This window comes from Podarcis liolepis (assembly GCF_965112155.1).
Source record: "Podarcis liolepis genome assembly, chromosome: 10".
In the NCBI taxonomy this organism is placed as follows: Eukaryota; Metazoa; Chordata; class Lepidosauria; order Squamata; family Lacertidae; genus Podarcis; species Podarcis liolepis.
Window position 1 is genome coordinate 28,936,578 of NC_139562.1, and position 144,179 is coordinate 29,080,756.

At 46.0% G+C, this 144,179-nt stretch overlaps 2 protein-coding genes and 3 long non-coding RNA genes across 7 annotated transcripts; 3 read left to right on the top strand and 2 right to left on the bottom strand.

The window, feature by feature from the left end:
* Nucleotides 1-6,136: 6,136 nt before the first annotated feature.
* LOC310688187 lies at nt 6,137-10,819 on the top strand. Its single transcript, XR_014516796.1, has 4 exons — nt 6,137-6,208; nt 6,385-6,623; nt 8,051-8,367; nt 10,739-10,819. It is a non-coding gene; the product is annotated as an uncharacterized lncRNA (long non-coding RNA).
* A 210-nt stretch (nt 10,820-11,029) lies between these two features.
* On the bottom strand, nt 11,030-39,073 carry MFNG (MFNG O-fucosylpeptide 3-beta-N-acetylglucosaminyltransferase). The gene is made up of 8 exons (XM_083462392.1): nt 38,049-39,073; nt 33,443-33,491; nt 26,681-26,783; nt 25,797-25,950; nt 25,414-25,499; nt 16,483-16,648; nt 14,615-14,700; nt 11,030-14,114 (listed from the first exon to the last, which is right to left on the bottom strand). Exons 1-8 carry the CDS (start codon nt 38,409-38,411, stop codon nt 14,048-14,050), a joined length of 1,074 nt encoding a protein of 357 aa, XP_083318518.1. The 5' UTR covers nt 38,412-39,073; the 3' UTR covers nt 11,030-14,047.
* Nucleotides 39,074-50,926: 11,853 nt separating this feature from the next.
* CARD10 (caspase recruitment domain family member 10) lies at nt 50,927-93,274 on the bottom strand. 3 transcript variants are annotated; one of them, XM_083462515.1, is made up of 22 exons: nt 92,813-93,274; nt 91,577-91,722; nt 86,013-86,225; nt 85,386-85,523; nt 83,307-83,632; nt 78,276-78,458; nt 76,073-76,228; nt 74,840-74,965; nt 73,713-73,910; nt 72,738-72,884; nt 70,519-70,634; nt 69,374-69,414; nt 67,977-68,097; nt 67,260-67,440; nt 65,271-65,394; nt 63,182-63,422; nt 59,608-59,677; nt 58,120-58,213; nt 56,160-56,312; nt 54,508-54,629; nt 53,668-53,783; nt 50,927-51,620 (listed from the first exon to the last, which is right to left on the bottom strand). In XM_083462515.1, exons 2-22 carry the CDS (start codon nt 91,581-91,583, stop codon nt 51,413-51,415), a joined length of 3,081 nt encoding a protein of 1,026 aa, XP_083318641.1. In that variant the 5' UTR covers nt 91,584-91,722; nt 92,813-93,274; the 3' UTR covers nt 50,927-51,412. The 3 variants fall into 3 exon arrangements, with proteins under 3 accessions (XP_083318641.1, XP_083318642.1, XP_083318643.1); XM_083462516.1 differs by having other exon boundaries at nt 92,911-93,188; XM_083462517.1 differs by lacking the exons at nt 91,577-91,722; nt 92,813-93,274 and having other exon boundaries at nt 85,984-86,097.
* A 316-nt stretch (nt 93,275-93,590) lies between these two features.
* Nucleotides 93,591-95,863, top strand: LOC310687409. The gene is made up of 3 exons (XR_014516412.1): nt 93,591-93,838; nt 95,136-95,288; nt 95,814-95,863. It is a non-coding gene; the product is annotated as an uncharacterized lncRNA (long non-coding RNA).
* A 42,267-nt stretch (nt 95,864-138,130) lies between these two features.
* LOC310687410 lies at nt 138,131-139,332 on the top strand. The gene is made up of 3 exons (XR_014516413.1): nt 138,131-138,237; nt 138,947-139,044; nt 139,238-139,332. It is a non-coding gene; the product is annotated as an uncharacterized lncRNA (long non-coding RNA).
* Nucleotides 139,333-144,179: the final 4,847 nt, after the last annotated feature.

Below are 144,179 nucleotides of genomic sequence, written 5' to 3' on the forward strand. Positions count from 1 at the left end.
CAACGGAACTGCATGTAAGATTGCATTGTGTGCTGGTGTACATTTTAAAATACATTTTCCTTATTTATTTATTTCAAGTCCTCTGGAATCATTTAAGGAAATCAGGGCACAAAAGCTGCCCAATCAATACATAAAACACTTGAGTCTTGACTTGTGCAGAATGGTGATGTACATAATCATTGGCCCTCCAGATAATTACCATATCTGGAGACTGCTTATTTGCAAATAGTGTGGTGGCCAGAGGGGGAATTCAGGGCCAGCCCCAGACATGTTTGGTGCCTGGGGTAGAAAACCCAGAGAGTATGCTCCCTTCACGGGAAGAATTATGGGACACATCCCACCAGGACATTCTCCTGTCCTAGCCCCATTGAAGTGAATGGGAGACAGGGAAGAACATGACTGTGTTCTTACACAACTCCTTTCTGTGTCAATGGGCCTGAATCAGAAAAAGTTATTTACATACTGTGCCCCATGGATCACATCTGATTCTCCCACCCTCCTGTCCTTCATCTTCTTCCTCACTGGTGATCACTCGTAGCCGAGTAAGATTGTCTCCTATGAATAGATGGTTTTTTGGAAGACACCTGCGCATGAATTTGTTTTATATGTGGAGATCAGTGCATGCTGACCAACTCACAGTCTTCACCATAAAGCTATATTCCGATGGCATGAGTATCATGACAATCGGTAGTGTCTTATCTGCTGCAGCCTTCATCCTCCTTGTAACATACCGCTTGTTATCTTCCACCTGTTCTGCCGTTGAGGACTTCTTGGATCATTCTTTGTCTAGCAGCTCCTCTTACCGCCTTGGATGACCCTACTGGGAGTACAAGACACCTGACAGCTTTGCTCACAAGGATAATAGGAACATACAAGCCCACTCACCCCAACAAGGTGATGATCCCGCGAGGGAGTGTCCTTCATACCTCATAGTAGCACTGCTTGTATGAGGAGTTGTTTTTTGAAAGGGTGGAAGGAACTTCTCTCCTCTCCTTGCAACTCCCCATCTCTTACCTCAGGGGTCAGCAACCTTTTTCAGCTGTGGGTCGGTCCACTGTCCCTCAGACCATGTGGTGGACCAGACTATATTTTGAAAAAAATAAAGAACGAATTCCCATGCCCCACAAATATCTCAGAGATGCATTTTAAATAAAAGGCCACATTCTACTTATGTAAAAACACGCTGATTCCCGGACCATCCGTGGGCCGGATTGAGAAGGCGATTGGGCCGCATCCAGCCCCCAGGCCTTAGGTTGCCTACCCCTGTCTTAGGTCCTGGATTTTCAGAGAACACACTAAGGATGACCCAAAAAGCTCAGAGCAATCAGTTCAGTGTTACATCATTGCTTAATGAGGAAGAAGGAAAACAGGAGCTATAATGTGTTTGGAATGGTGGTCATTAAGCAATGATAGATAGGTAGATAGATAGGTACTGGTTTCTCTGTTTTGTGATTCTTGATGTCAGATTTATGTCCATTTATTCTTTGGCGTAAGGTTTGGCCTTTGGACAACCTTGGACAAACAGTGTATCTGAAGAAGTGTGCATGCACATGAAAGCTCATACCAAGAACTAACTTAGTTGGTCTTTAAGGTGCTACTGGAAGGAATTTTTTTTATTTTGACTATGGCAGACCAACACGGCTACCTATCTATCATTGCTTAATGACCACCATTCCAAACACATTATAGCTCCTGTTTTCCTTCTTCCTCTTTCCCTCCCCTCCTCTCTTAAAATCACTTTGGATTTCCTCCCCTATCTTTTATCCTTCTCTTCTCTTATTTCACCTTTCCCTCTCCCCCCTCCCTTTCTCCTTATGTGCTCTCACTTCTGCATTATCCTCCCCCCTCCCTCAGCTGCTACTCCAGGACAATAGAGCAGATGGCGAGTGGTTTGCTTCAGAAAGTCAGTTCAATGCTGGAATCTGCTGCTGTTTCTAAAAACAGACGTGCTCTCTAACGCTAAACTGAGCATTAAGACAACTGGGAGGAGGCTTTGGCTCGGGAATATCACCTACGCTGGCCTGACAGCAGCCATGGTGGTCTCAACCCCTCCCTCCACTTTGCCCTGTCCTGATGAATTGTGCTTTTTGGGCATCTAAAAGGATGCATCTTAGGACTTGGGCTGTTGCCAAATGGCCAGGCAACTCCTGTCCCTTTGAGAACAGCTTGATCTGGAGAAGTTGGTAGGCAAAGCATTTCAAGGCATGGGGTTAACTATTATCACCTGCTAATTGCTGCAGATGAAGCTGCTGGTACACTGATTACAGAGATAGGAGGAGAACAGAGTAGCAGCCTCTCTGCCTCCATTATCATAGGGCTTAAGCGTGGCCCAGGGAATTGGATCTAAGCAAAATGGAAGCAAAAGTTAAGAATTAAGAACATACGAAGAGCCTGCTGGATCAGGCCAGTGGTCCACTTAGTCCAGCATCCTGTTCTCACAGTGACTAACCAGATGCTTATGAGAAGCCTGCAAGCAGGACATGAATGGAACAGAATCTACCCTCCTGCATCTTTCAGCAACTGGAGGTAGTACATATCTGTCAGATTAGTAGCCATTGATAGCCTTAGCCTTCATGAATCTGCCTAACCCTCTCTTAAAATCACCCCAGTTTAAAGCCACCAAACCCAAATGAGGAATTTGATATGCTTCTATCAAGGATCAATTGAACATCCACACTTTAATTTTTTAAAATTCGCATTTAGTTTTACTTTGTCGTAGGAGATGTCGGGGGGGGGGGTTGGCTTCATATCAAGGATGGAAACCTGTGACAATGAGGTGCAGGGGAACAGACATTGCTGGAATACAACATCCATCATCCCTGGCTGTTGGCCATGCTGGCAGGGGCAGGTGGGAGTTGGGTGTCCAACAATGGAAGATTGCAGGCCCTTGCTTTAAATGGCATGTGTGTGGTCATTGCCCTGCAAGTGTGACTCAACTAATTTTGCCAGCAAAATCTTAAATGAGAGCACAAAAGCAGAAATCCACAATAAACTTTTAAAACAATTCTGTTTTGAACTTTCCTGCTTGGCAGGGGGTTGGACTCGATGGCCCTTGTGGTCTCTTCCAACTCTATGATTCTATGATTCTATGAACTTGCTCCTTTCAAAGGAGTGGGGAACTTTCAGTTCGGACTTTGAAGTCTGGAATATACATATATATTAAAAAAATCGTTTGTGCTATGTTTTGCATACAGCTCAGTGTCAGAGCTTGTGCATTACATAGGAAAGGTCCCGGGTTCAGTTCTTAGAATCTCCAGGTAGGACTGAGAAAGATGCCCTGAAAGTCCACTGCTTGACAGTGTAGTTAGTTACTGGGCTAGCTGGATGGACCAATGACCTGCCTTAGGTAGAGGAATCTGCCTTATTCCATGTCCATGCCATGCTCCCTCCCAGAAGGTCTATATTAATCTCTGATTTGAGTCCCTACCAGAGAAGAATGGCAGATTAAGTTGATGGGCTATGCCAAACTGGCAAAAATGACCAGAAGAATCAGAAACCAAGAAAACCAAATTTTAATAAGGAATGGGGGAAATATATAATTTACCTTAAAAACCATTTTAAACAATTAAAATTATTAGGTTAGGAATAACACTTGTAGTTTAATGTTGAATCTGGGGTATAATGGAGATTTTAAAGATTCAGATTAATAGATAAGATGCAGGAGGAAAAGGTTAATATAAGGACCCACAAAGGGGAGAAGGGAAGTTCAGGAGATTCTTCGGAATTCTCTTTTTATGCTGATTGCTGGTGTCTCCTGGTCAGGCTGGAAGAAACTCCTTCCTCCAACCCCGGAGAGCCACTACCAGGCAATGTGGACAATACTGAGCTACATGTTCCTATATTCCTTTTACATCAGCCTGCTAAAAGGCTAGTAGCTTGTGTTTTCATGTTGGCTGTAGAGGGGCTTCGTCTCCACCTAGCTACTAGCCTCTTAGCAGGCTAGTAAAATAATAATACTTTGCAGGCTAGTAACATCTGTGAGCTTATTTGCAAGGCTTGTACAGAGGCAGAGGCACCTGTTTATGTGAAAGTCAATAGAGGCAATCTATGCCTCAGAAACTGGAGCTAAATTTGCAAAGGTGTAAAGAAGCATTGGCCCTACTCAGATGGTTGTTATCTGGATAACAAGGGGCACTCCCCTTGTACACCAACCTAAAGTCCTTGAGGGCAGGGAAGGGAGGTTTCAATGTGAGAAAAGAGAAATTTCACCAATGCAAAATAGAGCCTCTAAGCTTAGGGTGTAAGTTTCCCACTGTGGTGATGGAATTGCTGGGGCATGGAGAGAAACCCGTGGTAATGGCTCCTATCAAACCTCTCCTGGGTGAACAGAACCCCATCTTTCCATTTGGAGAAAGAACTGAATCACACGGATTGGAGCTTTTCCCGCCTCTGCTTGGCTTGCTCTTGGACTGGGCGATCCATCTTTGCGCGCCGGTTATGGTGCTCCTCGCGGGAGCTGTGGCAATAACGGAGCTAAGCTGATGGGTGTCGATACAGCGCAAGGCGTACGTGCTTTATCGAGCACAGCCATCCCTTCCCTGCTGCGAGACACACAGCCATTGCTGGGAAGGGGAATGTAAATAATGACAGCTCCAGCATGCGCAATTGCTCCCCAGAGCAAGAGAAACACATCATAAATCAGGCAGAGTGCAGGCCCAAGCGAGTAACCCAGCCCACGAGGAAGGAAGGAATCCAACTCGATGTGCCAAAGGAGAGCGGAGCATGGAAGCATTTTCTGGCCCCTGTGTCTGGCCAGGCCTCTCTTTTTCATGCCGTTCCCTGCTGCTTTCATACAGGAGAGGTTTGTGAAAGTGGGACCTACCTTCATCTAAGCTGAAGAAGGGAGCTGTTACATCCTTGCTGGCAAACAACATAGAAACAAAGGAACCGATCCACCAAATCAGCATTGCCTGCACTGTCCATGCCATACCCTTCAAGTGTCTCGATTTCCCCAGGACAGTCCCAGAATTACAGAAGCCATCCCAGCTTCTGATTTGATCCCAGAATGGCCCGTTTTACCTCTCCAGCACCGCCACCACAGAGCACATGTCAGGGACTGGACTGAAGGGGACGAGCTTGAGGAGGAATGGTAGAGATTGCCCCCTCTCCCCAGAAGCTTCCAGAGAAGAGGAAGGCAGTATTGAATTACAGCAGTGGTTTGAGGAAGGTCACAGCTCAGAGACAGGCAAACAGAAGAGTTGGGAGGTGTTGGGAGAAGAGAAGGCAGAGACAGAGCAGCCAGCTGACATGTTATCACTGGAGAGTAGTTCCAATCCCCCTTCTCCCAGAACACAGCATTCATTGAGGGTGCAAGAGCAAAGGACTCAGAGACAATTAGCCCCTGGCGGCCACTGTAAGGGGAAGTGCTGTACTAGGAAGGGAAAGGGGAGGAGCTCACTTGGAGCAATGCCATTAAAGGGAGCCAGTGTGGTGTAGTGGTTAAGAGCGGTGGACTCGTAATCTGGGGAACCGGGTTCGCGTCTCCGCTCCTCCACATGCAGCTGCTGGGTGACCTTGGGCTAGTCACACTTCTTTGAAGTCTCTCAGCCCCACTCACCTCACAGAGTGTTTGTTGTGGGGGAGGAAGGGAAAGGAGAATGTTAGCCGCTTTGAGACTCCTTAGGGTAGTGATAAAGCGGGATATCAAATCCAAATTCTTTTTCTTCTTCTTCTTCTTCATCTCTTACTGTGATGATTGAATAAACTCATTAGTAAGAACTCTTCCTTGTTTTTCTCTGCTCCTTGCTGCCACCGGGGGAAGGGATGGACTTCCCTGAAGCCTGACAGCACAGGAGGAGGAGGAGCCGCCATTTGCAGCCAGCACTTGTGCTTGCAGTGGAACCCTTGTGCGCGGGAGAGGCAGTTCCTGTGGCGGACGTGCGCAGCACTCTTGCTGGCCCCTCTCTGCCACAGCCATAGCTGCCACCCTTGTCATGAGGTGTGGGGTGGGCAGAAAAAGCGAGCGGGGAGGGAAGGGAGCATGCAGCTGCCAGGTAGGGGCTGTGGCACCAAAAGACCCAAGATTTCCCAAATTCCATTTCAAGAATGTTGGAAGGTAAGATGTTCTGCTTCTGCCTTATGCTGAGGCCCTCCTAGCTCAGCAGTGCCAGATTCAAACATTACGTTTCATGGGGACAAAGGTTCCAATGTGTGTGGAGCTCATCGGCAGTTACGGGAGGAACTAAGCTAGTCAACATTATTGAAAGAGGTGAGTGGTGAAGACACCTCTGGGGCTTGGTGGATTAAACAATGGCTGCTCAGCTCAAAAGCTGCAGCATCTGGTGGGATGAGGAGGACCGTGTCTTACTGCTGCAAGAAAAGGTGAATGCTGCCTTGGATGTAGCCAGAAGAGTTAATGCAGACACATGCTTCTCCTTTCCCAAGGTCTATTGCCGTAGAGACGTCAGTGTTCCAGCAGAAATAGAGGCAAGTTGTAAGAAGTCATGAACAAGACATTCAATTTAATTTGCCCAGAGAGTTTGTTAAATAACAAGCATCTGGTTGAAGAGGCACAAAATGATGTTTTACTGTGTTCAGTCCAAATATTTGACTAACTTCCATGACCTTGTTAAGTCCTGGGAAGCAATTTAAACATCAGAGATCAGCAGCTCAACAGACCTCAGGTCAGTAATTAATAACGCATCGTCTCAAACATGGAAATAAATTAGTTTTTTTGCAGGAGATTTCCCCTCCCTCCTGTCACTTGCAGGGGAGCGGGGCTGCGACAGGAACAGCCTTAAAGAGGCTCTGCTTATTTAGAACCACCATCCAGTTTTGAAAATATAAAGCTGGCCTGCAGGGACTTGCATGTGAAAGTGCAGAAAGGAACATACAAGAAGATTGACAAAGGCCAACAACACCTAGGTAGGCAAGAAATGGGTGTCCCAAAAGACCAAGTGGCTGTAGGAACTCCCCTATGAGGACAAGGGGCTTTCTAGTTTAGAAAACAGTCAAATAAGGTGGGGGTGGAGGAGTATAAAAATGTGGCTGAGATTATTCAGTGGCTGGCTGGGTGGTTGGATGCCTGACCAGCAGCACTCCATGCTGCAACATTTAGTTGCAGGTCCTAAATGGAACTTCGCATATAGCTCCCAGAGAATTCTTAATGGAAGTTCATAAGAAGTTATCACCACCTGTTGGATACTGATGGAATCGGCAGGCTATGTGCTTAATGAGCAACAGAGGGGCCAGTCAGATCTCGACCCTCAAAGTGAAGATTAAAAACCTCTCCCATGGAGCATTGAAGGACTTTTGCCATAGATGACTTGCAACCATAAAGATCCCTTGCCTTCCCCCCCCCCCTGCATTATAAGAATACACTTCCCATAACAATATTCATCTTTAAAACTAAAATGACTTGGTACTTTTACTGCAAGGATAAGGCCTGGGGTTGGAACTCCTAAATAGTCTTGAAATTCCCTTTTTTGAAGGCTGGCCAACTGGCCTAAAGGTAAACTAATTAATTCCTGCTACCTGTACTTAAATCTGTACCTACCCAAAGACTTTAAAATCCTCCGGGGAGTCTGTTCATAATAAACCTGTGTTGTTGTTTTCACAAAGAGAATTTATAACGGATGTGATTAAGTAAAGTTCGAGAACCTTTGCATTCCTGTAATTGCAGACTGTGTTGTTCTTGTATTTTAGGAACCACATTATTTCATGTACGTGTTTTTGTAGCCTGATAATATTCACATTACCTTTATAATCCTTTTATTAAGCAAACATGTATATTTTTGATATTGAGCATCTGTCCATAGGTTTCCTGGCAATATGAAACAAATCTGTAAAGAACCCCTTCTGTGCAAAATAGCAGGACACTAATCTGGCTTTCCCAAATCTAGTGTGTTGACTTAAGGCTATATAACAACTGACGCCCAAGACATCGTTCTTTCTTTATTACATCACTTCAACTTCAAAACCTTCCATGTCCTTGCCTGCTCACTTTATCTCTCCACCCTTATATCCTGGCACATGACCTTCATTTGTTTTAACTTCACCATCTTTCTGCTTCCACAAGCAACTCCATCCTTTCTCCCTTGCTCCCCATTAGGCCTCAAGCGACCTTCCACAACCCCGTGAGGCAAACACCCTTACGTTCTTCTGACCTCTCCTCAAAACCCACCATGATAAGGTAAAGGTAAAGGACCCCTGGACGGTTACGGCCAGTCAAAGGCGACTAAGGAGTTGCAGCGCTCATCTCACTTTCAGGCCGAGGGAGCTGGCATTTGGCCAGACAGCTTTCCGAGTCATGTGGCCAGCATGACTAAACCGCTTCTGGTGCGACGGAACACCGTGATGGAAACCAGAGTGCATGGAAACACTGTTTACCTTCCTGCCACAATGGTATCTATTTATCTACTTGCACTGGTATGCTTTTGAAGTGCTAGGTTGGCAGAAGCTGGGACAGAGCAATGGGAGCTCACTCTGTCGTGGGGATTTGAACCGCCAACCTTCTGATCAGCAAGCCCAAGAGGCTCAGTAGTTTAGACCACAGTGTCACCTGCATGCGACCCCCACGCCATGTGTTGGACCGCCCAGCTCTAGTACTTCCAAGCTGAGGTCTTCTGAGTCAGAGGAGGGCTATACAATGTCTTCAGGCTGGCGGGGGGAATGATGCCACAAGCTCTCATTGTGGTTAGGTGATTCTGAGGCTGGCCCTGAGAGCACTTCCCTCTCATGGCCTGAATCCCCAGCTTTATTCCCTAAGGAAGGGACGACTGTGTCCAGGGTCATTGCCTTTAGCTTGAATACAGCTGCTATACCACATGCTTGGAAATCATGCCCTGAGGGCGTAATTGGCACCCTGCCATAATCTTGGTGGCCAGGGGGTGCTCCAGCAGCTGTGGAGGGAAAGAAGAGGCATGTGAGCCCTAGCCCACAAACATGACCCCTGTTTTACTCAGAGAAACAAAGGTAGAATCTAGTGTCTCGTTCAATACCCAGAGCAGGAGATGTAAAAATGCCCTCTGATAAGTCATTGTCTTGGGGGCTATGGCAAAGTCTTTTGGCTTCTTCTGTAACCAACACCTCTCTTTATTCATCTCCTCATGTATTGGCATGAATCTACTGCTGCAACTGCTGCTAACTCACTCCTCAAGCCCCAATCTTCATAGTCCCCACTACCTCTTGGTCATGCTGGAAGATAGCCATGAGATGATTTGACATATTTCTTAGATAGAGAGAGAGAGAGAGAGAGAGAGAGAGAGAGAGAGACTTAGGATTCTGAACAGGCTACCATATTCTGCAGCAAATTCTATATGCACGGAATAACCCAAGACAACCAATCTGGTCTACAGTGCTGGTACTTCCAATTAATTTGATCTTATCTTTCCCTCAGTGGACAACCGGGTGTTCTACATCATCTTTATGGTAGCATTTTAAAACCTGGTGAATGTTATATTCCCCATTTAATTTTCTTTTTCAAAGCCAAGTAATTTTCTAAGCCCAGATATTTTTTTTCTATCTCTCTCCCTCCTACCTCATGCATTACAGACATTTTATACCCTCTTCTCAAGCCCTTCAGAATAGTTTTTTGGTCCTTATTCACAGCAAACGTTGTATTTCTAAGTCTTGTTCTGTTTATGATCTAAGTACAACACCCCCAAATCCTTCTTAATGGAAATATGTTTAGACAGTTATCCCCAACTGAGCTCTCTAGCTGGTTTGGAAATATCTTAACTATTTGGGGATACATGTTGAAAACATCATTAATGGGGAGCGGGGGTTCAGATTGGGGCAAATCAATGTTTTGCAATGGTGCAGTCGGCTTTTAGTTGAAATGGGACTATTACTGGTGTTCAATTGGCATGGTTATGTATTGTTTCTATGTCGAATTGCAACGATGAGAACTGAATCATTAGTGTTGTCCTAATGATGGGGCGGGACGCGGGTGGCGCTGTGGGTAAAACCTCAGTGCCTAGGACTTGCTGATTGTATGGTCGGCGGTTCGAATCCCCACGGCGGGGTAAGCTCCCGTCGTTCGGTCCCAGCTCCTGCCCACCTAGCAGTTCGAAAGCACCCCTAAGTGCAAGTAGATAAATAGGTACCACTTTATAGCGGGAAGGTAAACGGCGTTTCCGTGCGCTGCGCTGGTGCTGGCTTGCCAGAGCAGCTTCGTCACGCTGGCCACATGACCCGGAAGTGTCTTCGGACGGTGCTGGCTCCCGGCCTCTTAAGCAAGATGAGCGCGCAACCCCAGAGTTGGTCACGACTGGCCCGTACGGGCAGGGGTACCTTTACCTTTACCTAATGATGGGGCATCCACATAATGCCCTCCCCATCCCAGCATCACCCCAGACCTTTCCTTTTAATTGCAGGGCTTCTCAATGCTTGGAAAATTCAGAATTACCAGGATTGGGAGAACCTACATTTAATGGATGGGAGCGGGGCAGGGGGAGGTCCAGGACAACACTAAGATAAGGAAGACTTGCAGATGCACCCCCGCCTACATTAATGGGGAGACAGGCAGGTGCAAATCCACATTTGCAAATGTAATCTATTATTGAGTTTGCCTAACCCAGTCCTAGTCCCTCGGGTAAGAGTCTTTTCATGTCGAACTTCAAGGAGAGATGCTGCCTTAAAGCTCAGCACAAAAATAATTCTTCCCAAATTATACAAATTTGAGAAAGACTACATTTAGCTGAAATGGAGTATTACTGGTATTTCATAGTAATTGGCATGTTTGTTTGTGTGGTATATTGCAGATACAATTTCTTGTTCTTTTCATCCTTGTGCGTAGGGACTTTCACTGTGGGCAGGTTGGTGGTCATTGATCTCCTTATCCTCAGTGCATGTCTTTTAGGGGGGAAATAGGTGCTGGTACTGCATACCCCTGAGTACCCCCATAAGAAAGGACTGCTTATCCTTCTTTTTGTTCTTCAGATAGAATGGTTCTTCTTAAAGTTTTGGAGCTCAAAGCATTGGACAGACTAAAGACAGGGACCTCCTTTTACAGACTGTGGATTATTCTGCAAAAGGTCTTAAGTTTCTGTCCTGATCAAAAAATAAAAAATGAATTCTCCACCATCCATTCACTCACATTTATTTATTTATTTAAAAGGTTCATTTCACACCAAGAGCTTCAGAACGCACACTGATTCACATTTCATTGAAGTGCAGGCTTCGTTTTCCCAGGGCTTTTGATCAGTGCCCTGTTATTTGATTCACACGCCTCTGTGTACTCAGAGGGAGGAATAGCTGGAAGTTACAAGGCCAGGATTGTCGCCAGGAACTTCTCAGATGAAAGAACAGGCTCCTTAGAGACAAAATGTTAAGGTGTAGAGTCACGTAGAATGTTAGAGTAAGGGCAGCCCTTTAAAAATCTGCTGCTTGAGAAGTTGGTAGGAAATGCCAAAGTTCCAGATCCCTAGAAAGTGGTTTAACAAAATCATCAGATTTGATTCACAAAGAGGCAGAGCTAGCCCTAAACAATCTGGTGCCTGAGGTGCAAAATCCAAATGGCACTAGTGTGGTTATGTCATTAGGGTGTCAAGTTCAAATTCTGGCAGAGTAATAATGCTCATTTTGGCCAGTTACCATCTCTCAGCCTAACCCTACCCCACACAAAATTATAATTAATTATTGTTGCTACCAGTATTATTATTACCACCCCTAACTTTGCTTCTGCCAAAACCCAGTTCAGGATTTCTGAAGGATACTCAGCCTTTAGCCTGATCCATCAGGCTTTCCATACGTCCTTGTGGCTTCATAAGTCAAGGCCAGAACCTTGAATTGTGCTATGTTGGGCACACATGGACGTAACCGAGAAGGCTGCCTTAATTGGTAGAGAAACAAAAGTGCCTCCCATTACTTTTGCTACTGCAGATACAGCTAAGGGTGCCTTTTCAGATTTCAGTGAGTAGAGAATCATTCTTGGACATTTTATGTATTGATTTATTTTGCTCATCCGACACCTTCAACAAGTGTGCATTCCCAGAGTGACTCACAATAAAAACAGAACAATACAATCAAACATTAAATGCAATAATATTTGAACAGCCAGTGAAAGATAAAAAGAGTAAAAACGCAGCAGATGAAAACATAACTTTCTCAGTGCCTTACAATGTCTGGCGAAGCCTAGGAAAACAAAGCTGGGTACCAGAATGGCAGGTGCGTCCCCATGGGGAGAGCATTCCAAAGGTGGGCACTGCAATATAGTGAGTCGACAGTGATGCTCCAAGGATTCAGACAGAAGTCTTTCTCAGGGCCTCCTGGAGATGTTGGGGATTGAACCTGGGACCTTCTGCATGTAAAGCAGAAGCTCTTCCACTGGCCTATGGCCCCAGAGACTCTCTCTAGTCACAATCTACCTTAAGTCACCAGGAGGAAAGCAAAAATAGAGGACAACTGCACAAGAGACATGGTTCACATTTTTTTTTTGCTCTTGGATTTTTCTTTGACTGTTATCAATCTTTGCAATTTGTACACCCAGAGAAGTCTCTGATGGTTATCTCAATGACCAGCAGGAGACAGGGTGGTGGGGTGGTAACCACCCATCAGTCACATCATTGCTGCTTCCTGAGAGGCAGAGGAGGAGGGGCAAGTTGGCAGCAAAGTCCATGCAGTGCAAATGTTCTGGCACACCTGTTGGTGCATCTGCACTGCCCCAATCTCCCCACTGCCTCACATGTCCATCCCTGTAGGCAACAGTGACACAACTGATGCTGTCAATGTCAGGGTAGAATGCCAATCTGACAAGACCCTGGTCCCTAAAGCATACAGAACAGTGTTCTTGAACCTTGGGTACCCACATACCACAGCCAGCTCAGCCAATGTCCATGGATGAAGGGATTTGTAGTCTGGCAACATCTGTGAACCCAAAGTTCAAAAGCAGTGGTGTGACACTTTCAGGAAAAACACCAGGCTTGCGTATTTCAACATATCTTCAGGCACACGTAGAGCATCACATGTGATGAACCAGGTCATCAGTGTGATACATCCATCAAAATGAAAAGCGATAGCATAGGCAAGGCATATGAACAGAGTCCCACATGAAAGTACATGTGGCATGTAAGGAGATATGATTCACAGCAGATGTTATGTGAGTTGGCCCAAGGGCAGTCACATTTGCAGTCTACTACCTCATTTGACCCCCTTCATGGATCACTGTCTTGCCATGGCGAAAGGGCTTGAATAACTCAGAGAAGCTATGAACAACGCCGAGCAGGGCACCCAAGATGGACAGGTCATAGTGGAGAGTTTTGACCAAACGTGATCCACCTGGAGCAGGAACCGGTAAGCCACTCCAGTATCCCTGCCAAGAAAACTCCATGGACAAAGACAACAGGCATATGAAAGTTATGACACTGGAAGATGAGCCCCTCAGGTCAGAAGGCGTCCAACATGCTACTGAGGAAGAGTGGAGGACAAGTACAAGTAGATTCAGAGCTGATGAAGTGGCTGGGCCAAAGCCGAAAGGTTGCTCAGTTGCGGATATGCATGGAAGCGAAAGGAAAGTCCAATGCTGTAAAGAAAAATATTGCATAGGAACCTGGAATGTAAGAACTACCAAACTGCGGGAGGCAGTGGAAGACAGGAGTGCCTGACGTGCTCTGGTCCATGGGGTCACGAAGAGTCGGACACGACTAAACGACTAAACAACAACACCTCATTTGACATAACTTGAAGAGCAGCTCTCAATCCATCCTCTTGCCACACACTTTAACGTATCTCCCCTCTTGCCTTAGCTCTTCCTTCAGTAATCAATAAAGCCCTCAGCTAAGTCAACACACAGCTACTGTGGTCTCTGTTGAACAGGGATTTGGAATACTTGACAGCTTTACAGGGGGAATAAACAAATTTGTGACGGATGAGGCTATCAAGAGGTCCTAGCCATGATGGCTGTGAACTGCCTCATGCATCTCTATCAGTTGATGGAGATCAGGAGCAGTAGAGTTCTGTTTCATTGATGTCCTGCTTGTGGCCAGCCCCTGGGCCCCTTGGCCACTGTGAGAACAGAAGGCTGGGCTAGGTAAATCTTTGGTCTGGTCCAGCAGGGCTCTTCTCATGTTCTTCTCCACCATTCACGGTCAGACCTTCTGAGCAGTTTTCACAGGATGACTGGCTGTGGGCACCAGGAAGTGTCTGGATAAAGAAGGCAGTGAAGCGATCGAAACCTAGAAAGGAGGGGGAGAGAGAGAGAAGGAATGTAAAGAGACGGCTCTTGCTGCAGATGGGGAAAGGGCTGCATGTGAGGAGTACATGCTCCCCAGTGCCCCATCCAACACCAGATGCTCTCACACTGCACTGCAGCGAAATGTCTAGATGGATGCTTCTCACCCTCTAATCCTGTGTAGATTTAATAGGCGCCTCAGCCAAAGTACGCCCTGCCCATCCCCTTGGGGCTGAATAACCTTGAATGTTTGGCTTCGGTTCCAGACTTTGCAATAAAGGCTGAGCTTAAAGGGTGATAAAAGAGAGCAAACCATGAGCAGCAGAAATGCTCGGCTCAGCTCTGGCCGTAGGACTGCAGGCTTCTGCACCTCATCAGCATCGTCCCCACCCAAAGCTCTGCTGGTACCCCCGGTTTGGCTCTATTCAGGCTTTTTATCCTTGTCCTTCAAGCCCTCTTAACATTGCCAGCACGTTGTGAAAGATCTGCTCTCATGGGAGATACCTGGAAGGGTCATCTTGTGGAGAAAAAGGACCAGAAAGCTCGATGACATTGAGCTTCTTTTCAAAAATGCCATAGCTGAGAGTAACCTACAAGGAAATACCAGAAAGGAAGAAAGATGACTGAGGAATATACATGCCCCGTGGGCAACAAACTCCTTTTACGCATCACAGCCAAAGATACTTCTCAGCCGTACAAGTTTCCTGCCCTCTCCAATTTATTACACACACATGCATTCTGCTACCTAAAAACTATTCAAAGCCAAATTACAATGCCTGGGTAGTTTCTAGTAACCTCTGTTTTCTCCAGGTGCTCCAGACTTGTTGGGAACACAGGTTTAGCCATATTTTCCCAAGCTCTTCGCATCTCTTCTGCCTTCGAGCAACTGCCATGCAAGGGATCAGATTAAAGAGCTGAAGGACATAACCAGCAGAATCACATGGGGGCAGTTCTAGTTGGGATGGAGTATTCAAGATGAAACCTCTCTGCCGCCATCCCCCCCCCCCAATGCTGTTGGTGTTTGGTTTTTTAAAAAACCAACATAGAAACCACTATACCAGGTATAATGGGGCACTTCTGAGAGAATGTGTACCTAGCTTGTGCTAGAAACTGGGCTTTTAGTATCACAGCTCCAGCCCTGCCAAAATCACCTGCCAAAATTAGACAGGTGCCTAATGTTTTGGTACTTACTGAACACGTTTTTGTTTAAGGTTTCCCGAAGGTCTGACCCAGTCATTTATGGAATTTTAACAGCAGTGGCAGAAATTGCTATGTTGTTGTATTGTTTTGTTTTATTGCTTTCAGAATTTGTTGCAATTATTTCATTGTTTTTAAGGCTTGCATTTTTGTGTTATTTTCTATCTTTATCTTATACAGTGCTTCAATGGCTTCATGCTATGAAGCAACTTATACATTTTTTAACAACAGCAACAACAGTAGAAGTGTTCTAACTTACCAAGCCTTTTCATTGGCTGCTAGGTGCTCCTCCCTTCACCTTCGATCATTGGCTGTGCTGAAGGGGACCAATAGGAACTGGAGTCCAACAACATCTGGAGGGCCACAAGTTCCCCACCCCTGAACCATGTGGCCTACCCTCTGCATTCTAAACTGGTACAGTCCAGCAAGAGTTTCGCTCTGTGATTCTGCTGATTGGGTCACACTGCCCTCATGGGAGAAGAGGGCAAGTTATTGGCACTAGGACTTCTATTCTTGAGTGGAAGGAGTTGCCTTTTCTTGGACTTTGACTGGCAGAAGTTTTATTGGCTAGTTAATTGCTTTTCCATCCCCTTGCCTATTATTGCAGAGAAGTGTCTGGGGAAGCATTTGTCAGGAAAGCCTCCTCTAAATAATGCATGATTGATTCAATCAGTGTCACAATTACTGAGGAGATGATGTGAATGACTGCTTTCCTGCCTGCTCCTCTCTCCTCTCTCCTTCTCCTGACTCCCTCTCCCCCCCCCCTCTTTTATCCAGACAACCCCAGCCGCATTTTGATAGTCTTGCGAATCCCCATTCAAAGACAATAGCAGGCTATCTGGTCACACATAATGGATGGGGAGATATCATGCCACAGGCGGTAGTGAAAAGTGTAAGGCTGGCCCCAGCAATCTCAGCAGCAATGGATGAGTTCATCTGGGGAAAGAATTATGTTACCCCCAGGTACAAAATACAACACATCCCAATTCGACTGAGAAAATGCTATATCACGGCGACCGATGTGCAACTTCAAGAGGAGATGATTGGATTCTGGGCAACAAATGCATAGCGGAGGGGCAATTTCATGCATCTGAACTGTCATTCAAAAACAGTTCATTTGGAAAGTGCCCACTCTCTCCAACAAGGGCAAGATGGTGTTTCCTGCATCATCTCACCTGCTTAGTAAGTTGGGGACCCTGGATGACATGCAAGTTCTCCAGGTGAGAGTGGAACAGGTCACTAGGGACCAAGTGACCGGCTAGCTTACGTTCAATGATATAGCCCACGGTGCAGTCATCTGGGAGGTGGATGAGCTCAGATGTGATCAGGAAGTTGTTGCCACTGGAAAACAAAGCAGGCCAGATCCATTCGTTTCATAAAATTAAGGAAAGGAATCTGACAGTGTGGATAGTGGAAGACCAGTGTTTCCCCAGGGAATGTGAATTATATCATAGTGGGCAGGTAGGGCTGAGAGGTGGCACACATACATAAACATCTGTGTAATTCTGGCCTCAAGTTGTATGGCACTACAATCATAGCCATTTTATTGGGTTTAAATACTATTTTTAATTAGCATCGCACAATGATAATTGTGTGCAATTGTGCACAACTCTGTTATTGGATTTCTTGAATGCAGTGGATGAGAACAGGCCACTGCTTTGGTCCTCTACCTCCACCACACATTCTTCACAGCCCTGCCAGCCCCTGGCACAGTCAGATGTCCTCCTGCTGGTTGAAGAGAAAGAGAGAGGGAAGGAATAGGAAATACTTCTTTGATTCTTCCCACTCAAGAGAGGAGGGGGAAATGACATCACACAGAGCCCTCTCTACCAATTACATTTCTATGGTCTGAGTCTCTGCCTATCAGCAATACAGCGCTGGGGTCATTAGCTCCTAAGCTTACCCAGTAACAAGAATATGTACTGTCAGATTTGACTGCAATTTTCCCCAGGTAGAGCACTGCTTTTCATGCAGAGGGTTCCAGGTTCAATCCCCAGCATCTCCAGGTAGGATTGGGAGAAACCCCCATCGAAAATCCTGGATGGCTGCTGCCAGGCAGTGTAGACAATACCTAGCTAGATAGACCAATGTCTGCCTCAGTAATAGTAATAATAAAGTGCCTACATTCCTAGCAGTAATATATAGCCATCATGACTTGGAGGTCAAGCTCCGTTCAATTCTTGTACATCTGCTAGTTTTGGCCCATCAATGTTTGCTCAGAGAATCAGACAGGAGGAAGCTTCTAGCTCAGGTTCTTAAGAGTTGTTCTCTGGGATTAAAAAGGCTTCCCTTGTATTATGCATACATCAATCCATTAAGGAGGAACTCTTGCAAAGCTACATAGCCCACTGTAATGGTTCTAGGGGTTGCTTGTGCGTAAATCATCGCCACACCTGGCTGGGTTGCCTGAGTGAACCTTTTCTGTCTGGACAGCCACTCGCCCATGGCTGTCTCAATCGCTGGCAGAATCCGTCAGTGGGCGTTTCTTGAACTTCTTCCAGCAAAGAAGTTCTTTGACGCCTAGTCTCCGCCTAGTCTTCCTGCGCGGAAGCCTTCTGCGCAGGGAGGGTGTGGGCAGTGGAGGACCTGTGCTCTCCCCACTGGTCCCTGGTGAAGAGTCATGGAGCCTCCTCGCCGATTCCCCCATCTGCCCCCCTTCTCCACTGGTGCTACGCTGATTTCCTTCCCCAGAAGATGTGCTGCTTCTCTCCCTCCCAGGAAGCTCTCCGAAACCCCTCTGGAGCCCTCTCTCCTCCTCTGGCAGTTCCCTGACACCCACCAACATGTGGAGGGCACCAGGCTGGGGAAAGCCAATGAATGATGCTAGCTTTGTAGTCCTCTAAACTGCAACCAATCAATGGCCGAGCCTCTAGATTCAGCTGTCTTTTCACTCTTAGAATGCGTGCTCAACAAATCCGCCCTATTCCTTTTGAACCCCGTTTGCCTGCAAATCAGATGTCTGAATCAATACTCTGTGTAAAGGAGACAAATGTGCTAATAAGTTCCTCAACAGGGCAGCTTCCTTTTCCTGGCCCACTTCCTGTGTAATATGAAAATTAATGAGTTCATTATTTGGTTTAGAACTTCAAAAAGAGAAGGGAAGCGGCTGGGGTTTTTCCCCCTGCAAGAAATCCATATTTAGAAGTGGGAGGGATGGTAACTGAATGCAGAGAGAGGGAGAGAGAAGGAGCTGTGCTGAAAACTACTGTGGGGTAATACATTTATTGGGGGTAACTAAAATATCACAAATAGTAAGCAAAGTTTTGACTTCTCCGGAATGTCTCAGGCTGGATGTTCAGCAAAATGGGATGAGGGAGAGAAAGGAGGGAAAGTCCTGGCATAGCCATTGCTATTGGAGCTCAAAAATACATAGTTTGTAATAGTCTTGGGTTGCAATCCTATGCACCTTTACCTGGGAGTAAGCACCACTGAATACAATGGGGCTCCTGAGAAAACACAAACAGGCTTGCACTGTCAAGGAAGGTCAACAGAAGTTAGGTAGGCTGACAACACCATCATCTACATCAAGGTTAGCCAACGTGGTGCTCTTCAGATGTTGCTGGACTAGAACGCTCATCATCTCTCACCATTGGCCCGAAGTGAGCTGGGATCTGACAACATCTGGAGGCCCACAATTCAGTTCATTGGCCGCATGAAGTGTTATAATTCCAGAGTTGGGGAAAAGGTGACCCTCCAATTGTTGTTGGACTCCAACTCCCATCAGCCCCAGCCAACATGGCCAATAGACAGGGATGATGGGAGCTGAAGTCCAGAAACATCTGAAGGGCTGCAGGTTCCCCAACCCTGTTATATACTCTTTATTCAGAAACTGAATTCAATAAGACTTATAGCAAGTTGGTAGGTTAAGACTGCAGCCTTAATTTGTTTGCTTGTTTTTTGTTTGTTTTTTTGTTTATAACCTGCCCTTTGTCTTGGTGGACCCCAGGGATTAGTTTCTGCTAGACACAAAAGAGATTTTCAGTGGCCCTGTATATTTTGGAAATACAAAATCTACAAAGTGCCTAAATCTGTCCCCAGTGCTGTTCATAACCAATTAACATGAAAGTTAGGAGCCATTTTTGCAGCCTGTTTTATTTAAAAAGGAGAGTAGCAATTGTTAAAAATACATATCAAATTGGTCTTTTTTAAAAAAGAAAAGAAATTATATTATTTTGCATATGAGAATAGACAATTTGTGAAAGGCACATATGTAGTCAGTGGCGTAGCGTGGGTTGTCAGCACCCGGGGCAAGGCAAGTAATTTGCACCCCCTAACCCATGGATTTGCGCCCCCTAACCCTAACCCCCAGATGTTGCGCCCGGTGCGGCCGCCCCCCTGCACCCCCCACGCTACGCCACTGTATGTAGTAGATCAAAACAGCACCTTAGGATGTATTTATATATATAATTGTTGATACAAAGGAGAGGGAGGGAATCCAGGACTGTTTCAATGCCTGCAAAATGTTGTTGAGGGCAAGATGATTGTAGGAAGGGATTGCAATGGACCCTAGTTGGAGAAATCCACTGCGTTTGGACAAATAAAGATGTGGTCTCTTTGGTTGGAATGTTTCCAGAAGTATTATGAAGAATCTAGACTCGAGAGCTTTTTTTAGCCTATTGATTCATGGAGGTGTTATCCATTGACCTGAGACTGCATTACTCACATTTATATATTCATTTTGTCTCTTCACAGCGGGTGTTTTAACACAAACAGTAGATGTTAAGGTAAGAGTCTCAGCTTTATGCAGATCTTGCACCAATAACCATGTAATTGAAAGATGGACATACCATTTTGTTTCAGTCTTGGAAATTAAATACTCCATTGCTTAAGAATGTTACCAAGGAAAAAATTCAGCGGTATTTTAAACTAACACACATACAGACTGTGGGTCATATTGTTATTTGGGATGGAGAGAAGTCAGTGGTGACAGGGCAGTTAATTAAACTTTCAGCTTATTTAAATAAACAAAAAAAGAAAAGAAATCAGCAAACAGAAGGTTTGGCGTTTGTTGTTTTTTAAAGAGAGCAAAAAGCTTGGGAAAATGTGTAGGAACTGATCCATTTAAAATAGGCATGATCCTCATAAGAGAACAGAATCACAGAGCCTTCAACAATCTGCAGAGATAGCGCAGGATAGTGTGCACCCCAGAAATGATCTCTTTCAGCTTCTGCCTTCTGGAAGAAGGTACAGGGTTATAAAGACTAGGACTAGCCTCCTGAGAAACAGTTTCTACCCAAATGCGATTTTGGTTTTAAATGCAATATAAGGAGTCTCTATGGGAGTATATTGTATTTAAAAATGGAGTATCAGAGTTTTTAGTTGGCTAACCAGGTTGGGATAGCTGGGATAGCAGGCTTGTTGGTTTTTGAATGTCTTAAGTAGATTTTTCAATTTTGTTGTTCTGTATGGGACAATGACAATAAAGATTATCATATCGTAATCTGATATGCTTCAGATGTTTTGAACTACAACTCCCATCAGCCCCAGCCAGCTGACTGGGGCTGATGCAAGTTGTAGTCTAAAACATCTGGAGAATACCCAGTTGGCAAAAACTGGTGTAGTATAGCCACACCATGGGAAAAGCTTTGGATGTATTGCAACAGAAGTGATTTTGGGTCAGTGTCCTTCACACCATTGTGATCACATGGAGGGAGAGAGTGGGGCTGTGCCACTGCCATCCTGTCGTACCCCCTCCCCAACTGCTCACGAGTGAGGGAAGAAGCTGTAGAGGAGAGCCTATAGTATGTGCATAGGGTCTTTCTATGTTATGGGGTCCTCAATCATTGGAAGATTGGCTGTACAGAATTTGAGAAAGGCTGGCAAAAATCCTGGCAATCAAAGTAGCAAAGGAAATGACTCCTCGTCATGCAAACATGGAGAGGCTGTATGTGCAACATATCTGAAGCGTTTGTTGAGACTGCAATCTCAACCCAATTTAGCCGGGAGAAAGCCCCATTTGTTTCAATAAGACTTACTTCTTAATAGGCTTGGTTAGACTTGTGCTCATAGTCTTCTAGACAATATATATGATATTTTAAGTAAAGTATTTCATTCCTGAAAATGCAATAGAACCAGAAGTCATTATTTACTAGGGGGAAAGTGATGAAAAATGCTGAAATTAATAAATCCTATGGACTGGACTGGACGGACTTTAATAGAGGAATGAAAATTCATTACAATAACTTTGTCTGCTACTTCTTTCAATGAAGTATCTTGTTATAAGATCAGGGGGTTTTAATCCAAAATTCTGGTATTAAACACAGAGAAACAAATGAAAGTTGAAGCACACCTCCTTTCTGAAATTTCCTGGAAAACCTATGTCATTAAATACCTGGAATATAGTCTTCCGATTGCTTGAATAGGTTGTTTGAGGATAATTATGTTAACGTGATTAAGGAAATGCAGAAGTTTCTGTTACGGGCTAATTTAAAGATTTAATGGTTTGGAACAATCTGTACAGTAAAGATAATAATTTTGTCAAACCATTATTTATGGTTCTTCCTATCTATACTGATAACTGTAAAGACCTGGCAACAATATATTACTAAGTTCATTCGGGCTAGAGGCAAAAAATGAAAATGAAACTGGCATGCGTCTTTGCCACATACAGTAGAGTTGGGAGCAGGCAATTAGCTGTATCAAATCTTTTTCTTTGCTACCTTTCATCACCCTTAGCAGCAGCAAGGGAATGTTTGGTACTGATAAAAGCACAGAATTGGGACACTAGGATGTAAAAATTCCCTTCCCCTGAACTATTTATTATATTATGCCATAAGACAGAATAGATTTTAAAGAAAATACACTGTCCTTTAGTACATATTAGTTGTATGGGAGACATGGAAGATTTATAAACCTAAACTGAGTCAAATGTCTCACCATTAGCATCTGTTCAATATTTATAAGGTCCTGCCTGATTTAGGACTGTTAGGAAATTGTAAATTGTTGAAGTGGTATAATTTAATTAGGAAGAATTGTGTATAATGGAAATGCACTGCCATAAAAATAACATCTAGTGTAAGATCTTCTGGCTTTCCTCACCCCAGGATTTTCAGATATGGTATTTGTTAAGCACGCAGCATTTTAGAAGGGCAAGCCATCAAACCAGTTTGAAGGAGGGATAAACCATCAAATCAATTTGTGGGAGGAAGTACATGGCGAGAGAAGCCCTGACTGCCTGACCTGGACATCGTTATCTTCTATTTTTCCTTTAGTGTGGAGGACTTCCTGAAGGACTTCCTCTTTAGCATGCATGCCAGTGAGCCATAGCAAAGGGCAACACGAAAGGGCCTTGACCCTCTTACATTGTCTTCTAGTGTCGATATCAGGCATAGGGTGTGCAAGACTCTTAGTTTGCTCTGCAGTGGGAAAGGTAAATATCTCCTACTGAGATTAAAAACAAGTATTTGGCCATATATGATGATGATGATGATGATGATGATGATGATGATGATGATGATGTATATTTCTATACTGCCCAACATCCAAGGATCAAAAGGTGGTTTACCATATAGAAAGCAAAAATACATACCATAGTAAGTAACAAAAACAGTACCCTCACAGATACAGTTTAAAAGGCTAGAGATTGTATAATTAGCCAAAGGCCTGGAAAAAGAGGAATGTTTTCGCTTGACACCTAAAGAAATGTAATGAAGGTGCCAGGCAAGCCTCCCTGGGGAGAGCATTACACAAATGGGGAGCCACTGCAGAAAAGGCCCATTCTCGTGTTGCTCCTCACATGGAGGGGGCAAACGGAGAAGGGTTCAAATGTTGATCATGGGGTCTGGGTTGGTTCATATGGGAAGAGGAAGGGAGAGTTGGTCCTTGAAGTATTGTGATCCAGAGCTGTTTAAGGCTTTATAGATCAAAACCAGCACTTTGAATTGGGCCCAGGAACGAATTGGTAGCCAGTGCAGTCGGGGCCATGATCGGTTTTGGATGTTAATCGAAATAAAATTCAGTGGTACAAAAGACAATAGGGGAAAGATTCAAACATTCATAGAAAATGCATGGAATTAGATTTGGGACAATGTTCCTTCAAAATTATTCTGTGTGAACTTGAGAGAAAATGTATATAAAATTAAGGATCAGTGCAATCAAATCCTTTTTGAGCTACTTTAGGGTGTGTTTGTGTATCTGTGTGTTTTAGATTTCTAGTGGGATGATTCCGCTCCAGCTGATTTTATTCATAATTGGTCATGTTGCCCCAAAATACAAATATATTGGCAGACAAGCAATAATTTAGGATAGTAAAAGATGTTATAGATTACCAATTACCATTTGATTCACAAACGATTCTATCTTTTGTGATATACCTAGAAAGGTTGGGACACGTGATCTTGAATCAAGATTAATTTGGCAGCTAAGAAGAAAAGTGCAACCGCTTCCAAGTTTAACGACTGTGAGGAAAAGATTGGGCAAATAGCCAAAATGACTGAACTGACATATTATATAAGGGTTTGGGAAAGATGCCAGTTAGATAACAAGTTTGTAGAACACTGGGCATTGTTTATTCATTACTGGAATGAAAAATTTAATGATAATGTTCAACCATATGTTTTGTTTTTGTAACTTTTTTGTTGTTGAAACAGTTGTTTTTACTTCTCCTTGGTATATTCCCTGCTTTCGTCTCATATATATTTTGTCGATTTTTCTTCATCTTATGTAAACATTGTGCTTTGAGATAAAAAAGTAGTAATGCTAATACTACTAATAGCACAACTTTCAAATTACAGTGGAGATTGACCCATGTGCATTAATATCACTCTACATCAGGGACTGAGACCCTTGGCTCTCCAAATCATTATTGGGATTTAACTCCCATCATACTTGACCACTGGCCATGCTGGCTGGGGTTAATGGAAGCTGGAGTCCAGCAACAACAACTTATAGGTCCACACATGCCCCATCCCTGCCCTACAACAAATGACTTCTTCCCTAAACATATGGTTTTCAAACAAAGGTTGTCATCACCTTTGCCTGACCAACGTCATGCATATTCATTTGCCATTTAGAAAGTCTGCACCTGTTTTCAAATCAGTTTCCTTCTTTTTTTTTAACCACTGGAGAGTTCTAAGGTAGTGCCAAAGGCCCAAAACATGTCATTCCTATTGTAACAGTCATAGAATCATAGAATTGCAGAGCTGGAAAGGACCCCAAGGTTCAACTGTCTGCAATGCAGGAATCTCAGGTGAAGCATCCATAACAGATGGCCATCCAACCTCTGCTTAAAAACATACAAGGAAGGAGAGTCCACAGTCTCATGAGGGAGACCATTCCACTGCCTAACAGCTCTTCCTGCCAGAAATTTCATCCTAATGTTTAGTCTGGGTGAGTACTCATTGATCCACCACTATCCCTAGAGGCCCAAGTGACCTCTGAGTCCAGGAGTGCTTTTGTAAGTTCTGGCTGGTACGCCATTTGTGACTAGTCCTGGACCACGACAGCCTGATCGCAGTCACCCATCCATTGGTGGCCTCAAGATGTGATTACTGTGAGATGCTTTATGTGGGGCTGCCCTTGTATCTGGTCTGGCAGTAGCAAGGAGTACAGAAGGCAGCAGCCAACCTGCTCACAGGAACAGACTACCAACAGCTTGTTACTCTACTACTGAGAGACCTGCACTGGTTGCTGATTTGCCACAGGGCCAGGTTCAAGATTCTTGTGTTAATTCAGAAGACCCTAAGCAATTTGGGTCCAAAGTACCTTCAGGACTGTCTGATCCCTACAGCGTGCACATGCAAATGCCTTTGAAAGATACAGTGAGTGCAGGCGCACACTTCAGCAAATGTTCATCTTCATTTACCTCTATTAACCTCCCATCCAGGAGCATTGTTAAGGGATGGCTCAGGGGGTTAATTGTTAAAACTTCACTTGCAGAGCAGCTTTCCCTCAGACAGTTGGCTCAATGTGCCTCCATACATATAAATCAGCAGATGCAAACTTTACGCAAATCTGTATTTTCCCTGACCGCTGGCCATTCTGGCTGGAGCTGATGGGAGATGGAGTCCAACCACATCTGAAAGGCCACAGGTTCCCCACCCCAGCCATTGCAGGAAGATGTGAAATGAGAGACATTCATACAAGATCTTTTAGTGGTCACTGCTCACCTTGCCCAGGGAGCCATCTTTCGGGCCAGCTTCCTGCTGATACAGAATCCAGCACCTCCAGTGGCAAACCAAAAATACACTGACTTCTGAAAGAAGGAAAAATGGAGATGTTGGGTATTCAGCATACATGCTCTACCACTGAGCTATGCAGTCCCTTCCCTTATAGGCTAAGGGTGGAATGCAGAGGAGATTCAATGTTTTGTTGAAATTTATGATACGAACCCAACATTTGCTCCTGAGATCAGCCTGGTATACATTCTTCTCTCTCCTCAAAGCAATTGTCCAGATGTTGTTATTGTTTGGGGTGCAGAATCTCACCTAGCTGCCCTTAGAATTCCCAGCCAACCTGCTGTTTACTCCTGAAGTAAAGGGGTTGGACTTACTGTCTGATTGTTAGGTGAAGCTTCTGAGGCACGAATTGGCCTGTTCAAGCTGGGCTTCCCAATATACACATCTTGGTCCGGAGAATAAGAAGACAAGAGCTTGAGCAGAGCTTGTGGGTTCAGGTAGTTGTCGTCATCAAGGTGGCAAAACCAGCTGGAGAAGGAGGAGAAATGCACAGCCGGTAGATTCAAGAGGAGAATATAATTTCAACTTGATTCCATAACAATGGCGGTTGCTGCCCATTGGGACTGGTAGGGTGGAAGGCAGGGAGAACAACAGTGAGTGGAGCCACAGCCAAGAAGAGGCACAGGCGTGCAAGCACACACTCACACAAATTGTAAGAAAGAAGACAAGCAGTTGGTGGATGGCTGAGCGCAGACGGAGTTGCTTGGGTGGTGTCCCATTTGCCCTAATGGACCAGACTGCCCTGTCATAGTTAGCTGTTGAACAGTTTTTTGGCATCTATCCTACCAGTTAAATCTAGGCGCCACTTGATTCATGGTTGGTATAACTGCACTTCTGTCACTGAGTCATTGTCGTACACAGTTTAATTTACTAACCTTGGCATTCACCACTTGGAGCAAGCAGGCAATTGCTCTGTAGTGCATGTTGATCAGAGGGAGCTGACTCCTTATGCTACCTATGCTAAATGCCGTTTGCATTTCCTGAGTGATCTCAGATGGCTCCAATTAGTGGCTTCCTCACAGGACAATTTTGCAGAGGCAAACTACAGTTTGAATGGAGCTTTGGATAACTAGACCACAAAAAGCCAACTATGGAGAACAAGTGTTTACTTTTATTGACACTAAATAATCTCACTAAACTTGGACAGAAATGGACTCCATCCCATGTCACATCTCCCAACTCAAGTCCATTTGCTCACCTTAGGCCGCTAACCAAAAAGGCATCAAACTCCGCCGCCATTTTGCAAGAAAGTGCTGGATGGCTGTACTCTGCAGAGCAGTTTGTGATGATCACGCGGTCACCTAATGGGAAAAGGAGAAACGCTTTCTGGATGGGTTCCTGGACCTGTTTTGATTTATTTAAAGCAACTTCAAACACAGACAAGCTTACACCCTCAACAAGACAAAGATGGGAGACCTTTCCCCAGTGCAAAGGGCATCTTTGTGCAGTACATCTCCAAGTCTTCCGTACCACAGCAATGCTCTGCAACAGTTCAACATAGTGACCAGAGTGCCGGAAGAGAACTGAAGGAGACCTAGGTTCAAATCCCCACTCAGCCATGAAAGCTCCCCGGGTTACATTCAGCCTGTCACTTTCTCCCAGCGATCTACCTCACAGGGTCATTGTGCAGGGGTGGGGATGATATAATTAGAATAAGCCGGTTTGTATATTAATTTCATTAACCCACATTTCACCCTAAGGTCCCAGGGCACATCACAACAATTTAAAATGAAACGTTAAAAACAGTTTAAAAGAAACTACAGACACAAGAATAGGGTGGGTCCTAAAAGTATACCTCTCAAGCATCAAAGGCCAGCAAAAAGAGGTGCCTCTTCAACATTCATTGAAAACTGTACAGTGGTACCTCAGGTTACATACGCTTCAGGTTACGGGCTCCGCTAACCCAGAAATAGTGCTTCAGGTCAAGAACTTTGCTTCAGGATGAGAACAGAAATCGTGCTCAGGTGGCATGGTGCCAGCAGGACGCCCCATTAGCTAAAGTGGTGCTTCAGGTTAAGAACAGTTTCAGGTTAAGAACGAACCTCTGGAACGAATTAAGTACTTAACCCGAGGTACCACTGTATAGTGAAGGTGCCAGAGACACCTCTATGGGGAGGAAGTTCTACAACTTAGGGGCTGCCACAGAGAATGTCCTTTCTTCCCCTGCCCCGCCCCCCACAGAGCACTTCCAAGTTGGCTGCCTCTGCCACTCTCTTAACATCTAAGAGTGTTTGTAGGGAAGGAGGTGTTATATTTGGGGTCTTGGGGCTTTAAAGACTAACATGAACACCCCCAGAATGAACTGGCAACCAATGAAGCTGTTTTAAAACAAGGGACATAGGAATTCTAAAGGGAACCCCAGTCAGTAATCTGGCTGCTTCATTTTGGACTAGCTGAAGTTTCTGAGTCATCTTCGAGGGCAGCCCCATTTAGGGCACATTGTGATAATCCAGCTGGGCTCCCCTACATTTTCAGGCCTTTGGGCACATTTGCAAATGAGAGAAACTGTGGCACCAAACATGCCCTGAAGCTGCACATGCGCTACAACAATGCACACAAGTGTGTGCGCAACAAAAGACTTCTTTCAAACCTCATTTCAGCAGAGAGGGGCTCAGGGGCAAGATCCTGCGGGGGCCAGGGAAGGCTTCTGTGGGCAAATGTGCTCCCATGGTGCTAGCCGTGTTAGCAACCCATGATTTAGAGAGTGGGGTGGGAATAGCCTAGATGAGAGGAAAGCTCACCATGGTTTTAAATAAGCATGAGTACACAGTGAACAGAGGAAGGCTTGCTGCAATGACTGTCTTAAGTCTGCTGGCTCCAAAGAGTCACCATTTTAGTGAGAGGCAGTCAGAAACTCAGTCAGTGTTTATTGCTTGAAGCCACAGGCCATTGCAAATGGTAGCTTTTTTAAAAAAGTAAAATGTCTGGAAGGCAAAAAACCATGACCAATTGAGCTTCCCAATTCTCATTTAATGTAAAAGCCATTGCTAAAATAAATCCTTAATAAAGACTCTTAGTGATTACGCTTGACTTAGCTTACTCAAGTGAATCACCTTTTCAAATTCACTGGTATTTCCTTCAAGATATTTGCTCAAATTTTCTTAGCTGCTGCACCAAATAATAAAACTAGATACAGCCAGGCTCAATGAGAAGCAAGAATGCTGGTATATCTTGAATTAGACACCCCAAGTTGAGATACAGGGTAAGACAGACATTGCCCAGTTACCTGCTATATGTGGGGTTGGACTTTGAAATAAAAGATTCATAGTTTGGGAGTCTACTGGATGCATCTGTGTCACTGGAAGCTCAGAGCCTGACTAGCAGTGTCTTTCACCAACTATGATTAGTACAGAAACTACAGCCATTCTTGGACAGGGATCCTAATTCATGCATTGGGAATGTGAAGACTTTATTACTGCAGTACGCTCTTTGTGGGGCTACACTTGGGGCTGGTCTGGAAGCTCCAACCAGTGCAAAATGCTGGAGCTAGACTACTTGTGAGAGGACAGACTACCACCAGCAAATAACTCTGGCGATTAAAAGCATGCACTGGCTGCCCATATGGTACAAGTCCAATTTCAAGGTTCTTAATTCGCAAGGCCCTTAAGAACTTGGGTCCAGTGAGATTGGACTGCAAGATTCCTAATGTCCCTGCCTGATCATGGAGGTAATGAGCAGAGTTGCTGTTAGTGGTCATCCACCAGTCAGTCGCACAGCTCGCAATGACCAGCAACCATGCCATGAGCATCATGGGCCCAACTCTGTGGACTTCCCTCCTGATTGAGATCAAGCAGGCCTGCCTCACTACTAAACGTGGTGAAGTCTTTTCTTTTTTCCCCAGCAGGCATTTTAAATAAACTTTTCTGATTGTGTGGTTAATTTTACTGATTTCATCCTTTGTATCTCCTTTGTGTCTTCAGCGTACAACACGTCAAAACTACTGCATAAAGCAGTATATAAATTATTGAAATAAATAATAATAAATAAATGCAGCAGGGGTGCAGAAACTGTGGCCTTCCAGATACTGTTGAACTCCAGTTCCCATCGGCTTCAGCCAACAAAGGTCAGAGCTGATGAGATTTGTAATCTACCAACTTCTGGAAGGCCACAGATCCCCCACCCTGCTCTACAGGTGTTGAATATTGCCATGTTCTGCCTGACAGATCTGTCCGTAATCCCCTAGTTGTGCACCAAGACTGAATCACTCCCTTTATCACCTCTTGATTTCGTAGAAGATACAGGTCTCTTCTGGTCTCTGCAGGAGTACTGTGGATAGTTCTAGATTTAAAAACAAAACTATTTGTAGTACTTCCAGTGAAGCTTGTTTACCCTTGCCCAAGATCTCAGAACCACAATGCATTTGGGCAACGGCTTTCCCCAATACTGTAGTTTATCGGATGTCCTGCCAATTGCACCCCTAAGTAGGAGCTAAAAAGGCAGCTCTGCACAGCAGCTTGCAGGCACTGGCTAAGCATGCCTGAGCTGGAATTGTAAAGTGAAGGGACTTCCTTCCTTCCTTCCTTCCTTCCTTCCTTCCTTCCTTCCTTCCTTCCTTCCTTCCTGTTTCACTAGCTAGAAAGCACAGAGCGAAGTAGAATCAGTAGTTCAAAGTTGTATTAACTTCGTAAAAAAAAAACACAACCAACCCCACATTTCATTGTTGAACACCTAGTCAAATTATTGATAAGCAAAACCAGGCGAGGGAGTGCTCATCAAGCAAAGTCAGATAATGGCATTGGTTCGTTGATGGTCATTATTCTCCTCCCAGGCACTACCCAAGGGGGTGCTGACAAGAGTTGCCAATTACCTTCTGCATAGTAATCACATTAGCAATGATAGCGCTAGTCAGGGAAAGGATCTCATTTTCTCAGCAACATGATATTGAGATTCTGAGAGCTGGGGAAATGAGTTAGGACCTCCTTAACAGAAGCCTCATCTGGAGAGAAAATGGCGGCAACAAAAGAGCAACTACAATGGATTTATGGTACAAAAATAATAATAAACGCTGTGCTTCCAATATTGTGATCTGACAGTTTAAAATCTATGAGTGGTATTCAGCTAAGCCCTATTCAGAGGAGACCAAGTACAATTAATGAACCTACATTACTCATGTCCATTAACTTCAGTGAGTATACTCTGAGTAGGACTAGCGTTGAATATCAACCTTTAAAAAAAAAACTCTTCAGGGGGAATTCAAGGTCGCCGTCTTCTGATTTTATTTCAGCTTGCCAGACGGAATGATCTTCCTTCCCCTCGTCCTGTGTGCTCTTCTTGGGGTTCTCTTGACCCCAATTTGGGGGGGCTGGGGCATGGGAGGAGGGTGGGACCTTGTTGCTCAAGTGGAAATCCTTGCACGTGGCTTCTGATGACAGGACTCATTCAGTGAATCCCACCCAAAAGCAGTGGTACACCTAGTTAACATCACACAGAGTAATCCAAAGCCCTGGCCAATAGAGACAGAGCTTCATGGGGGCAGCACAGCCACCACAACATCCACTGCCCCACTACTCACAACAGCTGGGCAGGGGAAGTGGGGCAGAAAAATGGCTCTTTGCTCCACCAGCTCTCAGGCTGATGCAGCAAAAAGGCCCAGATCTTCCATAATCGGTAGACAGTATTGTCCAGTTGTGCAGGGAAATTGGATAGCAGTGTTAATGCGCAATGAGCCTGACAACACATGCTGATGTGCTGCACAATCCAAATTGATATTAATTGTCTGGTTTTTACAGATTGGGCTAAGAAACTGCATCCAAAGGACTTGATCATTTTTATGTTGGTGGGCTGCAAGTTTCACCATATCTCAGAACTCGAAGGATGCAAAGAATCTAAACTTAGACATGCAATATATATATTTTAAAAAATTATTGCAGTTTCTGAAAAATTAACATAAAATTTGAAAGTACAATGAGGCGAGGGCAATCTAGGAGATTTTGCAACTGTTTGTGGCCATTTTAAAATTATATGTCACATGATCCTCAAAAACTATGTACCAAAATACTTGGACTTTATTTGAAATTATGTGTAACTTCTCTTCCTGCTTATCTATGATTTTTCCTTCCTGTCTAGGTCAATCTACGTATTTTTGTCTTGCTTATAGATGGATTTCGTATACAACCTACACGCTTCTATATCATCTGTAAATAGCCCTGTGCTTACCAAGTTTTCCTTCGTTTCTTTGTATCAAAACCTGTATTATCCATGCTGTTTTTTTGTATTTAAAAGCTATTAATAAGAAAGAAGTAAGAGAAGGCCCAGATCCGGCATGCTGTCAACACATGACAGCAGTAGGACCAGCTCAGGATCCAGCAGATCCTGTATAGACCCAGTCCAGCCCTTCCCCTGAAATGCTACTGGTAGCAGAGACACCACTAATGGTAGCTTCCACTTACTTGCCATTTGGGTGGTTCACTGAGCTGTTCTTCACTGCTGGAGCTTCCCTGCCATTGGTGGAGGTCAGCAGAGTCAAGTCAAGGCAGGGTATAGAGAGATACCTCCACTCCAACTCCTCTAAACTTCTTCCAGTGGATAGATTGGAGGTTTGGGTTGCTCTGTTTGTTGTATTTACCAAGCACAGATTGTTAGCTGGTGTTGCAGTTCAATACCTGCAGATTTTATGTCATATTTTTTGGCTCTGCCCATTAATTCAGTGTTTCTGGAGAACTGCACAAGCTGCGGTAAATGAAATTACTAATTACTTGATAGCTGAAGAGCCAAGCATAGCAGTATTTGACCCTGAGGACCTTGTCGATTAAGCAGATTTGGATTGGAACTGGCGATGCCAGAGCAAGTCTACGCATGTCTACGCAGAAGTAAGCCTTGGGTGGAGATTTCTGCATCACCAATAAAGAAGAAACACATGGGGGGAGGCGTAGAAGAGGTGCCAATTTGCATTAAATGTGGAGATATGTATTCATGCAAATTTAGAAATAAGTAGTATAATTTACCATAAATAGAAACTCAGCACATCTCACCAAAGTGGAGAAGACTATGTCCGGGTTACCTGTGTGCCTGCTCAGTCTGTTCTCCAGGTGCTGATGGTTGATATGGCTCTTCATTCTCAGGGTTCTTTATCTTTACACAGACAGCCTTAAGTCATACTCAGAATAGACCCAGAATAGACTCAGTTATATTGATTTGTATTTAATAATTATTATTTTATGTTGTGAGCTGCCTTGTGATCTTTGGATGAAGGGTGGTATACAAACTAAATACTAATAATACTAATAATAATAAGATTGAGCATAGTCCAACAGACAGTCAAACTGACTGCCCCTTATCAGGTGTCCTAGTGAGTTCTATGGCTGAGCAGGGACTTCAACCTGAGTCTTCCCAGTCTTAGGGCTTGTCCACATTTTCGCTTCTCCTGTGCCTAGAATGCATGAGTCCAAGCAGTTTTCCTCTTGCCAAGCCACTTTTCCCAGAGAAAACCTGCAGTTTAGGGCTGAATCAGAACAAATAGCAATCGGGTTTTCCATACATTGCTGTTTGTTCCGATTTAGCACTAAAGAGTGAGTTTTCCAAGAGGGAGCAGTGGGGCAAAGGCAAAACCACTCAGGCCCATGTCTAGGCAGCACAGGACAAGTACATGTATGTTTGAGCCCTGAGTCAAGAATGAGTTATCCCATCTATTACAGTATAGGTGTCCCTTCCCCCACTTTCACGCGATCGTCTCACACACAACCGCATATACACACAATACCAGAAAAATAAATCATTCGATTCAACCCAGAAATAATGGGAGGAGCAGCCACAACACACCCCCCCAAATGTTTTCCCCAGACCTCATTCAGAGATGCAAGACTGAACCTGGGACTTCTGCATGCAAGGCATGTGCCCTGTGGCTGAGCTATAACCCTTTCCCACGGTCAGTCGTGTAAGGATGCTATTACCCAAGCGTTCCTGACACACAGTTTACAGAAGTCAGTTTCCAGATCTTGCGCAACACTAAAGGCCGGATTACCCAGTTTTTCCCGTAGCTCATCATCTTCTTTATCAGTGAAGACATATGCCTGAGGAAAAAGAAGAGAGAAGGGTTATTCCAGGGCCGAAAATGTGCTGAGTTCCATACCTGCCATCCAGTGACAAGCCACATAACTCTCTCCACCGTGGCTATGCGTCATATGAGATTATTACTGAAGTAATGAATGTGAAATGCTTTGAACACTCAGAAAGTGTTTTATCTGTACAAATGGAATAATAATGCCCCCATCTCACAGAGATGCGGCAAAATACAGGTTGTAACAAGTTCTGATATGTTTTAAAGTGCTATATGATGATGGAAAGTAAGTATTTGACCCAGCTTCTTTGCAGAGAGAGAGAGAGAGAGAGAGAGAGAGAGAGAGAGAGAGACTCATGCTCCCCTTTGCTGATTAATTGATTAGTTGATAATCTTTTGATATGCTTGCTTGTTCTGTGCTGGAAAAAATCCAGATGGATCTGAAGCTAGTATTTCCCGAAGGACCCTGCACCCTGCATATTGCAGTTTTGAGAGGGTGTTTATCATTCAGTGGAACAGGTCACTAACGTCATTGTAGAATGGCATTCACCCCACCCCCACCCCAGCAAGTGTTTTGGTGTTGAGTACCTCACCCATTGAGAAATTGCTATTAAAACAAATACAACATAGCTAGATCGTGGCCAGCTTCAGTTATGAAAGGGATTTCAGCAAAGTGTATTTTCGGGCACTTCCTCATGTTCTTCTGGCAGTAGTTGTGGACAGCCATTTTCAATTTTCCACATTGCCCCAAATCAGCATGACGTTTGGCCAGGGCAGGCACCAGCATCTGTTAGTGTGGCCATGTGTCCTACTTTACCGAGGTCAGTCCTCTGTTTGAAAGGCTGTCAGAGTATAGTCCTCTATTTGAAAGAGCTCTCTTTTTGGAGGGCGGTCCAGTTCAAGTCCAGTTTAAAGCTAAAGAACCACCACAGGGGAGAGTAGGAGTTAGCACCTGTGGAGTGCAGATAGAAGAAGACTGGAAAATGCTCTGGTTCAAGGCCCCATATAGATGTCTTCCCCCCTTATGCTAGATGGGGTGCCAGAGTATTGCAACCCACTGACATGTGTGATGGTACTGCCTCAAGGTAAAAGGGTTCTGGATGGAAGTATTTTCTGAGAATCCATTGATAACTGGACAAAATTCACCCCGCTCCTGGTCTTCTTTTTTGAATCTGTTTGCAGATTCGGATCAAGACCTGAATAACAAGGAACTGATTTTGCATCCTTTGACAGCAACCAGAGCCACAATTGCCAAGTTTTGCAGAACTTTTGATCTCAGTAATCTAGACTATTGCTATTCCAAGACTTGGCAAATCACCCTTCTTGAAAAAAATATTGCATAACCTAAATGCGTCCAGGGTTCCCAAGTGTTCAAGATCGCAGCTTTGCCATTTGGTCTAATTTTATTTTATATACAAGCACAGGAGTGTCAGATACCACAGGTCTATGCGGGTGTTTTGATGGAATACGTTTTATCATCTTTTTTGAATTAAAAATTTTAATTGTTTTGATTTAAACTGCAGGACTCATTGCAATTATAGACTACACATCTTTTTCCTTTCGGTACATTTCCTGTATTTCTTTATTGACAATTGTGACAGCTTATCTGTATTTATTTTTCCCTTCATTTCTTATTTTCTGTCACCTGTTTGTCCTAATTAAGATTGAATTAAAAAAATGTGAGGGGGGAAACAGTTAGAACCTATACAGGCATGCACATACCCATAGCAGTAATCCCTACTCTATTTAACTTATGGTCCTTCTAGATTTTTATCTATGGATTTAAATTTGCATGTGTGGGTTTTTGTTTTGTTTTTGCAAATGTATGTTCTCTTTTGACCTATTTTGGAGAGTGGGGTGTATTTCCTTTTGGGGGGCGCAATGTGTAAGCGCCTACTGTAGCACCAGGGGGTTCTGCTAGGGCTCTGGAGCCCCAATAATATCTGATATAGGTATGAGTCATTTTTGTAGAACAGATGCTTTCAATATATAGGTTTCATTGTGCTGAGCCAGCTCACACTGAGCTTTTAGTCACCAGCCTGGAGCTGGAGAACCTGGTCTGATCCAGCATCCCTAAATAACTCATGAGCCCAAGGGGTGACCATCGCATAGCTCAGGTTTGTCCCTCGAGAATCCTGCTGTGATGTTTGCAAGATATCTGACAGCAGATTAAACAGAAGCTTTGTAGTGAAAGGAAAGTTGAATTCAGAAAAGAACATCTGTTCGTGTGTAAAAGACCTATAAGCTCTCTGCTGTTTTCCCTACTCTCCTCCTCCTCCTCTTCCCCGCAGTCCCTCCCCGGCCCTCTCGACAACATCATGTGGCATGTTCTTCCATCCCAAGGGCAGAGTGGGGATCGCGTCCAGCAAAGAATACCTCCTCTCAAGCGGAAAATGGGCTTTCAAGAAGCCAAGGGGACTGAAAGAGAGAGACACAAGCCTTAAACAATCTCCCCACCAGCTGCCTGCAGGCTGGTTAAACAGTGTACTTGCATTATGTACTGAAATATGGGCAAAGTCATTCAGACAGTCGCCCAGGCACGTGGGCCTCCCCTGGGCCTGGCGGTGGCGAGGCCTTTTCACAAATCCAGCCTGGGTTTTATTGTGAGCCTCTTGTCTCTGGAAGAATGAAGGAGCTGAGGGACAGCGATAAAGAAAAGGAACCAGGCGGACGAAGCAACAACAACAAAAAATACGAGGGAGGGGAGAAAAAACACATTTGCTGGGAATATAGCAGGGCTGAATATGGCACATTCGCTCCTTAAATCACCAATTAGAGATGTGAATTTCTAAATGATATGTCAACCAGAACTGTCCGCCCCTGAAAGAGCATTCGGTGCTGGTGTGATGGCAAACTATCTGCGTACATTTTGCAAGGTCCTCAACATTTTGCTTTGTGTATGTGTGAGAGAGGGACGCGGATTGCACTGTGGTCTAAACCACTGAGCCTCTTGGGCTTGCTGATCAGAAGGTCGGCAGTTCAAATCCCTGAAACAGGGTGAGCTCCCGTTGCTCGGTCCCAGCTCCTGCAAACCTAGCAGTTCGAAAGCACGTCAAAATGCAAGTAGATAAATAGTTACCGCTCCGGCGGGAAGGTAAACAGCATTTCCGTGCGCTGCTCTGGTTTCTCCAGAAGCGGCTTAGTCATGCTGGCCACATGATCCAGAAAAACTGTCTGCGGACAAACGTCGGCTCCCTCGGCCAGGAAAGCGAGATGAACGCCTCAACCCTAGTGTTGTTCGAGACTGTACTTAACTGTCAGGGGTACTTTACCCTTTTTTATGTGTGTGAGAGAGATATATACTCAGTGCTTTTTTCTGGGGGGATGCAGGGGTATTTAAACATTTTGTGAATCTAAGTTTGTCATTGAGGAGCAGTATTTCAATATGAGTAGGAAAATGAGAGTACTCCTAAACATTTTTTTTAGAAAAAAAGCACAGTATATACTCATACATAAACGAATGTATGAATTCCTAGGCCTGTTTCACACATTACATGAATGCAATCCTTTGTCTGCCTCAGAGTCAACCAATTCTACCTTCCTCATGAGTGAAAACAGTATGAAATCAGCCTCACCAAATATGCTTTGCCCATTTACCTTTAACATGTGGAGAAGCTCATAAACAAGTGTTTTGGAAGGCCAGTGTTTCTAAGGCAGCTTAAAAAGCCCTGAGAGGCATTGGGGAGCCAGTCCAGGGACAACCTTTCCCACACAAACAAAGCATAGTTAGAACAGTTGGGCTGTGCATGCCTCTCCCTGATCCAATTCAGGACTCGGTTGGGCACTTTGAAGAGACACCAATCCAACCTGAGACCAACTCAACTCGGCACCAGACTCTGAACCAATCTGAGCACCTTGCACAGTGTCTAATTAAGGTTTAAAACCCTATATATCTGCTCCCCCCCTTGCTTCCACCAGATCCTGCACCTCTTTTGCCAGCCCCAGATTGCTTCAGCTGGACCTGATCCAACCCAGAGTGACCAGGGGCTACCTCCACCCAATATGGTGGAATCCTGGGTTGATCCAAACCAGCCTGATTTGATTCAGGACTCAGGATTTGGCTGAGAAAAACACCACCATGCTCTGTTCTGCATCCCTCCCTCCCCCATTATCAGTCTCCTCCAAATCTATGCGGCTTGCTCCCTCGGCTTGCTTTGAAGTTCTCCGAGAGACACACTGATGTTACTTTTCTTGGGTAAAATAAAATGATGAATGAGACAGATGGCCATCAGCATAATGAACGGTGGAAAGACTAGAATCTGGTATAAGGCAGCTTCGTTGTAAAAACATACTCTTTTTTGTAAGTGCAACAGCAGGCACTTTTCTTATTTTTCTTTTTTACTATGCTTTGATTAAAAGCAGGCAACACCAGCGCTTGGGGCTAAATCAAATCACATCTGGGGATGTTTCCAGCCCTGAGGCTTCCAAATGACCAATCCTGGCTTAAGGCATCATTTGGTTCTAGGCAATGCGTGCGCATGAGTGCATATGAGAATCACACACAGGTTCTTCCCTTAGGCATTCTGGTGTCAGCGGTCCATTCAACCCTCCCTCTCACCCTCATACCAACCTGTCCTTTAACCTGGGAGATCCAGGTCTCCAGCAGCAATCCCATCCTGGACTGGTGGAACTTCTGGGTTGTTTTGACAGCGATGAAAAGCTCTTCCAGCAAGAGGCCTTTCCCAGCAGCAGAATGCGCCATACCGTCATTGTGGCCCTTGAGTTGTTTTCCATGCTCAGTCTCCCTCCTGTTTCTCCAGTCTGCCCCACCCACCAGCATCATCTCCCTCCATGCCCATCTGCCAGATATCCCTCCTGAAAGTCTCTGGTTGCCGACCGCTTCCTGGATGCCGGAACGCCTCGTGGAAAGGAGCACCATGCTCACAAGAAATAGAACAATTCCAGAGGAGGTCTGGAGGAGACGCCTGCGCATGGCTTTCAATCCCGCAGCAAGGAGATGGGTGAAGTTCAAAGCTTGAAGTGCAAATCCTGCTCTGGCCTGTGTGCATAGATTAAAGAGATAGGCCAAGGCCTGTCTAATAAATACCCCAGGAACGCAAGAGGAAGGGGCCAGTGAGTGGGGTTGTGTGGGTCTTCAGGAAAGCAGAAATTACCAAAGAGGTCTGCCTCACTCTTTTCTCCCCCACTCACACCTCAGGGGATGAGGAAGCCTGGAGGGCAGAGGCATGGGATCTAGGGAGACCTGATTTTCCAGATATCAAAGAGGGCAGGTGACGGAGGCTTTTAGGTAGGAGGAGGACCCTATCACCTGAGCCTAGGTAACCAAAGGGGGCATGACCCTGGGTCCCCATCTGAAGTCACACAGGATGAGCTTCAGCTGTCAAGTCAAGACTCCATGGACAAATACCCATCCCAAGGGCAGGGAAGAAAGTGCCCACTTTTCCATAGCGAAGATTCCCAAATTACAGCCTCTCTTTCCCAGCTAGAACACAGAGCTTCTAACCTAAAAGGCAAGGCAGGTTTTTCCTTTTTTGATCGCCTCCTTTTTGTCTCCCAGCAATTACAGGCTAGAGCCAGAGCTGCAAAGGAAACTGCCTTTCTCCAGTCCCACCAGCTGTCTGCTGCCCTCCCTCTCCCAGCTCCATTTTTTGGCTGCAAGGAGGCAAACTCCGCCCAGTCCCTTTTTTATGGGTAAATGGCTTTTATGGGTTCACGGCTAGGCAGATCCCGCGTGTCTCCGGGGAAATCTTCCCATCGGAACAGCCGCCTGCCTGCCCTCCCAGCTGCTGCCCTTTTGACCGGCTTTGTCAGGCAGTGAAAAGCACCCCCTTCCCAATGGAGAATTTATCTTCTCAGTAAAGGAAATGGCACGCATATTGCAAACATTGATTTCTCAGGCCGGCTCACTAGTAAATAAGGGTGCGCAAGCAAAGATCACCTGATGCAAATTAGTTTCCCTTCACACCTGATAACCTGTGGGTTGCAGGCAATTAAGGAGGTAAAAAGGAGCAATTCCTTTGCTCTTTGCATTACAGAGCTGGGCTGAGTTTGTTTGAGAGGACAGAAACCAGAATATGTTAGTTTATCAGGAATAATTCCTGGTACATCTCAAATATTAAGGGGCAGCAACACAATGGGTACACATTGTCAGGGCATGATATGGGTTTGATGAGGCCCTAAGCTACTGAAGGTAATAGGGCCCTTTATATGCGATATTTTAGGGAGCAGGCTAGCAGGCGGCGCCCATTACTTACATCATAGGAGCCAACACAACACAAAACACTGTTGCTGTAGGTAGGTTTTATTTTATTTGTTTATCTTATATTTTGGAAATGTACATCCAGTTTTTTCACCTTTAATTTTTTGGTGGGGCCCAAGAGAGTGGGGCCCCAAGCTATAGCTTGTTTAGCTTATACATGAATCCGGCACTGCACATTGTACTTATAAGGCACATTTTGAGTACATGGCTTTCCCTCAGAAAATCCTGGGACCTGTAGTTTAAGGGTGCTGGGAACTGTAGCTCTGTGAGGTGTAAACAACCATTCCCAGGATTCATTGGAAAAAGTGATATGCTTTAAATACATACATACATTTTTTTTGCATGCCACATTTTCATAGTTAAAACCATGCACAAGGCAGGTTTCAACGTGAAAAAGTACATATTTACAAACATAACAAAAGTAGTCATAAACAATAAAAAACATCAAAAAGTTCACAACCAATTTAAACAATTAAGCAATTTTCAAATTAAATACACGGTATGTATGCAGCCACTGCTACCCCTGGCAAGAACAGCTGTATGATAATCTTTGCAAATGCCTGTCTCTCCCCCTTACTGCGCTTCCATGCTTAGGCATACATTAAAAACATCTAGGGGAAGAATTACGGCTCAATTCTTACAAACAAGAGTCAAGGTAGCAAACTTGCCTCTTGAAATGTAGCAAACTAGCTGTAAGATATTTAGTTTTTGTTTTAGTCTTCTACAGTGTGCAATAGCGATGGAAGGGAATGCTGGGGTCAGAGCACAATTCTTGGTTTGAGAATAGATGCTACTAAAGGTAAAGGTAAAGGGATCCCTGACCGTTAGGTCGAATCGTGGCCGACTCTGGGGTTGCGGCGCTCATCTCGCTTTATTGGCCAAGGGAGCCAGCGTACAGCTTCCGGGTCATGTGGCCAGCATGGCTAAGCCGCTTCTGGCGAACCAGAGCAGCGCACGGAAACGCCGTTTACCGTCCCGCCGGAGCGGTACCTATTTATCTACTTGCACTGTGACATGCTTTCGAACTGCTAGGTTGGCAGGAGCTGGGACCGAGCAATGGAAACTCACCCCGTCACGGGGATTTGAACCTACTGTGCCACCCGCGTCTACTAGTCAGTGCTATTTTTCTATGCAGAAAAGGTGTACCAGAAGAACTCACCAGGAATGCCCTCCTTGTTCTCTTATTGTGGCAATAGCGCCCGTCTGAGAGGTGCCAGAACTGAGTTCTGGTGAGTTTCAGCTGAAAAAAAGCCCTTCTGCTAGCATGTTTCGATGGTCTTCTGTGAAAGGTACAAGAACATATCAGGCAAAGGGCCATGTTTGTGCACTGGGATGGAGAGTTCCCTGACTCCACAGCCAAACCGCAACCATGGAGAGAAAGATCTTTGACCCAGGATTCTTTGGGGTGGGGGATGATGCAAGAATGCTTTAAATGCATGATGAGGATGGTTCTTTCGTGCAGCGATACACTCTGCCATCTACAGATGGAGGAATGCCAAGGCCATTAAACCTGGAGTCTGAAGATTGCCAAACCATCTTTGACTCACTGCTGAGGCTGCAATTGCAGAGTCCAAGGGCTTGCTGCTTTCAATACTCACAGGTAGTTTCAGCTGAGAAGGATCCTTTGCAGTAGGCTGCCAGATTTCAAAAAAGAGTCATATGGTCTGCCGCTTCGTGGAATTGTAGCATTTTGAATAACAATACAGGAGCAGTTCAGCGGCCACATTTTCTGCTTCTGTGAATGATGTTCCTGCAGTAAGGAACAGAAAACCAGAGCATCTGGCGATCCTAGTTTGGCAAGGAATGAAAAAATGCTCATGTGAGTTAAACTCAGACACATTTGCGTGCAGACACACACACACACACACACACACACACACACAAAATGTACATTTCTATTTTTACATGCTTGCCTTTATAGGCTGGCTGCTGGAAGCTGACCTCCTCCCTGCTTTTGAGAAGTGAAACTGATAATTTCCCCTTTTCCCCCACCCACATCTCTGTTCCTAAAGACCTTCCCATAAGGGACAGTCATTCATTCCAAGTAGATCATGCTGCTCTGGATTTTATGCACATTCTTCTCTTTGTTACATGCTTTGATGAGCAGTGACCTAATTAAAACATGTTGCCTTTTAGAATATTATCAATGGCATCTTGAAGGGAGGATATGCACATCTAGTCTTTTTGACCTAGATTTTTAGATTCCCTTCCAGCTTTCAAATCCCTTCCAGCTTCCCCAGCTGCAATAGTGCCCAACCATGCAAACTTACCAATCTATCAATTCTGGTCCATGTTCCCCCAGACCACCTGTTGGGATGGTGCGTTAGCTCACATCTTGCGAGATTTTTGCCTTAGGGTACTTTCAGATGGCCGGATGGGGGATTCTAAATTATGAAAATGGGCCATTCAGATATCACAGGCAGGTTGTTGGCAACAGGGTTGTTGTTTTAATTACTAGGTTTTTGCCAGAGAATACAAATTGGATTGTTGTTGTTGTTGTTGTTGTTGTTGTTGTTGTTGTTGTTGTTATTATTATTATTATTATTATTATTATTATTATTATTATTATTTCCGGACACACCATTCTTGCTCCCACAAGAGCCCAGAGTGGCTATCAGCAATCACACAAAAAAGAGCTTTTAAATACAAATGCTAAAACAACAATCTGAAATAAAATAAACTATACAGTGGTACCTTGGGTTACAGACGCTTCAGGTTACAGACGCTTCAGGTTACAGACTCTGCTAACCCAGAAATAGTACCTGGGGTTAAGAACTTTGCTTCAGGATGAGAACAGAAATCGTGCAGCGGTAGCGGGAGACCCCATTAGCTAAAGTGGTGTCTCAGGTTAAGAACAGTTTCAGGTTAAGAACTGACCTCCGGAATGAATTAAGTTCTTAACCCGAGGTACCACTGTACAGCATAACGATCAGTGACAGAATATTCCATAAGGAGCCCCAATTCTTAGAATCATAGTTGGAAGGGACCACAAGGATTGTCTACTTAGTGGCGTAACTTGGTTTGCCGGTGCCCCGGGTGTGTGTGCCAGGCAGGGGTGGGGCAAGGAGGATGAACAGAGTCTGCTTTGTTAGCCCAGACTTCACCGCAGACACCGCCAGAGTGACCCCCCACCAGAGCCACACTGTTCTACCTGCCTGCCCACCTGCACAGGGTGGAGCCTGGCTGGCCGATGCTGCCCTTGACAGGAAAGCCCCCCCCCCCGATGCCCGCAGAGAGGAAGCCGAGCTGAACTACACTGGGGTCACCCCTTGCCTGCTGCACTCCATCCATGCCCACTCAGAGGACTGGAATCTGCATATGCTATTTCATATGTAGAAATGGAAATGTAGGATTAAAGGTAAAGGTAAAGGAACCCCTGACTATTAGGTCCAGTCATGACTGACTCTGGGGTTGCGGCGCATATTTCGCTTTCTTGGCCAAGGGAGCCAGCGTACAGCTTCCGGGTCATGTGGCCAGCATGACTAAGCCGCTTCTGGCGAACCAGAGCAGCGCACGGAAACGCCGTTTAGCTTCCCGCCGGAGCGGTACCTATTTATCTACTTGCACTTTCATGTGCTTTCGAACTGCTAGGTTGGCAGGAGCAGGGACCAAGCAACGGGAGCTCACCCCGTCACGGGGATTCAAACCGTCGACCTTCTGATCGGCAAGTCCTAGGCTCTGTGGTTTAACCCACAGGCGTCCCCAATGTAGGATTACTATGATTTAAATAGAAATACATCTTAATGGATTGAGGAATGCCTGCATAACCTGTGTGCCTGCTCAGTCTGCTGCCCAATTGCAAACTGGAAGAGCATCTTCGAGGCCCCTGCCTCTCTTCCTTCTTATTGTTCTTTTTCTTTAAACCAGACTTGGGCTGGACTCGGGCAGCCCTTCAAACAGAGGACTGTCCTCTTTAAGGCAGGGCACATGGCCACCTTCCATCTTATGAAACTATGCTCCTTTCCAGCTTATGAAGTTCTATTTCCCAACATACTCCCAGTGCTCATAATATAGTGCTGTTACTTGCAGTCACTTTTACGATTCAGCAATCAATAGCTGCTTAAGTGAGTACTGCTGCATACACCAAGCCGAGCTGCCTCTCCCCAAGTTCAGTTGCAGATGGAGTTAACCCTCCAATCCGATTCCTTCCCCTAGGAGACCCATATTTCACAGCTTTGTGGATGCTAACAATCCCACAGAAAGACACAAGTGGACCAAAAATTGGTTGTGGGTGGCTTATGCAGCTTCCTAAAGGTCTTGGCGGGACGCGGGTGGCGCTGTGGGTAAAACCTCAGCGCCTAGGACTTGCCGATCGCATGGTCGGCGGTTCGAATCCCCGCGGCAGTGTGAGCTCCCGTCGTTCAGTCCCAGCTCCTGCCTTCCTAGCAGTTCGAAAGCACCCTTAAGTGCAAGTAGATAAAGGTGGGAAGGTAAACGGCGTTTCCGTGTGCTGCTCTGGTGCCAGTTCGCCAGAGCAGCTTCGTCACGCTGGCCACGTGACGCGGAAGTGTCTGTGGACAGCACTGGCTCCTGACCTCTAGAGTGAGATGAGCGCACAACCCTAGAGTCTGTCAAGACTGGCCCGTACTGGCAGGGGTACCTTTACCTTTACCTTTACAGGTCTTGGCTTACATTTTTGGAAAAAAAAAAGCAGGCATCTAGGCCTTATTGCTTCGAATGTATATTTGAAAGTGTTAGACGAAGTCTGCTGACCTCTTGGAAGTCAAAGGAGCAGATGAATAAGATGTCCAGTGGTTGAAAATGGAGCACTAGCTTGTTTGGCCAAGATTTTTTCCTCTTCCTTTGATTAGTTCTATTTTTGAAAAACAAAACACCACAGAATAAATTATTCAAAAGAATAAACATAATAGATGATAAACAATTATGCAAAACAAGTGAAATTATGCAAATCTGCTCTATTTGCATAATTTATATAGGTTGCAGAATTCAGTATTTTGGGAACAGTGTTAGGAACTGCTGACCACTGCCCCATGTGGTGAAATGTTTAACTGCAGCCTTTCATTGAAGAACAACAGGAAGGAGTGTAAAACATTCCTGTCTCAGCAGTGATTTGCTTGGCCAACAGAGGCTGCATGAACTGTGGCAAACCCAGTCTTGTTGGTCCTGGTTGGCTCTTTGATCTTGATTTCTGTTTGGTCCCGACTCCTAGTCCCAGGCTCACTCCAGATCATATTCCTGACACGGAGTTTAACTTTTTCTCCAATGGGATTTTATTTTCTCTTTTGTTGCTGTTGTTCAAAGATTATACACTGCACGGCTCCTATTTCCACCCCCCCCCCCAAATCCAAAGTCCATAATTGTCCCAGCAGAGTATCCCATAATCAGCATAGGATGCCCTGTTGGCGGTGCTGTTGCAGGATACAGCCCATTTGACCCATGGCAGGACCTTCTCAGTGGCAGATCACCATTTCTGGAATGCCCCCATTATTAACTTCTAGGAAGCATTTAAGACATTTCTGTTGACCCAGGCATTTGATAGCTGAAAAACCCTGTTCTTGGCAACCTTGAAATTACTGGCTGTGAGAGTTATGTGTTTTCAGACATTTCAATTGTTTTAAAATGTTTTTTAAACAATATTTGTAATTGCATTGCATTATCACAGATGTCCTGGGCTCCTTTGGGATGACGAATGGGATATAAAATTAATAACTAAAATGTATAGTGAAATAATATTTGAACCACTTCGTTTTAGCCATAGCTGAGCACTTACCTCTTCCGAAAGGCACGGTATTCTATCTGCCACAGATTTTTCAAAGAACTCCAGGCAGCTTTCCATTTCTTTGGTGCTCCCCTGGTATTTTAATATATAAATGTATATATTATTTTTAGATTCCCTTTGAACATCAGCATGTTCTTTCACTGACTTATTGGGAACAACATGCCTTAGGCCCCAAGATGCGAAGGTGATAGGCACTCGTTGGAACCACCGTGGCCTGATAAACTTCACATTTGCAAAGCTCCAGCACTCTACATGGGTCAAACTGGCAACCCCAGAGAAACAAATCCTTGGAGGTGTTCCACTGACATGAGAGCATAGGAAGAACCGATGTTCTCAAAGTGGCCAACCAGACGCCTGTGGGAAACCCACAAGCAGGGCTCAAACACAACAGCACTCGCCCCTCCTGCGGTTGTCGGCAACTGGTACTCAAAAGCATTACTCCCTCCCATAGCTGTCAATCGTCCCTTATTTGGCAGGACAGTCCCTTATCCCAGCGCCATGTCCCGCTGCTGTCCCTTATTGATGATGTCCCTTAAATTTCCCGGGTTTCAAAGGAAGCAGCTCCTCTCCCTCCCTGCCTGCCAGCCAGGGAGGAAGGAGGCTCCAACTGTGTTGCTTGGCTGCATTGCTCACCCAATAAGGAGTCTAAGAATGACTGGGGGGTGGAGTTTGCATGCCTTGTGCCGATCAAATTGGCCGTGTTGCCTGGGGACTCGCCTTTGCTCAGCGCTTCCCAGCAGAGAGGTGAAGGTGGTTTTCCTTGCTGCATCCCCTTTGCCGGGTTGCTGCGCTATGGGAACCACCACTTGAGGCTTCGCTTGGCTGTTGGTTGACTAAAATCCCTTATTTTGACTGCTGATCCCTTATTTTTGAGGCTGCTGGTCCCTTATTTTCAAATCTGTAAGTTGACAGCTATGCTCCCTCCATCTGTGGAAGCAGAGCACAGCCATCATGGCTAGTACCCATTGATAGCCTTCTCCAAGAATCTGTCCAGTCCTCTTTTCAAGCTATCCAAGTTGGTAGCGTCACTGCCTCCTGTGGCAGTGAGTTCCATAGTCTGACTATGCAATGTGTGAAGAAGCATTTTCCTGAATCCTCTTAACAATCAACTTCATTGGATGGGATGTCCACAGGTTCTAGCGTTATATGAGAGGAAAATTTGCCTTGGCCGCATACCATGGCTGCACAGATGTTATTTTTTTAATAATAATTTCTATTAGTTTTACATATAATTACATTGCGTAGCATCATATCCTCTTATTAAATCTCTTTGGCTCAACTGAGCCTAATGACTTCCCTCCCTCCCACCTAATGGTTTACAAACTTAAATTTTGCATCTTTGCATTTCATTTCCTTTCCTATTCTGGCTATATCATTACCTAAGTTATTACATTACTCATCCTGAATAGGTAGTAATTTCATCTTACAAATCTTCAGATAACCCTGCTAGTAATGTTCCCAAAGGCTGCTGATGGCTGCACAGATGTTATTGGCCCAGAGATGGAAAGAAGATACAGTACCTACCACAGAAGAATGAAGTTGATGGACAATGCTGAAATGGGTAAAATAACTGGAAGAGTCAGAAATCATTTAGACCAAAATTTTAATAAGGAATGGGGGGGAATTTGTAACTTATCTTAAAGACAGTTAAAATCGTTAGTAGGATTGGAATATCACTTGTAGTTTAAGGGTGAATTCTGGACACAATGGAGATGTAAAAGATTTGGATCATCATAAAAGATGCAGGAGGAAATGATTAATATCAGAGAATGGAAGTCCAGAAGATTCCTTGGAATCTTGTTTTTATGATTTATGTTTGATATATCTCTGTAAAATTGTAATTTGAAAAACCAAATAAATTAATAAAAAAATTAAAAGGAGAGGAAAATGTTCCTCTACTGATTTCTCCATGCCATATGTAATTTTATCGTGCCACCTCTTACTTCCTTTTCTGCTAACTAAATTGTCTTGAATGCCGCAACCTTTCCTCGCAGGGGAGTCGATTTGTCCCCTCATTCGCCTCGCATGCCGTTTTCTGACCCAAAGCAACTAAAGAGAAACATCAACAGATACCTGGAGCACCCAGAGTAACAGGAGACTCCCAGAGTGATGTAGAGAACCATACATGGTAGCCCTCAACCCTCCTAAGATTTGGACCCAGACAAAATGGTGGGAGGTCCCTGCTGCCTCCAGTGGAATTTGCAGCTGTTATGCTGCTTTGAGACTGGCCTGAGGCCAGCAGCCTGCTCAAGTCTGCTATCAGTGTTACTCCGATGATAATTTACCATGTCTGCTCCGCATTTGATTTACAGACACTAAGCCTGTTGGCAGAGCCATTTGTTTTATTGTTCTTCATTGATTGTACAGCACCTAGTTGTTTAGGTGCTTAATAAATTATTATTATATTACTCTCCCAGCACAAAATCATCTGGCCTCCTCTCTCTTACTGCTTCAGTTAATATCCTTCCAACCCGCCCACTAAGGCTCTGGCTACCATCATTCATGTTTCTGTGTCTTTAAGGATGGGCTGCCAGGAGGCACTTTTCGTGGAGCAACCCTTGGAGGCTGTTTGGAGCCCGACTCCTCACAAGGTGAATGACACATGTGAGCGTGTTCAGCCTGATCAGTTGCTCAAGTTACCTATTAACATCCAGGTAAAATTCAACATGTTGGCTTTTGACTTGAAAAGGCTCTGTAATACATGGGCACTACAGGAGCCTCCCTACCCTTCAACAGCTGTGGAAGAGGACACACATAAAGCCCCTTTGCTACAGGTGCTAAGCTCAGTTGGAAAAAAGCAATACCCTTTCTTCTATATCCCCGGCACTAGTTTTCCCACAGTTCAATCCTGCCGACTTTTAAAAGATGTTCCTTTTCCACTCGGCTTTTAAAGGATTTGTTTTATAATCCAATAGGTTCATTTGTTCCTTATCCAGCCTGCATTTTTACTCAACGCTAAGATGTTTTTACCGACGTTTTTATTTGTACTACTATTTCTTAGCCACCTAATTAAAAAAAAGAGGGATATTTATATTTTAAACAAATGAACAAAATAAAAAATAAGTGCTGTTCTCAATCTGCCAACCAAGGCGTTGAAAAAGAGGGAATCCAGAACAGCCAAGGTCAGATGTGTCCAACACTAGCAGCAGGCAAGCAACATTTCCCCCCTTCCTATCCAGCAATTTGTATCCCAATATATTGGGGTTCTTGAACCTATGAAACCAGACTGGCTATAAGCCTGAAAAGCCCATCTGTACAAGAGTGTTAGAAAGTCACAGTCTGCAGTCCAAACATAAATCTAATCCCTGTTCTCAGAACACCCATATCTTTGGGTTTAATTCTAAATCGAGAATTCAGAGAAACTGCAATGGCCTATAAGGCCACAACTGAGATGAATTATGATTAGGAATATTAAAAGATGCCTTACAACAAGTCATGCATAGGACTGTGTTATGTTAATGCTTATCTTATCCTTGCTGCCGTTTTTCATCTTTTGGTGGTGTTTTTGTTGATGTTCTTGAGAAATAACCTCCTCCTTTAGTTTTATGGCTTTACAGAACAACCCCCCCCCCCATTTGCACCTTCCCAAATGCAGCTGCATTAAATGACTCTTTACACGACTTCTACAAGGTATTTACTACCCTTCTAATAGCTGCCTGAGGAGGCAAATGGCATTCCTCTGCTAACACGCCTGGAGCTGCCCTTGCTCTGCGGCAGGCCAAATTAACTTGCAGGGTTAATATTTACCCAAGACTTCTTTAACCCAGCTCTGCCCACACAGGGAACCAGGCCGCTGGCGTGAAAGGAACTGGTAAAGTACAAATGCAGAAGTAGCCACCGCAAGTGGGCCCCAGAAGAAATTGTGGGCGTCAGAAACAGGTTCCGAAACAAACACAGGGAAGAGAAACAGTGTGGGGTGTGATTCCTACAGTGAAATACGGCTGCCAAAAAAATGTCTGAGTTTCTTCAAGCCAGGAACAAGGTGCTGGTAAAGCTTGGAGAGACCATATTGGAGAGCCACTGCCAGCCAGTGTATAGACAGCATTGAGCTAAAAGGGCCAATGGCTTGACTCAGGAAGAGCCTAAGGAGCTGCTCTATACCAGCTTTCCACAACCCTCCTTTACGAACACTTGCCAGACTTTTGTGGCATCTTGCACATGTCAGTGGGCCCCTAGAAGCAACAGAAGACAAGCTCTGGGAGCAGACCAACTCTCTCTCTAAGTCACATCCTTCCCAGAACACAACTCACAAGGTAAGCCAAGAGCTCTGTTAGGTACCAAAAGCCAGCTGGGGCTGACTTCTGCATGGTAGCTCTTCACTCACCCCCCTCCATGCATTTCATTTACTGTGCTTCATCCTCTTCCGCTCCACCCCATTCTTGGCCCCCATGTCCATGGGGAAAAGATAAGATGGAAGAGTTCAAGGCCGAGTGATCTTAGCAAGTCATCCTACATCAAGGGGCAGCCAACATGGTGTTACTGGACTCCAGCTCCCCATCAGTCCAGGGCAGAACAGCCAATGGTCAGGGGTGATGGGAGCTATAATTGGAGGGCACCCTGTTGGCAACCCCAGCTCATGAGATTTAAGTGAAGACAGCCTCTGTTGAGTAAGTGCAACAGCTGACTTTCTGGAGGCCCTTGTGGACCCAACCTCTTGTTTCTGACAAAGCACTACAGCTGTTCCTGAGGACTGAGGGGGAAGGAATCAAAGAGGAACAGGAAGTTGCCCAGGAACAGAAGCAACAGCCACTCTTTCCCTAGAAGGGGCCATGGGTCATTGGTAAAGTATCTGCTATGCAAGCAGAAGATCCAAGCTTCAATCTTCAGCTTCTCCAGGTAAGGCTGGAAGTGACCCCTGCCTGTAACTCTGTAGACTCACCACCAGTCAGTGCAGACAACACTGCAAGTCCGACTTGGTATAAGGCAGATTCCTACTTACAGTTTGTGCCTTTAGCCACACAAGAGGCAGCAGGTGAACGGCAAAGAGACACAATTCAAGAACTGTGCACAATTCCAAGCACAATTCAAAGTGTTGGTGCTGACCTTTAAAGCCCTAAACGGCCTCAGCCCAGTATACCTGAAGGAGCGTCTCCATCCCCATCATTCAGCCGGACACCAAGGCCCAGCTCCGAAGGTCTTCTGGAGGTTGCCTCATTGTGAGAAGTGAGGTTACAGGGAACCAGGCCTTCTTGGTAGTGGTGCCCTCCCATCAGATGTCAAGGAAATAAACAACTATCTATCTTTTGGAAGGCACTTGAAGGCAGCCCTGGTTAGGGAAGTGTTTTATGTTTGATGTTTTACCGTGTTTTTAATATTCTTTTGGGAGCCGCACAGAGTGACTGGGGAAACCCAGCCAGATGGGTGGGGTATAAACAATAAATTATTATTACTAGGCAAAAAGGAAGGAGTGGAGACAGAGGCAGGCAACTAGGAACAAGTTGGAAATGTGCTTCCTTCCTAGTGAACTCAAGAAGCAGCCAGTCGTCCATTTCCATTGTTAATGGTGTTTAATTCTCTTTCCATATTGCGGTCTTCAATAAAAAGGGTCCACCAATAATTTAGGCACAAGAAAGCGGCGGGCGCAGAGGGTGTCTCTCCTGCCCGCTCACAGTCCCTCTGGCTGAGGGGACACTGTATGTCCATATGCATGCATACGAGGGCTCCTCATCCCCCCTCTAACGCACACACATACTTCCATCAGGATGTGAATGGAGGTAGAGACAACAGCCACAGAGAACACAGGAAACGAGGAAGGGCCTGGGAGAGTGGAGTCGATACTGGAGGCAGTGAAATGCAGAGGCACATTTTCCCCATCCTCAGGCTAATTGAGGGAACGACTGGACCACAAAGGAAATGGGCTATGTCTGTAGGATATCTGGAGTGAATCACAGATCCAGAACATCATCAGTGGGTCGTAGATCGAAGCCTCTGTCCTGCAGAGGCTTTTCTGCTTGCAGACACCTCCAGACACCCATCACAAATCCCTCTCCTCGACCCACACAATCCTGGTCTGCTCCTGGAAGACGTGGGCCCGCACCACCTTCACCAGCTCCTCTGCACTGCCCCAGGCGTGAGGATCCACCCAGGCCCCCAAGCACGGCAAAGTGTGCAGAGTCCACTTGGCCTTCCGGCACTGCTTCAGCACCTCCGAGTCACGAAGCCCCGGCTTCCCCAGCCAGCTCCTAGGAGGGAAGAGCACAGCAGAGAAACATGCCATCAGTAGACTCCTCGAGATGCTATGCATAATGCATTCGCCGAGATGGGTTAAGTCAAGCATGTTAGCTTAAGCATGTTGAAGTCTAATGGTCTGATCCCAAGAACTGATGGACCGCCAAGCAAACGCTCCAGTTGGGAGCTTTCTCCGCCCCCTGCACCAGGACGATGTCACAAATCACAGTCCACGTGCGTTCCCATCTGAAGCAAAACATTCAGGATTTTTGCAGAAGGAGCTTAAAAACATTCAGCAGACGCTGTAACCGCCCAAAGGAGAGTCTGGGCAACCGGTGAAACCTTATGGTCCATAGCATATTGGGGGATGGAGCGCAGTTCAGTGGTAGGGCACTCATTTCACATGCAGAAGGTCCCTGGGTTCAATCTCCACCCGAGGCCAGGAAAAACTGCATGTCCGAAACTGTGAAGAGCCACTGCCAATCCATATAGAGAAAACCAAGATGGGTGCAACTACCTATATGGCTTCTAATGTGGTGGTTTTTCAAAGCTTTCTGCATCAGCACTGCTTGTGAAGGAGTTGCAGGAAAATACTGAAGCAATGAAGGTGCAGGTTTTTAACCAGAGGTTGGATGGCCACCTGTCGCGGATGCTTCCGTTGAGATTCCTGCATTGTAGGGGGTTGAACTAGATGGTCCCTTCCAACTCTGCAATTCTATGGTCCCCCGAGTCAGTTGATTCAGAATATTGGCTCAGCCTACTGGGTCTTACTGTCCTCTTGCACAGAATGAGAATAGTTCCCTAAAAACACTTCCTTGAGGCTACGGAGTTTGGGAGAGGACCAACAAAGATGGGGGAAATTGTCTTTCAGGGAAACTTGTCAGCTGTTCTACTCATCTTCTCAATGCGAGACACCTGTGTTCTAGGGTGGTCAGCTGCCAAAGCAAGACACAGGACATGGCTCCTGCAGCTTTGATTGCAGCGCAGAAGAGGAAATTTCAACAAGCATAGCTTGCTACACCTCCTTAGACGGTTCAATGCCCCCGTCCGCTGCCTTATTTTTTATTTTTTTTCATACTTTTATTTTGCTTTAAACAAATACAGATAAATATAAACAATCAAAATCGAAGAAAATTTATTATGAAAAATCCTTAATAATAATAATGAAAAAAGCTTTAAAAACTACAAAAAATATCAAAGTATATGGCATAGAACATAAGCCATTAAGGGAAAGAAAAAAGAAAAAAGGGAAAGGGAAAGGAAAGAAGGAGGAAGAGGAGGAGGAGGAGGAGGAAAAAAATAATAAAAAGGGGGGGGAGGAAGATGAGCCAAAACACAAGAAGGCTCATCTATTGTATGCTTCCATCAAGATCACAACAGATCATTATTCTTATCAATTCTCTCTATCTGCATTCCATAGAATCCCTCATCTTGGTATCAGTGAACATTTCCCTAAGTCCGCTGCCTTATATTCATAGAATCATAAAATTGTAGAGTTGGAAGAGACCACAAGTGCCATCTAGTCCAATCCCCTGCGATGCAGGAAACTTTCGCCCAACGTGAGACTCAAACACATGACCCTGAGATTCAGAGCCTCATCCTCTACTGAGCGAGCTGGACCAGGCCATTTGTTCATTTAGCTCGGTCCACACTGACTGGCAGCAGCTTCCCAGGATTTCAGACAGGGCTATCTCACAGCCCCACTTGGAAATGCCAACGACTGAACCTGGGAGACTGTGCATGCAACACAGATTTCAGACAGTGTCTCTCCTAGTAGCAGGTGCTAGAGGGTGAACCTGGGACATGCTACACGCAAAGAAGATGCTCTTCCACTGAGCTATTGCCCTTCTCCAGGTGGTAATTCAGTAGGGCACGGAGCTGGGTCTAGGCACAATGGAAAGGTTGGTGCTTCTTCCGGCAGGCTCAGCTAGAGGAAGAAGGGCTCTCATCTGGAGCTGTGTCACGGCAGAGCAGGGGGCGCCGGACTGCCTATACCATCTGAAGCCAGCTCTTCCCATCTGCATGGCAACCCGTGTCAATCCTGAGAAGGGCTTTTCATACCTGACTCCCCTGACGTTCTTCTCTGTGACCTCGACATGGATAACGATGGGGTATATTTCACTTTTAATTAGTTCCCTCGCCACCTGGACCTCCAGCTCCAGCAGGCAGTGTTTGTTCTGCAAGGAAATCCAACAGATTTACTGATTTAAATGGAAAAGAAATAACCCGTCCCTGACAAGTTACATTAAATCAAACCCTACACTGTGAAATATCATTGCTTTTCCAATAGTAATTCCATTAAAGGATGGGATTTACAACCAAACCAGTGAGGAAAAAGAGAGAATTGAAGGGCAGGGTCAGTTGATATACAGCACGCTGGGTGTCCGATACGTCTGGGTGGGAGGAGAACTCGACACTCACCTTCAGGGACACTCGGTCTCCCATGCTAGTCAAGGAGAGCATCACCCCACAGACCTGCAGAGCCCACCAGCTTGCAGATCTGCACTCAGAAGACCCTCTTCTCTGGAGAAGGACAAATGGGATGTGTACAGATATTACACAAAATGGCAGTCATGGAGCTTACATAGGAAGTTGTGGAGACAGCTTGTTGGGACTGGTTTGAGGCAGAGGAAGATAATTTGGATGCCCCTTCCCTGGAAGCAGGGCCAAAGTGTAGCCATTAAGTTTCCCACAGCTCCAGATGGCCGCCAGTACACTCCCTGCTCTGAGAGTAATTGGGAATATCAGTGTAGACGCTCTCGCCACAAAGAGTTGCCTGGGTAGTGTTACAATAAAAGGGGAATCTAATTTGTCTCGAGTTTTTCCATAAGGCGGTTTAGCATAACCGTTCCATCTCGCCCTGCCTCTCAGCCCTGAAATTGCAAGTGCTCTAGTCCTCACCTTTCCAATAGCCTCCTTGATGGTGCGCATCTTCCCGCAGTTCCTCTGGCTTTCAGAGATCCCATCAGCGATAAGAATATTCTTGGAGGAGGCAGAGGAGAGTCTTTGGTCAGGAGGGGCATCTGTGAATGCAGGGAGCAAAAACCACAAAAGGATGGGTCTTACTGAGATGTGCCAGTAAGCATGAGTTATCATTGGGGGTAGGGAGGGATTCTTTCAAAGCCTAGGCCAGGGGTAGGCAACCTAAGGCCCGTGGGCCAGATGTGACCCAATCGCCTTCTCAATCCAGCCCACAGATGGTCTGGGAATCAGCGTGTTTTTACATGAGTAGAATGTGTCCTTTTATTTAAAATGCATCTTTGGGTTATTCGTGGGGCATAGGAATTCGTTCATTCCCCCCCCAAAAAAAAATATATAGTCCAGCCCACCACATGGTCTGAGGGACAGTGGAAAGGCCCATGGCTGAAAAAGGCTGCTCACCCCTAGCCTAGGCTAAGACATGCACCTTCAATCTGAAATTCTCTTTAATCAAAATTAAGTCCCAGTGAATTCAGTTACATTTATTTTCAGTTAAGAGTGCAGGGAATGGCAGCCTAAGGCTAACCTGCGAGTCAAACCCACTGAACACACTGGGAGATATTTCTGAATAAACGTGCATTGGATCGCGCTGTAAATCATGCAAGTTGCAATGCAGAACTTTTCCCCAAAAAATTGCCCTATTTTTTTTTCTTTTGCGAGGGAAGGAAAACAGAAGCAACATCTTTTGTTTTTATGACCTTAGCACTGTAGTTCCCAGTAGTTTTGTTAAGGGGATTGACCAATGGATTTTTTTCAAGATCCATCTATTGGCCCTGACCTCAATGCAGAAGAACTTCCTGTCCTTTCGTTTTCCACACCACACGGTACAAGAATCATAGCACAATCTCAAGGTCCCACATTTCACTGCATTAGGAGGCATTAATCTCGTATCAGCAAACCTTCTTTGCAGCAACACTATGGGCCATGAACATGGGTCAGTGGCGGGTTTTCTTCTTTACATCATGGGTGGGGGACCTGTGGCCTTCTAGATATTGTTGGACTCCAACTCCCATCATCCCTGGCCATTGGCTACGTTGGCTGGGGCTGATGGGAGTTGGAGTCCAACAATATCAGGAAGGCCATAGGTCTCCCATCTCTGCTTTCCATGAATAGAGATCCTCAGAGTTCTGTTTCCTGCACCCAAAGTGTGGAACCCGCATTTGTGGGGCTCAGGTAGGGAAGGGCAAAAGGCAGAAAGTCTTGTCAAAAGTCACCCCCCACTTCAAGATACAGAAGGAAGATCCTTGCTCAAAGCAAGGGTGCAGAACCTGTAGTCCTTCAGGTGTGGTTGGGCTACATCTCCCATCAACCCCAGCCAGTAGGACCAACAGTTACAGATGATGGGGAGTTGCAACCTCTGCAAGGCCTGGATCACCCCAACTCTGAGCTAGAGGCATGAAAAGGAGACTTTCAATGCTTACTCCTGTAGGAGTAAAGATTATTAAACCAGAGACTCATTTCCTAGCATGGTCTCAAGGTGCAAGTCCAGAGCTAGGATAAAGGACATAGACCCACTTGGCGTTTCCGGCTTCACCACCGGCCCATTGTCAAATCACTCAGCCTCTCCTGCTTACCAGATGGGCACGAGCAAAAGTCCTGATGGGAGGAAGGGAGAGCCAGAAGGTTCTTAATGAGACGGGGTGCTAAGCATGCAGGTGAGAGCATGACAGGACGACGGGTCTGAACCATGAGAGGACATACTGGGCTGTAGGGCTTTTCAGTTCCACCTGCAAATAAAAAGGCAGGGTCAGTGAGCAAGAGAAGCGAGGGCAGGCTTGCTGGCTTCAGTGATTCCTTATATGTCTTTAATATGGTGATGGTTGGGAGCTGCGTGGACCTTTGAGGTCCCCATTCCCTGACCCCTGCAAGCTCTGCTCGGCTCTGTTCTGGCTGGAGAGGGCCTGCTTATTTATTTTCCAAGCGGAACAAGGAGTCCTGTGACCCAACACGAAGCAGGGATGGGAAACCTGTTGCTCTCCAGGTGTTGCTGGACTGCAGCTCCCATAATTCCTGAGCACTGGCCATGCTGGTTGAGGCTGATGGGAATTTGAGTCCAATAGCAACCAGGAGGGCCACAGCTTCCCCATCCCTACCATTCAGGCAAGAGCAAGTGCCTATCACCATCATCTATGATTTACTGGAAGGTAGGGAACCTCAGTCCTGGGAGCCACAGGCAGCTCTCCATTTGGCCCTCAATGAGGCTGTGCCAGGCCACATACCCCTCCCACAGGCCATACCCTCCTTAAATGCTTTTGCCAGGCTGTGATGTAACCTAATCAACAAAGGCAAGAATCACATCCATTGTTCTGCCCGCTTTGGCATCTACTCCTGACACTCAGAAGGTTGCCCTTGAAGGAATAGGGTCCTTGGGTTGAAAGGGGCCCCCACCCCTGCTCTGTAGTTATCTTGGGGAAAACGAGAGGGAAGGAATGAGATTCCCATGCTTCCCACTTCTTTGGCAGGCACACAATGCCGGCATAATCCAACTCTAAGGTTATCATCAGAGTGCTTTCTCCAAGATCAACATGTGGTTAACAAAGGAAGGGCCTTTTCAGTGGTGGCACTGTGGCAATGGAGCGTTCTCCCAAGAGAAAGGCTCACCTGGAAGCCACTCTAATGCCTCATCAGTGCCTAACTAAAAGCTTTTTTTAAAAAAAAAATCTATTTAATCCTGGCCCATTTTTATGATTTTCTAGATTAGCTGTTATTATTTATTTTTAAGTACTAGCTATTTTAATGTGGGTTCCCCCCGTTCATTTTATTGAAAGCCACCACAATTGCATAATTAAAGGGTGGAGTATCCACAAATTAGTGAATGAATAAATAAATTCACCGGGGCCAGACAGTCAGAGCATATAACGCCAATCCTGGCCTGGGTGGATTAGTTTCTGGGCCCAGTTCAAAGTGCTGGTTTTGACCTCTAAAGCCTTAAGCAGCGCAGGACAGCAATACCTCAACAACTGCGTCTCCCCATATGAACTAATCCAGACCCTGTGATATTAATCTGAGGCCCTTCTTCATGTGCCTCCTTCACAAGAGGTTCACAGGGGCCTTTTCTGCAGCCCCCACCCCCCATTGCGGAATGCCCTTCCAAGAGAGGCTCGCCTGGCGCCTTCATTACATATCTTTAGGCACCAGGTGAAAATGTTTCTCTACAACCAGGCCTTCGGCTGATTAACATTCTATGTCTTTTAAAAATGTGTTTGTGGGGAGGGGGGCGTTACTGGTTTGCTTTTGTTCTCTCCTTTCTATTTTGGGTTCTTGCTTCGTATTTTTATGTTGTGAGCCACCCTGTGATCTTTGGGTGGTGTTTTGCATATTGAATAAATCAAGCAAATCCTCATGAATATGCAAAACACAGACACAGAGAAACACTGCCCCTGTGTAGAGAGCCCTCACACCACAGTAGGTAGACCATTTGTGTATATGTGCTGCCGAAGCGAGCACGTAGGTAGACCATTTGTGGGAGCTACTTATCTGATGTTAACTCAAGAGCAACTCTTTTCTGTTGGGAGCAGAGGTTTGCAAATTCACCTGGGCAAAGCTCTTGCCAAGGGGCCTCCTCACTCTGCCCCCCTTGCTGCTTATGTTTCACCAGGCGAAGCTGGTCCAGGGCCCGTTTCTTCAGCTGGAAAGAACAAAGAGAAAGGGAGGGGAGGGGAGGGGGGGGAGGAGACAGACAGAACAAAGCATGCATCACTCAGGCGCTTGCAAAATGACAGCTACATGTTTATTATTGGAAGTTAAATAGGCTGTGCCTTGAGATACAACTCCCCGAGTGAGGCAGGGCATAGCAGCAATTAAGAGCCTTCCTCTCTCGCAAGCTCCGGTCCTTCGAGAAAACAGCTCAAGATAACAATGCAAGGCATTTCTCTGCATCTCCCATAAGGGAAGGCTGTCCCTAAGAAAACGCTGCACCAGCAGAGACAACGGCTACCACACAGGGAAGTGTAGCACTCTTCGCCTAGGCTGTGTGTCAGAGGGAGAAAGGCAGCAAGAAACCAGCTACCCAATCCAAGAAACCAGACACTGAGGCCAGGAAGTAGTACCCAAGGGCTGCTCCAAGCTTTGCAGTCTGTGGACAAGGGAAGAGGCTTAGACCAGGATGGGGTTTTCTCTCTCCATCTTCCCTTCCCCACCGCACCCCTGGATTTAGCTATGGTGAGCCTCCCTAAGTCAAGAGATGCGATGATTTCCTAAAATGCAGAACCCTTCTGCCTATAAACTGGCCTAAAACATCACAATCCTGCATCTTCAGCTACTCGTGGTGGCTTATGACCGCCAGACTTTTCATGGCAATTCCAGATGGGTGCGACTTGAGCACTCTACAGCTGAGATAAAAGTATTTCCTGCATGTTCAAAAGCACTCCCTCCTTGATGGTACGTCACACGTTGCAGGAAAGAACCTTCTTATTACTATTAGCAAAGATTCATATTCAGCCCTTCATCCCAGGGACGAATGTTTAGTAGGCTAGCCTGGAGAGAGACTGACTGGCCTGGGTTGCCCATTGTGTTTTGTAGTTGAGTGGGGATTTGAACTCGGGTCTCTGTGGTCCAAGTCCTTCATTCTATCTGCTGCACGACACTGGCTGCACCATATCATTTTGTGTTTTTATACTGTAAAAGTGATCTTCAGTTGAAGGGCAGTTACTGATTGATTGACTGATTTGCAGGTTCCAGGATTGAGTCTAGACAATTCCTCTTGTGCGCAGCTTACAAATGTGAGCCTCCTCTCTCAACAGCTTTGGCTTAACAGCCAAGGAGTTATACCAAAATCACCAATGAGCTGCAACCATTCTATCTGCTTTTTCCCCTCTGCTCCCTCTCAATCCCTTTTCCTTTTGGATTGCAACCCTGAGGATAGGGACTCCCTTACTAGTGCAAGCTGTTCTGGAAGGCTTTTGGAGAAGGGGGCTCTCCAAGAGTGGAATAAAAGAACTTTTATGATTAACAATAATAATACCACCACCGGTCCTTTCTTACCAACCCACACATACCCCTGTTCTCTCACCTCCAGCTTACCTTAGTCTTGCAGCCTTTTTGCTGGGCTGCCACTTGACTTTTCTCCTGTATCTTCAAGAGCTGATGAGCCCTGAAAGATGACGGCAATTGAAAACCAGCTTGCACACACACACACACACAGAGAGAGAGAGAGAGAGAGAGAGAGAGAAGCAGAACCGTGTGGCCAACTGCTCTCAAGAGGCACAGGAATTGATCATTCCCAACGCCCTTTTTAGTGAAGAAGGCATATTGAGATATCTCTCATCCTCACAAAGAGCCAGGTTGGTGAGCCTCAGCTCCTGTTTTGCTTAGCAAGGCATGGAAACACAGAGGTACACTGTCAGTGCTTCCAAACAGTCAGCGTTTTGCAGGATTCAAGCGCACATCAGAACTTTAGGTCTGTGCAACTAAAGTGGATTAAGGGACTCTGTCGGCCTAGCAGAACAAATCCAGTTTAACAAAAACAAAAGCCAGACTTAATGCAATTTGGAAAGTGATGGGGAATTCAGTGTAGAATTCAACACTGGAAAGAGGGAGGCGCAACTGGGCTTTCATTAAGGAAAGTCAATTAATCAAACAGATTTTTTAAAAAAATCAAAATAAAAAAATTCCTTCCAGTAGCACCTTAAAGACCAACTAAGTTAGTTCTTGGTATGAGCTTTCGTGTGCATGCACACTTCTTCAGATACACAGCATGCACACGAAAGCTCATACCAAGAACTAGTTGGTCCTTAAGGTGCTACTGGAAGGAATTTTTTTATTTTGACTATGGCAGACCAACACGGCTACCTATCTGTAACTTAAAAAAATCAAATGTGCATAAATGTGCGTACAATTACAACAAGAGCTTATGTAAGTGAGGGGAGGCATGGTGATGGAAGTGCTTATGCTTCAGCAAGGGCCATCTGTGAAGAAAGTGATGTGGGGGGGTACCACTTCTAAGATATGCCTGCCACCTTCAGTTTTTGCAAGTATTTAGGGTAAACTCACATTTAACTTTAAAAAAATAAAAACTTACCACCCAATCAAACCAGAGGTCCTTTTTTTTTTAGTCTATTAAAATGGCCCTAACCAATTAATTTAAATTATTAAAGGTTGCAGCCTGAGCTTTTATATACACATCATTACTTCCAGAGGGGCAGCCGTGTTAAGTCTTTTGCAGCAAGAACCATTTATTACGGCAAATTCCGTTAGCCTTTAAGATGCCACAGGACTGTGTGGTCATTACTTATTTCCACTCTGTTCCAAGTGCTTTAACACAATTCTCTTCTCATTCATCTCTAATGATACTAGAGGTGAGCTCAGCGCACAGATCCTAACCAGGGAAGGCCACATGGATATTCCAGAGCTTGAACCCGGTTCTCCTGAATCCCAGCTCACATCCACTGAATCACCAGTTCTCTACAGCTCCCAGGCAGCCTCTGCAACAGCAGTGTGGCTGCCCCCCACCAAATGTCTGCCTCTGTTGCCTTATCCAGCACTGCCTGCCATCCACCCAGCCTTCTCAAAAAATCCAATGGAAACACAATAAAAAGCACGGCACCAAATAAAACTCAAATAGCACTCCAAAACCCAAGTCCATCTAAAATTAATCCAATAATGCTACATAAATATTACAAGATACCTTTAAAAACCCAGTTTAAACAAGGATGCTTTTGCAGATCCTGCTAAAAACCTGCAGACTAGACTTGGGCAATTCTCAGGGGGCAGAATGTTCCACAAAGCTCTTGTGCTGTTCTCCAACTGTTAGGATTCCTCAAAGGAGGAGGGCCTTGGGGGTGAGGAAGCACTCACTAACAACCTCCCCTCATCCCAGTTGTGGGTTCCCCTATAAACCCTTCTCCTACAGCACCCACATATCATAGTGGTGCTTAGAACTATGGGTTACAACTCACCATACCTTGTGCTAGTCAAGTGCTACAAAAAATACAAAAAAATAGAGGGGAGTCTTAAGAAGCTGCTTTATGCCATCTCTTGGTATTAGTTGCTCTCTAGATCTCTGTTATGATCTCTATTTTGCCCAGCAGCTGCCCAGGTTCTCCAGGTTCTGCTGCCCAAAGAGCACAACTGCATCTAAATGTGCTTATGTTACAAGGAGGGAGTTTTCCACTGAGCATCAGGAGAAAAGTCTTGAATGGTTATGGGAAGGGTTGTAGTACAGGGGTAGAGCACCTGCTTTGAATGCTGAAGCAGGGCCCACGTTCAATTCCCCCATGTTCAATTCCCATCATCTCCCAGTAGCACCGGAAATGTCCGCTGCCTGAAGCCCTGGAGAGATGCTGCCAGTCAATGTAGATGCAGCCAGATGTTCCAGTGGGCCTGACTTCTTATAAGTTCCCTGTGCTCTTAAGAGCAGCTTAGAAGGCAGCCAATGACCAAAGCAGGGTGGAGGAATTCTCCTTCACTGCCAATCTTCAGAATAATAATAATAAAAATAATTTATTATTTGTACCCCGCCCATCTGGCTGGGTTTCTCCAGCCACTATGGGTGGCTTCCAACAAAGATTAAAAATACATTAAAATGTCACACATTAAAAACTTCCCTGACAGCCTTCAGATGTCTCCTAAATGTCAGGTAGTTGTTTATCTCTTTGACATCTGATGGGAGGGCGTTCCACAGGGCGGGCGCCACTACCGAGAAGGCCCTCTGCCTGGTTCCCTGTAGCTTTGCTTCTTGCAATGAGGGAACCGCCAGAAGGCACTTGGTTCTGGACCTCAGCGTCCGGGCAGAACGATGGGGGTGGAGACGCTCCTTCAGGTATACTGGGCCGAGGCCATTTAGGTCTTTAAAGGTCAACACCAACACTTTGAATTGTGCTCAGAAACGTACTGGGACCCAATGTATGTCTTTCAAGATCTTCAGGCAAAAGCTGGGCAGCCACCAAGCATTTGGAACGCTTGAATTCTATGGATTCCCAGACTCAAGCACAGGATTGCACTAGGTGACCCCTTGACCCTTCTCTCCCTCCCTCCCTCCAGTTTTAAAATTCTGTCTCAGGCAAATTTCGGCTGCATCACCCGCTGCTGCTGTCCTTTCCCCCATTTTTAACTAGAGATACCAGGCATTGACCTTGGTAGCTTCCAGACAGCCCACTTACTGATCATACATCCCAATTTGTTCGCAGGGAGATTAGATGACGGGTGGCTGTTTACTGGGCATCCATTCCAGTTTGCTTACTGGGAAGTTAGAGGATGTTGCCTCAAGTGTTACCCCACACTTTCCATTGCATTTTCTAGTTTCTTTCCTCATTGCAAGAAGTATGATTGGGGCGGGGCAAGGGAAGGGGGGGAATGTGGTGATTGTATAAGGCCTCCCTTGCCTAAAGGATAACTTACTTAGTAGAGCATGAGATTCTTAATGTCAGGGTCATAGGTTCGAAAGGATTCCTACATTGCAAGGGGTTGGACTAGATGACCCCCGTGGTCCCTTCCAGCTCTACAATTCCATGATTCTCTAACTGCACAGCCTTAATTTGCCAGTATGACTGAATCCCACCCCAAAAGACTGGAAGCATCCCTTCTGCTTTTAAAGCAGCCCTCTGCCCACTTAAGTTCTTGTGCATTAAATCACACCCAAGGGACAGAGGCCCATTACCTGCTGTAGTTAGGTACCGTGCCACTGTCCAAGTCCTGGAGGGTGAAGGGATCCACGCGGGCACAGTACCACTCCAGCCGCCCCTTGTACAAAGTGTCCGTGACGTGAAAGATCTCCCGGTGCTTCACGCACAAGGCGTAAGGGTCAGCAAGCTCCAGGAGGCTCAGGTTGGCCCGCACATAAAACGAGTCACCAGGAACCTTCTTCCCAGCATCCAGTGCTTCTTTGAGAGGCTGGTATCCTGGTAAAGAGAAGAGGATGCAAATGAGAAGGGCCCTGCTGGATCAGGCCAAAGGCCCATCTAGTCCAGCTTCCTGACTCCTGCATTTGCCAACCAGGTAGCTCACAAGCCAGGCATGGAAGCAGCAGATCTCTCTTGTTGTTGCTGCTCACCCCTCCACCACTAGTTCAGCCTCTAGCATGCAGAAGAGACAGCAAATAGCAGTTGAGAAGCCCAAATAAATGCCTTAGTTTTTGATCCAAAGCATGGTTTACCATCCTCTTCAGGAAAACAAATGGGGGCTCAAGGAGAAGCTCGCCAACATCAATACAGTCCCTGCCTTCAGGCTTACAATCTAAATGACACAGCACAAAAGGAAAAGTGACTGGGAGGGAGGAGGAGGGAAAAAGCAAAATTACGTGCGGTTTTGTAACAAAGGGCCCCTCTGCACTTGGTTTTTGTTTGGGTTTTGCAGATAAGGAACAAGTTGTTGTGAGGAAGCTCTTGGAATGACCAGCTGGAATGAAAAGAGTTCCAAGGAGAGGAGGAGGAGGAGCCATGAGTTGCTGGTCTCTTGGCAGAGCAGATGGATGGAGTGCCCTGCTTCCTTTCCCTCCAACAGCTGGAGCTCAGTGGAGCAGATGTCTCCAAGTTATTGTTGATGGAGGAAGGAACCTGATGGAGCTCATCGCGATGATGCATTATGTAAAGTGCAAAGAAAAAGTCACACGAGAGAGGGCAATGATAGATAGAAGTCTTCAAATTCTGTGTAACTGGAAAAATGCTCCACGTGAAATTAGGAACTCGCAGGAGCTCCAAAGAAAAAAAGGGGGGGGGAAAGATGGGAGATCTAGAAGCCTCATGTATCCCTCTCCAACATCAGATAAGCAGGTGTGACTTAGGAGGCCCAATAAGTGGCCCCTCTACTCCTCCTACCTCTCCTGTGAACATGGTGTTCAAAAAAGCATTTGAGGGAGAGAGAGAGAACTTCTGTATCCTGCTACTGATCAGCATGAGAGCAGGACAACACTGCCTTGCTCCAAGAAATGAGCAACAGGAAGAATCAGTGGCTGGTCCCCTCTCCTTGCTCTTTTGCACGGGACTCTGCAATTCCAGCATTGTGACAAGGCTGCTTGGGTTTTGCAGATAAGGAACACTCCTTTAAAGTGAGGTTCTGTTTGTAAAAGAAGCACTAGTTTAAAGATGCTGATTATAAAGAGCTGATTCTGGAGAGAGGGCTCCATAACGGCCCTGCTACTCAAAGGAAGAGAGGCATCTGGGCTTCCAACCCAAACTGCCCCCCAGGCACTAACTCCCATGATCTGAATCCAAGCTAGTGGGGAGTCTGGCTTGAGCTGGCCAGATTTTGGACAAGTTCCACCTGGGTGACTTAAATTAAAATCAGGGGCTCTTATCACTGGAAGGGTAATCCTTAAAGCTGTACATGCAAATTAAAAAGCCATGGGATACCAGAGACTCGCAGCAGCAATGGGAAATCCGTCCCAGCATGGCAACCTATATGACACCCTAAATGAACGGTGTGGTATATACTTCAAGTATTGCAAAAGAAAAGCACAGAGCTACAACAGGGGCACTGCACTGAACTGCCACTCTTGGCTAACTGCAGGTCTCGTGTGATCTAAGGGTTCTAAGATATCATTCCATAGCCACAGGGACTAGAAACTTGGTTTGTGCTTACTTCTTCTAAATAAATCAAAACTTGAAAAGTGGCAGCACTCTAGGCCAGATATTCAGCTAAAATGTTTCTGCAGCAGCATCACAGCTGTGCAACAGACCCACAGCCTTGACTGTCCAGATTAGTTAAGGACAGAACAATCACATATGCAGGATTGGGTAAAAGTGGCTTACCTCTCATATCAGGGAGGAAAAGCAGAGCAGATGGATCATCCCAGTGCAGCAGACTCAGGTAAGCTACTTCCAGGGTGCAGTTCTCCAGAGAGAGCACTTCCCCGTTTAGCTGCGGACCCCTAAGCTGCCGCAGAAACACACACAGAGTAGAGATGCAGGGATCAGTTACAATTAGCTTTGTAAAAAAATAATAATAATCTGGACTTTAAAAAAAGAAAAAGAACCGTGCTGCTATCTCTCCATCCATCCCCTCTGCAATCTTTAAAACAAAACAAGCAAGCAAGCAAGCTGTAGGCTGTTAATGCACGCTTGATAGCAGGTTTCCCGGGGACAGGAGATCTGAAAAACAGGCTGCTGTTGGATTCTTTGATCTTTCTTCAAAGAAGGGGTGCAGAGAATTGGGAGATCCTAAACTGAAGAAGAACTTTCCAGAGCTACTGAAACAGGCTCCAGGCCACTCTGTTCAGAGGTGGACTTGTGGCCTATGCACATTCACCCCAATGCCCATGTAAATGCTGGGGAACAGCACAACTTCTGGGGAGAATCAGGAACAAAGGAAGCTAGCTGTTGCAGCCTAGAGGAATATCAGCCACCACAGTAGTACATGGACTGACATTAAGAGCAGCAATAGAAGAAAGGGGGGAAACCCTAGGCCTAGCTTGGCCCTTGAGACTCTTCCCAGTCACACCCTCCTTGAGCATTTTTGCCTGGCTGGAATATGTCCGTTAACTCTGCTAATGCCTCTTGCTTGCCTGGATGGAGGATAGATCAGAGCTGTGTGAAACTAGCCTGTCTAACAAAAGTAAAATCTGCATATATTGCTCCTCCTGCTTTGCCTCTGGCCCCTCCCACCACGAGCACATGGCCCATGGAAGGTTGCGCAGAGGGAAATGCAACCTTTGCACTGAAAAAGGCTCCCCAGCATTGCTAGAGCAGGCGATGGGAGTCGGGCATTTAAGTGGGCACAGGTGTGCAAATCAGATTCAGTAACTAAAAAGGATGCCCAATCTTTTGGTAGTTGGTGTAGCCTGGTGGGTAAAAGACTTAAGAGCTGGGACTCAGGATATCCTAGGTTTGAATCTTGCCTCTACCATGAACTTGTTAGGCAAGCCTCTCTTTCAGATGTCTATCTGCAAAATGGGAACAACAGCAATACTTGACAGCAACTACCCAGCTGTTGCAAGAAGGACAAAGAGGTAATGTATATGAAGTGTTTTGGGAACACTGAATGCCGCCTTGTACCTAGTCAGACCGTCGCTCCACCTGGCTCAGTATTCCCTACACTAAAGATATCGCTGAACTACAATTCCCACAATTCCTGACCATCAGACTCTGCTGGCTGGGGCTGATGGGAGCTGGAGTCCATCGACACCTGGAGCACCATGCCACAGGCTCCCCACCTGTCAGTGGGGCTTGCACAAACTTTCATTGGTTCTCCAGGGTTTCAGACAGGAATATTTCCCAGTCCTGTCTGAAGATACTGAGAATCGAACCTGGAACTTTTTTCCATGGAAAGCATGTCTCTGTCACCAAGTTACATCCCTCCCTAACCACCTTGATTGCTTGAAAAGGTTAAATTACATGTGAAGTATAATTAGTATAGTCTTGAAAAGGACCAAGCCCACATCCACATATCAGCACCAATCTCCATTGGGCGGGGGGGGGGGATTTATGCAAATAAACCACTTATGACCTGGTGCCAGGTTTAGTTACGCATGGGTGTAAATGACATCTCCATTGCAGGACTTGTGCAAAAGTATGAGGGGACCCGTGCAAAAGTAACTAGGCAGCCGCTTAATGTCTGAAATAAGACATTTGCAATAAAGAATTCAGCCACTAGGTGTCATTCTGCATTGTATATCTGACTAACCGAGAGACAAACAAGGGGAGTCACCTTTTGGTTTATTACTGCAGTCCCCCCACCCATGCCACTTCCTTATAACTCTTCCCACTCCGACATTATCTGCTATTCCAAACACTCATTCATACCTCTAGGAGTCGGCATCCCTCTCTGAGCCCCACACGCTCCGCTTCTGAGCCTGGCCTCACCCACTGGACATAAATCCCAGTTGTGTTTCCTCCAAGGATGGAGATGTCCCCAGACAGTCCGCTGTTCTGGGGCGCTGGGACACCCATGGGCCCTGTGTGAGGCAGATGCACCACAACAGACCTGAATGGGGAAGGAAGACAGCACAGACTTGGTACCTCTCATTCTCTGTTTTGCTGAGCAGGATATGCGGCTGGGATCGACCTGCGGCCCTCTCGATGTTGCTTGGACTACAAATCCCATAATCTCTGTCTTACTGGCCATTCATTGGAATTGGGAGTCCAACAACTTTTGGAAGAACCACAGCTTCTGGTTGAGAACAGGTTGCTGGACTAGAGGGACCTTGGTTAGAACTTGGAGAGCTGCTGCCAGTCAGAGCAGGCATTGATGGAGTAGATGGACCAACAAGTCTATAAAAGGCAGCTTTACGTGTTCCTATCTTCACAACCAGGTGAAGCGGTGGAAGCAGCAGCAATGGTTGCAGGACCCAGTAGCAGGGAGGGGAGATGAGTCCTGGAAACGGATGCCATTCAACTGCGGGCATAGACCTCACAGAGTTACCCAGCGTGGCTGCCCCACCTAGGATGCCTGCATTCATAGGGCTGCCTCTCCAAACCATCAGGGAGGCAGGAGTGTTTGTTTGAGAAAGGGAAACAGACCTCCTGGAGAAGTCCTGCTTGACAGAGCTTCCAGACAAGCAGATTTCTGACTTTGCCCTGGTGTAGGCACTGCTGGAAGAGGAACGGGATCTGGCAGATGAAGGAGTGTTGATGGCACTTCCTGAGAGAGAGAGAGAGAGAGAGAGAGAGACAGAACAACAACAAGTTACCATGGGCAACATGCAAGTATTCATAAGCACCTTTCATCTGAAAGGCATTGAAGTCATTGGGCCGGGGAAACCCCAAGCTCCAGAACTGCATTTAAATGATCCAGCTACATGGGCAGCTGGCCATGTAGGTTAGGATTTACACAACCCCGCCCTCAACAAAGTTATTAGGTCACTTAACACCAGCTCAGTTGCGCAACGGACAGCGGCGGAGAAAAGCAAATCCCAGAGAGCTAGAGTAAGGGCAGTGAAAGCTCAGGATAGGGGCTGCATGCCTCCCTCTCCAACCCTCTGGACTCTTCCTAGGCCACACCTCCTTTGCAAGCCACGCCCCCTCAGTGGCCCTGTTGCACACCCTCCTTTCGCCTGGCTGGAATGTGTCCCCAGACTGTGGTTATGTATCCAAGCTTGCCTGAATGGAGAACTGGGTGTGTGGGGGAACCTCTGGCTTTTGTGTGTTGTGAATGTTAACCTACATTCAGTGCTCTGCCTCTGGTCCTGTGCCTCTTTCTTCATGCAGTTCTTGGGCTGAAAAAAGGTCCCCCCACAAACACACACCTGAGCTAGAGTAATCTCAGAAGAGACCTTTCCATATATAAGTTCTGGAGAGCAGTGTATCAAGCAGAGTGACAGGCAGGCGAAAGGATGGTCAGCTGTACTCCACCAATACCTAGATTGGATTCTTCCAAATGCCCATAAAAGGAGGCACCAGGGCAAATCCAGGAGTGGATTCCCCGAGTATGTTGGAGTGGACTCTGGGCAAATCTCCCCACTTTCCAAAGCCTCCGACTGCAGAAGCCAGACACTCTTTGCACACGGGCCAACTGCCCCAAGGAGTCGCATTGGTAGAAAACTCCACAATCTAGCCAAGGCCTGAGATATACAGTGGGACAGGCGTTGGGAGATTTACAGCCTGTCACCAAGAACCGATAACAGCCTGAAGCTGAAGCATTTATCTCTTCCGGTTCCCACTCCTCTGAAACTGAATCAAATTCACTGTCAGACAAAAACCCGCTGTAAATTAAACACACCAGACCGGATAGCCTCAGAACGATGTGCTGGCGAGACCCTGGAGGTGGATCCCAAGAGCTGGCAGGGGAAGTGTGGGGCAAGGGTGCCCCCTCGTGGGCACACAGGCAAGCAGCTGATTTGGCAGGGGGGAGCCCGCAGCTCTCAAGAAGAGAGGCTCTGTAACGCAGGGGGTGGGGGCAGGAGAAGGATTGGCAATACCTGTTAAGTCTTCCAAGCTGCCAAAGGACCCACAGGACCAACTAAAAGTACAAAGGAAACGCAGAAGGGATTAATTCAAAAGCATACACACATCAAAACCACCCCTCCACCTTTCTCTTGATGTCTTTTGTTGCATTTGGATCCTTCCCTGTCTCCAAACAGCTCAGGGTGGTTTGCATGAGGTTCCTGAACAGTCAGCCGTCCCAAATACTAGCTGAGGACAAAACAGCCTTAGCAACATTAGGTGGGACTGCCTGCAGCACAATCAAGCCACTTCCAGGGCTTATCATTGCAGAGATGCTCATAGATGCAGCCCTAGAGCCAGCTTTTGCATCCCTTCTCATAAACGACAGCTGCTCATCCATCCTCCTGCACACAGACATCATCTGGTCCTACCCAAAAAGATACCCTACTTTCTCCGGAGAGGGCATATTGAATTCACCCCACCTTTCCTCCCTTGCATTTATCCCTGCGATCTACTATAACTGGTGCACCCGTATCTCCCTAGCTGCAATGAAAACCTCTTAGGTCCTCCACATTTGCTGCCTGCCACCCCCTTGCATCCTACAGCATGCACAGACCACGAGGTCTCAGGTCCTGCCCACGGAGTCCCTTTTTCTTTCTACCTGCCTGTCGGCTCCTGTCCCATGTAGACATGGGGAGGGGGAAGTTTGAAAGGGAATCTTCTCCTGCTCAAAGAAGGCTGGCTGCATTTGGAGTCAGATCCAGCCCTTTTCAAGCTGCACTCAACTCAAAATGGGGTTTGTTTCCCCCCCCCCTTCACTGCCTCCTTGCTCTCCATGACAGCCCCACCTTTAAAAAAAGCTTTATGTCCAGGAAACAGGACAGTGGGAGAGCAGAAAAGGGATAAGAGCCTGGGATCCGTGATGGGAAACTATGAAAAGAGCATCATCACATCCAATGAAAGGCCCTATATGGCTACTCTCCTGCCCTCCTACACAGATTCTACCTCCCTCCTTCTCCCCCTCCCCCCTTAAGAAGCTGGAGACTTGGAGAAGGGGAAGAACTGGGATTTTAAAGCATTCAAGTTCAATGCTTTAAAAAAATCCCTTGAGGTTTCGCCTGAGGCTGAAGACACCAACATGTAAGAGAGAGTGCCATTGCGCTGGGATTCCAAGTGTCACCTCTTGATGGGGGTCGGTCCGTCCTCACGCTGCCTCCGAAGAATGGAGCCAGTGCAGGGGGGGAAGGGGAAGATGGAAAGGCGGTTTATTTCTCTCTCGCGCTCTGGAGTCACTTCCTAAGGAGAGGGGAGAAAAGACCTGAAAGCCAAAACGCCACACGCACCACAAACTTCCTTGTCTCACTGTTCATCAGCGAGATTAAAACCTAGTAAACTGTAAATCAAGTGTGTGTACAGTCATACCTCGGGTTACAGCCGCTTCAGGTTGCGTTTTTTTGGGTTGCGGACTGCCGAAACCCGGAAGTACCGGAAAGGGTTACTTCCAAGTTTCAGTGGTCGTGCATGTGCAGAAGCGCCAAATCGCAACCCGCACGTGCGCAGACGCGGGTTGCGAACGTGCATCCCGCACGGATCACGTTCGCAACCTGAGCATCCACTGTATAAGTTTGTATATGAGGAGAAAGCCTATGTGGGGGGTTGGATGGTGGGGGTGCATGTTACAACAGGCAGCATGAAGGGCAGAGTTGCGCCACCAATTGGGTCGGGGGTTGAAGAGTTTGAATCATAGAATTGTAGAGCTGGAAGGGACCCCAAGGGTCATCTAGTCCAACCCCCTGTAGTGCAGGAGTTCTAGCAGGGGCAGGGAACCTCAGGCCCAGGGGCCGAATGCAGCCCTCCAAGCCTACCTGCCTGGCCCTTGAGAAGAAGAAGAGGAGGAGGAGTTTGGATTTGATATCCCACCTTTCACTCCCCTTCAGGAGTCTCAAAGTGGCTCACATTCTCCTTTCCCTGCCTCCCCCACAACAAACACTCTGTGAGGTGAGTGGGGCTGAGAGACTTCAGAGAAGTGTGACTAGCCCAAGGTCACCCAGCAGCTGCATGTGGAGGAGCGGAGACGCGAACCCAGTTCCCCAGATTACGAGTCTATCGCTCTTAACCACTACACCACACTGGCTCTTCTTAGACCGTATAAACTTCCCAGCTGCTGCTTCACACTCTCATTTAGTGTTTTTCAGCCTGATTGGAATATGTTCTTGAACTCTGGATAAACAAGGGAGTGTGCAGAAACTAGCCTAGCGTACAAAGGTTACATCCACACCCACTGCTCTGCAAAACAGTGAAACAGCTGCCTAAACTCTTAGGAACAGAGGAAAATTGCCACATTCCAAGTCAGATCATTGGCCCAGCTAGGTCTGCGTTGTCTCCTCTGACTGCCCACAGCTCTCTGGGGTCCCAGGGAGGGGTCTTTCCCACCAGGACTTAGGGCTGGGCAAGATCTGGTTTTCGACATCGTGATATTATCAATTATATACCAATATATCACAATGTCTGAAATGAGGATGGAGTTATGTAGAGGCACTGGTTGGCTTCACATTTTCCACCACATAGTGATTTTTGCCAGCACCTGCTCTTGTGATTCGCTGGCCCCTGCAGGAGGCGGAGGAGAGCTGAGCTGGCTAAGTTAAAGGAGCTGCAGGAACTGAGAGAAGCTTTGGCTGGCTTCACGGTTTTCCTCACATTGTAATTTTTGTATAGCACACATACACATCATGATATATTGCCAAAATATATTGCCAAAACACATACACATCATGATATATTGCCAAAATATATTGCCAAAACACATACACATCATGATATATTGCCAAAATATATTGCCAGGTCAAAAATGATGAAACCGATTATCACAATATGGACTTTCAAACAGGTTTCGGATGATGTATTGATATATTGTCCAGCCCTACCAAGATTAAAGGTAAAGGTAAAGGGACCCCTGACCATTAGATCCACTCGTGGCCGACTCTGGGGTTATGGCGCTCATCTCACTTTATTGGCCGAGGGAGCCAACATACAGCTTCCAGGTCATGTGGCCAGCACGACTAAGCCACTTCTGGCAAACCAGAGCAGCACATGGAAACGCCGTTTACCTTCCCACCAGAGCGGTACCTATTTATCTACTTGCACTTTGACGTGCTTTCGAACTGCTAGGTTGGCAGAAGCAGGGACCAAGTAACAGGAGCTCACCCCTTCACGGGGATTCGAACTGCCACCCTTCTGATCTGCAAATCCTAGGCTCTGTGGTTTAACCCACAGCGCCACCCGCATCCCTAGATTACTTGATTCTTTTAAACTGGAGATGCCAGAGATTGAATCTGGGAAACGTTTACATGCAAGGCATGAGTTCTACTACATTCTGGCTTTATCCAACCCCTCTCTTACCCCGTTCTGGCTTATACAGTCATCAGGGAAGACGACATCCAAGACGCCTGGCGTATCAACCACTCCACTCTCCAGCGATGGAGGCTTCTCTACCATGCTCCAAGTGCTGCTTAGGATGGAGCAAAGTGAATGGGAGGAGGAACACATCTGCAGGGTGGAAAAACAAAAGACGTCTCAGGGGTCAGCTCCTCAACGAGAGAGGTGGCACTGTTGAAACTTGGCAAGAAGCTGCCCTCTCCAAGCTGCACCTCCTGCAGTGGTTCTAGGGGGGTCATAGGAGAGACCACAACACCTCTGACCACAAGCCACTTCAAAGGTTAACTGCACAACTGAAATGAACCAACACATAGGCTGCACTCCTATGCTCACTTACTTGGCAGTAAGCCCTAATGAAAACAATTGGGCTTACTTCTGAGTGAACACACACAGGTTTGCGTGGTTCAAAAATATATGTGCGTACGACAGGTAGTGAGGCTCCCTGAAATCACACCATCTTCAACACTCTTGAGCTATTGTTTGTCTATCTTGGGCAGGTGGAGCTGCAACCAGAGCTATTCTGTTACCTAATGGTAGGAAAGCTTCCACTACGGATGGCATGAAGGCACATGACTCAGCTACCTTGCTGAAGCAAAGCAGGTGTGGCTCGAGTTAGGGCCTGGATGGGAGACCACTTTGGCCTGCCACATCAAGTTCCATAGAAGAAAAGCAGGGGAAAGACCCACTTGAATTTGAAGATTGAAAGCTGGTAAAACTGCAAGTTTGCAGTTAAGGGCCTAAGTAACAAATCAAGAGCTTGATGAATTCTCGGCTGCTAGTCTACCTTCAGCCCATCCCCTTAATGTGCAAGGAATTCTGTCCTTCCCTCCTAACTTTATTCCTCTCAAGCCTAAGCTGCCGCGCCTTCCCTCCTTCCAAAATATCCACCTTCTCCCCTTCCTTTCTGCCCAAAGGCTTTCTCCTCTTTTCAAAACGCACCTTCTTGCCTAGGCCCCTGGTGCAATGGCATCGCTGCACCTGAGCCTCAAGGGTGCCAATCTTGCCCTCGGCCTCTGTGAGTCTGCCCAGCAGCTCGTCCCTCTCTTCCTCCAAGGCCCGGACACGCTTGCGGTACTGGTCCTTCTCAATGAGGATTTGGGAGTATTGTAGCTGAACGCCATCTCGGCTCTGGATTGCCTGAAACAAAACACATTCCAGGTGGGGGGTGGTTGACATACCTTGGGCAGGTGGGATTACACGCAGACAGACGCTTTCTTCTGATTTTGTTTTTTGTATACTGTAATGGAGTATACAAATTAAGCAACTTTGCATGCCTCTGTTTATCTTGCACAGCTTATCGGTTCTGCTTTCCATAGCCAAGGGACGGGGACAAGGAGTTACCAAGAACAATAATGCCCCGCCCTTGGCTACCACAAGGTCCTCTTCTGCCAACCAGGTGCCATCTGTATGCATTGGTGTCTTAAGGACTAGAGAGCCTGCTTTCTAGAGAAATTTTGGGTTGCCCCAGAAGCTGAGCTCTGGAGCTCAGTATCATATCCCGCACTTACGAACTACAAATCGCAGACAGGTACGGCAAGGCTCACACTTGGCAGGTAGGGTACAAATCCTCAACTCCCTGCAGCTTCAGGAATAGAGTGGGGGGGGCGTCCTCCGCATGATGGCTTCTAATGGGAGCACCTTCTCACTGGACACTGCTGCCCTAAAGATACTGGTGGACTCCCAATTCCCATCAGCCACAACCAGCATGGCCAATAGTTAAGAATGATAGGAGCTGGAGTTCAACAACAGGTGGGCCACAGGTTCTCTCCACTGTGGCCCAATGCAGTGAGGAGCTTTTCAGCCACTGCCTTATATGGTGACATAGGACTAAGGAGAAGAGGAGGCCACCAAAAAGTTCTCCATTCCAGTTGGCCTCCTCTGCTTCCATATACTTTTATTAGCATGCCTGCTCTCTTCACTAGGTCCATTCCTTCCATTTTGGCTTCTTGATTCTCATGACTAACTACATCAGTACCACTCGTCCTCACCTAGCAACCCAGAATGATAGCAGAGGGATTCTATCTCTTATCAGGGACCCTTACTTCTAGCATAAAGAAGCAGCTCACCTGATCTCTTTCCTTCTCAATCTCCTCTAACTGAGCCAGCACGGTATTCATTCTGTGTTTGTACAGGTCACAGTTCTTCTGCAGAGTTTGGTGCTTCAGCTGGAGATCTTCCTTATCTTGCAGATACTGGAGAGGTGGGATGGGGGAGGTGAGAGAATCCAGAGGGTTACATTTTCAAGGAATATATTTAGGGCTTAAAACTGCTGCAGGTTTAGACCTGCAACCTGTGCAACCAGATCTGTAACACATCAAGTGGGAAAAAAAGAAGGATGCATGTGCAAATAGAGCCAGTGTGGTGTAGTGGTTAAGAGCGGTAGTCACGTAATCTGGGTAACCGGGTTCGCGTCTCCGCTCCTCCACATGCAGCTGCTGGGTGACCTTGGGCCAGTCACACTTCTTTGAAGTCTCTCAGCCTCACTCACCTCACAGAGTGTTTGTTGTGGGGGAGGAAGGGAAAGGAGATTGTTAGCCGCTTTGAGACTCCTGAAGGGGAGTGAAAGGCGGGATATCAAATCCAAACTCTTCTTCTTCTTCTTCTATTTATTGTCACCTCTTTGCAAGCACACACAGCTCAACATACACCAGCTAATGGGACAGAGAGCCTGGCTTCGTGGTAGTAGCTTTGAACAGGGCCAATGTCAGCAGTCAGCATTGATGGGCAGCTGCCAAGAGCCATACCCGGGGATAGCACTTTGGTCCTGTTCCTCTTCTTCCTGGCTACCTCTGTTTGTTCACCTTCCCCTCTCCAAGCAAGTGAACAGCGGCAAGAGCAAAGGAAGGGCAATCAGCAGCATCCACTCATCTTGCCCTCTCCTTCCGGGCAGTGAAGCCCAAGAAGGGTCATGGCACAGGGGAAGAAAATCAGCTTTGAATGCAGATGGTCCCAGGTTCAATCTCAAGCATCTCTGGTACAGCTGACAAGAGACAAGAGACCCCTGTCTGAAACCCCGCAGAGCTGCTGCCACTATGGACAATGCTGAGCTAGATGATGCTATGGCCTGTCTTGGTATCAGGCAGCTGTTTCTGTGAAGCAGACTGGGCTGCGGCCAGAGAGAAGGGGAAGCAAAAGAGCCATAGCGAGGAGGGGACCCACTTAGAGAACGGTGACTCTTGAGAGCAACTTGGTGAAGGGCCCTGCAAAACCTGGCTGAGACATTAAGAACTGAATGCATTCAGACCACAACTGCATCAAAGCTTCCCCCAAAACAGATGCCCAGGGAAGGGACAACTGACCTTATCTCTCAGCTCCTCGGCCCACTGCAGCTCATTTTGCACAGAGTCCAGTTTCTGGCACAGTTCCTGCCGGTCTGCTTGTGCTTCCTTCCAGTCGTGCTCCAGAATGTCTAGAAGGATCCTCTCAGAGCCTGGGACTGGACCTTCACCTGCTACCTAAGCGACAGAAATGCAGAATCACCTGTCTGGTGGGATGAGCAGAATTAGGGATAGCATGATGGACAGAGAGAGAAACAGCAGTCAACACTTGCAGGGTGGCTGTTTTCAGTATCCCCCACTGGGGAATATATGTCATCTATATATACTTTTTTTTGTTTTATAATTTCCCCCACCACAAACTGCAGGCGCCTCTTACAATACAAACTCTACACCATTTTTTATGCCAGGATGCTGGCCTGATCTGGCTGGCTCTTCTTATGTTCTCAATGCTGGGAATTCTAGTTTGGTGACTCCCTATCCACCCCCTCACAGAACTACAAATCCCAAGGTTTTCTGGGGAAAGGAATGAGGGGAGGTCTGCAGGGTGGATGTGCCCTAACAGCTGGTTCACATGTTAGCTCTGTTTGCACGTAACATGCCGGTAGGGATATCCAAGATACTGAATGGAAAATATACCCTCCATCTCAAACTAAAGAACCAAACTGTGAATGATTGAAGCTGTAATGTCAAAATGTCGTAACTAAGCAATGCTTTACGGTTCTTTAGGAACACGGAAAGATGGGGTCACGTCTTGCAAGATAAGAACCTTATAATTTCATGCTTTATGGTCCCTGTTCTTAAACCACTCCAAGTTTAAATTACACAGTTTTAAATGGCAATATCAACATTTTGCTGAGCATGTAATAGATTTATATAACGAACTGATTCTATCCAGATGCTGCCTCCTCACCAATCAATTTATTTTCACATCCCCAAGTTAAATTATGTCCTCTCCTGGTTAAACCTTTCTTCTTTGGGGGCTGGGGGATTGGAAATAATCTCAAACTGAAAATGTGTTTTAAACATTTTTCTCCAGGTTTTGCAAATAAGCTGTGTATCGTGATATAAGGTCGTACAAACAGCATTTAGGGTGGAGAGATAAGAGGTCTGTGATGAAGGATACCTTTTTTAAACAAAACAGGGGGAAACAGTAAAATAATGTGTTCACATACTATCCGTGGGTTAAGATTTTGTAACCCAGATATCAACAGGCAGCTTTCATCTCCTAAACAGTCACAGCGGTTGAAACCACCCATTGGTATTCTACCTACATCTCTAAGCCAACACTAGACGCCTTTCTTTTAAATAGATTTTATTCCTCTTAGCATTTTACTAGCGCTAGAGCCGTGATCCAGCAACAGGCGCACCGAGCTCCATCCTCCATGAGAAGCATTGTGGTCGCCTTGGGTGCAGCGTCAGGGACCAGCCTTGCTGCAGGAGATTTGTCAGTTCAGCACATTTTCTCTTTCGAAACGAATCGTGGGCGGTGCAAGCTCCAGCAAAACAAAGGTGAAATTAGGAGCTTTGAAAACGGTTTATTTGGGGCAGGGGAAAACAAAGGTTCACAAAAAGGCAAGGCACCGCAGCAATGAGAATAGGGCAGCCTTGCTGGTGTCCAACCCTTCGCTTGTTGGAGGGCCACACGTAAAATCAAACATCTAGTTAGACAGCAGAGAGAAGTAGAGGCAACAGAGATGAGGCTAAAGCACTGTGATGGGCAGGTGTCTTGAACCAGGCCTCCCAACAGCCTGCATCCCACAAACATATACCTTCTGCACCACCTCCAGGTGTTGTTAAGACTCCAGCTCCCATCAGCCACAGCCAACATGGCCAAAGGTCAGGGATGATGGGAGCTGTAGTCCAGCAACTGTTTTTGCCCATCCTGAACTATACCAACTGTCCCAGGCCCTTTTGATCTTCAGGTTGCCCTCAGGTCCTGCCGGCAGGCTTCTTGCAGGCATCTGGTTGGCCACTGGGAGAACTAGATGATCCAGCAGGGCTGCGTATTTTAATTTTCCTGGGACCTTCCACATTCAAACCATATGCTCTGCCTTTGAGGTATCCCCGTCAGACTGGAGAAGACATTGCTGGACAGAGAAGAACTTCCTGCATGCAGAGGCTGGCTCTTACCATCCAGGAGAAGCTCAAGTTTCAGCGGTGAGACATTAGATGCAATTCAGTACAGCCCCTCCACGGGTTAGCATTAAACATTTTCAGCAAGTACCTGCAGCCTGCTCTGCAGCTCCTGAAGTGAAGCTATCAGTCTCTGGTTCTCTGCTCGCAACTCACAAATAGTGTCAGCAAGGCCATGATCCTCCACTTCTCTCTGGGGAGCTGTCAATGCCTGCTTCCTAAGTAGGGCGCATTCTTCTTCCAGGCTGCTGACCTTGCATTTCATCTGGTCTACCTGAAATATCGGAAACAAAGGCCACAGCCGCTCAATCCCCTTTTCTTTTCTTTTCTTTTCTTTTCTTTTCTGATTTGATTGATTTGATTGATTGATTGATTGATTGGCAAGCTGCCTTTGAAGGATTAACTTCTTCAAAGTGGTTCACAACACTTTGAAAACATAAAACGATGTAATTACAAATTATAAAGCCGCAGTCTAAAACCCTCAAACCTATCAAGTGATAATAAAGACAAGGGGATGAACTAAGCATGAATGAATCTGAGCAAAGTGAGCTTCTCTCCCCATAACCCATCCTACGATTCTGGGGATTGGGATCAGAACTTCCAGATCAAAAGGGAAGGATGCCAAAACAACCACTTCTCTTTTTAGGACAGGCACTCAATATCTCTGATTAAGAAGAAAGAATGCCAAGAATTAGATAGAAATTGGGACTGATCAGCTATTCCTAATAGCCTTGGGCCATTCTACTGGAGTAAACATCAGGGTCCTATAAGGATGGCCTTCTCCTCGTTCCCAACCTCCGGCCTTCTTTTCATGTTCAATGGCTCTGTCTTTCCCTTTTCCCAAACTGGGGGAGGAGTAGAGTCTTGCCAGATGCCTGGACAGCCTCAGATGCAAAGCAGACGACCAGGGTTGATCTGACAAAGTAGGTTTGCAATTTTTTCTTGATTTTATCTTTTGTAAACTGCTTTGAGGTTTTTTTTAACAAGCAAGTGGTACATAAATTTTATGACATATGTCATATTGTTTGGAAAACAGGCTTGCAAAAACGGGAGGGGGGTTGCTCCTTTGTAAATGAAATTAATATGAAAACAGAAATACTCCAACTTAGGCAGGATCAATCAAGTTATTCTCTCTCTCGGCATGGGGCAGTCAGTGTGGCAGTTGTTGCTGAACTACAACTCCCACCATCCATGACCATTGTTCCAAGTTGGCTGGGTTGACCGTAGTTGTAGTTTGACAACTGGAGGACGGCCCCTTTGGCTATCTCTGCACTAGATCCACATTCCACATTGTTTTCCATAGTGCTGTGACAGAAAGTGCAGAGGTGGTGCAAGATAAACAGGAAGGAGTACAGGATACAGGTAAACAGGGAGGAGCAGTTTAGGTAAACCCAGGAATGAAGATGAAGACGATACCGCAGGGCAACAGGGAGTAAGAGCTCTGTGGCAAGAATCCCAGGAACCAGAAGATTATTATTATTCCAGATAAGAAGTTATTCCAGATAAGTAAAATCAGATCAGAACAGATTAGCTCATAGTGAAACTCTCCTGCCTCGGAGAGAGGAAAGAGGTATGTCAGTTGCTCAAGGTGAATGCCAGGTGACCAAGCTGCAGCCCTATAAACTCCTTCAGGTATTTGGAATGATAAGACTCCTTAGGATGTGGGTTTATCACCCAACCGTTTAAGCTTCCAACCACTTTCTAACCAGCATCTCCTTAGTGGCCTTACAAGGTCAATTAAAGGTCCATTCATGTTTTTATCTCACCTGGAGTACCTACAAATTTCCTGATGAGTCATCAGCTGGGAAGTGATTGGGAGCACAAAAACAATCAGATGACACATCTACATACTAAGCAACAACAGAGGAAATCCTAAGCTTGCCTTGCATGCATAACAACACACAAGCACACACGAAACCTACTATGCTTAAACCACAGTACACCAAACTCTTTATCTGATTAAAACAAACGTGGAAAAGATCAACGTTCTGTCCCATAAACCACAAGGGCAAATAAAGAAGTTTTCATCTCTCTCGTGAGCACACACACACACACACTAAACCATTTCACATGAACACAGGTTTTAGCAACAGCAAATAAGCATGAGGCTTTCTTTAATTGCTGCTACATACTGATATTGCAGATCTGGGCTGGTTTTGCTAGGCTCATATCCTGACTCTGCCATGAGCTCAGCAGAGGGCCTGGGGCAAATTCCTCTCTTCAGCCTCAGCCTCTGCTTCTGTAAAATGGGGGTGACTAGTGGGACTTGCAATAAAATGTTGCAGTGCAAAAATGCTTCTTCTTCTTCAGGGTTCAACACTTCATTCTGTTCCCCTCATCCACCTGGTTTTCTTTATTTCCCACCAGGCAGCCAGCATTTGACAACCACTGATGCAGCTCAGGCAACTGCCGGTAGATTTCAGAGCTTTTTAATACTGGCACCTTTTTTTGGTCACCACACCCCATTCAAAAGGTACTGAATTACAGCTAGAAACATAGAATCAGGAGTGCACTTACAGCGGTTTTCCTTTGCAGCCACAGCTTGAAGTCAAGACACGGCTACAAAGGATGGCTCTTTTCCAGATGCAGCTTGAATTAAAGAGGCTGCAAAGGAAGCATCTTCTTGAAAGCTACAGGTTTAAAGTTGGAACACCTGGCTTCATATCATGTCAGCTGATTGGCAGGTGAGTAGCCCTGCCCAGCTGCCAAAGTGGCCCTTGGAAAGTGAAGGAATTCTGGGTCCAACCTGCCAATCTGATCTAGTTCCCTACCCATGGTATATTTGATAAAACCAACCTTACCCAACTGGGTAGTTTTAAGGGAATTACTGATATAATAATAATAATTAATTAATAATAAATTTATTATTTATACCATGCCCATCTGGCTGGGTTTCCCCAGCCACTCTGGACGGCTTCCAATAAAAGATTGAAATACATTAAAACATCAGTCATTAAAAACCTCCCTAAACAGGGCTGCCTTCAGATGTCTTCTAAACATGAGATAGTTGTTTATTTCTTTGACATCTGATGGGAGGGCATTCCATAGGGTGGGCACCACTACCAAGAAGGCCCTCTGCCTGGTTCTCAATAACAATAATTTATTATTTTACATGAAGCATTTTGAATACTGTGAGCCACTATAAAAAATGTCAAATATCGTAATTTTAATTGCTGTTGGCATCCTATCCTGAACCTTTAGGGACAGAGTGGGAAATGTGGAAATAATAAAAATAATCTATAAGAAGAATGACATGTTATATACATCTTCCATTGCGAATAAGTGAAGGCAGACATACACGAACGTGCCCTAGAGGCAGCCCCTCACTTTCTGATACTTGCATCCTACATGAAAAGATGCTCTGCTATAAACACAAACGAAGCCCCTTTTCAGTTCACTAAAGAGAAGATTAAGAAGTGCCTTAGCCATGGTCTGCGTATTAATGCCTTCCTGGAGCAAATGTGAAAGTAACTACAGGGCTCAGATCTAACCAAGGAAGGCGAGGACTGCCGCCATCAATCATTTTTACGGCGTCATCAATATGCATAGGGCTTTACGGAGCAAAATAGCAGACAGTTGCTTACTCCACAGTGGCCGTGCCGTACAGGGGGACAAGTGGGAGAGATAATAAAAGGAAGGGGAGGACAAGAGGGGAGGGATACAAACACAAGAGAAACCACAAGACAGCAAGCAAACAGGTGTGTACATATGCCTAGATTAACTGAAGGGGGAGTGGGGGGAGAGAGAGCTTTGAGAGGAGCCCAAGAGAATACAAAACTCCCAAGGAGGGACTTGGAAGGTGAGGAAAAGCTGGCTGGGAATATTTGGAACATCAGGAAATGCTATACCTGGTAAGACATATGCCTTGCATGCAGAAGGAAGCAGGTTCAATCCCAGGTGTCTCCAGTTCAAAGGATCAGGTGAGGTGATAGACCAGGCTTAGGCAAATTTGGCCCTCCAGATGTTTTGAGACTACAACTCCCATGATCCCTAGCTAACAGGACCAGTGGTCAGGGATGATGGGAACTGTAGTCCCAAAACATCTGGAGGGCCGAGTTTGCCTATGCCTGTGATAGACCCTTGGCCTGGAGAGCTGCTGCCAGCCAGATCAGACACAATGGGTTGTTTCCAACTCAGTTATACTCAAGGTAAACCCATAGAAATCAGTGAGTTAGTCCTGTTTAGCAATGTCAATGGGTCTACTCTGAGTAGGGCAAGCAGGGGCTACATTCCAAAAATGTCCAAGACTGACAAATAATCTGACTGGGTATAAGACCGCTCCCTACCCCAGTAAACCTCAGCTTAAGAATTATCGTGTTATGAGACTTGCCGGAGAACACAGCTACTTCTCTATAATTCAGAACCTTTTATTTGTACCTGGAGCTTTGTACCTGCTTCATGCAAAAACAGCAGCCTGGATATTCTCTTATGACACCAGTCCTCCAAAACTGATTGCACGACAAAAGTTCACACACCCATAACATAGTGTCATTTGGAAAATATAAGGCGTTCCCCTTCCTGGTACAGTGGTACCTTGGGTTAAGAACTTAATTTGTTTTGGAGGTCCGTTCTTAACCTGAAACTGTTCTTAACCTGAAGTACCACTTTAGCTAATAGGGCCTCCCACTGCCACCGCACCACCATTTCTGTTCTCAGCCTGAAACAAAGTTCTTAACCTGAGGTACTATTTCTGGGTTAGCAGAGTCTGTAACCTGAAGCGTCTGTAACCTGAGGTACCACTGCATATACACTCCTGTGTTTCTTAGAATCCATTGGTGCTGGCATTCATTCCAAATCACTGCATTCCTTTGCCTAATTTCCTCGAGCACTACTCTGGGGAAACTTTTTTAAACCTTCAAACATGAGACAACAGTCAAGCAACTCCCTGGCCTGCCTTCAGAAACCTTTCCCCTATTTCCTTATAAAGGAGTGGCTAGCAGGCCGGGGCCAATGAAACCAAAGCACCTACATCCAGGCAGGCAGTACATCATTAACACAGTGATTCCTGGCACATGGAAGCAGCCTTGGTTTATCTTGTGTATACCTGCTTCCATTGCCCTGTTAACACCTGCATGCATTCACGAATACACCCCACCTCTCTCTTCTCCCCTGCTCTCCATACCCCCAGCTGCAGGTCCCGGCTTCGGAGAACAGCAGCGTTCTTCTCCTCGCACAGGTGGGTGTAGCGCATGGCCAGCATGTAGTTGTCTTCCTTCAGCTTCAGCAGCTCCATGCTGTGGGAGTCCCACTCCTCCTGGAACCTCTGGTAACGTTCCTGCACCTTCTGCAGCTTCTGGAGCTGCTGCTTCAGCTGGGCGCCCTCCTCCTCCAAGGCCCGGTTCTTTGCCTGGAGCCCGTGTTCCTTTTCCAACTGCGCTCTCCGCTGAGCCCTCATCTTCTTCACCTCCATGATCAGGAACTGAGTCAGGCCTTCATGGCCCTCCTCGTCTGGAAAGCAAGAGGATGCTCAGCAAACTGGGCACATGGTGGTTACAGCCAACCATGTTTCCACTCACAGTAGACCCACTGAAATTAATGGGCCTATGTTAGTTAGTGGGTCTACTCTAGGACTCGCTTTGCAGATAACCCATGGACTCTCAAGGGCCATAGCTCAGTAGCAGAGGGCCTGTCTTGTCTGCAAAAAAATTCCCAGAGTCAATATATATGCAGGTACCACTGGGATGAGCCTCCTGCCCAAAAATCAGTATTTCCCAACCTTGGGTCTCCAGCTGTTTATGGACTACAGTTCCCATCATTCCTGACCACTGGTCTTGCTAGCTAGGGAGGATGGGAGTTGTAGTCCAAAATCAGCTGGCAACCCAAGGCTGGGAAACACTGGTGTAGATCAAGAGTGGCCAACCTGATAAGTCTCCGGAGGTTGTGAACGACAACTCCCATCAGCCCCAGCCAGCACGTCCAAAGGTTATGGGAGTTGTAGTTAACATCTGGGAGTTGTAGTTAACATCTGACTGGTAGTCATGTTGGCTACCAATAACGTAGACCAGGGGTTCACAAATTGTGGTCCGTAAGCTTCATACAGGTGGCCCATGGTGTGTCAGTGAAGAACAGGGGGAGCAGCAGATGTGAACAGCGGGCACAGTGCATTTAATATCCATATGGATTTTTATTTTATGTTGTATTTATGGAATTCACACTGTAATACAATACAACATATGAAATAAAAGCAGCAATAACAATGCAATTAAAAATCATGCCGCATCTGTCACAGCACATCACAACTACTGCAACAGGCAGGAGAATCATTAAGTGGTCCACCAAGATCCTCAGCAATTTGCAAGCAGACCACGGGGTGGAGGGAAGTTTAGGAATAATAATTAATAATAATTTATTATTTATACCACACCCATCCGGCTGGGTTTCCGCATCCACTCTGGGTGGTCCCCAACAGAATAGTAAAAGCACAATAAAACATCAGATATTAAAAACTTCCCTAAACAGGGCTGCCTTCAGATGTCTTCTAAATGTCAGATAGTTGTTTATTTCCTTGACATCTGATTGGAGGGTGCCACTACCGAGAAGGCCCTCTGCCTGGTTCCCTGCAACCTCACTTCTCGCAGGGAGGAAACAGCCAGAAGGCCCTTGGAGCTAGACCTCAGTGTCCAGGCTGAACAATTGGGGTGGAGACACTCCTTCAGCTATACTGGACCGAGGCCATTTAAGGCTTTAAAGGTCAGCACCAACACTTTGAATTGTGTACCAGGCCAAATGGAGCAACGGTCCAGCAGGTTGCTATGTTTCTAACCAAGGGCAGTCAAATCACACATTCACAGGATGAACATGTTCACCACACATTGGCTGGCATTTGCAGCAGCAGACAATGCCACATGTGGAGATGTTTCTTTATAAACATACACTGGGCATGTGCCAGGAAGATGCAGTCCAACTGAAGCACCCCACTGCGAGTACACAAACACACATCTCTGCTTCACACTTTGCGGCCGTCACAGAGTGGGAGTTGGGGTGCTGCTCCTGCCCTGCCTTCCCAGATGTGGCACCAGTGCTGCTTGTCAAGAATGGGATGGGGCAGGGAGAGGTGGCGGCAAAGGCAGCGGAAGCACCAGGTTGGCCACCACATGCCCATTTACCCTGCATGTGATTCCCAGGCACTGACCTGACCCTGACCTGCTTCAGCAAGCTGTCGGCCTCCTGTGCAAAGGAGGAGACTTCCACAACTTCTTACCCAGGATCATTGAGCAACGCTGAACTGGCTGCTTCCCCGTCAGCTGGGTGAAATGCTCAGGGTAATAGAACTCCAGGGATTCTAGGAATGCTTCGTAGCCTCTTTTCCCTCGGTTTCGCAAGATATCCATGAGGAGTCCTGCGGAGGAAGACAATAAATAATAGCAACAGAACAAATGTGTGCCACACGATCAGCAGCGAGCCGAACCAAAAACCAAGCAGCTTCAAGTATCCAAAGATACTACTCCAACCTTCTCCCGCTGTCCCAAAACCACGCAGAAGCTGCTGGATCTGGAAGGCTTGAGAGCCCAATTTCATTTCAGTCTCCGTCTCCCTGCGTGAGTCTTAAGCCCCATTTTGTAAAATGGGAACAACAAGAGCATAAATCATAGTGATTGCTGTGTGGGTAAGGCAGAGTGAGGGGGAGAAGGAAAGGAAGAGAAAAAAGCTCTTTTCATATTAAAATGCAATGTGAAGCCATGATAAATAAAAGCAATAAGCCAGGACCGTAGAGACATGTGTCTGGGATCCATTCCTAGATTAGGGCTTTGGGCCAGGACTGCTTTATACAAAGCAAGCCCCCACCCCCAGCGCTGTACCTTCCATGCGAGTTCTGAACTTCTCTCACCTGTCCGATTGCTCTTGCACGGAAACTGGTGGGGACTCAGCACCATCTCTTCATCCTGCTCATCAATCACACGGCACTGGCGGAGGTATGGAGTCAGTTTGGCTGGGTTCAGAGAGCGGGTCAATTTGTGCCGGACACTCTCAATCTTTTCCCACAATGCATCTTCTTCCTCTCCTGCCTCCGAGAGGCTTTCGTTTACTATCTCCTTAGGCCCTAGGGGTGCACAGACAGGGTCATTAAATTTGAACCCGTTGCCCCTTTATGAGCTTTCAGCCAGTCTTCCGTACTCACAATCAGGATGGCTATTTCCCACCCTTTCAGAGCGCGCTCCTGGGTGAATGGAGAATGCCAGCCTTAGGACAACATGGAAGCACATGTCTGTTTGTTGTTCTCCTTTCATTTACAGGGAGCGCAGTGATGTGCTCTTATGTATGCAATATAGAAAAAGTATGGGCATGGATAATGAAGGAATTGGCATTGGACATGATACCAGTTCTTGGGGCGCTTCCAGACAGCCAATTTACCAAGCATTCATTGTTACTTGCTAGCACAGAGGTTAAATGTTGCTGCATCAAAGCGAATAATATTCCATGTTTTCCAGAGCATTCACTCATCACCTTCCTTACTGGGGGGGAAAAAGTCTGACCTTTTGGGGAACCGCAACCACACAACCTGAATTTGCTGGTATGTGGACTGAATCTCACCTGAAAATAGTGACAGCCTCCAAGCAACATTTGACTGCAAAACCAAACCCAAAGGAAGAAACAACCAAGCTGCTGCTGCTGTAGTGACCAGATGCTCCTCCAGACAAACCAGTTTATTCAGCATTCATCCCAACTTGCTTGCTGTTTATTGAGCATGAGGTCCGAAATGTTTGTGGGGTGGTTATACCACAGTGAGTATTCATCCTGACTTCCTTGGAATCATTTAACTCACACTTCTTAGTGTTTTTTCTCATCAGTTTCCTAATTGCAAGACATCTGGGTTTTTTATTTGTTTTTAAGTAGATTTGTTGCACCACTTTAATTACAAAAACCTAAATTTCCAGCATCTGACTGATTTCCTCCTACACACTATTGATGGTCTGGAAGTCGCCCAGAAGCAACAGAGATAATCTCCCTGCCAAAAGGCCTTTACAATGTCTCCTCTTTAGCATCTTTCAAGTCCCTTCTCAAAGCCCACAAAGAAGGCAACCATCTCCAACCTGGTGCCATAGAGCCAAAAACTCCCATTGTGTTATGTGTCCAAAACATCTGGAGGGATCAGGTTGAGGGAAGGCTGGGTTAACCCTTTTGTTCTCATTTCCACCTGAGAACTAAACAGAAAGAACTGCATTTGCTCCCATTCATCTTTGTTACTTTTGCCTACGGTGGCCATCTGCCCTAATTTCCAGAAGACAATCCTCTATCTGAAGGGCAATCAGATGACAAGTCCAGTGGGAAAACAATGAATTATAAGGGAGAGCAGAACCTTGAAATTGCCCATCAGCAACAGGGAGCACCTGAGTGGCAGACCAAGCAGGCACACAGGACACCTGGCCACAATCTTCCTCACTATGGCGAGATGTATAGCTCAGTCGGTAGAGCATGAGACTTTTAATCCCAGGATCGTGGGTTTGAGCCCCGTGTTCGGCAAAAGATCCCTGCATTGCAGGAGACTGGACTAGATAACCCTCATGGTCTCTTCCAACTCAACATGACACCATGAAATTATAGTAAATGATTACTAAATTTGTATCTATATAAATCAGGGTGCCCAAACTTTTTTTTTAAAGAGGGCCAGATTTGATGAAGTGAACATGCATGGGGGCCATCCAAAGTTGTTGAAATAAACTGCCACAGGGTACAGACCAGTGGGCCAGATTAGATCCCCGAAACGGACTTTGGACATGCCTGATATAAATAGATTAGCAGATCCTTGTTTATCCTCTTCAGGTGCTGATGCATTTCATATTTTCCCCTTTTTTACCATGCATTGACATTTAATTACGAAAAGGACACCCTGCTCTTCCTCCCCTGCACCCTTATGGAAATTTTTTTAAGCAGGTGTCTCAATTTTAGTCTATAAACCATCATGTGTATTGATAATGCTGCGTAACAGATAAAAACATGCTGAGACCATAAGGAGAGCCCTGCTGGATCAGGGCCAATGGCCCACCTGGTCCAGAATCCTGCTCTCACAGAGGCCACACCCTGATGTTTATGGGATGTCAGACCTGATTGCATGAACACTCTCCTCCCCAGGTGTGACTCCAAGCAGCTGGCATTCACAAAAGTGGACCTTGTGCAGAAGAAGCAGGAGCCTCGCCTTCTCTGGCACTGCCCACCTTAAGGCAAACCAGAGCACTGTTGCCATCAACTGGCAAGCCAAACCAGCAGGAATGTGAGAGTATTTAAAGCCCCCCCCCCCCGAAAGGAACCAAGTTGATAAATCTGATCGCTCGACGACAAGTAGACATCCCCAACTGTTTGGTAATACGGACACACACAAAACACCTTCTCACAAAGCATTGCCTCCACTCCCTCCCTCCAAAGCTTAAAAATGGCAATCTTTACATGGGCAAAGTCAGCACTCTCCAGGGAACAAAACTGCCATCACGCCATCAAACAGGAGCAAATCCCCAACCTCAGGGCCTCCAAAGCAGCCCAGTATCAACATTGCTCATAACAGCAGGCCTGAACCTGACCTGCAGCTCCCTGGAGCTCCATTTCCCCTGCCTTTTCTAAGAAATTGAAGATTAGAACAAATACGTAATGCAGAGCCCCAGAGTCAAATGTTTGCTTTCCCACGGAAACCTCTTTCAGCAAACACCAGTGTTGTCTGCAAGAACAAGAAACCAAGCCTTTAGTGTTATCAGTCCAATCCTGAGGAATGCTCTGCCCATAGAGATCCAGCAGCCGCCTTCTGTTTCAATCTTTAAATGCCTCCTGAAAACTTTTTGATACCACCAGGCTCATGCAGATGACCAGGAAAGCACCTTCCCATAACTGGAAACTGATGATCTCCAATTACAATTTTTAATGTGGTTCTTTAATATATATTGATATTGCTGTAAAGGTCTTTGATATTTTTATGCTATAGAGGTACAGTGGTACCTCGGCTTAAAAACAGCCCTGTTTACGAACGATTCAGTTTACAAACGTCGCAAAACTGGAAGTAGTGTCCTGGTTTGCAAACTTTACCTTGGTCTAAGAATGGAATCCGAACAGTGGAAGGGCACCGGTGGCGGGAGGCCTCATTAGGTAAAGCGCACCTTGGTTTAAGAATGGTTTCGGTTTAAGAATGGACTTCCAGAACAGATTAAGTTCGTAAACCAAGGTACCACTGTATATGAATATTTTTATAAATAAATAAAATGGACATATGGTACCCAGTAGGCTCCAAGTCATGAACAGAGCTGAATTCCTTAAGTAACTTAAAAGGGAACTTTTACACAACTTATTGTTTGACTTAAAGGCCTAGCTGACCTGTCTGCAAACTTAATATTGGTTTTATAGCACTTTTCATTGTCACAGTTTCTTCCGAGGATCAAGGAATTGAGCTACTGAGAATTTTGTTAAGAAATGTCTTCGCTGCTGCCACTACTAGTACTCTGCAATTCCTAAGAGTGTCTCCACCCCCTGAGTTCAGCTCGGACACTGAGATCCAGCTCCAAGAGCCTTCTGGCATTTCTCTTGTTGCAAGAAGTAAAGTTACAGGGAACCAGGCAGAGGGCCTTCTCGGTAGTGGCACCTGCCCTGTGGATCACTCTCCCATCAGAAGTCAAAGAAATGAACAAACAAACGACTTTCCGAAGACACCTGAAGGCGGGAATGTATTGGGAAGTTTTAAAATTTTGACATCTCACTGTGTTTTTATATTATGTTGGAAGCCATGAAGAGGGGCTGGGGCAACCCAGTCAGATGGGTGGAATACAAGTAATTTATTCCTATTTTTATTATGGTTCCCAGGAAAGAGGAAATGATTGTGAAAGGAATTTATATTCAGCATTACGGCTAGATCTGCAGTCTTCTTACAATGAGGGCCAGTCCATGACATTTTGTTTCCTGAGGTGAAGCACAAGACGGCGTCCCCTTTTATATCCCATGATCAGAGCCAATTGGACAGGCATCTGAATCATACTTCACCACTGGTGATGGGATAGCATCTTCTGTAGCACCAGAGGGCAGCAGGATAGCTTGGGGTGGCAAGCAAAGCATGTGAAACATACAGTGCTGTCCACAGGAGAAGCAGACTGGGTGGTTTTTGTACAGCATCTGCTTTGCATGCAGAAGGCCTCAGGTTCAATCTCTGGTGTCTCCAGTTTGTGCTGGGAATGTTTGCTGTCTGAAATCCCAGACAGCAGCATGTAGTCAGTGTGTAAACAACACTGAGCCAGGTGACTCAACTCAATATAAAGGCAACTTCCTATGCTCCTCTCTCTGCCTAACAGTAGGGCTGGCCCCGCATACAATATTACTAAATACAGTGGTACCTCTGGTTGTGAACGGGATCCATTCCGGAGGCCCATTCGCAACATGAAAAGCCCGCAACCTGAAGACCGTATCTGCGCAGGTGCGCAGCGAGATTTGGCACTTGCGCGCATGCGCGAAGTGCGATTTAGTGCTTGTGCGCATGCGCAAGCGACGAAACCTGGATGTAACCCTTTCCGGTACTTCAGGATCACCATGGGATGCAACCGGAAAAAAATGTAACATGAAGCAAAAGTAACATGAGGTATGACTGTATCTAGACAAAACAGGGATAATGGATTTGGGGGGAACAGCGACTGGTGAGGAGAATTCTAGGCGTCATTCACACAAACACAAGACAGGGGCATTGAGTATTTCACCATGAAGAATTCAAGGTACTGTATTGTCAACATTGCAATCTTTTAAGCGCCAGATGAGGCGCTGTGGAAAATAGGATGCTGGACCCGAAAGGTGCTTGGTCTGATTCAGGAGGGTCTTGCTATGGAACAATGTTCTGAGTAATACAACTTTATACGTTCATCCATTAAGGTCAGCATTCACTCCTTTGTTCTAACATCTCAATAAGCCCATTGGCGGTTGATAAAGATAAGCTAAAGAGATGGCACTGACTGATCCTAGACACACATTCTGTGGTATTAATAGCTGCACAATAGGCTGGCAGCTATTGAGCACCAAAGCTTCCCTTTGAAGTTAAAGAAAGCTGACAAACTACAGTTTGCCTGTGACAGTAAAAGGGGGGAATCCCATCCCTCCTTGAACTAAATGCGAATAAGTGTAGCTCTGTTTCTCCCCATCCCGGCTGATTAAGCAGGGCAGGGCCATTCCAAGGATGAGTCATCAATCTCAGACACACAAATGACCTTCTGAGTCATCAGTCGCAGGTCTTGCCTCTTCCCCCCCAGGGCAGGTAATTCCTACAGTGGCTTCTCTGCCATAAATCCCAAGTGACTTATGGGGTTATATATTTAAGAGAGGAAGGGAGAGGAAGGATGTCTCCACACATACACAACTTCCATATAGAACAACTTCAATCTCAAAATAAGCCAATCAGCTCTGCAGCCCGTTGCACCTCCACTGACCCTACTGGCTTACCTGTCATGCTGAAGAATCACAGGTAGCACCAGCCCAGGATAAAAACTTCCAACTTTGGCGACTGCTTCTGATTTCTCCCTTTTAGTTATGATATGCATCTGTGGGTCATCTCACTTTCCGGGAAGGGTGGATTATTCTAAGTACAGCTGGCAACAGAACAACAAAACCCTGTGTTATTTTCTACAGCAAGGTCCTTCCCTTCTGTTTCATTAACTAATTCTTAATGACATGAAGAATGGTTCTTTTCATCTCCACACACGCAGGCTCCCCCCCTCCCTTTTTCTCTTGCTCTGTCCTCACGCATCTCTCTCCCTGGGATTCCTGTGTGTCCAAAGTACACACAGTAGAAATGCTGCCAGCCCACCACAAATCTCTGAGTCAATCAAAGGGAGGAGAAAACTGTTTTGAAAGTGGCACAGTGATTTTAACTTTTCACTGCCTCCTTAAATAATGCCACTGCTCAAATATTCAGTATGGCCAGGTGCAGCTCAGCGTGGGCTATTGGAGGGATCCAAGGTGGCAAAAGCAGTTTACAGGATTCAAGAGATCTTCATTTAAGCCAGGGGTCTATAGGACTTGCTGCACAATTTAGGGCTCTGCACACACCCACCCCTCTTATTTTGCATCCAGTGCACTCCCATGGCTGGTTTTGAAAAGCAGTATACGCACAACATTAGCCACAATCCATATCTATTCTGTCTGTATCCTGTCATTTCCTATGACATACGGCATTTTGATGCCTTTCATTCCAAACTGGCTTTGATCCAAACTGAGAAAAAAAGAACAACCTAGCTGTATTTTAAGCTGGCAACGTGTGCGCAGCCTAGATCCAGCACTGGGAGAATTTAAAATGAGCATACATCTGACCATGTGCAGACATGCTCCTCCTTCACAAAAATCAATTACAGGTGGCTTCCCACGCACATACTACTAGGACGGATACTGAGGAAGGTGGAGAGTTCAAGCTCTCAGGGCAAGGGGAGTGCCATTCCAAGCAATCTTGGGCCTCACTGCAAAAATTAAATACCACTCACATCACTGTAGATCTATAACTACACACACAATTACTTAAATAACACTATCTCTATGCAGGGGTGTTAGCAAAAAATAAATACAAAAGCCATTTCTCTGTTCCCAGGGATCTAGAAACAGGCGGGGGGGGGCAACGGAGGGAAACAAGAGGCAGGGTTGAAAAGGAAGGAAAGAAACGCGAATATTTCCGATTTACATACTTACATGTAGGATACTTTGCAGTAGGGCTTGGGACCATCAGCCACACACACTCACAATAAGGGTCTCAGGAAACATTCCTGGGTATCACGCACAAAGTGTACCTGCAGGCCTGGCCCCGCACACTCATTCACCGGCTTCCTCTGTGCACCATGAGGACTATCACCTTGAGCTGAGCGGCTCATTAATTCCACAAGGAATCGGGCATCCCCAGGAACAAACTCCCGATCCGGAAGGAGCAGCCGGGGGAGTTGGTCCACTTTGCCCGCTCCGCGCGCGCCCTTTGCCTCCCTCCGCGCCTTCTTCCGTCTTAGCCCCGCACCCGGCCCGCCTCTCGCCCCTGCATACTCTCGACTACTCATCCCCTTGCACACACACGCACGCACACCTGGCGGGAGCAGTCACCAGCCTGGTCCCGGGCCGGAAAGGGGGCCGGGCTATAGGCAGGCAAGGGCAGATTTGCACACTGGCGTTTGAATGGAGGAATTCGCCCTCTGAGCCAAAACAAGTCCCAGCAGCCCCTCCGCCGGCTCAGGAATGCGCGCCGTGTGGATGCCATTCCCCGGGGAGAGACAGGCGCTCGCTCGGGGGGCGGGGAGGACGGCGGCGAAAGGGAGCGAGGGACCCCGAAGCCAAGAGGGTCCGAAAGGATCGGTCCACAAGATCTCTTAGGGAACACATGTGCTTCCTCCCTGCTCGGCCGGTGGCGCGAAGGGGCATTTAGCCATCACGTAACAATGTCTAAATGTTTCACATCTTGTATTATCCTGTAGAGAAGGTCCGTGTTGTTGTTATTCCTTTCTGTGGATTTTTTTTAATTTCTTTTTATTTTTGCGACCTCTTGGCACCGGCAGCGTTCAAGCAAGGGGATTTGTCGCTCAACAGGCCCATCGGATTATAGGAGCAGGTTGCATTTGGTCGTGGTTTTTTGTCTTTTATCCCTCCCATCAGCCCAAAAATGTTTTCAGAGCAGCCCACGGATCTGCCGGGAAGCTTACAATCTTAAAAGACACCACGCGAAAGGCAAATACAGTGGGTTGGAAGGGAGGAGGAAATAAGCGAAGCCGAGTGCAAGGTCTTAGTTACAAGTGCTGTTAGTATTTGTTTATATGCATAATAACAAAGTTTGCCAAAACAGAAAGAAAACCAAAACCAAGGGAAAATATAAAAATAGGGGTGAGAGAAAAGCAGAAAAAAACCATCCGTTCACATTAAAAAGGCAGTCATCAATATGTCCATCTTAATGTAAACATATTAAGCGGTATGTGCTATGCAAATGTCCACACAAAGTTGGCAGTTATAAGAAATCTGTTCAAATGTGCACATCAAATGCACAGTTAAAGCATATGACTCCCCCCCCCCCTTTCCGGGGAAATAAGAATCCTGAGAACTTTAAATAAAAAAAAATTCTTCCAGTAGCACCTTAAAGACCAACTAAGTTAGTTCTTGGTATGAGCTTTCGTGTGCATGCACACTTCTTCAGATACACTGAAACAGAAGTTGCCAGATCCTTCTATATAGTGAGAAGGTGGGGAGGGGTATTCCCACCACCCTTCTGAGTAATACCCCTCCCCACCTTCTCACTATATAGAAGGATCTGGCAACTTCTGTTTCAGTGTATCTGAAGAAGTGTGCATGCACACGAAAGCTCATACCAAGAACTAACTTAGTTGGTCTTTAAGGTGCTACTGGAAGGAAATTTTTTTTATTTTGACTGGCAGACCAACACGGCTACCTATCTGTAACTGAGAACTTTAGTTTTTCGTTCATGGAGATACAGTTCCTAGCTGCCTTGAACTACAGTTCCCAGGATTCCTTTGGGGGAAACCATGTGCTTTAAGTGTGTGTTGGGTGTGCTTTAAATGCATGGTGTAGATCTGCCTTATATAGATGCAATAGTTAAATGTTCTTCTAATGACAAGCTGGGGTGGGAAAAGTCAAGAACAGGAGCCAAAAGTTGCTCAAATGAAGTGGCCTCGCATCATTTCTCATCCTTCCTCTGTTACAACCTGATGTCTTGGCTGTTGCCTGGGTTACAAGAAAGTTATGTGTGATCCAAGAGGTCAGGTGTACTCCCAGGTGTTTGTGGGTGTCACACCTGCCCAGGATCCAGAGTTGCTTTGCGATATTGCAAAGGGATCCTCCGGGTCTTGAGTTGTGATGTGTAGTTCAACCCAATATGTGCATGGCTGCTGTGAAAAAAAGGCAAATTCCATGTTGGGGATCATTAGGAAACATAAAGTCAAATAAATAAAACCGCCAATATCACAATGCCCTTTTATGCCAATCTTTGATTCAAACACACTTTGAATACTTTGTACACTTCCAGACATCACATCTCAAAAAGAATATTGAAAAGTCGCAGAAAAGGGCAACCAGAATGATCAAGGGGCTGGAGCAATTCAATTGCAAGGAAAGGTTACGGTGTTTGGGACTCTTTATCTCAGAAAAAAGGCAAGTAAAGGAGGACAGTAAAAGAGCTGTACAAAATTATGCATGGTTGAGGGAAAGTAGATCCCATAATAGTAACACCTGGAGTCATCCAATTAAGCAGAATATCGGGAGATTCAGGACAGTCGAAAGGAACTACTTGTTTGTACAAAAGGTTGTTAGAACTATAGAATTCTCTACTACAAGATGCTCTGGATTGCTTTAAGAGAGTAAGAATGGCTACTATGATCATACATTATTTCTAGTATCAGAGGCAGTATGCTCTTAAATATCAGTTGCAGGAGAAGACTACGATGCTCAATTCCTACTTTGGGGCTTCCCGTTATCTAATGGCTCACTACTGGTAAAATGGCAGCAGTCTAGAATATACCTTTGGACTGATCATGCAAGACATTTCTTAGGTCCTTATTGCTCTGGATTTGTGGGTGCCCTGACTCCTCCAGGTTTCTGGGTGCCCTGACCCCCTAGATTCCTGGGTGCTGGGGTTTAATCAGTGTGTTGAGAATTATGGTGAGCTGTGTCCTTTTGCAGGAGGTTTTTGGGAAAAGCAAGAAAGGTGGGGCAGAACGCCATGCAGACTGGCAGGGAGAGGCTGCACCCAGAGACCAGGGACCATAGCTGACTTCTTCTCTGGACACAAGCTTTGCTGAAGCTACGAGAGAGGGAACATGAGACACTCTTGAAGTGTAAAGTTCTGCATTCCCTCCGTCAAGGCTCTGGTGTGGGTGGGTGGGTGTGTAAAGAAAACCATACATCATAAAGACACTACAGTCTGCGCTGTGCCTCATTTCAAAGGAAACATGAACCCTGGTTAAGTGCCGAGACCCCTGGAATTTTGCACCACTTGGCAAAGACTGAGGTGGCCTGTAGCGTCTTTTCTCAAGAGATGTGGTGCAGAACTTTTTCCTGGCCTCTTCCCTTTCTGCCTGCTGATTGCTGAAGAAGGCAAGCAATTTCTCCAGAACACCGATTTGGATTGTTGAATGCACTTTTGTAGAGCCGCCAACTTGAAACCTTGGAAAGAAAGAAATCATGGGCATGGGGCGAAGGAGATCTGTTTCTCTTCAAGTGCCAAGTGAATGATGTTACCTGAAAGGTCGCCTGCCCCTGTATAGACCTGAAAGATCGCTTGTCTTAGATCATTTGGGGAAATTCTACCACACCCTACTGCCGAGCTTTCCAAACTTTTCACATTGGTGACACACTTTTTAAACTTGCATCACTTCGCGACACAGTAATTCAGTTTTACTGTCAAGCCGGAGGTTAAACTAACTCCTTGTAGGAGATATGAACACATATTGCGTGACATACCTACACACTGCAGCCAACACACTGACGTGTCGCAACACACAGTTTGGAAAGCTCTGCCCTGCAAAATACCATAGGTGCTGACCTGAAAACAGGCATTTTCTGCTACTGCACCTGCACTATGGAATGCCCTTCCCTCTGTCATACGTGAAGCAGCAGCCACCAGTTGCTTCAGACATCATGTAAAGACATATATCTTTGAGCAGACTTTCCCTGACACATAGAACTGGACTGTGGTGGTGCTGTTTTTCTCCATCTGTATTTCATGTATATTTGTTTCTATATGCTTTTATGCAGCTGTTTTGTGTAGCATTTTTGTTTTAATGATACTGATTGTTGTTTTCATGTGGCGCTATGCTTAAAGATAAATATTAAGCAGCTTATAAACACTTTTCAATAAATAAATGAATAAGCAAAGGTTATGTGTTTCTGAAACCATACATTTTCTGAAGAGCTAATATTGGCTGACAGTTAGTAATGGCTGTAAATATCCCCGCCCCCCTTTTTTTTCTTATGAAAGACAAATAAAGACTCCTGAAGGCCTTTCAAATCTACTGCTATTAACAAAAGATGCAAACTCCAGAAACGAAGCAGAATTACCAGCTTGGCATGAGGAAAGGGGTGGGTAGCTAGATGGAGGAACGAATCTAAAATGGCTGCCACTGAAGACTCACACAAATGCAGATAGTCAAGACAGCCCAAGATACTGTGCTGCCTATGGCAAAATAAAATACAACTAGTGGTGCCCCTGGTGATAAAATAATTATGATAATAAATTAATGATATATTTTTGACCTTTCATAATGCCTCCAAAGAAATCTACCACCTGAATCATGTGTGTTGAAATTTATTTTGGCTGGGAGTGGGGGGTGGGGTGACTCAAGCAGGCAATACAAAAGTGCTTGATATTTGCTATTTGTTTTTTATTTTAGGAATTGTGTTGAGGCAAGCATCCAAGGTAACCTAAAAGGGATTTAAAAAGCAATAAAACCAATTTAAAATATGAAACTGGCAACAACACCCAGCAACATTAACTATTTACAACATTTTAAACACACACACACACACACACATACATTAAAAGCCCAGCAGCAGTATAAAGTATTAAAAGCATTTGAAAACAGGAAAGTATGAAACTGGCACCTCAAGGAAACAGGGAAGGTCTGATGAGCTTGCAGGAAAAAAGAAGTTGCAGAAAACCAGGAAGACAGAGATGGAGAAAATGAGGAAGAGTAACAAAAATAAGAAGCAAATCCCATATTGAAGATTGGGGTTAAAGGTGGGGCCTGGGTGCAGAATAATCCTGCTTTAGATGTAGAGATTCTGGATTTTTTTAAAGTAAAAAATATTAATAATAGATGTAGATATTCTTGTCTGACCTGCAGTGGCGTTTGAGTGGAGGAGAAAAATTATTGCCTCATTAGGGTTGCTAACCAATCAAAGAGTGCTCCAAAAATAAATTAGGCAGTGGATTTTTGGGGGGAGGCCTAGGCAGGAGACCTTCAATGTGGCCCCATTCCCTCAGTTAGCGTACCCTCCTCACTGCCATTGTTGCTGGCTACTCTTGTGCCTCACAATGGCTTGCAAGACAGAGCCAACGAACAAGGAGGTAGGATTCCACCTTCCACCCAAAACGACAACAGTTGCATTTTCTTGTAAGTAAAGAAGTGTTTATCACTGCAGACTAGTGATACAAACTTGTTGTGAGGGAAAGAACAGAAAATAGCCAAGGCAAAGGGGTAGCCACAATAAGCCCAGTTCAGATTCAAGGCCAAGGGGCACTAACAGGGTTTCAAGACTTCAAAGGAGCTGTGAAATTGTCCCAACAAGTTTGCCTGCCTCCCCACAAGCTTTTAAGCGGAGGTGAAAAGTGCCCAGCTACTTGTGAGAATCCCTGTGCCAGTGGGAATTCCTGGCCTTATGGAAGGAATTATTAATATTTATCAGTCACCTTCCCCACATGTCTCAAGTTGATGTACAAAACACAATAAAACAGTCAAGAGCAACGCAGAAATTGATGGTAGTTATACTTAAAAACAATACAGAGTAGATACTGGAGATGGCAGGTTTGAAGGTGTTGTTGTTGTTTAGTCGTTTAGTCGTGTCCGACTCTTCGTGACCCCATGGACCAGAGCACGCCAGGCACTCCTGTCTTCCCCTGCCTCCCACAGTTTGGTCAAACTCATGCTGGTAGCTTCGAGAACACTGTCCAACCATCTCATCCTCTGTCGTCCCCTTCTCCTTCTGCCCTCCATCTTTTCCAACATCAGGGTCTTTTCCAGGGAGTCTCCTCTTCTCATGAGGTGGCCAAAGTATTGGAGCCTCAGCTTCAGGATTTGTCCTTCCAGTGAGCACTCAGGACTGATTTCCTTCAGAATGGATAGGTTTGAAGGTAGATTTCACTAAATCTGAAGTATTCAACATACCTCCACTGATACAAACTCACTTTTTGCATAGGTGGGTAACTCACTTGGTTAGAGCGTGCTGCTAAAAATACCATGGTTGCAGGTTTGATCCCCTTAAGGTGCAACTGCATATAAAGGTGGGGGGGGGATACATGGCAGATACTTATTTATCAGATACCATTTTTCTCTCTTTCCAGCCCCCTTCCTTCCCCCCCCCCCCATTCCCACTATTCCTCTTTGTCCAGCATATCGGAAGGAACAGGTCACTTCTGCCAGAGATCTGAACTGATCACTGAGGGCTCTCCTTCCACATTCATTATTCCAACCTTCCCCGTTTTCCCCCTTCCAGACTCCACCCCATTTGCAAGAAATCAGACTGAGGACCACATGAAATTAGGCCAAGGACCTCAGATTACCCATCCCCGTCTGATGTGACAGGTCACCTCCATCCCCTTTTACTTGACCTAAACTCACAAGGACAAGCTTTATTTAATGTCACTATGTATTTACAATCATTTGCCATATAATTATACAATTGTAGAGTTGGGAGGGTCCCCTACGCTCCTCTAGTTCAACCCCCTGCAATGCAGGAATCTCAACTAAAGAATCCTTGCGGTTGGTGCTAATAATAGCAATACCTGGGCTTTAAAAATTGCATTCTTCCTGAGTTTTCCAGTTTCATTATCTTACTTCTAATCCTAGCAACGGCTCTGTAAGATAGGGAGATATAGCAACCACATAATAAGCAAGGTTGATTAGCCAGTCATCTTAATGACATACCCTCCAAGTGTCCCAATTTTCAGTCCTGGAATTACAAAAGCCACCTTGGCTTCTGATTTTATATTGGAATGTCCCTATTTTCCCCGCCAGTTCCATTGCTGCTGAGCTCAGGGAAGAGGATGAGCAGGTCCTTGTCCCAAGCGATGGTGGCAGGAGCATCCCATTGCCTCTCCATTGGCGGCCTCCTCCCTTGGGCAGCTCATTGTGGCATCTATCTGGAGAGCGGGCAAGGAGGAGGAGAGAGGCTGCAGCCGCAGAGGCCCAGCCCTGTGTGACATGAGGGCTCTGAGGGGCAGGCAGGTATGCTTTGTGCATCCGCATCTAATCTTGCCCCTTTCTAAAAGTTATTTATTGGTGTATGCTTTTCTTTTTGTAAATGGGTCAAACAAAGCATAAAATCAAATACAATCGGGATTAATGGGTTTTCTTAGGATGGGCGTGCTGTGTCCTGTTGGTATATTGGTGGGGGCACCTGCAATTCTTCTGACAGGGAATGCTCTGCATTGGGGAGGGGAACCAAAATTGGGGGTAGACCACCCAAAAGGTATGCTGAAGAGTTTGCTAAAACAGTCATAGCACTAGCTGTTGCTAGTAACTCAGAGAAGGTGTAGGAACCTTCAATCTTCCAAGTGGTCAAAAGTTTAACCTCAGAGGCTGCTGAGCCAGGGTTAAATCCCATGAAGGCTGAACTTGGTTCCTTAGAGAGGAACAAGACATGGGAACTACCGTAGTTCCAGGCCTGCCCAGGCCACAAAAGGTTTACAAAGTTCAGTTACTGCAAACGTTTTTCAGTGTTAATTTTATGCATTTTTAAAAATCACCATGGTATTTAACAATAATATATTATGTCCTTTCGAGGAGAAATTGTGAATTGTAGAATTTTAAATACCCGTCGTCATCCTTGGCTTCACTCAGTTTTGTTTATAACACTCTTCCATTTTCTTCCAGTTGTGAGGGTGGGGGATGGGAAGGGGCCTCACAAATGGAGTAGCCTAGGGCCTCTCTTCATCTAAATTCGGCCCTGCCTAGCTGCACAGGGGTCAGCAAACTTTTTCAGCAGGGGACCGGTCCACTGCCCCTTAGACCTTGTGGGGGGCCAGACTATATTTTGAAATAAATAAATAATGAATTCCTATGCCCCACAAATAACCCAGAGGTGCATTTTAAATAAAAGGGCACATTCTACTTACGTAAAAACACGCTGATTCCCGGACCGTCCGCAGGCCGGATTTAGAAGGCTATTGGGCAGGATCCGGCCCCCGGGCCTTAGTTTGCCTACCCATGGCTTAGCAGCTCATAGTTCCTCCAGCTCAGGACTCAGAAAATCATTATTCCTTAGCCCCCTCAAACCCTGAAAAACAATTATGTTCTACCAATTATGGATGCCTGTGCAGATGCAACCTCTGTTGGGCTCAGTGGGACTTACTCCCAGGCAAGTGGGGTGCAGGATTGCAGCCTTAGTTACATTGTTAAAGCAGTCAGCAATTCAGGGAAGTTGTTATACTGAATTAAAAAGGGGAGACACAGACAGCTCGTTCTGCTGTGTATGCTTGGAATAAACAATAATTTACAGTAAAGGTTTTCGTGGACTAACACATATATATTTACCAGTGACTTGGCTATTGATCACTGTGATAAAAGATAAAATACATATTATAACAGGAGCAGAGAACAAGTAAAAATAAACAGCAAAGATAGCTGGGTAAAATAATCCCATAAATAGTGTGACTCGCCATAAAAGTCTTCATAAAACACTTAATGGAATAATAAAACATTTACAGCAAAACCATCCATATATTACATTAGATTTATGACTTAATTTCTTCCACCCACCATCCACCATATTTGTTCAGACTCCACCAAACCTGAATTTTACCAACCAGCGTTAGAGAAGATAATAGCATCCATCTGTGGAGGTTATTTTGCATCTCCAGATAATACTGTCCATTCATTGACATTAGTGTGTGTTGTGCGGTGCAATACCAATGTATGTTTACTCCTATCATGTTCAATGATACTCCAGAAACATGAGAGTGATTGCAGCATTACAGTACAATCCACTACTCATATCTACTCAGAAGTAAATTCAAACTGTTTAATTCAAGGGGACTTACTCATATCTCTCATTTTGGGGTGATTATCTCCTGATAGCCAGCTATAACCCTTTGAAGATTCCTTACATTAAAGATAGACTCTCCCATTTAGTGTAGTTCATCTTTCCTCTGAGGATCTCCTGGAAATATAAATGATTTCACTTATTTCCCCTGTAAATTGGGTTAGACTGAGAGATGGTGACTAGCCCAATATCACCCACTACGTTTTGTGGGTTAGCAATAGGGATTTGATCCTGAGTCTTCATTGTCTAAGTCCAGCAACTGTTACAAACTGGTTAAATGACCAGAATTTACCGGTATATGGTGTTCATGTGTATCCAAAGTTATCACATACGTTATCTGACTAATTCAGAAAACACTTCTATAAGTAGGTCAGCATTAATATTTCCTTATTGTTGATCAGAGCCCAGAACCACAGTGACTTGTCTAACAAAGCAATTCAGTCATTGCAATACTGAGATCTGAACTACAAGCATGGTGGTTTAATCACTTAGGTTACAATCCTAACCCCCATTTACCTGGGAATATGCCCCACTGAATTCAATAGGACTTACTTCTGAATAGACTTGATTAGGATTGTGCTGCAAGCCACTATGCTACAGTGGCTTTCTCTATGTGTGCTTCCCCCCTCTCTGTATTGTATACCTGTCCACTGCTTATTTGTTTTACAGATAAATATGTAAGAACAGACACACACTCCACCCCCTACAAATACCCATAGTTTGCTACAATTTCCAAAGGGGTCACCTAGATCAGGCTATGCAAGAAGTACTTCCCTTCTTCTTCTCTTTCCATGGTTCATTTTGCATATCATAAATCCCTGCATATTTTACAAAATTCCGTATTCAGTATTCCATTATTACATCCATCAAAACTGATTTACACTGTTGAATTTGTCTTAAAGCTGCCAGCGTTTTCAGCTGTACACAGTTATTTCCCATATATTCAATACAGTTGTACCTCGGGTTACATACGCTTCAGGTTACATATGCTTCAGGTTACAGACTCCGCTAACCCAGAAATAGTGCTTCAGGTTAAGAACTTTGCTTCAGGATGAGAACAGAAATCGTGCTCCGACAGCGCAGCAGCAGCAGGAGGCCCCATTAGCTAAAGTGGTGCTTCAGGTTAAGAACAGTTTCAGGTTAAGAACGGACCTCCGGAACAAATTAAGTACTTAACCCGAGGTACCACTGTAAACATTTTCCAATCTTCTCTAAATGTGTGTTCTTCTGGTTCTCTTATTCTATATGTTAAGTCTGCAAGCTGCACATCTTCTGTAAATTTAATTATCCATTCTTCTTTGGTTGGGACCTCGCTCGTTTTCCATTTTGGGGCTAACAAAACATGGGTCTCAGTAGTACATAAGCATAAATATTTATTTATGTATTTCATAAATAATCATACATAAATAACCTTTTTTTTTGAAACCTTGGAATTTCAGTCTCAATTATCCCCAACAGAAAGGACTCTGTGTGTTTGGGGGGGGGAGTACTTTTGAACATTTTTTTCCAATTCATTATGTATCATTTCCCAATACTCTTTTACCCTTGAAGAAGTTTGCTTTCTTACCACACAGCTGTTCAACTCACATCAGTACCAAGCACCATGACGGATGGCTAGGGATGATGGGAGTTGTAGTGTTGCATCATTTGTAGGACCATATAACAGGCATGTAAGCACTACTGTATGAAAGAAACCTACTGTGCGCACTGACACACTTCTTTGACCTTTCACCCGAAACATACCACCAAACCCATTGTCTACAGCCAAGCCCTACAACAGGGGTAGGCAACCTAAGGCCCAGGGGCCAGATGCAGCCCAATCGCCTTCTCAATCCAGCCTGCGGACAGTCTGGGAATCACCGTGTTTTTACATGAGTAGAATGTATCCTTTTATTTAAAATGCACTTCTGGGTTATTTGTGGGGCCTGCCTGGTGTTGAGTAGAATGTGTGCTGCTATTTAAAATGCATCTCTGGGTTATTTGTGGGGCATAGGAATTCGTTCATCCCCCCCCCAAAAAAAATAGTCCAGCCCATCACATGGTCTGAGGGGCGGTGGACTGGCCCACGGCTGAAAAAGGTTGCTGATCCCTGCCCTACAGCCACAACTGTTCAAACTTTTTAGGCGGAAATTACCAACTTAAACATTTACATCAGGCAATCCTCAGGCAACGATATCCACCCAACTGTATGATAATGTAATTATTACCATCTCATCTGTACTTTTCTGCATTTCATTTCCTCCTTATCTCTTATCTTATCATGTGTATGACAATTCATGTATCTGATGAAATGGACTGTCGCCTACCAGAAGGTTATGCTCTCACAAACTGAATGAACGAAACTTTTATTGTTCAAAGCCGCCCCCATATAACCAGAACAAACTGGGTAGGCTTTAAAGCATGCATAGGCAAACTAAGGCCTAGGGGCAGGATCTGGCCCAAACGCGTCCGGGAATCAGTGTGTTCTTACATGAGTAGTTACAGATAGGTAGCCGTGTTGGTCTGCCATAGTCAAAATAAAAAAAAAATTCTTCCAGTAGCACCTTAAAGACCAACTAAGTTAGTTCTTGGTATGAGCTTTCGTGTGCATGCACACTTCTTCAGATACACTGAAACAGAAGTTGCCAGATCCTTCTATATAGTGAGAAGGTGGGGAGGGGTATTACTCAGAAGGGTGGTGGGAATGGGAGATTGGCAGATAGCTGAGATGAGCCTGTTGACGACTCTTAAGGACTGTAATAGGTCTTACAGGAAAAGGCAAGGGGTGAGAAGGTGAGAAATGGCTTAGTCATGTATAATGAGATAAGAATCCAATGTCTTTGTTCAGACCAGGTCTCTCCATGGTTTTAAGTTTGGTAATGAGTTGCAATTCAGCAGCTTCTCTTTCCAGTCTATTTCTGAAATTCCTTTGTAGTAAAACAGCTACTTTGAGATCTTGTATAGAATGTCCTGGGAGATTGAAGTCCCAAGATGGTATGTGTGATGTTGTTGGGGCCAGTAATGGTGTTGTCTGGGTGTATCCCGGACTGGAAGAAAAAAAAAATTATTCTTACATGAGTAGTTTGTGTCCTTTTATTTAAAATGTGTCTCTGGATTATTTGTGGGGCCTGCCTGGTGTTTTTACATGAGTGGAATGTGTGCTTTTATTTAAAATGCATCTCTGAATTATTTGTGGGGCATAGGAATTTGTTAATTCCCCCCCCCAAAAAAAAATATAGTCCAGTCCCACACAAGGTCTGAGGGACAGTGGACCACCCCCCTGCTGAAAAAGTTTGCTGACCCCTGCTTTAAGGTGCCACAAGACTCTTTGTTGCCCTAAGTCTGTTGCAAGTACAAATAAAGAGGATGCAGTAAGAGACTTTGTAACATGTCCAGAAGATACTGTGAAGTTTCCACAATTGCTGGAGAATATTAACAGAAAAAATTGGAAGGATGCCTATGATGGTAAAGCAAAATACTGTGGTAAGGGATGAGAATGAGCAAGATAAAGCGCTAGATGAGGTACATCTTGATAGTTAAGAAACAAGCACCGCTGCAAGCTTGCTATCTCCTAACTTTTGCACTTAATAATACTGGAAGTAGAGCACTGATCAAAACCGACTGCAAAAATTAAGTGCTGGCTTCCCAAGCCATTCACAATATTTCCAGGTACAAATTGCACTGAGAAACCAGCTAATTTAGACAGACCCTCCGGTTTAGTATCAAAAAGCACAAAGAGGAACTTCGAGCATTTCCTCTGCTCCTCTCACCCCCCCCCTTCCCTCTGTTTCTTTGTTGTCCCTAATTGCCTGCACTAATGTTTCTATAATTAAATGGAGGAGAAAAGGCTGTAGCAGATATCTCAAAGTTGTTCCCTTTGGTAATAATAACACATATCGGGGTCAGTCTTGCCAACATTTCTCCATGCCCACAGGTTTTTGCAAATTAATGTTAAGCTTTTTAAAAAAGGGGAAAAAAGAGCAAAGCTGTACATTTGAGCTTCTGAAACAAGGAGGGATGTTCCATTGCAGAGGGTGGGCAACTTGTTCATCACTAGGGCCACAGGTGATTTCCATATTTGAAATGATCATCACATTAGCAGGATTTACATAAATGGGCTCAGTCATGGAGCTACAATTGGTGGACCTGGGGACTTGTTCCACAAAGCAATTTATGCAACTTACAGTGCAATACCAGAAGAGGCAGTTCTTCAAAAGTCTAGCGGATGCCTATTAGTTAATTAGGAGCTCAATTTACACTTGCAGAGATTCAGCAAAGAATGGGTTTCCATTCCTCCTTGCAAAATGTGCACGGTTGCTGGGAAAGGAAGCACATTTTAAGGGGAAAGACTCAGCATGTCAGAAAAGCTGAGAAGCCTCCTTATATCAACTGGCAGCCATTGAAAATGGGGAGGGCAGAGGTTTGTGGCAACACTGGCTCATAATACAGTGTCTATAGGACTGGGACAGACTGGGGCCAGGGAATACATTCTCCTTATCCATCTTTAGATGAGTGATCAGTTTCCCACCTTTCCCAAACAAACCCAATCTTTCTGGAGGAAACAGACACCGCAGGCACATCAACGTCCAGCAATAATTGTTACAGGCTCAGCTAATAAACATCTATTTCTGTACATATGCAAGCCAATCACATGCATATTCCCAGAAGTAAATCCATCCAGATCAATACAGTCTCTTTAATTATTCAAATAGTTTCAGCTAAAAATCTGACTTTTTGGTTCAAATCCATATCTGGAATTTTAAGCGCAGGACCAAGAGCTGGCCAAAGCGCTGGCGCCCCTAGCAGCTCCTGTATTACTTTAGCGTGCAGTCCAGCTCTACAGACTTTGCAGAGACACACCTGTGGCCTCCATCCTCTACCTCTTGAAAAGTGCAGCCTTTAATCTGCTGTGTGTGTGTGTGTGTGTGTGTGTGTGTGTGTGTGTGTGTGTGTAATGGAGAGCCTTTGCGAACAAGCACAATTCAGCATTTGCATTTCCTCTGCTCCATTAAGCTCCAGTTAACACAGCCGGGTGTTAACTCTGCTGCTGACTCATCTTTGGGAAGGGAAATTTTGGTGGAGTGGTAGAGTTTCACAGAGGTGGGGGTATGTTCAAGGCAGCTCTTGTCTTCTCCCTGCCAGTCACCGCACATCTATTGTGCGCTCTCTCTTTCTCCCTCTCGGATGCAGCTGTAAAAGAGAGAATGAGAGAGAGAGAGAGAATGAGAGAGAACTCAACCCAAGGTCTCTAGTCAGCGTTAAATTCCAGTCTCGCTTCTTTGCCTCCAGTCAGAAGAATCAATTCGCCAGTTTCAAATGAATGATCAGAAGCCAGTACAAGCTGTACTGTCTTCAGTGAACTGAGACCAAATGGAGCTTTGGCAATTGTTGCTGCTAGTTATTCCACAGCAGCCAACCAGAATGACTCTCCCGCAGAATGACTATTTATTCCCTCTGCTTTTTTTATTTTAACAAGATCTCTTGCACAAGGATCATGGGGGCATGTGGCAAAAAAACGTTCAAAGCTTAAAGCAAAAAGGAAAGATAGCTTCCCCTGAAAAGGGATGATATTGCACAGGGCTGAGGAACCTTTTGGACCCCGCTATGTGCCAGATTCTTAAGGTCAGATTTGACTGGCCAGGAGGGTTGCCCACAGGGAATTTACTCACACAGTCAAACTGAGCAGGATTTAAACTCCCCATCATCGTGGAGCAGGGGTGGGGCTTGATAATCCTGCAGGGAAGGGGCACATGCACCCACCCCATCAGTTGACACCACTGGCCCGTCATAGTCGATTGACAGTTTTGCATGACTTTTATTTTTTTAAGGTCTTGAAGGCCAAACAGCCCAAGATCAACACATGGGCCAGATGTTCCTCACTCCTAGTATAGCATTATCCCACCAAAATGGAAATAAGCGCACAGACCTGATTGTTTCAATCTTCACTAGGAATCTATGATACTTTCACCATTCTTGACCTATATCTATTTGATAAAAAGGACCTGGGATCAGATCTGAGACCAGAAAACATACACGAAAGGATTGTCAATGCATTGGATATTTGTCTCCGGTCAAGGTCAAGATAACAATTTGGGAAGCTGGCACTGACAGTAAGTCTTGCTTCTGGTTTTTCCAAAGTGAACTTAACCACACACTCCTCATCTGATTCCTTGCTTCCCTAAGCCCTGTTCAGACATTATGTTGGAGGTCAGTTCATGCTGGGCATGCACATGTAGATGCCACCATAAGAAAGAGTGTGCATGACATGTGGGAGAACCCAAGTATACCAGGGACCGATCACACATTCCTTTGTATATGTGCGCAATGCGTGGTAAAGTCTTGTGCATGTGTACATCTCATGGCAACTTCATAGCTGTATACATAAAAAGGTAAAGGTACCCCTGCCCGTACGGGCCAGTCTTGCCAGACTCTAGGGTTGTGCGCTCATCTCACTCTATAGGCCGGGAGCCAGCGCTGTCCGCAGACACTTCCGGGTCACGTGGCCAGAGCCGTACACGGAAACGCCGTTTACCTTCCCGCTAGTAAGCGGTCCCTATTTATCTACTTGCACCCGGAGGTGCTTTCGAACTGCTAGGTTGGCAGGCGCTGGGACCGAGCAACGGGAGCGCACCCCGCCGCGGGGATTCGAACCGCCGACCATGCGATTGGCAAGTCCTAGGCGCTGAGGTTTTACCCACAACGCCACCTGCGTCCCTCTGTATACATAGTTGTGATCAAATTCACAGAGGCAGCAATAGAGAGTAGGACAATTTGTCTACCCAGCATATGTTGTTGTTAGAATACCTCAGTTTTAGTTTCATGATAGATACAATACAGCAGTGGTGAGAAGCCCTGCGGCCCTCAGTATACCATTGGTCTCTCTGCTCCCTACTGTATAGGTTCAGGGGCAGTGGGGTGAGAAGGCGGAGTCCCCCTCTTGCACTTACACTGCCCAAGGCAAATGCTTCACCCTGCGATATGGGGCAGGCCGCCTCCGGTTGAAGGTTTTATGGTTCAGGCACCAATCAGTTTTGCACCCTCTAAACTTGTCAGAATTGTAACTTTGCATTTGTCCTCCTGTAATATCCGCAGCTCTGTGTGAGATTAAGGGTCAGTAGGGCGAGGGATTATGCAAATCCATCAAGAGCGCTGGGTCGGGGTGGGCTTTGTGTACAAATTAATTCAGCGATCTGAAGCGAGCTTACTCAAATGTCACAAATAAGCCCCCCACAAGATAACAGCTGCGAGGCGTCACGCTTAAATCAGCTTTCTGCATTCCCTGTGTCTGTAACTGAAATGCAAAGCGCATATTGACTAGAACAGATGGGGAACCTTTATGGGAAGTGTACCATGAAGTCAAGGCCAATGCATTATATAATGCCACTCTGTTGAACAACACAAAACTTTCCCAGCCCTCCTCCATTTTACTGAAGCAGCAAGCATCCAAAAGTCTAAGTCATGGATGAGGACCCTTTGATTCTTTGGGTATCAATGGACTACAATTCCCATCCTCTCTGACCATTGGCCATTTCCCTCCAAAGACACTTTGGGTTTTTATCCAGCATTTAAAAGTTGTACATTCCAGATTAAAAGGCGTGCTTAACATCTCTTGCGGGGGGGGGGGGACATCTGAATGTCTAAACATGAGCAAATGAGGAATTATCCTACTTACGCACCAGATAGTCAAGTACCCAGGTAATTTCCCCACCGGGCTGTCCCTAGGAGAGAAGGAGACTGATACCCATTTAAGGTATTCCAAACAGATCTCCTGACTCACAGAATTAGCATCTTATTTGCTTGTTCCTCTCTCCATCCCTCAAACAGGCTTGTTCTGAGGGCAGATCTCAATTGTTGGGATCCATCTCTCTCAAGAGACAATGGGGGTGAAGTCAAACTGCTGTGATTCTAGATTCAGGTAGGTAGCCATGTTGGTCTGACGCAGTCGAAATGATTTTAAAAAAATTCCAGTAGCACCTTAGAGACCAACTAAGTTTGTTCTGGGTATATTTTTTTAATTTATTCAAACTGCTGTGTTAGCAGCACCAAAGTGACCTCCTCAGGTCACACTGAGAGCCAGTGTGGTGAAGTGGTTAAAAGTGGTGGACTCGCAATCTGGTGAACCGGGTACACTTCCCCACTCCTCCACATGCAGCTGCTGGGTGACCTTGAGCCAGTCACACTTCTTTGAAGTCTCTCAGCCCCATTCACCTCACAGAGTGCTTGTTGTGGGGGAGGAAGGGAAAGGAGAATGTTAGCCGCTTTGAGACTCCTTTGGGTAGTGATAAAGTGGGATATCAAATCCAAACTACTACTACTACTACTACTACTACTACTCTTCTTCTTCTTCTTCTTCTTCTTCTTCTTCTTCTTCTTCTTCTTCTTCTTCTTCTTCTTGGGACACAAGCCTAGGAAGTGTGTTTGGGGGTCCTGGGTTGCCCAGATGTTGACCCTCCTCTCGGCCTCACTGATGTGGTCCAAAGGAAAGCAGAGCAATATGTTTGGCACCAGCTTGGCTGCAGGGGTTGCTAGAAGGAGGCATACAAGGCCTCATCCAACCATCTTAGAGACTTCACTCCAGATTTGTGTAGTGTTTTCTTCTCCCAAAGATATCCTGCAAGGCAGCTGAGGACTGAAAAGTTCAAAGTGATGGGGATGACTTTCTCCCTGCCCACCTGGGGTTGGGTGACTCCAGACAGCCCCAAAGCTACAACCTTTACTGGTTTGTTTTCAAGATCTCTATGCCTCTTTTCAGCTTCTGCTAACCAAGGCAGTGCATACAAAGCAGTCACATAAAATGCTGTAAAATGCTGCATTAAAATGAACATCAACACTTAAAAAAAAAAATGAAAGCATATGATAAGGTTAATTTCCCTATTCCTTACTTCACTACACGTGTTAATTAGCTTAGCAATGCTAGGACGGTTTTAACAGTTTCCAGACGAGTGGCCAGCATGTTAGTCTATTGCAGCAAAGAGTCTTGTAGCACCTTAAAGGCAAACAACTTTATTATGGCACAAGGACTTTCATGAACGAGAGTCCACTTCATCTGGTACGGGGGAACCTTTGGTCCTCCAGATGTTGCAGAACTACAACTCCCAACAGCTCTAGCAAGCATGGCCAACGATTGGGGATGATGGGAGTTGTAGTGCAGCAAAGGTTCCCTTCTGCTCAGATACATACTGCAGAGCCACACCAAATGTTTAAAGCAGTGTTTCCCAACCTTTTTTGGGCAAAGGCACACTTGTTTCATGAAAAAAACCTCGAGGCACACCACCATTACAGCCCCGTGACGTCAGCGCGCAGCGTCACGCCGGGAGGGACATGAATTGCTAGCAAATTACATAATCACCTCCTTGAGGGCTGGCTCATCTTCTCCGAAGGCAGAACCCCATTAATTAACAGCACAGACTCACACCATAGCCAAGACGAGGGGGGAAAACCTCAGTCATGCACAGTCATGCACATGTGGGGGCTAAATGAGGACGAAGACCGGGCAGAGAGCAGGGTTCAAATCACCCCACCTGGCCAGGACAATCCCTGGGTGCTCCCTTGGGCCACTCGCCTGACCCACCTTGCAGGGCTGTTGTTGCGAGGATAACACGGGGAGAACCACGCGTGCCCCCGGGAGCTCCTTGGAGGAGAAAGCGTGCGATGAATGCAATGCACGAAATATATGAGAGGCAACCAGGTTTTGCAGGTGAGGGGCCCCCGCCAGCCTCCGCTTCCAACACCCGGCGCAACGATGCCGAAGTTTCCCCCCGGGCTCGGCTCGGGGAGCAGCGCAGCGCTGCTCCCCCCGGCTCCCCTTCGCCCTCCCGGCTCTCTCTGTCGCCCACTGGGGACCCCCCTCACCTGCCAAGTCTGGAGTGCCGGTGGAAGTTGCATGCCTGCATGCAGGGCGCCGCGTTGCCATTGCATTGCACTGCACTCCATGCAACGCCTGCACGCATGCATTGCCTTGCACGCCCGCCAAGGGGTCTCCCCGCGGTCCGATGCGTCCCCCCCGGCGCGGATGCAGCATTGCAAAAATAAAACCCCCCCGACGCAGCCCTACCTGGGGGGCAGCCTCCGCCTCCGCCGCTCCGCCTCCGCGGGGATCCCCGGGCTCCATCCTGCCGCCCGATCTCCGCGGGGGCGCAGGCAGGCTGCGCAGGGTCTGCGCGGAAGAGCCCCTGCCCGCCCGGCCGCCGCTGCGCTCATTCCATGGCCGGGAGAAGAGCGCTTCAAACAAAACGGCTGGCCCGCCAGGCCACGCTGGGAAACGTAGTTCGCGCACCCCGCGCGGGCGCGGAGCCCAAGGGCGAGGGGACTACGGATCCCGGCAGCCCCCGCACCAGGGACAGAGGGGGAGAGGCCGGGTGCAGGGATGGAGGGACGGGTGGGCGAGCGAGTGAGTGAGTGGCAGCCGCCAAGCCTTGGCCGAGAGCTAGGAAGGGCCTCCCCGGAGGAGGAGGGAGGCGCAGAGCGGGAGGGAGGGAGGGAACCCCAGGGGTCATCTAGTGACGACGCCCCAATCGAAAATTTGACTTAAAAAAAAAATCTTTTGAATTTTTTAATTTTTCCCGCGGCACACCAGGCAACATCTCGCGGCACACTAGTGTGCCGCGGAACAGTGGTTGGGAAACACTGGTTTAAAGCACATTCAACACACATTTAAGGTGCATGACTTCTCCCAAAGAGAGCTACACTTCTCTGCACCCTTAACAAACTGCAGTTCCAAGTGTTTTCCTGAGTTGCTGGTATACGCATGGTTGGGTGGGAAGGGGCAAACAGAGAGGTCAGAGGGAAATAAAATTCACAAAGTACTTGATAAAACACACACTATCCTGATTTAAGCCAAAAGTGATGGAAGCGATTTTCCTTATAATTTCTAAACTGGTAGCTTCTAAGCAGCAATCTCTAATTTCTATACATTTTAAGCTTTAGTTGAATTGCTGTAGGCTGCACATTTTGCATTTCATTGCCACTGGGTCCTCCTGTTATGCTGGGTTGTGTGGCTTGCAGCTGTTCACAGGTTCGCACTGGTGAGCTGACGGCAGGGGCAGCCAACGCAGTTACCTCCAGGTGTTGGACTACAACCTCCATCATCTCTACCTATTGGCTGGTTGGGAGTTGTAGTTCAGCATCTGGGGGGCACCATATTAGCTACTCTTGGCCTAAAGCAGGCATGACCAAACTTGGCCCTCCATATATTTTTGGGACTACAACTCCCATCATCCTTAGCTAACAGGTCCAGTGGTCAGGGACAATGGGAATTGTAGTCCCAAAACATCTGGCTGGCCAAGTTTGTCTATGCCTGGAGGGAAGGTCTAATAATGCTGGCAAGGGAGATTTCTTGCACATAGTGCTAACCCTGTTTGATTTGATTTTTATTTATTTTATTTCTATGCCGCTTTTCATTCAAATGAATATCAAAGCGGCTTACAATCAATCAATAACAGTAACAGAACAAAACAGAACAGTACATCGCATGAATCATATAAAATAATTAACAAATCATCAATAAAACACTACTAACAAAACAGCAACTAAAAAATAAGCTGATCGTCACAATTACAGCAAAAATCATATTATATGATTAAAAAATCAATACGGCATTTATAATATATAAAACATTATTTGCAACAGTAACAAAACAGTAACTTTAAAAAAAACTAAGCACAGTTAACGTCATATAACACTCTCCACACACCCAAGTCCAGTGCTTTTTTCTGGGGGGACGCATACCCCTAAACATTTTGTGAATCTTTGTCCTTTTGTCCATTTACTGTATTTATTTTTCCCCAATTAGAACTATAAAAAGGTGGTTTTCTTGAGTCAAAATGAGAGTGAAAAACATTTTTTGAGGGGAAAAGCACTTTCCAAATCTATACCTCTTAGGAGTGTGGGACAGATACCATTTTCTGCTCTACCCGAATGAGCAAAATATGCCTGAGTTCTCAGGGGGGAATGCAAAATGTTCAAAAAATTGGCTGTAAGAGTAGCATATCCCTCTTAAAACCAGAAGTACTCCAGCTACAAAAAAGTTTAGGAAACACAGTTCAACTTAATGGCTTTACTTGGCCTTAAGTAACAACAGGATTCCAAACTAGATGCGCAGCTTCGTATCTAACTGTATTTCCCCCCCGAATACATCACACTGGTCTGCATGCATGCAGCTGAATTAGATGACCTCCACGTCTTTTATAGGCCTACGATTCGCCAGCCCCCAGGGAGAAAAGGATTGGTATGAACCCCTTACTAGATTATGGCCAGTTTCCTCCTGTGTTCATTAGAACCGCAGGCCATGTGCTGGGGCAAAGGAAAGCAAGGCTTGAGCGCCTACAGCAAAAGCAAATCTTAGATACGGTCTTTTAAATGGAATCCATTTTTCATAACTGAATCATTTCTCAGTGCAAAGCTCGGCCCATCCTTCAGCCAGTGATGAATAAGCCTGAATCAGAATTAAACCATAAATCTCCATCTTCAGATAGGTATACCCCTGGCTCTGCTTCCGAATTGTCTTCTTATTAAAATACTGACTTCTTATTAAAATACTGTTGTGTTTGCAAAAAATAAAATAAAATAGCCGATTTTCTCTCTCCCTCCTTCTCTCTCTCTCACACACAAGCACACACACACACCTACACACACTTTCAAACCATACTTTAGTCCAGGGGTCAGCAAACCTTTTCACAGGGGGCCGGTCCACTGTCCCTCAGACCTTGTGGGGGACCGGACTATATTTTGGAAAAAAAAAGAAAAAATTCCTATGCCCCACAAATCACCCAGAGATGCATTTTAAATAAAAGGACACATTCTACTCATGTAAAAACAAGCTGATTCCCAGACCATCCATGGGCCGGATTTAGGAAGCGATTGGGCTGGATCCGGCCCCTGGACCTTAGTTTGCCTACCCATGCTTTAGTCCCTGGTCCCAAAGTATTCAGAAGCGTGTGTATTATTGAAGCTGATTAGGATACTACAGGGAAACCTGTGGCCCCACAGATGTCATAGGAGAAGGATCTAGACACATCAAAGAAGCGTTTCAGTGAAACGCGTTGCAAACTGTATGAGAAATCGGGTAAGGAAACACGGAACTCCACAGCGCCATCTGGTGTGACAGTGTTAGCATGCATAAACAACGCATATAAAGCGTTTTTTCTTTGCCATTGTTGCAGAGTCCGGGCTATAGCTCAGTAATAGAACATCAGTCTTGGATGGGGAAGGTCTCAGGTTCAATCCCCGGCATTGAGCCGCTGCCAGTCAGTGCAGACAATACTGAGACTGGATAGACCGAACATCCAATTCATTGTAAGGAACATTCCTATGTTCCTGCTTTCACCAGCCACAGTCAGCCTGGCTAATGGTCAGGGAAGGTGGTCATCGTAGGCCAATGGCATGTGGTGGGCTCATTGCTCCTGGAATAGCAGGTGTTTAAGGCTTTTAATTGCCCCTCTTCTGCCCCATAGCTCCCTCTTCCTGACAGTAAGAGCTGGACAGTGGAACGGTCTCCCGCAGGAGGTTGTGTACTCTCCTTCCTTGGAGATTTCTAAGCAGAGGTTGGGTGGCCATCTGTCATGGATGCTTTAGCTGAGATTCCTACATTATAGGGGGTAGGACTAGATATGGCCCTTGGGATCTCTTCCAGCCCCACAAATCTAGGATTCTATGTATGTCTCATCCTCTCTTGTCTCTACTATCATACAAGAGAATCCTGAATACAACTTTTACCAGGTCAAACTATTCATCCATCTAGCTCCCTATTTCCTGCTCCTATCGGCTGGAATTTTTCAGGATCTCAGGCAGTGCCCCCCCCCCCCACTACTTGATCATTTCTTTGAGACTGAACCTGGGTGCTTCTGCATGAGAATCTCGTGCACTACCCCTGAATCATGATCCTTCCCACACCGCTGCCCAAATTTTTATAATACAGCATTTATTGCACTGGGGTTCTATAATGCCAACTTGAAATTAAGAGCCTGAGAAGTTGCTCCGAGTTTTTCTTTTGTTTTGTTCACTGGCAGAACAAAGAACAACACGTAGCCCTGTGTGCCAGATGAAGGCAAACAAAACAAGTGATCAAAGAAATTAACAATTTAATCCAGTTTAAACACCCTCTCTCTCTGCTCTCCGGCTCCCCTAAGCAACAGTTCAGAGACTGTGCATCAGCTTAATCGAAAAGCTTTGCCATTTCTATTAGCAAATACATAAGAGCTTGATTCTTCACTGTCTGGCCTTGAAACAGCAAGGAGCTGGAATCCTCCCTGTAGACTCGAAGCACAAATTGGAATTACACATTGGCTGTTGATTGCAACAACGCCCACACCCACATTGCACTCAAAGGTAGCTGGCTAACAGAAGGCCAAAACTGGAGGTGTCCATTGCTTAAAGGGAACAAGCTAAAGTTACAGGGCGGATAAAATATTGAAAGGGAGTATTAAGGCTGCGGGATGGAGCGTGGCTTTCTTTCGTCAGTGTGAGGTCTAGCTACTCCAATGTTACCGAAAAATCTAGGTGTGAGGCTGTGAGGCATCAGGCATAAGCCTGCATTTTATTAATGTTTGATCAGGACTTGTATATTAAAGAGGGCTTAGATTTTCAAAAGTAGATTTTCAAAAGTATTCATGCCAGGCAAGAAGGCTAGCTGCTTAAGAAAACACTGGCACTGTTTTCCTAGACAAGGGGCCCCTTTTGATTGATAGCAGAAAGCAATTCTCAAAGTCGTAAAAGCTGAAAATACAGACTAAGAGCAGGACATTGACCCTACATGTTATAGAAGATAAAAAGGCAGAGATAAACATAATTAATAGTTGGTAAATAATAAAATATTGATGTGCCTCCCAGTAAAATTAGCCAGATCTTCTTTCCAAGGTTAAAAAGGTTAAAAACCAAATGGAGAAACATCTAGCTGGTAGAAAGAAAGCATTTTTTTGGGAAGTCTTTTAAAGTTGTTTCTTTCTTAAACTGAGAGAGTTTAAGGACAATAAATATTGGGAAGAGCTAATGGAAACAAAGCAGCTGGCTGAAGCAGCTGGAGAAGGGGGGGAAGTGTAAACTGAAGAGGCTTCTTTTGAAGAGGTTTCTTCTGAAACTGTTTTAAACTGAGTCCTTTTCTTTCTTTCTCTCTCTACTTTAAAAAGGCCTTATTCCTTTTAAGAGGCTATCTGTGTTGTGTATTAAATATGTTGGCTTAAATGTAATTATGCAAAGGATTTAACAAATGCTAGAAGAGTTGTATTTATCCTGGAATTAAGTCAGCCAGCAGTTTAGCCCTCTTGCCAGACAAGAAGACGCCATCAAATGCTGTCCTGATATATTAGCTGCCAGACATTTGTTTAGAAACCTTCAAATGAAGGAGATCTTTCAATGTTGATGTGAAACTCAAGATCCTTGACATATGTTTAAGATAAAAATTTAAGATTAACCATTTGTTTTAGAAGGCAATAGGGCAAGGAGGGCAAGAGGTGAGCTGGTAATTAAGATTCCTTGTTGAGACACATGTAAGATATATTACTACTTCTTTGTCATTTATAGATGTAACAATATATAGCTGTTTGTGTTCCTTATAAGGACAGAAGGATATGGGTGTATCTTTTTGTGATTGGTTATAGCAATCAGCCAATAGGAAATCCAACCAGGCTGATTGGACAGAGGCAGCCCAAGGAGGAGCAAAGGGGGCTGGATTAAGGGAATATAAGTGCTGGCCATAATGGCAGGAGGCCAGGCCAGAGCTTGGTAACCATATACCACTGTGCCTCTCATTTATTTGTCTGACAAATAAATAATTATTTTAAATTCTCTATTGCTGCGTTGAATATTTCATTCCAGCTAAGCGTTAACCACAAGCAGGGTGCTACATTTTATGGTGCCCTGTGACTCGGATAAGTGGTCTGCTGGAACGCAGCCCCTTCGCTCTACTGAGCAGGGTACAAGAGAGAGGATCTCTAAACTGCTTACCCAAGCGCGCACTGGTAAATTTTTCCAGGGGGAACGCAGAAGTCTCGTCTGTCTGATACCCTGCTCACTGGCGGCGACGGACCGGGGGGAAACGGAACCAACCAGGGGTAAGTGCACAAAGGGATTTTTGGCCCTCCAATTAATTGGGAGGAAGAGAAGTCTTGATCAAACTTCTGCGTCTCAGTAAGTGGGAACTGAGTACGCTAGGTGGTTGGGTATATCAGATGGTGGTCTGGTGGGGGAAAAGGGGAAGTTGGGAGGTAGTGTGTGGTGAAGTATCCAGCGCATTGTATGTGTGAGAAAGTACAGAGCAATCTGTAGCTGACCTGAGTGTGGAGTGGGTAGTACTTCGGTTCCCAGTGAGGCGACTCCATCTGGGCAAGAAACCCCACGAAGCGTGTGTGTGAGTGACTGAGTGGATACTTCACAGGGCCATACAATGGGAGTTGGGGGTTCAAAAGGGGAAAATACACCTCTTGAATGTATGTTAAATAATTTTAAGAAAGCCTTCTCAGGGGCGTATGGAGTCAAAATGACGCCAGAGCGCCTGAGAACGTTATGTGAATTAGAGTGGCCGAAGCAAAATACTGGATGGCCATCTCAGGGAACTTTTGATATAAATTTAGTAAGCAAACTTTGGTCTAACATCGCCAAAGAAATTGGAGGGTGCCCAGAACAATTTTCATATATAGATTCCTGGCTGAGCACATTAAATAAAAATCCTCCATGGATAAGGGAATGCAAAGTCCAACGATGCAAATTATTGGCTGTAAAAGCCGAAGCTAGAAAAGGAATCTTGCCAAATAAACTCAAACCCATTTTTGAGGGACCAGAGGAAGAGCTGCTTCCACCTCCACCCTATGCTCCACATCGAAGGGAGCCTAATCCAAACACTCCACCAGTTGTAACCCCAAGGCAAGAAAGTGGAATGAATAATGGGGCTGGAGTCACAGAACTTGATTCCTTGATAGATTATGATAAATATCTTCAGGAGGCATTGGAGGCCTATAATAAAGCCCAAGCAGAAGTGGTTATTCCATCTGTGAGTCCCAGTAGAACTCCATCTACAGTCTCTTTTAGTGAAACAACTGATTGCCTACCCCAAACCCCTGTACATCCAAGTCCTAGAGAATTATTACAGAAGTTACAGGGAGACCTTAATCGGTCAGCAAGCAATACAGCCAGGCGTATAAAGCTGCTAAAAGAACGCCTTGGGACAAATACCATCCCCTATGATTTAAGGCCCCTAGAGCAAAGCGAAGAGAAAGATCACGTAGTAGCCCCTCTCAGAAGAGTATTTGATGCACTTGAGGAGCCTGTGCTGGTTAACGGGCTACCTGGACCAAGGCCACCTCGAACTTCGACCCTGCAATATATTCCATTCACGACTACAGATCTGATGAATTGGAAAACACACACCCCATCTTTCGCAGAAAAACCTCAGGCTATGATGGACTTGGTGACTTCAATAATAAATACTCATAGTCCTACTTGGACAGATTGCCGCCAGCTCCTGAATACTCTGTTCACCACTGAGGAAAGGAGAGACATAATTGAAAAGGCACAGATATATTTGCGTGAGCAGGCCAGAGTGGGAAATATTTTTAATATTGACCGTCATCTCCAAGACAACTTTCCCTTGGAAGATCCTAATTGGGATCCAAACAATGTAATTCACCTGGCCAGGCTTACCACCTACCGCCAGACGCTTGTGCAAGGTATCCGCAGGGCATGCCAGAAGCCCACTAATATGTCTAAAGTCTCAGAAGTAGAACAGAAACCAAATGAGAGTCCAGGAGACTTTTTAGAGAGGCTGCAAGAAGCCTATCGTATATGGACTCCTTTTGACCCTGAAGCCCCTGAAAACAGCAGAATGATTACTGCTACATTTGTGGCCCAGTGCGCTTCTGACATTCGTAAGAAAATTCAGAAATCAGAAGGATGGGAAGGGATGCTGATGAGCCAAATTATGGCCATTGCACGCCGAGTTTATCGGAATAGGGATGAGGCTGAGAAACAAGAGAAGAAGAAGTGGCAGAAGGAAAAGATGGTAATGCTAGCCACAGCAGTGAAGCAAGACTACCGCCCCTTAAATGGAGGAAGAGGGCGGGGAAGGAATCCACCACTGGGAAGGAATCAATGTGCAAATTGCAAGAAGGAGGGTCATTGGAAGCGGGAGTGTCCTGAACCCCTGAGGTTGGAAGAAGTACGCCCAGGCCCAGGCCCAGGCCCAGGCCCAGGCTCCAGCCCAAGAAATCAGGGACGGGGACGGGGAATGATCCGAGATGGAAGATATCAGAGACCTGGACAAGGACGGAGTAGGGACAATGTCATTGGACTGGCAGAGGAGGATTTTACCCAAGACTAGGAAAGACCGGACTCCATAAAGTTAGGCTTCCAGGAGCCCACGGTCACGATCCAATTAGGAAGCCATTTAATAGACTTTATGATTGATACTGGGGCTGAATACTCAGTACTCCCAGAACTATTGCAGAAAAAGGCATCCAAAAGTGTAGTCATTAAAAGTGCCACTGGTCAGTCAGCTAAGAGGTCTTTCCTCCAACCTTTGGAATGCCAGATTGGGGGACATCGTTTAACCCATCAGTTTTTGTATATACCTGAGTGTCCAATACCTCTCTTAGGTAGAGATATGCTGTCCAAATTGCAGGCCCAAATCACCTTCACTCCTCGAGGTCCAGAAATGAAACTGCCATCAAAGGCAGCAGGAATAATTTCCCTCTCCGTACCTAAGGAACAATCATGGCGCCTAATGTCAGCCCTGCAAGTCCAACCCACATTGGATACAGAGTTAAACAAGCTCCTCCGAACTCTACAGGTGCCACCAGGAGTATGGGCCGAAAATAGCCCACCAGGAATGGCCAAGAATATAGCTCCAATTGTAGTAACCTTAAAACCTATGGCTACCCCTGTATCTGTAAAGCAATATCCTTTACCCCGGCGAGCAGCAGAGGGCATCCAGAAACATTTGGACCGCCTATTAAAATATGGTCTGCTTAAGCCCTGCCAATCAGAGTGGAACACACCCCTTTTGCCTGTTCGAAAACCTGGGACAGATGAATACAGGCCAGTGCAGGACTTGAGGCTCGTAAACCAGGCTATCGAGACCTTGCACCCAAATGTACCAAACCCATACACCCTGCTGAGTTTGATCCCACCAGAAGCAACATTTTTTACTGTATTGGACTTGAAAGATGCATTCTTCTGTTGCCGGCTGGCACCACAGAGCCAACCTATATTTGCCTTCCAGTGGGAAGACCCTTTAACAGGAACAAAAGGCCAGCTAACTTGGACGAGATTGCCCCAGGGATTCAAAAATTCCCCAACTTTATTTGGCACTGCCTTGGCGAAGGATCTAACAAGTTACCCCTCAATACCTGGAGAAAAGGTGGTTCTGCAATATGTAGATGACCTTATACTAGCAGCAAAGGATTTTGATACCTGTAAAGAAGGTACAGAGGAACTGCTCCACTTGCTCTGGCAAGCTGGCTACCGAGTTTCCCAGAAAAAGGCACAGTTATGTTTAGAAAAGGTCAAATATTTGGGCTTTGACATCTCACACCAACAACGAGCATTGAGGCCAGAGAGGAAAGAAGCTATTTGCCTTATCAAGGAACCTACCACAAGGAAACAACTCAGAGGATTCCTGGGAACAGCAGGGTTTTGTAGACTATGGATACCTGATTTCAGCAGTCTGGCCAAGCCCTTACATGAAAGCACTCGAGGTGCAGAAAAGGACCCATTCGTATGGGGACCTGAGCAGCAACAAGCCTTTTTAGTTATCAAACAACGACTTATGGAGGCCCCAGCCCTTGGACTGCCTAATTCGGAAAAACCCTTTCAGCTGTATGTACATGAACAGAATGGGATTGCAGCGGCAGTCCTGACCCAGAGATTAGGAAGTTGGAACCGTCCAGTAGCTTATTTGTCAAAACAATTGGACTCAGTAGCAAAAGGATGGCCTCCATGCCTAAGGGCAGTAGCGGCCACTGCAAGCCTTGTCAAAGAAGCTGATAAATTTACCTTCGGCCAGACAATGTATGTGAATGTACCTCATGCTGTTCTGACACTCATGGAATATAAGGGTAGTTATTGGCTAACGAACCCAAGGATGGCTAGGTACCAAGGCCTATTGTGTGAAAATCCCAGGATTCATCTACGAGTAGTGAATATGCTCAATCCAGCGACTTTGCTGCCCCTACCAGAGGTAGATGATGAAGAATCACATGATTGTCTCCAAATAATGGATGAAGTTTATTCCAGTAGACCCGATCTGAAAGATGAACCATTGAAAAATCCAGATGTTGTATATTATACTGATGGTAGCAGCTACCTGCATGAAGGTGCCAGACGAGCAGGATATGCTGTGGTCACCAATGAGGAAGTTGTGGAAGCTGAAGCTTTGCCTGCTGGCACCTCGGCACAAAAAGCTGAACTTATAGGTTTAACTAGAGCTCTGCAATTGGCAGCCGGATGTAAGGCAAACATCTATACTGATTCTAAATATGCCTTCTTAACCCTGCATGCACATGGTGCTCTATGGAAAGAAAGAGGTCTAATAGGAGCCCACGGGAAGGCCTTGAAATATGGACCTGAAGTAGAAATCCTGTTAGAAGCAGTATGGGCTCCAGAACAGATTGCTGTAATGCACTGCAAAGGTCATGGACGAGGAAGGGATCCAATAACCAGAGGAAATCATGCTGCTGACAAAGCAGCCCGAGAGGCAGCCCAAAAGCCTGTGGGAGGATTTATAGCAGCCCTCATACCAGAGGTAGTTCCAGAAGAAGTTAAACCTCACTATACCCCAGAAGAGAGGAAGTGGGCTGAACAGGAAGGAGCAGTTGTGAAGGACGGTTGGATGATCCTGCCAGACAATAGGATTTATGTACCTCATCATCTAGCAGGCACAATTGTAAGAAATTATCATGAATCTACTCACCTTGGCGGTACTGCAACCAGAGAGAGTCTCAGTCGGAAGTTGTATATTATTAACCTATCACAATTAGCAACTTGCATTTCACAGAAATGTGTTCTTTGTGCTAAAAACAATCCCAGGCAGGGACCGGTACAACCTCCTGGAATCCAACATGTGGGATATGTCCCCATGGAAAGCCTAATTGTGGACTTCACAGAACTGGTCCCTTCTAAGGGATTCAAGTATCTCCTTGTGTTTGTAGATACTCTTACCGGATGGGTTGAAGCTTTTCCCACCCGAACTGAAAAGGCACGAGAGGTAACTAAGAGACTCCTCACTGAATTGATCCCGAGGTTTGGATTACCTAGATGCATTGGAAGTGACAATGGGCCAGCGTTCATTGATCAAGTAGTACAAGAAGTATGTCGAGTCTTACAAGTGAAATGGAGACTGCATGCAGCCTATAGGCCTCAGAGTTCAGGGAAAACTGAAAGAATGAATCGGACTCTGAAAACCCAATTGGCAAAATTAACCCAGGAAACGGGATTGGGATGGGTAGATGTGTTACCCATAACACTGTTTCGTGTTCGGTGTGCACCCACAAAAAGACTTAAGTTGTCACCTTTTGAGCTCCTGTATGGGAGACCGCCCTCCTTTGTTCAGGATATTCCAGCTGATCTTAAACAAATAGGAGACCATGTGACACAGGGACAAGTGCAATCTCTCTCCCGTGTTTTTGTTTCTCTTAACAGGTGGGCCCTCGAGCGCACGCCGTGCAGCATTGCCGAGCCGATTCATCAGTTCCAGGCTGGCGATAGCGTATGGGTGAAAGAGTGGAAACGTGATCCACTTGCACCTAAGTGGCGTGGACCTTACACCGTCTTGCTCTCTACTCCAACAGCGGTGAAGGTAGCTGAGGTGACCCCCTGGATTCATCACTCTCGTTTGAAGAAGTCCGAAGGCAGTTGGACGTGCAAAGGTGACCCCTCTAATCCTCTTAAACTGACTCTCTCCAAAAACCCCTGTACCTAGCCCTACCGGGAACGGGCTAGGTCACGGGCAACATTAGACGACCGGCCTGCTGCAGCCACAACCTGGAAGCTGGCTGACCTGCGCACGCCTGAAGCTTGAGGAGCATCTGAACCAGCGATTGTGAAAGGACAGATTCTCTTATACAATTAATTGACTGCCCACCCCCTTGTGGAACAATTATCAGAGATATTACTCATTGGGGATCCTCGGGATATATGTTTTGGTCTTGGTGGTTCCCCATTTCTGTCACTGGGGGAATTATATTGGGACTAATATTTATTTGCTATCACTATAAGGTAATCTTTTGTGGAAGGAATGCATATGCTAGACATCAACATGATTCTATTATTAATCCTGATCCCTTGGGAAGGGGAAGGGTCCTTGAATCTGGCCAAATTGACTAAATATGGATTCCACCATGACCACAATATGTGGGTAGGTTTAGCTGAAATGGTAGCCAATGTTGCAAATAGGACCAATTGCCTTGTTTGCTCTCTCGGGCCAGATGATTCAGAGGGAGGTATGCCCTTATTACCGATACCATTAGATGCCATTGGTATGGTAAGCGAAATACCACACCAGACAGAAGTACAGAATTTCCCCGGATGGAACTCAACTAAACCATTACGAGTTATACCTGTACAAGGGGAATTCTGTGTACATAAATCATCAGATGCAGCTGATTCTACCATGATAGGCTCTTCTCATTGTCACTATACTTGGGATAATATTAAGAATACCTGGGCACACGATACTACCTATCGAACTCGGGATGCCTTGCCCTGCGCACCTCCTTTTATTCATGCATGGAAAGTGGTATGGAACATAACTGTGACAGAAAAAGGCAATCTAACATACTGTACTGTGAACTCTCTACCTCTTTTGCTATTTCGCCTTCTGTACTCCACGTACCAAAGACCTCAGACACGATGGTTGTGGTGGATATGTGGAGAATGGGCATACAAGAAACTCCCCTCCAAATGGAGTGGGACTTGTTTCCTGGGATGGGTATTACCACCAATGTGGATTATGCCTACTAATTTGCCCAAGCGTACACGAAGAAACGCTGATATTTCTCATATAGCAGGAGGAAGTACCCAAAGTTGGAGCGGTACTGATGATTGGCCACCAGAGCGCATTATAGCCTATTATGATCCTGCCTCCTGGAATCCTGGTGAGCTCATACAAGGGGCACGGGATCCTATTTATAATCTAAACAGAATAATTCGATTGCAAGCAGTAGTGGAACTTGTAACCAATGCAACGGCCCGGAGTTTGAGACTTATTGCACAACAATTGGATGAAAGTAGAGCCGCCATTTTGCAGCTGAAAATGGGAATGGATTATGTACTTGCCAAGCAGGGAGGCCTATGTGGAGTCTTGAACTTGACAGGGAATGCCTGTTGCTTTAACATTTCAGATAATGGTGAGGCAATCCGTGTGTTGGCCACTAAAATGGAGAATATAGCACATGTCCCAGTACAAACATGGGAAGGATGGGATATGGGATGGCTCACCAATTGGTTACCTAATGTCGCAGGACTCAAAGGGATACTATTGTCTTGCTTGTTTTTCTTGACAGTAGTGGTAATGGTTTTATGTATGATGCCATGTATCATTTCATGTTTTAGAAGTACAATTAGCAAGATGGTTTCCAATGAAACTCTACCTCATATCATGGCCCTATACAGAGCTTTACCTCAGGAATATGATGAAGGTCAAGCTATCAAGGACACTTGGGACGAAGGTCCTTGAGCTTGAAAGGGGGGAATGAGGCATCAGGCATAAGCCTGCATTTTATTAATGTTTGATCAGGACTTGTATATTAAAGAGGGCTTAGATTTTCAAAAGTAGATTTTCAAAAGTATTCATGCCAGGCAAGAAGGCTAGCTGCTTAAGAAAACACTGGCACTGTTTTCCTAGACAAGGGGCCCCTTTTGATTGATAGCAGAAAGCAATTCTCAAAGTCGTAAAAGCTGAAAATACAGACTAAGAGCAGGACATTGACCCTACATGTTATAGAAGATAAAAAGGCAGAGATAAACATAATTAATAGTTGGTAAATAATAAAATATTGATGTGCCTCCCAGTAAAATTAGCCAGATCTTCTTTCCAAGGTTAAAAAGGTTAAAAACCAAATGGAGAAACATCTAGCTGGTAGAAAGAAAGCATTTTTTTGGGAAGTCTTTTAAAGTTGTTTCTTTCTTAAACTGAGAGAGTTTAAGGACAATAAATATTGGGAAGAGCTAATGGAAACAAAGCAGCTGGCTGAAGCAGCTGGAGAAGGGGGGGAAGTGTAAACTGAAGAGGCTTCTTTTGAAGAGGTTTCTTCTGAAACTGTTTTAAACTGAGTCCTTTTCTTTCTTTCTCTCTCTACTTTAAAAAGGCCTTATTCCTTTTAAGAGGCTATCTGTGTTGTGTATTAAATATGTTGGCTTAAATGTAATTATGCAAAGGATTTAACAAATGCTAGAAGAGTTGTATTTATCCTGGAATTAAGTCAGCCAGCAGTTTAGCCCTCTTGCCAGACAAGAAGACGCCATCAAATGCTGTCCTGATATATTAGCTGCCAGACATTTGTTTAGAAACCTTCAAATGAAGGAGATCTTTCAATGTTGATGTGAAACTCAAGATCCTTGACATATGTTTAAGATAAAAATTTAAGATTAACCATTTGTTTTAGAAGGCAATAGGGCAAGGAGGGCAAGAGGTGAGCTGGTAATTAAGATTCCTTGTTGAGACACATGTAAGATATATTACTACTTCTTTGTCATTTATAGATGTAACAATATATAGCTGTTTGTGTTCCTTATAAGGACAGAAGGATATGGGTGTATCTTTTTGTGATTGGTTATAGCAATCAGCCAATAGGAAATCCAACCAGGCTGATTGGACAGAGGCAGCCCAAGGAGGAGCAAAGGGGGCTGGATTAAGGGAATATAAGTGCTGGCCATAATGGCAGGAGGCCAGGCCAGAGCTTGGTAACCATATACCACTGTGCCTCTCATTTATTTGTCTGACAAATAAATAATTATTTTAAATTCTCTATTGCTGCGTTGAATATTTCATTCCAGCTAAGCGTTAACCACAAGCAGGGTGCTACAGCTGCTCAGTCACCCAGCTCATCGGGCAGAGCCCGTGGGTCCCTGCGGAATAAAGGAAGGATTCCAGCCACCAACCGGAGCAAATAGCTGTAGACCAAAGTTTATTGCGCAATAGGTTCAAAGAGGAAATTTGAACCCCGAGGATGGGGTGACAAAGACTTTTAAAACTTTCCCACCATATTGCAGAATACAGTTCGTACAGCATCATTGCTACATCATTGCTACATAACTGACATGTTACAAAAGGGGAGGGGTTAACCTTGGCAAACATTTTCCAGACATGTCCTTGGTACAAGATTAGCATAAGCAGACATGGCAGGGCAAGACTCAGGTATAAGATTAGCATAGACAAATATGTCTTAAGTACCCACCACCCAAAAGTACAATAGAACTTCCTTGGCATGTCTGGAGCCTGAGGCAAGTCAGGTGATGAGATTTGGCTTCCCTTGGCTAACAATGAGCCCAGCAATTTTCACCTCTGGGAACTTCCTGGAGTCCTTTTTCAAGGGGAAAATAGCTTTGGAATGGAGGAAACTGACAAAGGAGATGATTTTATATTATTTTTAAAGCTAGGTAACTTCCCTGAGCTGTCAAGTTGAGAGGATACATTCAGGCATAATATTTGTAACATTTAACTTTAAATTTCTGTAACACCTTCTATGTTCAGATGTGTGTGGGGGGGCATAGCTTAATTAACCAAAATGGTAGCCTTCATGCACAAGAGAAAGGGAGGCATCTGCAGAGTCAGCTGTGGGGGGGGGGTGGCTGGAGAAACAGAGGTTTGTAAAAGTAAAAAAAAATAAACCCTCAAGGAAGGGTAGATATGCTAAAAAAATAGCCATATAGCCATTAGGGGACTGAACATGCACAGTGACCATGGAGTGCTGACCAACTATGGGGTGGGTAGGGGAAATCTGGAGGGTGGGGGAATGGAATAATTGTTTGTTTGTTTGTTTGTTTGTTTATACATACATACATACATACATACATACATACATACACACACACACATCACCCATCTGGCTGGGTTTCCCCAGCTACTCTGAGTGGCTCCAAATAGAATATTAAAAACACGATAAATACATCAATCCTTAAAAACCTCCCTAAATAGAGCTGCCTTCAGATGTTTTCTAAAAGTCAGGTAGTTATTTACAGTGGTGCCTCGCAAGACGAAATTAATTTGTTCCGCAAGTCTCTTCGTCGTGCGAGTTTTTCGTCTTGCGATGCACGGTTTCCCATAGGAATGCATTGAAAATCAATTAATGCGTTCCTAGGGAAACCGCCTTCAGACCAGGTCCGGGGACAGTCTGTCCCTGGACCTCTTCTGAAGGCTGGGGGGGGGGACAAGGACTTTTCTTCCCACCCCCAGCATTTTAAAAAACCCCGAGACAGCGGAGGACTTCTCCGCTGTCCGGGCGATCTTAAAATGCTGGCGGGCGGCATTTTAAAATCGCCCCGGGACAGCGGAGGACTTCTCCGCTGTCCGGGGCGATTTAAAAGCCCCTGGGAAGGCAGGCATGGGGGACAAAGACTTTTGCCCCCCGCCCGCCTTCAGAAGAGGTCCTGGACCTCTTCTGAAGGCGGGCGGGGGCGAAAGCCTTTGCTCCCCCCCGCCTGCCTTCAAAAGCCCTCCGGGACAGGCAGGCAGGGGGGAGCAAAGACTTTCGCCCCCCGCCCACCTTCAGAAGGTGTTCCCGCCCCGCCGCCCGGCTTCGGAGGAGCCTTCCGAAGCCCGGCGGCGGGTGGAGGTGTTCCCGCCCCACCGCCCGGCTTCAGAGGAGCCTTCCGAAGCCCGGCTGCGGCGGGAGGAGGTGTCCCCGCCCCGCCGCCAGGCTTCGGAGGAGGTCCGAGGACAGTGGGGAAGACGCGCTGCGCTTCCCCGCTGTCCCTGAGATTTCCCTATGGGCTGTCGTCTTGCGAAGCAAGCCCATAGGGAAATTCGTTTTGCGAAGCACCTCCAAAACGGAAAACCCTTTCGTCTAGCGGGTTTTCCGTCTTGCGAGGCGTTCGTCTTGCGGGGTACCACTGTATTTCCTTGACATCTGATGGGAAGGCATTCCACAGGGCAGGTGCCACTACCAAGAAGGCCCTCTGCCTGGAATGACACAGCTGCAGTCCTGAGTGACAGCTCCAAATCTGTGTAGGGTTTACTCCTTAGCCTTTTCTTCTCACAAAGACATGCCGCCAGTTAGCGGAGGCTTTGGACCAGAGTTTCCCTTCTTCCAGATGGATTACCTTCCCAGGTTGACCAGCTCCCATCTACCCCCCCCCCGCAGGGAGGGAGGGAGGGAGCCCTCCGAATGCACACAGTTCAGCAACTGCAATGTAAATGAAGCAAAAAGAGTGAGATGATCTGTTGGGCTCTGGGGCTAATCCTGCTCCACTTTGCTCCATAGGAGGTTTGCTGCTGACTCTGCACTTCCATCGACAGCTCCCCAACCAGCAGCTTGTATGAATTCATTGAGAGATTTTGGTTCTATTTGCGATTCTCCCACACCGCACAGTCGCCCACTAATGACTGCCGCATTTCGGATGCATGTTGGCATCCTCCGAGGCCCAAAATAAATATTTAACGTCCCCCAGCTGGATGTGTAAATTCAGAAAGATATTGTTTTCTTCCCTCTCTTTCTGGAGCAGCAGGGAGTTCAGAGCTGCCTTCCCAAGGTCAGTTCTTTTCAAAGAAGAGTACGCTGAAGCCTTACAGAGTGTTTGTAAAAAAAAAAATCAAATAATCAGGTTATAGCCACCATCACAGGTAAGGAGGGAAGACATGGGATGTGGAAGTCCATGCCAGAAGGATTGCCCGCCCCAAGGCAGAAACTGTGCAGGCCTAGGGTGGCTACGAAGGATGCTTCCAGACTGTCACTATTTTGGGGTGGGATTCAATCATTGTTCTTGGCCTCTGTCTGTCTCGAGAGACAATGGAGTGTGCTTCCAGAGGTGAAGTCAAACCACTGTGTTAGCAGCTCTGAAGTGACCTCGCACAAGCCTGGGCAGTGGGTATGGAGGTCCGGGGATGCCCAGATGACAAGACCCCCCCCCACTCGGTCCATCTTTTGACAAGCAGGGCCCATGGCCACACTGCACAGGCCTCAGAGACAAAAGCAACTCAGAGGACTGGCTCTAGGCCAGGTGTGGAGAACCTTTATCCTTCCAGATGTTGGGGAACTACAATTCCCATCGCCCGTGGCTGTTGGCCCTGCTTACTAAGATGGATGGAGTTGTCATTCAGTTTCATCTGGCGGGCCAAAGGCTCTCCACACCCGGCCTAAGCAAAAAGTGCCTCAGATAAGGACCTAGCTGCAAACTGCCACTATTTATCCTCCCGTTTCAAAGCAAACAAAATTTGGCCAGGAATGTCAGGGGTTCCTGTGGGGCATAGTTAAAAGCCAGTGTATTAATTACTAAATTATTTACTGAAGGCTTAAAAGGAACATTTTGGAAAGGAAAACTAATTTCTCTCCTGCATGCAGCACCTGTGCCTATGCTAAAAAACGATAATCACGATAACCCACATAACCGCCAACTTTTCGCCGATGAAAATAGGGGTGTCCAGTGTTATTTTTCCAGGGAAAGGGGTGCCAGAACTCACAGTGAACCTCATTCTATTAGAATGGCAATGGTACCCTCCAGAGAGGCGCCAGAACTGAGTTCCAGTGAAATAAAGACCTGGAGACGTCCTATTCCTCCACCCCACCAACATTTCTCTGATGAACATAGGGACGACCTAAGGATAAGCAAGACTTTCTGGGATCAAATCCGAAACCAGGATAGCTCCTGTAAATCCAGGACTTTCTCTGGGAAATAGGGGCAACTGGAGGGTCTGTTCCCATTCAGCACCTCGGGGGGGGGGAGGCAGGACCCCTCTGAACACTTGTTGCCTTCAAGCAGTGGCGTAGCATGGGTTGTCAGCACCCGGGGCAAGGCAAGTAATTTGCGCCCCCTAACCCGTGGATTTGCGCCCCCTAACCCTAACCCCCAGATGTTGCGCCCGGTGCGGCCAGCCCCCCTGCACCCCCCCACGCTACGCCACTGCCTTCAAGTCCTGCTTGAGGACTTATCAGGAGCCTCTGCTGGGCTACTATAAGAAGCAAGACCTTTGCTCCAATCCTGCAGAGCTCAGATTAGGTTCCTCTGTTACATGAAAGACCACCTTCTACTACTTAAGGCGGCCCAATCCTGGTTGCTGGGGTTGGGGGGCCCTTTCTCCATCATCCCCTGCCTTCTGGCCAGAGAGGTGTGTCTCTCAATTATGGGACCCCATTTGTGGAATAACAGGTGTCCCTGCCTGCTATCATTTTGGTGCCAGAGAAGGACCTATTCCTTTGCCAGAGTTTTGTGTATGCTGGTTGTAAGTTTATTTCCCCCTTTTTATTTGTAAGTTCTCTTTTCCTGTTATTAGTTCCAAGTATAGTTGGGGGGGCTGGTGTTTTCGCTGCTTCTTGCAGGAGTTTCCCTGGAGTCTTACTGAAGAAAATCAGAAAATGAAATATTAGAGGCTATTTAAGCATTTGTGGTGGGCGGACGGGTAGGGAGAAGAGGAAATAAAGCTCCTAGATCAGATTGTTTTACTTCACGTTATTACAAAACCTTCTCAGCTGTACTGGTAAATCTATTGCGGTGGGGGAACAATGGATAGAATACTGACGATCAATAAACCACCATAACCATGGCAGGATCCAACCATAACAGCAATAGGCTAAGATTCAGCAATAGGTTTATACAGCAATAGGTTCATACAGACCTATGTCTATTTCACACACTTTTTATTTTTTATGTATTTTATGTATTTTTTATGTATTTATGTATTCTCAGCTGGGAGATTAATTAACACCATATGCAAATATATAAATCAGGACTAATCAGGCTTCTTTTGCCAAGAGAGACAATTTATCATTTATATATTATACTCCCAGCACAGATAAGCAAAATTTGATGAAGAAAAGGCTGTTTGACAAATATTGACAACAATATATTTGACACTCCTTCGGGATTACAAATTGACAGCTCCTGCAAAAAAAAAAAAAGCACTTGCACTGCCATAAACAGCCACAGGGTGTCTCTCTCTCACTCTCTACTCGGGTAGTATATGAATTGGCTTCCCACGAATTGAGGGGAGGGGAAAATACATTTCACGAAGTTGCGGGGGCAAGAATATCCAGGACTGGCCAAAATTGTCACATTTTTCCCTTTTAAGGGAAGAGTGCGAATTTTCATCAAATTCCAAGGCCCCCGAAAAAGCAGGGAGTGTGATCTAATATTTGACACAATGGCAGTGCACCTAATCTGAGCCAACATTGCCCTCTGCTGTTCAAAGGGGGAACTGTTAGTCTGTGTTAAACAACAAGGGCTTCTCCAGACAACTTGTTTCCTGAGTGTTTGCCGTGATTTGCCTGCTCCAGGGCCAGCCCACCCATGAGGCAAGGTGAGGCAACTGCCTCAGGCGGCAGGATCCATAGGGGCAGCAGATCAGACCTCCAAGGAAGCCATCTCCCACTGCTGCTGTGGCACAATCCTTGGAGGCCAGCGTTGTCACTTGGCATTTCGGAGGCTCTGCTGGTCTCTTCCAGCCCCGAGGGAGGGAATGGCAGGGGGTGCTCTCTGGGGTCTCCTAGGCTCAGTCTGCCCCTGGTGTCTTTCAGAGCAGGCTCCTTCCTTCCCCAGCCCCTGATTTGATGTGCTGGGAGGAACTGCATGGTGCCTCAGCCAGGGCCGTCACTGTGGGACAACCCTGAGAGGGGCTCCACATTTTGTAGTTTGCTAAGGGTGCTGGGAACTGTAGCTCTGTGAGGGGCAAGCTGCAGCTTCCCAATATTCTTTGTGGGGATACGTGTGCTTTAAAAGTGTGTTGGGTGTGTTTTAAATGTACGCTGCGGCTCTCCCCAGTTGGAGGCAGCAATGTTTATGAATGCCAGTTGCTGGAAACCACAGAAAGGGAGAGTGCCCTTGTGTTCTATGTCCTGCTTGCTGGTTTCCCACTGTGAAAACAGGATACGGGCCATTGTCCTGATCCAGCCCTTCTTATGTTCTTCATTGGCCCTGTTCACAGCCCCTCCCACATCAGAGTGGTTTGCCATTTATAGGAGCAAGGGATGCGGGTGGCGCTGTGGGTTAAACCACAGAGCCTAGGACTTGCCGATCAGAAGGTTGGCAGTTCGAATCCCCGCGATGGGGTGAGCTCCCATTGCTCGGTTCCTGCTCCTGCCAACCTAGCAGTTCAAAAGCACGTCAAAGTGCAAGTAGATAAATAGGTACCGCTCCAGCGGGAAGGTAAATGGCGTTTCCGTGCCCTGCTCTGGTTCGCCAGAAGAGGCTTAGTCATGCTGGCCACATGACCCGGAAGCTGTACGCCGGCTCCCTCAGCCAGTAAAGTGAGATGAGCACCGCAACCCCAGGGTCAGCCATGACTGACCTAACGGCTTTACCTTTACCTTTAACCTATCTCCAACCCCGGAAGATGCAGCAGACCTGTTCCATTGCACTTCAGCTTTATCCTTCTGTGGTTCTAGGTCTTTCATTCTTAAAACTCTATTCACACACAGTGCACACATGAAGGTGTGCGTGGGTGCTCAAGTGCATGCAGACACACACATGCAGACACACACTCCATTCTTCTTTTTAAGTCTCCATACACACACACACACACACACCGTATATATTGGCCACTCGAGCTGTGCCTTGCCAGCTTAATGCGCAGTCAATAGATTGTGGTTGGCTCCATGCTGCGAACAGCTTCCCCTGCTGATTTCTGCACTTCGGGCTGCTGTTAAACTCAGAAGAGCAAGATAAGCTGCTCTCACACCCACCCGGCTTAGTTGGCCCCCCTCCCTCAATCGACACCCCCACCCCACCCCCGCAGCTCTGTTTGGGGCACAATTCATATTTGAGAGAGCAGGATTCAATACCCTAAAATCTGCAAGTAGTCACTGCCCATCTGTCTGTCACTGTTGACAACTGAAAAGCTTCCACAAGTGTTTCTCAAACTCGGGTCTCCAGCTATGTTGGACTACAACTGCCATCATCCATAACTGCTGGTCCTGCTAGTGAGGGATGATGGGAGTTGTAGTGCAACAATTTCTGGAGACCCAAATTTGAGAAACACTGTCGGGTAGGCAATATCTGTGGAACAAGCAAGGGAGCTACAAGTTTGCCAGTAAGAACAGAAAGGGGGATACAACCTAAGTGTGTGCGACACAGGAGTGGATACCATGTGGTAAGACCCGATATCTAGCATAACCTCCAACAGAGGAAGCCATCTGTCAGGCAGAGGTCAGCAATAAAACCACCAGTGTCAGTGAAGTTAACTCTGTATTCAAAGAATAAAGTGGAGGCCACAGCAACTCTTCCTAGTAAGTCTTGCCCCAATGAGGCAGTTGCGAGGGCTGCCTTCCCACCTCTCCCTAAGACTTCTCTGGTTCCTTCCCAAGCAATCTCAGGCTCCTTTGTCTTGCCTCTCGTTGCTCCACCCTCTTCATTCCACCACATATTCTGGGAGACCAGGGAGGAGGGGAGCTGGTTGCAGCAGGAGGGGGAGACTCCCTGGACCAGGCATAGGCAAACTCGGCCCTCCAGATGTTCTGGGACTACAACTCCCACCATCCCTGACCACTGGTCCTGTTAACTAGGGATGATGGGAGATGTAGTCCCCAAACATCTGGAGGACCGAATTTGCCTATGCCTGCCCTGGACTCTTCAGCAGCCAGCCTCCTCTCTGTCTCCTGACCCCACTCCTCTCCTGCCTCTCAGTCTGGACTGCTCTCTGCCCCAGCCTCTTCCTGCTCACTAAACCCTGTTGCCCCTTCAGCTTCTTCCTCCTCCTCCCAGGCTGTCCTGTCGTCGTCATCTCACTACAGATCCCCTAGCTCTGAGCCTTCTTTCCTTGGGGGTTCCCACCACTCCTCTTCATCCACCCAGTCCGTGATTCTGTCTTATACAGAATCAGGCCACTGGCCCACTCAGCTCAACAATGTCTACACTGATTGTCAGCAGCTCCCCAGGGCTTCAGGCAGGAGACATTCCTGACTCCATGTGGAGATGCCGGCGACCAAACCTGGGACCTTTTGCAAGCAAAGCAGATGCTTTGCCACTGAGCTGTGGCCCTTCCTCATGGCACTGCAGAGGTGAAAACAGAGCTACTTTTGTAATACTACCCTGAAATATACTCAGTCGAGAGTGGATTTCATGCTCTTTATTCAGCTCATAGTGGTGAGGAAGAATGAATGTCCCCTCAAAGTATCTGCTTTATATACATTATTTACACAATGGGCTGCACGTGATTGGCTAATTCCGGAATTCTCCTGTAGGCCAATCAGGTTCACTTCCATCAGGAGCCAGATTGGGTGGCTCCTGCAGACCAATCATACTGCTGCATTGTTCTAGGACCAATCCGACTGCTGCATTCTGAATCCTATTGTTCTAGGACCAATCAGACTGCTGCATTTTGGATCCTATTGTTCTAGGACCAATCAGACTGCTGCATTTTGGATCCTATTCAACTCAGTACATAACATACCCTCAAACCAAAAATCATGGCCCAAGCCATGTCTCTGTCTGCCTGTCTGTCTGCCTGCTTGTCTGCTGGTCTGTCTGTCTGTCTGTCTGTCTGTCTCTCTCTCTCTCTCTCTCTCTCTCTCACACACACACACACACACAGAGAGAGAGAGAGAGAGAGCACAAATCTGTTTCTGTTGGTAATGACTTTTCTCCCATTTCTCTCCTCCCCTTATTTTTCATTTACTCCGAAACAGCCTATCCCAAGCGAGCTTCAGGAGCAGAATGTGTTAGTAGTAAACTGGCCATCTGATGTCGAAGACTGTAAGTCCGTAAATGCTTATGCCATCATAAATTGGTTAGTCTTTAAGGTGCCGCAAGACTCTTGGCTGCTTTTGCTGTAATAGGCTACCGCGGCTGCCATCTGGAAATGGATCATAACCATTTCCATTTAAGACTATTTTGTTCCACGTTGGATCTGGCTGCGCTTATTGTGGAACAGCTGCAACTCAAAAACGCATCCATGCTGTCTGCCTGGAGAGGGGCTTTTGAGGAGACTGAGAAGGATGCCGAGTGCTGGCCTTTTCAAAATGTCCATAAAGGACGTTCTTACGAGGAAATGTACCACATAGCAGCACATGGAAACAGCAGTGGAGCTGGAGGATGCTGGAGGCAGATCAAACAGCTACTGTGTTTGACCAAGTCAGGTCGTTGGTCAAGCAAGCTCAGTAATGTCCATCTAGGCTAACTGGCAAAGGCCCTCCAGGGTTTCAGACAGGGGACATTCCCGGCCTTACTTGGAACTGAGTTCGAATTCATAGAGTCATAGAATTGTAGAGTTGGAAGGGATCCTGAGGCTCATCTAGTCCAACCCTATGCAATGCAAGAATCCTGCCCACAGCTGTCCATGAATGGGCTCGAACCACCTTCTGGGTAGCAGCCAAACGCACTAACCCACTGTGCCAGATTGAACCAGATTGGACCTTCCACATGGAAGGCAGATTCTCTACCACTTAGCTATGGCCTGTCCCTGGATATGAAGTCAGATTATTTGCTCAGTATCTACTTCAGTATTGACTACCCCAAGTGGCAGTCCCTCTCCAGGGTCTCAGGCAGAGAACTTGCCCATCACATCTGCTACCCGATCCTTCTGTCACTGAATTACTTTGCGAAGTTAGCACACAGCTCGGAAGCTGGCTGTATACTGAATACTTGCTGTGGAACACATCTTCTCTTGCTCTGTGCTAGACCCAAAGCTGAGTTTGCAGCACCCCTAGAAACCTAGCAGAAAAGCAAGATCAGTTGGGGTGGGCTTCCTCAAACTTGGCCTTCCAGATGTTTTTGGTCTACAACTCCCATGATCCCTAGCTAGCAGGACCAGTGGTCAGGGATGATGTAGTCTCAAAACATCTGGAGGGCTGAGTCTGAGGAAGCCTGAGTTGGGGTGCTGATGCCACGAGCCTCTCCATCCTATGCTCAGGTTGTATATACAGTCATACCTCGGAAGTCGAACGGAATCTGTTCCGGAAGTCCATTTGCCTTCCAAAATGTTCAGAAACCAAGGCGTTGCTTCCAATTGGCTGTAGGAATCTCCTGCAGCCAATTGGAAGCCGTGGAACCCGCACCAGACATTTGGGTTCCAAAGAACGTTCGCAAACCGGAACACTCACTTTCGCGTTTGCGGCTTTTGGGAGCCAAAACGTTCGACTCGCAAGGCGTTTGGGATCCAAGGTACGACTGTATGTGTAAATCATTCCAAGGAAACTGAATTCTGTAAGCGCTGGAATCCTGGGAGTCTCTCACCACTTGGAGATTAGGGTGGCGTGAAACAATAGGGGCGAGTGGAACAGATGATCAGGTTGTTTCAATTAAAGCGAACCCTGAACTAGGCTGGAACCTCAAGCTATGCTGAAGCACATGCACACCACAAAAAAATGCTACCTTTCGTTATGTGTTCCTGCATGTTTAGCCTGGAGAAAAGAAGACTGAGAGGTGGGGTGGGCCTGAACCTATGGATTCAAATGACAAGAAAGGAGATTCTGAGTCAACATTAGGAGAAGAACTTTCTGGCAGTAAGCTGTTGATGGTGGAATGGCCTACCTAGGAATTGGTAAACCTGGTTTATGGGAGGGGAGGTTGTGGCCTTCACCTGCTCCTCCTCTTTAAGGGTATTCCGTTAAAGGGATCCGGGGGTGTGGATCCTGTCCGAAGCCTGGGTATGGGCTAGGGCTATGCCACGAACCCACTGGTGACCCTGGGGGAGCTTGCAGTTGATGTACATCAACAGGGCTCCCCCTACTGGTGGTTGACCCTTATGAGACTACCTGGATGATGGGCAGGAGTCAGATATAGTCTGTTTAGTTCCAATGCCTAAGCCAGGCACAGGCAAAACTCGGCCCTCCAGATGTTTTGGGACTACAACTCCCGTCATCCCTGACCACTGGTCCTGTTAGCTAGGGATGATGGGAGTTGTAGTCCCAAAACATCTGGAGGGCCGAGCTTGCCTATGCCTGGCCTAAGCCAATACTACTCACATCTGTAACCAATAAAGTTGTGACCTTACTTATCCCATTAACCCATAATATTGGTGCCCATGTGTTTCATTATCTAAGAAATGGGGTGCGGCTTGGGGCCTCGCCATGCAAGAACTTTCTGGCAGTAAGCTGTTTGATGGTGGAATGGCCTACCTAGGAATGTGGTGGACTCTCCTTGACTTGAGGTTTTTAAACAGAGCTTGGATGGCCACCTGTCAGGGATTCTTCAGCTGCGATTCCTTCACTGCAGGATGTTGGACTGGATGACCCGTGGCGTATTTTCCAACTCTACAATTCTATGATACTATGATGACAGCTGACATTTCAGAAGGACCTTTTTAGAGCAACCATTCGACACAGGTTAGTTACTTTTTCGTGCGCTCTAATTACTCTTTTGTACACATAATCAAAGCTATTCCAAGCGGAGCCTCTCTGCTGCATGAATGTTAAACAGCTGGCTCATGTAAGCATCCTGAGTGACTCCCACTTACAATTTTTCTTGCTCTTTGCGGCACACACAATGGAACTCGAAGCCACCCTTCTCCCTTAACAACTTTCACCAGCAGGAGAGAATGGCTAATTATCAGAAGGCCGTCCCTCTGGTTTCATGTATGGAGGTTTCTGTGGGAGCTTTGTGTGTTCCTACTTATGGAGATAAAAAGGAACTGCTGTTTTTAGTTATGCTGCGATTTCAGGCCGGGGAGCATTTTGGTGAGGAATTCACTGACCGTTGAATTTTATTGCACTGCTAAATTTTAACTATTGCATTTTACTCTGTACGCTACTTTTGGGTACTTTGAAAGGCCAACAGGTACAACCAATCATGCAAATAAGCTAAACCTTGGGGTGCCTTGCACTTCATCCACGCACTTCATTGCAGAATTTACACATAAGTAGACCTACCATGCAGTGCTTCTAGGGCATTGTCACCTGCACAATAATAAACAGCAGCCTGGTTTGCGCATAACGTTAAGACACAAGCCAGCCCACAGAGGATCAAACAAACTATGGGCAGTTTCTCAAAAAACTGGTTTCATTCACCAGCTGCTCTTTCCTCAAAGCTTTGCAGACTGAAGAGCACCTATGGTGGAATGGGCAAACCAAGCATGGTTAAAGAAGGAAGCTGGGTCCACATGCAATGCCAAATGGTAATTAAAAGAAACCAAGGTTGGTAAGCCAGCAGCAAGCCGTGGTTTGTTGGCTGTAAACAAACCATAGTTTAGCCACTGGGCAGTGTTTGGACAATCAAACAAACCATGGTTCAGTGTTATGTGCTAACCAGGCCAATGCTCTCAAATTTGATCTGTTTACCATTTCCTCTTTTTTCTCTCTCTCTCTCTCTCTCTCTCTCCAAAAAAAGCCTAGAACAGCAACAACAACCAGCCAGCCAACCAAGAAAACCAGCTGAATTTTACACATTGAGTGCTATTTTGTCCCAGCCATTGTAACCTGTTGGGGTAAACGATTTAAAAACAAACAAACCTGATCCAGTGTTGCAGGTTTAAATGCTCTGATGGAATTTGCTTTTGAGCCTGGGAGGAAAAAAATACTCTGAGAAACCTATTGATTTTTGCCACAGATTTTTTTTTAAAGTGAGCCAATATTAACGTATTTAGGATGAAAATGTCACACAGCTTTTTCAGACAAACACTTAGGTGCCCTTCTCCTGACACAATACGCATCGCTTTGCTGAGCATCAAGATACATTGGCATTTAGTTTGGGGTAGGAAAATGTCCATCAAAACCATTTGTGTTAGTTTTTTGAGGGTCTAGATTACTGTCAACTTCCCATTAGTAGAAAACCCCAAGGCACACCAGGGTCAAAAGTGGAAATCTCTTTCCTTGCACTTTCAGTAGCTATTTATGTGTTGCCAAGTGATGATTTTGATTTATGTTAGCTGCTATAAGCTCAGAAGCTCTAAGAGGGATGGGGTATTTGTGGCCCTCCAGATGTAGCCTAACTGGAACTCCCACAATCCCTGACCGTGCTGGTTTAGGCTGATGAGAGTTGTAGTCTCTCAACATCTGTAGGCCCACAGGTTGCCCATTCCCCAAGTTAGAAGAACCAAGCAGCCTCAGTTATTCAGAAAGGCTCAGAGACGTCCTTGTTCAATTGGTACTATTTATTCCCTCTCTTTTCAAATCCTCCACTGCCACATTCTCCACTCTTTCCAGGGCTTGCTGTCCCAAGCCAACACTTACTTTCTCTTCCCGCTCCCCCAGATACCTACAGCAGCCAAGGACAGAGACAAGATCACATTCAAACCAAGATAAACAAAGAAAAATCTATAGACACAACTTGCTCGAGGGAGCCCTGTTGCGACAATATTTTGTGCCAGAGCCCTTGAGAGACAAACACCCAGTTTTTCTGTACCAGGAAGAAGGACATTCATCCCTGGAGAATCTGACCCAGGTCTCGACCTTTAAGATTAATTAAACTGTAGTATCTGCACTTTGAAAAATCAAAAACTGAGCCACACAGCAGCACTAGAATCTGTGCCACAGCCTCTGGGACAATAGCCACCCTGGGAATTCGTTGAAGGGCAGGATATATAAACCTCCAGAATAAATAAGTAAAATCAATAGCTGCTTTTGCAAAAAGCAGAGTTCTAAGAAGGTAAACAGCTACACACAAGGAGGAGGAAAGGGTGGCCTCCTATAGGGCATTGAGTAGCTTCTATAGAATTTGGAGAACCTAGGCATTTGTTTTAGTTTATAGTCCTCATTGTTATGGGAAAGAACTAGAATTAGAGGTATGTTGGTAGTTTCTACTGAACATTAAGTCAATATTTATTTTTTGCATTTATTTCCCACCTTTCCTCCAAGCACCTCAAGGTGGCGTACATGGTTCTCTTCCTCCCTGATTTTTATCCTCACAACAACTCTGTGAGGTAGGTTAGGCTGAGAGGCAGTGACTGACCCATGGGAACCCAGTGAGCTTCACGGCTGAGTGAGGATTTCTTTATTTCCCAGCGCCATGTGTATCGCAGTTGCACATGAGTAGGACGTGCATAATTGGGGGAGGGGGATGCCTATATATGAGGACAAAATCATGATAAGATTTCCATGAGGATTTAAAAAAACAACAACAGACAAACAGCAGATTGCTACGGAAAGGAGTAAAAGTGGATTGGAAAAATGAGCAACCAAATTGCAGCTCAGCAAATTCAGGAGGTCGCCAAGTTGGAGAACTGTTTGAAATAAACTACATCAGACAAAGAGAGGTTAGGATGCAGTTGTATGCCAGATCCCTCACTCCTCCGTCACAAGGAGGCTTTTCAGCTGCAGTCCTTCATCGGAGACAGCTAGGCAGCCTGCCTCCCTGCCAAAACACATGCATGTGTACCCACAACAGGCCGCTGAGATTGCTTTCGGTTGAGCTGCAGCCACTCAGACCCATCCCGGCTCACTCCCTCCCCACCCCCCTTCTTGGGGTCTGTAAGTCGCATAAACAGGAAATGCCTGGCCCTCTCCCCCCTTCGGAGTTAAACAAGGCCCTGCGTTATGTGTGCAGGGCTCCCCCCTTCCCCAAATCCCAGAGGAGGGACTGCTGTCTGGCCCTTGACCTCCATGCATTTCCTGTGGCAGTTGAAAAGGCTGCCAGAGACAGATGCTTAAGCCCCTTTACTCTAGGCAGGGAGAGACGTGAAAACACAAAAGCAAAACACACACACACAGACAAGGAATACGATTTGAAAAACAACAACCAGGGGACAGTCTGCGGTTGTGGTGTCTGAGATAAGGGACATCCATTATGTTCCATGGCACCAGGATGTGCTGGAATAAGGGCTAACAGATTGCAAGGAGGAACATCCCTTCAAATAAAATACAAATGGGAAGGCAGATGAATTGGGGGAAAGGCCTTTCGGTGTCTGCAGACCCTGGAAGGAGCCGCATCCCACATCACCTGGTCCCATGTGAACTCCTGCTCTTCCCCCTCCCCTCCCAAGCGTGCCTGAGCTTCTTTGCCTGCACAGAGAAGAGGGAACACAAGATGCCATCTCACTCTGATGTTGAGTCCATCTAGCTCAGTATGATGCGCTTTGACTGGCGGAACCTCTCCAGCGTTTCAGACAAGAGGATATTCCCAGCCCTATCTGGAGATGCCAGGGGTTGTGAACCTAGGACCTTAAGCATCCAAGGTACATGCTCAACAACTGAGCCATGGTCCCTCAGTAACATCTGAACATAAGAGCCAACAGAGCCAATGGCCCATCTAGCTTCATGGGCTTCATGGAATCCAATTCCTCCCACGGTGGAGCAGATACCCAGCCCTTTATTCAATATTTACAGAGAGAGGCTTTGAGAAGTGCCTCTCTGCTGCAGTAATGGCATTGCTCCAAGGGAAGTCCCACCCCCTCCGTCTCTCCTGTCATACATCATCCCTGCGCCGGCTGATCTGTGCTTTCTGCCTCTGAGCTTTCTGTTCTCCTACTCTCAATGCTCTCCAGGAGCTGGGAGGGGGAGTCTGGCATGCTTTCCAAAGACACTGAGTCTGTCAGCTGTCTCTCCCCAGGTGCTTGTGCTTCTTCTTCTTCTTCCTGCTCCTCTCCCAATATTTCCCAGCTTCTACCCTCTGCAGCCTCTGAACCAAATCTATACTGTCTCCCTCTTCTCTGGGAAATGCAGGAGGAGGGGGGCAGTCTCCACCATTCCTCCTCAGTCCAGTCCCCAACACTAGCCCAGCATCCTGTTCACACGGTGGCCGACCCAATGCCTCTGGGAAACCCTTAAGCAGGACTTGAGTACAATTACAGTAGTACCTCAGGTTACAGATGCTTCAGGTTACAGACGCTTAAGGTTACAGACTCCGCTAACCCAGAAATAGTACCTCAGGTTAAGAACTTTGCTTCAGGATGAGAACAGAAATCGTGCGGCGGCAGCGGGAGGCCCATTAGCTAAAGTGGTACCTCAGGTTAAGAAGAGTTTCAGGTTAAGAACGGACCTCCAGAACGAATTAAGTTCTTAACCCGAGGTACCACTGTATATGCATTTATTTATTTCACCAGCAGATCTCAGGGCAGTTCACAACATAGAAAAGCAGTATGTTGCAATCTCCCCTCCTGCGGTTTCCAGCAACTGGGATTCAGAAGCATTGCTGCCTTCAAACTGTTGAAGCTTAGTCGCCATGCTTAGCAGCCATTGATAGCCTTCCCCTCCATGATGTTGTCTAATCCTCTTTTAAAGCCATCCAAGTTGGTGGCCATCGCTGCTTCCTGTGGAAGGGAGTTCCGTAGTTTAACTATGAAGAAGTATTTTCTTTTATCTGCCATGAATCTTCCATGGATGCCCACGAGAAGGAGAAAAGGAAAACTTCCCATGTCTTAGTGTTCCCAGCCCTGCCTGGGGATTGAACCTGGAACCTTCTGCATGCAAAATAAATAAATAATAATAATAATTTATTCATACCCCACCCACTCTGGGCGGGTTCCAACCGAATGTTGAAAACAATACAGCGTCAGACATTAAAAACTTCCCTAAACAGAGCCGCCTTCAGTTGTCTTTTAAAAGTAAAATAGTTGTTTATTGCCTTGATATCTGCTCTGTGAGGTCCCCAGGCTATTTCCTTAGTGTCACTGGGCGGATGGCAAAGCGAGGGGAAACTGCTAAGGATTTCACTCTGCTTCCACCACCCTAGTCCATTTTAGAGGCTCTTTCGGGAGCAGAGGGTTTTTTTTGCTGCTGTTGTTCAAAGGGAGAAGGGGGGCGGGACTCAAACAGAACCTCTGTGGTGCTATTCCAGTTAAACCCAAATCTCAAGTTTGGTGTGGGCTGCTGCTGCTGCTGCTGCTGCCGCCAAGGAGGGTGCGGACTTGGCGAGGCCTGAAAAAAAACCCTCCCAAAGTGCCCACAAGGGAGGGGCCCCACTTCCTCCTCCTGCAAGTCTGGATTGATTTGCCTTCGCTCCCACCATCTGCCAACGGCCAATGCGCTTTAACCCTTGGCACCTCGTGCGCTTGGACTGAGGAAAGGAACCAAAGCAGCTTGTCAGAGATGGAAGCGCCTGCAAAACCAAACAAACAAACAGTAGCAGAACAAGGCATGATCCTGCTCCTTCTCTCAGCCGCTGCCCTCCCCATTGGGGAGTGAAAGGCTGAGACGAAGAACTGAGGTAATCTTGCAGTGTGAATATGCTATAGAGGCAGCTGTGAAAACAGAACAAGGAGTATTAATCTACCTCCATCCAATTTTGCCCCTCCAGAGAGGTGGCCCCAGAAAAAAGGGGCACCCCACTTTTTCACACCAGAACGCAGCAGCCCTTTTGGGTGCTATGCTCTTGCCCTAGGAAAAGCACTTTTTTG

What these genes read in the sequence shown, in the direction of transcription:
- CARD10 (XM_083462515.1), bottom strand. An exon ending in GCGTTGCTCAATGATCCTGG is followed by an intron (nt 83,633 to 85,385) that starts GTAAGAAGTTGT and finishes CTTGCTTTCCAG; the next exon opens with ACGAGGAGGGCCATGAAGGC. An exon ending in AAGAACGTCAGGGGAGTCAG is followed by an intron (nt 51,621 to 53,667) that starts GTATGAAAAGCC and finishes CTTCCCTCCTAG; the next exon opens with GAGCTGGCTGGGGAAGCCGG.
- MFNG (XM_083462392.1), bottom strand. Translation starts at nt 38,411, where the DNA reads ATGCGCAGGCGTCTCCTCCAGACCTCCTCTGGAATTGTTCTATTTCTT. An exon ending in TCTCCCAGGTTAAAGGACAG is followed by an intron (nt 33,492 to 38,048) that starts GTTGGTATGAGG and finishes CTTTTTCCTCAG; the next exon opens with GCATATGTCTTCACTGATAA. An exon ending in GTCCCCAACTTACTAAGCAG is followed by an intron (nt 14,701 to 16,482) that starts GTGAGATGATGC and finishes ATTTCCTTGTAG; the next exon opens with GTTACTCTCAGCTATGGCAT.